The sequence below is a fragment of the Xenopus laevis genome, chromosome 9_10L (assembly GCF_017654675.1).
Source record: "Xenopus laevis strain J_2021 chromosome 9_10L, Xenopus_laevis_v10.1, whole genome shotgun sequence".
In the NCBI taxonomy this organism is placed as follows: Eukaryota; Metazoa; Chordata; class Amphibia; order Anura; family Pipidae; genus Xenopus; species Xenopus laevis.
Window position 1 is genome coordinate 132,079,596 of NC_054387.1, and position 122,500 is coordinate 132,202,095.

The 122,500-nt window shown below is 39.7% G+C and overlaps 5 protein-coding genes and 1 pseudogene across 11 annotated transcripts; 4 read left to right on the forward strand and 2 right to left on the reverse strand.

The window, feature by feature from the left end:
- The first annotated feature begins 5,601 nt into the window (after window positions 1-5,601).
- On the forward strand, window positions 5,602-11,602 carry LOC108703863 (perforin-1). The gene is given in 6 exon segments (XM_041576337.1): window positions 5,602-5,687; window positions 5,825-5,920; window positions 5,922-6,362; window positions 9,798-10,173; window positions 10,379-11,022; window positions 11,455-11,602. Coding segments are annotated over 6 exon segments (1,713 nt in total). The 3' UTR covers window positions 11,525-11,602.
- A 6,353-nt stretch (window positions 11,603-17,955) lies between these two features.
- On the forward strand, window positions 17,956-23,762 carry prf1.L (perforin 1 L homeolog). Of its 2 annotated transcripts, none has more exons than XM_041575709.1 (4): window positions 17,956-18,018; window positions 19,801-20,361; window positions 21,815-22,178; window positions 22,722-23,762. In XM_041575709.1, the coding sequence occupies exons 2-4, from the start codon at window positions 19,817-19,819 to the stop codon at window positions 23,418-23,420; spliced, it is 1,608 nt and encodes a 535-aa protein (XP_041431643.1). In that variant the 5' UTR covers window positions 17,956-18,018; window positions 19,801-19,816; the 3' UTR covers window positions 23,421-23,762.
- Window positions 23,763-35,625: 11,863 nt separating this feature from the next.
- Window positions 35,626-43,039, reverse strand: LOC108703862 (perforin-1). The gene is made up of 4 exons (XM_018240169.2): window positions 42,582-43,039; window positions 41,152-41,719; window positions 37,790-38,156; window positions 35,626-36,583 (listed from the first exon to the last, which is right to left on the reverse strand). Exons 2-4 carry the CDS (start codon window positions 41,688-41,690, stop codon window positions 35,864-35,866), a joined length of 1,626 nt encoding a protein of 541 aa, XP_018095658.1. The 5' UTR covers window positions 41,691-41,719; window positions 42,582-43,039; the 3' UTR covers window positions 35,626-35,863.
- An 11,834-nt stretch (window positions 43,040-54,873) lies between these two features.
- LOC108703892 (histone H1-like) lies at window positions 54,874-70,465 on the forward strand. Of its 6 annotated transcripts, none has more exons than XM_041576928.1 (12): window positions 54,874-54,957; window positions 55,132-55,240; window positions 58,066-58,397; window positions 59,866-59,901; window positions 60,468-60,506; window positions 61,243-61,278; window positions 63,293-63,331; window positions 64,481-64,516; window positions 65,234-65,269; window positions 66,147-66,182; window positions 68,286-68,321; window positions 70,010-70,465. In XM_041576928.1, coding segments are annotated over exons 3-12 (570 nt in total). In that variant the 5' UTR covers window positions 54,874-54,957; window positions 55,132-55,240; window positions 58,066-58,123; the 3' UTR covers window positions 70,012-70,465. The 6 variants fall into 6 exon arrangements, with proteins under 6 accessions (XP_041432862.1, XP_041432861.1, XP_041432865.1 ...); XM_041576927.1 differs by having other exon boundaries at window positions 58,086-58,397; XM_041576931.1 differs by lacking the exon at window positions 61,243-61,278 and having other exon boundaries at window positions 58,086-58,397.
- A 3,233-nt stretch (window positions 70,466-73,698) lies between these two features.
- Window positions 73,699-87,213, forward strand: LOC121398223. The gene is made up of 3 exons (XM_041577100.1): window positions 73,699-73,772; window positions 79,076-79,399; window positions 86,103-87,213. Exons 2-3 carry the CDS (start codon window positions 79,093-79,095, stop codon window positions 86,882-86,884), a joined length of 1,089 nt encoding a protein of 362 aa, XP_041433034.1. The 5' UTR covers window positions 73,699-73,772; window positions 79,076-79,092; the 3' UTR covers window positions 86,885-87,213.
- A 10,945-nt stretch (window positions 87,214-98,158) lies between these two features.
- Window positions 98,159-110,381, reverse strand: LOC108703861 (annotated as a pseudogene).
- Window positions 110,382-122,500: the final 12,119 nt, after the last annotated feature.

Sequence of the window (122,500 nt, forward strand, 5' to 3'; positions counted from 1 at the left end):
TCTTGTACCTTTTGTCTTGTACCATTCATATGTTTTTTTAGAAAGATACTCAGAGCCTGTTGATGAAAAGCAGCCAAACAGCATGGTGTACAAAGAGAAAAAAGGTTGTTATATAATGACACTCTAGCCACAACCTTTTTTTTTACCTGTGAGCCACATTCAAATGTAAACAGAGTTGGGGAGCAACACACGCATTAAAAAAGTCCTTGGGAGGTGCTAAGTAAGTGATGTGATTTGCTATTTAGCCCCTATGTTCAGTGGCGATCCATGCCTCTTCACCACCTAAGGCGGCCTTGCCACCCCCACCACTCACCTTTTCATCGCTGGAGGGGGTCGGGTTGGTGCACCTAATTGTGCTCTCTGCACCAGAAGAGCCGAATTTCAGGGTTGAAAACCCTCGGCCCTTTTACCTGTGAGCCACATTTATATGTAAAAAGAGTTGGGGAGCAACAGAAGCATGAAAGAAAGTCCTTGGAGGTGCATATAAGTGCCGCGATTGGCTATTTGGTAGCCTTATATGGATTGTCAGCCCACAGAAGGCTCTGCTTGGCCACCTGGTTTGTATGCAATCAAAACTTGCCTCCAAGCCTGGAATATAAAGATTAATTAGAGACCACTGAGACCAATGGCCACTGGTTGGGGATCACTGCCCTATTGGACAAAGATAGTATGTCAAATTGTACCATTTGTAGCTGTCTGCACCAATAAACCCTGCACCTTTCTACTATAGTGCTTTACACACAGCCAATATGGTGTCTTCACCTGATGGTCATGTACTCAAAAAAAGCAGCAAAACTTCAGGCCCCATCAAGAATGGTCAGTGGGTGAACTTTAGTCTATAGATAAGACCATAATAATGGAAATCTTAAGTATGAACCTTGATTCCTGCTTTCTCATATACAAACAAGGAGAGGGTTTCCTGTCTCCAATTTTCTAGATTGAAGGAAAAATGACCTCTTTTGGTGAAAAAAAGTCAATTGTTGTTTGTACAAAATAAGCTTTTGACAAAGAGAAGGAAAGGGTGCTACAGAGAATCATAGTAGATAACCCACCAAGAGGAATCAGTGGTCCAGGTGCACCAGCCCCAAGACCCTCAGCTCTGGGAGCTGTAAACTATTATTATGCAATAAAAACAATGGCCCATTTTTGTTTATGTGTCTAAGTCCTTGCTAGTCTCTATGTAGGACCCTTGAAGTACAGTAGAAAGAGATCTTCTATCACGGGACCGGACTCCACCACCCACTCACTATCAATTTGATAAGACCTGTAAAGCTGGTTTCATCTGTTTTTTACACAGTACATGTTTATTTCCCAGATGGCATTTTGTGACCATGAAAGAAGTTGTTGCCATAAACAGAAGTGTCACCAGATGTACCTGTTACTAAATTGACTCCTTATGAAGCATTGGTTATCAATGAAGCAATCTCCTTATAAACTGACTGTACATATTTCACAAGTATCCAAGTGCTTCTCTTTGTCCCAGCAGAACAAAAATAAAGCAATCTCCATATAGAATGACTTTTTTATGGCACAAACATCAATTTCTTCTTTTTGCAGACCAGGGCATGGGATCCTGAATACTTCTTTATTTGTCTTCTGGTTTGGGTCAATAATATAGGAAGGGTTTGCAAAACAATACAGACTTAACCCTGCTCCCTTAACTGGAGTAAAAGACGGACTGTTGAGGATTCAGTGTGCCTTTACTCATGCAGAGCTTCTCCAGCTACGATTATGCAAAACCAAAAAAAGAACAAATTGAGGGTACACCACCTTGTAAAGTAAAAACCACTGTTCATTATTACTTACAAAAATGGGTGGCTGCTGTGTAATGGATGCCTAAGGCGTTTTTTCGTTAACACCCCTTAATCATAGGTTGATGATGATTAAGGGGTATAGAAAATACCTGCAAATTTGTATTTTGTACAAAAAATGCAGAAAATTACCCTACGGTCCCTTGGGATCATTCAACTGGCCAGATAAAGTCTTTCATGCTGGCATTTTGTGAATGTAAAGTTATAATAAATAACAATTGATGGGATTACAATCTGGCTAGGTTACCCTCTGTACATGCCCAGCATGCCCTGTGTTAGTCATTTGTAAAATGGCATCTCCCAGTAAAGATTTACAGAAATCCTTCCTTCTATAACAAAAGTAAATAATGAACATAGATCAGTTCAGTGCCCACCTTGTCTACTACACCATTAAGGTTCTAAAAAGGTGTTCTAGCCCAAATTGTGTAGTTAAACCATTGTATTCTACAGAATCAAGTTCATACTTTTTGGATAAGCAAGTTCATACAAGTAGTGATGGACGAATAAATTCGCCCGGCACGAATTTACTTTCCATTGACTTTAACGCCAGTATCAGCTTGGACGCGGGCGTCGATTTCCGATTTTCACGATTTTTCGTGAAAATGTCCGAATTTCACACTTTTTTCGTGAAACTTTCTGATTTCCCGATTTTTCTGTGAATTTTTCGCCATTTTGCGAATTTCACAAACTTTGCAGGAAATTCATGAATTTTTCAGCGGAGCCAAATGTGAGAAATTCGCCCATCACTACATACAAGTTATTGGAACCAATTGAAATAGAACCTGGGTGATAGGCTTTGAACCGGGACTGAGATATATTCTGGGGATACTCAATGCTTATAGCTAATCTAATAATGTGCAATATATAGTGAAACAATTATTTTGGCAAGCTTGGAGGTTGCAGTTACTCCTTCGTCTGACGCTTTGACTTTGTCAGCTCCTCCTCTGCAGCTCCACTACATATAGGGCAACACATGCTTCAGCCACATTATCTTCACCTCATAGGAATGGAAGGGTAAGTAGACACAAAACAGAGCTTTATAGATAAGTAGTACAGTATTTGTCCATTTATTAAACTATCCCATAGCTTGGGGAATTCAAAATGAATCACTAATTTAACATTGTTTATGTTTTGCTCACCTTTTTTACATCATTCTCTGCATTAATAAAATATTCAAACACCTTTCTATGAGAATTTATGTGTAGTATCTATAGTAAAAATGGACTATTCTAAGATATTTTATATTTAAACACCTTACCCAGCACACAGCCCAGCATTACTTACATGTCCAATGCACTAATGTGGCAAATGTATCAGAGCAGGGGGAGTTTGTTAGTATAAATAACCCATAGAACGTCTTACAGGGAGGAGAAATGAGCAAGACACAACCCATGAAGGTGGTCTGAAAACCCATGGGGTTGAGAAGAAGAAGGAAGATTGATAACACATGGAGCAGAGAAAATGAAGAGGTGAGCACAACCATTGAGCAGAGAGGTTGTAGGAAGGCTGACAACCCATAGAGGAAAATTGACAAGCCATGAAGTAGGGATGGAGGAAAGGTAACAACCTATTGAGTATATTTGGCTAAATGATGTTGAGTTATAGGGACAGTGTAGGCATAGAAGTAGCAGAATAAGGATTTGGGACCAGGATGTCCAATAATAAATTCACAAGTAACCATAATTATCATGCAATCATACCGAGCAACTATATAAAGGTATAGGCACCACCATTTACATCTCTCTTATAAAATAATTTTATCATATGTGGATCGGTATATGAATTTGCAACCACCTTATTTATTTCAACTCTCTTTCTTTCTCTCTAGGTATTTGTTGAATCAATGTGGGTATTTTATAATTTTAATGTGCAATAATGTGATACCTCTTCTGTACCGTAAATGAACAGTAGATGGGGCCCATTAAGCATTTATCGTAAGTCTGTGTTATTGCAAAACACTTGGTATCAAAAAGTAGCAGCTTTCAAGGGCCATTGGTTCATTTTAATTAAGGACAGTATATCTCCGTATATAATGTATATAAATTGTTGTGTCTATATAGCTGTATATAAATTAAAATCTGCCCACCCTGTGTCAGCTGGTCTGATTGTAATACAGGTATGGGACCTGTTATCCAGAATGGGGGTTTTCCGGATAACAGATCTTTCCATAATTTGGATCTTCATACCTTAAGTCTACTAGAAAATCATGTAAACATTGGGTTTGCTTCCAATAAGGATTGATTATATCTTACTTTGGCTTAAGTACAAAGTACTGTTTTAGAAAAAAGGAAATCATCTTTAAAAATTTGAATTATTTTTAAAAAAAAAAAAGGAGGCTGCAGGAGACATGCTTTCCATAATTCAGAGCTTTTGGATAACAGGTTTCTGGATAACGGATCCCATACCTGTACTATGATGACTCCTAAGATCTTGTATGTTTTTGTGAACGAGCCTCTATTTCAGTGGTTCCCAAACTGTAAGGCTTGCTATAAAGGATTTAAAGCCTTGTTTAGGGGAGCCAACTAAAGGCATGCTAAAAGCGATTTGGAAAGAATGCCTATAATCTCAAAAAGAAACTCATGGAATTCTAGCCTAAGTGGGATGCGTAGTAAACACCAAACTTTTGTATCACTAGTCTCTGAATGGATGAAGCAGTCAATCCTAGGTCCTAGAGGTACTAGATATTCCTATAATCTCAAAAAGAAACTCATGGAATCCTAGCCTAAGTGGGATGAGTAGTAAACACCAAACTTTTATATCACTAGTCTCAGAATGGATGAAGCAGCCAATCCTAGGTCCTAGAGGTACTAGATATTCCTAGGTAGTCTTCAAGCTATGACTTTTAAATTTAGATGTGGAGCTTATTTAAACCTTTAACATATAATTCAGTTATAATGTGTTGGAATCAACAAAATATTACTATTTTTCAATCGTATATTGTTTTTACTGTGGACTCTACCCCCTGTTTTTCAACGTCCCCTAACATAACTGCCATTCCTCTCTCTTTTTTTTTTATAAGTATTTCCTAAAAGAGAATGGTGGGTGCACCTTTTTGGGGAGACCTTGATAGACCTTTTGCTCAGTTCTCCTTTGTCTCATCTGACATCGGCCATGTCTTTTAGGAATCTGCATGCTGTGTTTTCTCTTTTAATCCTTAATACATACTCTCTTTGACCATCAACCCTATGAACCATAAAGAGGGGTTATTCCTATGTGTATCACCTGCTACAGTTTGTACAATCTTATTCTTAATGTAATCCTGTAAACCCTTCACATATTTATAATTATTCCTTATCCATTTTTTCCTTATGTTTTTATTTATTAATAACCTTAAAATATTTAAAAAAAACATGGTGGAGAGAAGCAGATGAGATGCAGGGGAAATGTGGGAGTCTGGAAGACCTGTTAGTAGAAGATTGCAATAGTCTTTATGGGAAAGGATAAGGGCATGGATAAGTGTTTTAGCTGTTACTAGCGAAATTAAGGGAGTATTTAGACAAAGTCCAGTTTTGGCAGTGGTATTAATATGTTTACAGAAAGAGAGAGACTGGTCAAAGATGACCCCAGAGCCTGAGGCAGCAGCCTCCGATGCTGCCCCCCTCTCACTCTTTCAACTTTTAGCATCGGGGCAGGTCCAACGGGGGGCCCCATTGCTAGTTCGGTGAGCACTATTGCACTCGCTGCACTATCAGAGCCAAATTTCCCTGTTAAAAAACAAAAATTCAGCTCTTAAAGTTACCAGAATTGGCTTTTTGCTGACCCTGGAAACTGGTCACTTCTTACCTGCCTCATGGCTCTGGATGACCCCCAGCAGCTTGCTGACTTAACAGGGATAATGGTCATGTCATCAATATTACTTGTGAAAGGAGGAGCAGGGTAAGGTTTATGGGAAGTCCCAGCCAGGTTTAATGTTAGGTGGAGTTGGTTTATGAAGACATCACTTTTTGCTCCCAATGGCTTTCTGAAGAGTACCTTGTGTAACTGAAACTTGCTCATTTGTTGTATCTCCTCAGGTGGGTGTCAAGAATGTTCCATCAATTGATTTTCCTGCTATTTGTAATTTCACTGTCCTCTCCCTTGACAGCAAAACCCTTAAAATATGCATGCCAACCCAAAAGACTGTGAAAAGGCTTCATTTGTTCCTGGTCATACCTTACTGGGAGGAGGCTTAAATATTGTCACAATGAAGAGAACCCATGCTTTCCTCCTGGACCTGCAGACTTATAAAAAGAAGAACCAAACCTGCACATAATGTAAAAATATCCATCATCAAAATGTCCTGGAGAAAATTCCAATAGCCATGATCGACTGGCAACCCCAGAGTTCATGTTCCAAATCAATCACTAGCAGCAACTCCCACTCAAAAGTATCACTGGCCAACCAAGAAACCTCGTCCATTTCCAATAACTGGAAACAAGGACTTGATCTGTTTAGTCAACTAAATGTGGCAATTGGTGGTTCCCACTCTTAAATGGCAACATTTGCCGAGACAAAAGCTATCACTGACAAATATGAATTCCTCAGCAACGAACTTCAATGCTCGTTTTACAGGTACTTATATGATTTTCTACTTTAATTGAGTGACCAAAGGCTGTTTAGATAATCTCAGAGAGATCCATGAAACTATTCCTATTATTCTCAATATATTGTCAATAGATAAACATTTGAAATAAGCAAAATGATTTAACAGGTATATTTTAAAAAATGAAAATGGCTGCAATGCAAAAGGAAGCATGTGTATTGAGACGTTGTAAAGTTGCACCCCCTTTTATACAACATTTACATGTCTATTTATTGAAGAGTTTTTTCTTTCTGAAAAAATTCCGTTGATTTTAATTAGTGATGAGCTAATTAGTCCCGTTTTGCTTTGCCCAAAATTTCGGGAAACTGATAAAATATTTGTTAAACTGTGACAATTTTTCTCGCTCCAAATGCATTAAAGTCAATGGGAATTTTTTCTTATGGCGACTTTTTTGTCTTTGCGAATTTTCAGCAGCAAATTTTTGAAGCAGTTTCACATGGAATTTTAACGTGAATCCATGGCAAAAACATTCGCTCATCACTAATTTTATTGTTTAAGGTGCTATACATATTACACTACTTTCTAATTGATTCGTACCCTGCTTGATTTTAGAAATGGTTATGGGCACTGTAAATTCAATCCCATCAAAGACTTTTTTAAAAACACTTTTATTTGATGCCATTTTTTGCTTTGTGTATTTGGTGTAAAACATTTTAACAATTAGGGGCCAATTTAAGAATGCTCAAGTCTTTGGGCTCCAGCATAAGCTTAAAATTCCTATATCAAAAGATAACTGTCCCAAGGCTTTTTTTCTTCAGTTAAAAAAATATTTTATTTAAATTCACATTAAAAATCAGATACATACTGACCCCATCTGATTTTTAATGTGAATTTAAATAAAATATTTTTTTAACTGAAGAAAAAAAGCCTTGGGACAGTTATCTTTTGATATAGGATTTTTTTGCATATGATTGCCTGTGAACTGGGGCTAGTCCCTTAGGCTTAATCAAGGCAGAAATCAGATGTGGACTCCCAATTGATGAATACTACCCAGCATAAGCTTAGCAGGTTTTAGGTACTGAGCTTTAAATATTTTTGATAAACCCGCAGAGGTGGGGTAAAAAACCCTCCTTTGCAGGAATCCGAGGTGTTACGTTTGATCTCCCAAACCCAGAGTAAACCCAAAAGTCCCAATCACGGCTTACTGTTCTGCCCTCCACTATTAGGATGCTGGCAGGTCTTAATGTGAGAGGACCAAGGAGAGAACTCTGGGCAAGCACAGGAACTGCACGTACTATTGGAACAGAAAATAGGAGCAAAGTCAAAAGACAGGCCAGGTCAATACCAAGATGGGCAGTGCAGTACACAATCATGAGGCAGAAGCGTAGTAGGGGTCATAGGCCGAGTTGGAATACGAAAGCAGTGGCACAAATCAGGATCCAGGAGAATAGTCGATATACAGGCAGGAGTCAGGACAGGCAGCATTCAGGACAAGAATCAGGGCCAGGCAAGGTCAAACACAGACCAAACAACTAGAAATAGGACCCAGGACCTATTAAAATAGGCCTACGTTGGGCAATGACACAAAGTACACCCATGATTTAAATATTTGAATTTTCGTGCCATGCGATATGACGTCAGATGTATGCCGCGTCAAAACTCGGAAGCAGCACACGCGCCTAGAGAAGACGCAGATTGGCACATGAAGGCAGCAGCTCAGTATCCCCAACAGCCCCCACTCGACCACCAGGGGTGAGTTAACTCACAAAAGGAATCATGCAAGAGTTTTGGAACCCTTGCATGGCTTCAGTAGCCGAATGCTCAAACCCAAAGGCTTGAGCATCCTTAAAGGGATCCTGTCATCGGAAAACATGTTTTTTTTCAAAACACACCATTTAATAGTGCTACTCCAGCAGAATTCTGCACTGAAATCCATTTCTCAAAAGAGCAAACAGGTTTTTTTATATTCAATTTTGAAATCTGACATGGGGCTGGACATTTTGTCAATTTCCCAGTTGCCCCTGGTCATGTGACTTGTGCCTGCACTTTAGGAGAGAAATGCTTTCTGGCAGGCTGCTGTTTTTCCTTCTCAATGTAACTGAATGTGTCTCAGTGAGACATGGGTTTTTACTATTGAGTGTTGTTCTTAGATCTACCAGGCAGCTGTTATCTTGTGTTAGGGAGCTGTTATCTGGTTACCTTCCCATTGTTCTGTTGTTTGGCTGCTGGGGGGGAAAAGGGAGGGGGTGATATCACTCCAACTTGCAGTACAGCAGTAAAGAGTGATTGAAATTTATCAGAGCACAAGTCACATGACTTGGGGCAGCTGGGAAATCGACAATATGCCAAGCCCCATGTCAGATTTCAAAATTGAATATAAAAAAATCTATTTGCTCTTTTGAGAAATGGATTTCAGTGCAGAATTCTGCTGGAGCAGCACTATTAACTGATTCATTTTGAATTTTTTTTTTTTCCCATGACAGTATCCCTTTAAATTGGCCCCTTTTAATTTTATTCTATCTATAAATGATTTTTAGAAAAAAATAAGAACAACTATTATTACATACTTATTTTAATATTTTTATTCATACATGTCATATATAACATTTTAAAATATTTTAATGTATAATATTAAAAATTAAGGCGACTGAATTTGTGCCATAGTGGGGTTAATTTTCACAATGAGAATCCTACATTGGATTGTAATTATGTTTAATTTTCAGCCTTTATCTCGACTTACAGTACCTACATAAGGCTAATGCCTCTTTTAGCAATGTAGCAGGCACTAACACCCCATACTGCCCATATCCGTTGCCAGCAACTTCAGTGGAACATGGGTGGATTTCAGCCTCAAAATGCAGACCAAATCCTCTCCATGTTTACGGTGACAGGTGAATGCCATTGAAGTCACAGGCAACAGTCACAGGGAGTTTTGGTGTTTTCTCTGCAGGTGGAGAAAAGGCCAAGGTTGACATTAGCCTAGAGCACGACCATTTAATCTAGAAACACCAACTAGATAAAAAAAAAGTTTTAACACAGAACAAACCAACAAAACTTTTGGTTTTTAAATGCACCCCTGCTGAAAGGGCCTCTCTTTTAAACCTCATCTAATGCTTCCTAGTGGGTTGTCCCCATGCCAATTGAGCATGCTTCTAGAGGAAAACCCAATACATGATTATTTCAAGGCCACACATGGTGGCTAAAAAACCCTACCTTGTTACTCTGCTTTCATAGTCCGGGGACAGAGCAACTCAGGGGAAGAATAAGATTTGCTTGGTGGTGGGAGAATGTGGCCCTTTGCCAAGGAGGACTTTTCACCATAGTGCTATTGTTGTTTCATTCTCTTTTAAATATAGATATGTGACATATGTCAGCATTGTATAGACTAAGCATAATTATAATATGAACAATGTGCTTAATTTTTAAAAAATAATTAATTAAGAATTATCTTTCTTTTTTCTCAGCTATCGTCTTTCTCCAGATACACCACTGAGCCGTGACTTTGCTAAGGGCGTACACCAGCTCCCGGCTTCATACAACGCAACCACCAAGGAGAAGTACCATAATCTCATATCAACATTTGGAACCCATTACATTACCCAAGCCCAGGTAGGGGGACGACTTAAGGAAGTCACTGCCATAAGGACCTGCCAAGTGGCTATGAATTCCCTGAAAATCAGTGATGTCAAAGACTGTCTGGAATTAGAATCAGCGAACACAGCTAAAGGTAAAACAAAAAATGCCAGTGGCAGCATGAACCTCAAATTGTGCAAGGAAATGGCAAAAGACATGAGCCAATGAAGTAATTTTCATACAACATTCAATGAACGAATGTTTGAGGTAAGTCTATTTTATTTCCACAATATTATTATAGGCTGCCAAATACTAACTCAGCTGTACAACCCTATTTTAAAAATAGCCTGAAATAGGTCTCAGTTGGAGAAGAACATATTGTCATATAGATAATATTTTTGTTTATATATATATATTTATGTGGTAGGCACCTTTTATATCAAGTAAATATATCACCATTTTTATTCAATAGGTTAAAGGTGGTAGAGCTACATTGAATCTGTTTGATGAGAAATCCGGAGGAAAGCCTGGAGTATTTTCAGCTTGGATGGAGAGCCTCAAAACTATTCCTGATCTGGTTACTTTTTCTCTCAAACCAATCCACAATTTAGTGAGATTCAGTGGTCCTCAGAAGGATAATCTCAAAATAGCTGTCAGTAACTATATAAATGGGATGGCTTTACATATGAAATGTTCCTGCTCAGGAAATGCTCATCAAAGCCATAATGGGGACTGCTCCTGTTTCTGCCCAGCAACTAAATATGGAAACTCAGACTGCTGCCCAACCAACAAAGGCCTGGCCCATCTGGTACTAAATGTTGATAAGGCAAGTGGTTTGTATGGTGACTATTTCGGAAAATCAGATGCCTATGTGATATTCAAGTTTGATGACCATGAAGAGAAGACAAAAACTGTGTGGAACAATGATAATCCCGCCTGGAAGGACAGTTACCCAATTGGTATGGTGGAGCTCAGTGCTGTGAAAAAGTTCACCATAGAGGTGTGGGATGAAGACTATGGGTATGATGATGATTTACTTGGCAAGTGTTCTGAGCCCTTGATGTCAGAATTCTCCAAAAAAACCTGCCGTTTGGATTATGGAACTTTATCCTATAGTCTTAGGGGCACATTTACAAAGCTCGAGTGAAGGATTCGAATTAAAAAAACTTCGAATTTCGAAGTGTTTTTTGGGCTACTTCGACCATCGAATGGGCGACCTTCGACTACGACTATGACTACGAATCGAACGATTCAAACTAAAAATCGTTCGACTATTCGACCATTCGATAATCGAAGTACTGTCTCTTTAAGAAAAACTTCGACCCCCTACTTCGGCAGCTAAAAGCTACCGAAGTCAATGTTAGCCTATGGGGAAGGTCCCCATAGGCTTGCCTGAGTTTTTTTGATCGAAGGATATTCCTTCGATCGTTGGATTAAAATCCTTTGAATCGTTTGATTCTTTCGATATTCGAAGTCGAACGATTTTAGTTCCTAGTCGAATATCGAGGGTTAATTAACCCTCGTTATTCGACTCTTGATGAATCGGCCCCTAAATGTCACTTGTGTCACGCACCTTCAGGGTAACTTCTGTCAAGACTACAGACCAGTTCCACCCTAATGTATTTCTTGTTGGGTTACATCTGTCTGTCACCCACCTAATGAGTGACATTACATTGTAAGAACCTTTTCTATAAGACTTAATGCGCCCTTCTTTTATTTACACTGTTTTTATTTACTCATTTACATCTATCTTTCTTGCAATTATATGTATGTAAAAAGCTTTAACAGTTTCATAAAAAGTTTCATAAATATAATCTATCTATTGATTATACATTATTCTTGAGATGTAGACAGATCCTCTCGTACAACTCCCTTGACTTGGATGGATTCTGTTCTCAAGCTAGCCTTGGTCACTACTACCCTGGCCTTGAGGGCAGAGCCACCTGTCTGGCAGTTCTTTGTTTTTCTATATTGTGGAGAGATATCTCTATGTTCTCCTATCAGCAACTCTCTTTTTACAAGTCTATCAAAACTCTGTAATTTCTTTGTTCATGGCTCAGACCCTCGGAGAGTTCAGAATCCACGGACCTTGAGTCAAATAAACTTTGCATTTCAACTCAAGTGGTCTACAGTAACTGAATTAATCTATCTATCTAGTGCTGCTGTTTGATTTATAAGATATCTTGGCAAATTAAATTTTTCTGTAATGTCATTATTTAAAATCATTTTAATGGAGTCAGTGGTTGCATGGGGGACATGAGAAGTCCAGATGTTAGATACACGTGTGCAAGGCTTCAGGAAGGGGTTGAAAATTTTTTTGCTGTGGGGCCTTTATAGTGTTTCAAAGAAAGAAAACAGCCAACTTCAGTTTATTATAGACACAAGTTTGGCTACTTACAGACTAAGCACACCACTACCATAAAATAATGGTAATATTAGACTTACAGTATTAAGTACATTCAGTATGCAAAAATATGATTTTCACCCCTACAAATTTTGGCTTCTTATCATAAATATATCATTATACTTAAAACTTGTAAGCAAAGTTCGCTGGGCACCTGAAAAAAACCTGGTGGGCCCCTGCCCTAATGTGGGCATGCTGACCCAGATCCATCTCCTGACAGTGATGCTTAATACTGCTCTATGACCTCCTGTCCTGGCCCAAATCATATTGCAAGAGGAGGAGAAGGTACACACATGTATGGTGGTTGAGGGTCCCTGAATTTAAAGCCCTGATGGGCCCCAGGATCCCCCTTTAAAAGTAGTCCTATAGGCAAAAATGATTAAAACACTGCACATCTGCCTTTTATAGTAAATCAGAATAATTTCTGTGGTACACAGGGGTGCAAGAGAAGTAGAACATTATAAAAGGAAACAGCAGGATTACCAGGGAAGCAAATTCAAACTCACCCCAAATCTCCCCCTAACTGGCCTTCAGGCTGGGTCCCCTTAGCTCATAACAAGGTTACAGATATATAGAAACATTGGGGTAACAGTCACCCTGCTATTGTTCCAGGGGTACCCAGGGCACAAATAAACACTCACCCCAAATCTCCCCCTAACTGACCTTCAGTCTGGTCCCCCTTAGCTCATAACAAGGTTACAGATATATAGAAACATTTGGGTAACAGTCACCCTGCTATAGTTCCAGGGGTACCCAGGGCACAAATAAGCACTCACCCCAAATCTACCCCTAACTGGCCTTCAGACTGGGCCCCCTTAGCTCATAACAATGTTACAGATATATAGAAACATTGGGGTAACAGTCACCCTACTATAGTTCCAGGGGTACCCAGGGTACAAATAATCACTCACCCCAAATCTCCCCCTAACTGACCTTCAGACTGGGCCCCCTTAGCTCATAACAAGGTTACAGATATATAGAAACACTGGGGTAACAGTCACCCTGCTATAGTTCCAGGGGTACCCAGGGTACAAATAAGCATTCACCCCAAATCTCCCCCTAACTGGCCTTCAGGCTGGGTCCCCTTAGCTCATAACAAGGTTACAGATATATAGAAACATTGGGGTGTCACCCTGCTATAGTTCCAGGGGTACCCAGGGTACAAATAAGCACTCACCCCAAATCTCCCCCTAACTGGCCTTCAGACTGGGCCCCTTAGCTCATAACAAGGTTACAGATATATAGAAACATTGGGGTAACAGTCACCCTGCTATAGTTCCAGGGGTACCCAGGGTACAAATAAACACTCACCCCAAATCTCTCCCTAACTGGCCTTCAGGCTGGGTCCCCTTAGCTCATAACAAGGTTACAGATATATAGAAACATTGGGGTGTCACCCTGCTATAGTTCCAGGGGTACCCAGGGTACAAATAAGCACTCACCCCAAATCTCCCCCTAACTGGCCTTCAGACTGGGCCCCTTAGCTCATAACAAGGTTACAGATATATAGAAACATTGGGGTGTCACCCTGCTATAGTTCCAGGGGTACCCAGGGTACAAATAAACACTCACCCCAAATCTCTCCCTAACTGGCCTTCAGGCTGGGTCCCCTTAGCTCATAACAAGGTTACAGATATATAGAAACATTGGGGTGTCACCCTGCTATAGTTCCAGGGGTACCCAGGGTACAAATAAGCACTCACCCCAAATCTCCCCCTAACTGGCCTTCAGACTGGGCCCCTTAGCTCATAACAAGGTTACAGATATATAGAAACATTGGGGTGTCACCCTGCTATAGTTCCAGGGGTACCCAGGGTACAAATAAGCACTCACCCCAAATCTCCCCCTAACTGACCTTCAGACTGGGCCCCCTTAGCTCATAACAAGGTTACAGATATATAGAAACATTGGGGTAACAGTCACCCTGCTATAGTTCCAGGGGTACCCAGGGTGCAAATAAGTACTCACCCTAAATCTCCCCCTAACTGACCATCAGACTGGGCCCCTTTAGCTCATAACAAGGTTGGGTAATAGTGGTATAGCAATAATTACATTGAAAGTCCCCACAATGTCTAGGAAGATTCCTATTTCTACCTCCATCTGCATCTTCCAGTTCACTTGTCATTTAAAAGCAAGTCAGTTTGACAAAACCCATCTCTTATTAAGCCATGCTCAACACTAATGAGATCTTGTTCTACATGACACATTACACATATTTAATTTTCTGTGGTTGTGAAAGAAGTTGCTGATATAAACAGAAGCTAATGCTTGAGCAATATTATGTGTGAAACGCCCAGTGAACTGACACCTTTATATAAATAGCCTTCTGGCTTTTGCTGAAAAAAAAATTGAAGCAATCTCCATAAAGCCTCACTTTTAATTTCATAAAAAATATACAGTAACTCCTGGTACTTTTCAAATCATTTAATATATCTAATTTCTGCAGATAAGACATTGGTGGATTAGAATAATGGAAGCATGCCATTTGGATGACGGACACAGGCAGCAAGTTCTTACCAGAGGGAGAAGTTTGTACCTCTTACTTCTCTTGCACTTGTATCTCTAGTCAAAGTTAATGACCCTTAATGTATGTGTTTTTGTAATGAGTGGTTCCAAGGTAACAAAGCAAAACACAATCAATGGTTATTTCCAAAGGCATTTCTTTTGTAAATGGCTCAGTAAAACAATAGACCTATAGAATATAAAATACTTCGGAAAACCCCCAAAAAATTAAGCCTTCTTCTTTTCCTTCCATATTTCTCCTTTTTGCCACTTACAGTATTTCTAAAGCTTAAATGTGAATATAGATGTTCTTGTTAAATATATTAAAAAAACCTTTGGGTTGTAGTGCTTTGGTTGGAATTAGAAACAAAACTCCTTATAGATCATTTATAGTAAAATGAAAGTTGCGCTTCAATTTCCAAAACAATGACCAGAATGTTTTTGTCCAGGAAGGAAACAGAGGCAGAGTAAAGTCCAGTAATTTCACTAAAAAAAAGCTAACAATTTGATTACCGATATTTGTAATGTGTGTATAGACAATTTGCAAAGTTACAGAATTGCTATGAATGTGTTGTTTGATGAAACATCACATAAAACTACAGTACAACCATCAGAAGCATTATTTTTTTGCGGTTATACATAACAATGGCATTCCCTTCCCCGTGCTTTGCCTTCCATTACAGTTCTTGAAAAAACACCTAAATAGTTTATACGGACAAGGTAAAAATTAATGGGGGAATAATTGTGGGATCAAGATGCAGAGACTGTTCTCCTCAACCAATCTGTAAGAAACTTACCCTGGTGGTCTAGTGGGCAGCGGGGTCCACGCCGCGTCCTTGGCGTGGACGCCCGCTGCGCCGCTCCTATCCTGCCCTTGCCGGCGCCATCTTGGATTACTAGGGGGCGCGCCTGGGTGCCTCTTAAAAGCAATCACGCCAGCGCGCAACGGCACAAAATTGCGCACGTTTTGGCGCCAATTGGATCCCTATTTAAGGCCCATTCAGACCTGTAGCCAGTGCCCATTATAGGATCATATCCTGAGGTTTCCTGAGCTTTTTGCTACCTGTTCCTGAATTTGCTATCCTGACTGATTATCCGTGTTTGACCCAGCCTGTTCCTGACGCTTGCCTGCCTACGACAACTTTTCCTGCTTAACCCCTTGCTTGCCGGTTTGACCCTTTGCCTGTTTGACGATTCTGATATCCGCCTGCCTCGACCCAGCCTGTCTGACCATCCTTCTGTCTTCCAGTCTGTCTGTTATCTGCCTGTCCTGATCCGGTCTGTTCCGTTTCCACCAGACGCCTTGTCCTTGACCTTCTGCCCAAAGACTCTTGCTATCTGGTCGTGCCCCTTTGCCAGCCAGAACTCCTCGCCTTGTACCCCTCGTTAAGTCCAGGTGCCACCCAATTCAGCTGAGGGCCCAAAGGTGGTCACACTACTGGTGAAGCCGAGCCGAGACCAGGGTCCTTGGCATTTGTTCTGGTATTGGGTGCCGGCCGTGACACAATCCTTGACATTAAATTTTTTAACTTTTGACCAGAATTTTGTTGACATTTCCACAGCTCTTACATCTGGCCAGGTCCAGTTATTTCCTAAGGGAGAACAAAGAATGTCAGTTTGACAAGAAAGAAAAGGCTTCATTCCTACCAGTCTTTTACATCTGCACTCCTCCAGTTTGGAGATATGACTAGCAAGTATTCAGACCCCTTATAAGCAAGAAAAGTTTTTCTGTTGACTACACGATGCTGAAACCTTATCTAGCTCTTACCATCTGCCTCTCCAGGAGCCAATCAAAGGAGAAAAACCCAAGAAATAATTATACAAACACACTTGAGCATTTTCAAATAAGACCTTCTGCAGTAGAAGGCTTAAGGTGGCCATAGACATTGAGGTGGGTGATATTGGACTGATCCGGTCAGCTTTTATCGGCCTGTGTAGGGGGAGCCTAAATTCATTCTAATCCATCCAAAAGAACCAAATTAGCGCTAGTGTTCCATGCTTCTGTTTGGACAAGGATATCATTTCTAGTCAAAGGGGAGATTTATCAAACATATCTAGGCAGGTTACCTGAGTTTTTCAAGTCTGTATTTACTCCATATGCTCTATAAGATAAGAGATTCTTTGTTGCCCCTTCATTCCTTACAGGGCTTGCTGCAGGTTTATTTGGGTAAAGCCTCCAACTAATGAGCTTGCTCTTCTGTATGCATTATGGCAAGACATTTATGTATCAAGGTAATAGTAGGATTGCCACCTTTTCTAGAAAAAAATAGTGGCCTTCCTATGTTTTTTCTGGTTTTTCCCTATACTTAACATTGCAATCATACAACATATTTACCGGGCAGGCCGTTAAAATACCAGCCAGGTGGCAACCCTAGGTACTAACAGTGAGGATCTAAAAACAGATCATTCCTGTTGCACCTGTTGACTTGGAATGGACTGTGGAATGATAAGATTACCCCTCAAGCCACTACCACGACTACCGTAATGTAGCCATTGGTCATAGTTAAACAGAGGGCATTTTTGAAGACCTCAATCATTTTGAAGACCTCACAGAAATTTTCCTTGATAAAATGTCATATTGGTAGATGGTATGATGCCTGGAAATGAATTAGCTGTGTCTGAGGTAGACAACTTGCCCTGTTCCAGTTGTTGAACTTAAAATTCTCACTGATTAAGGGTCTTCAATATTGTTATTGGTGCCAGTTGTTCCATATTTCTCCAACATGATCCAGCTTTAATGACCAAACTTTAAAAAATGCCCCAGTGATAGATCCAGTTTTCAAATCATCAGTGTTTCAAGTTTTATTACTAAATACAGTGTACTAAGTTGGTAAAAACTATTTCCTATTCTAAACAATATTTTCCTAGTATAAAAACTATTTATATATGGGCCTTAGTGAGAAGAGCTGACAAAAATGTGTTGTTTTTTAGCCCATAAATGATGTGCTTTATTGGATCCCTCTGTTCATGATCATTATTTCTGGCAAGTATTATACAATAGCAAACATTATATTTCCTTTTTTATAAATGGGGGTTTCTCAAACTTTTTTGTCTCAGCAGATATTTGATTCGCTCCTCCCAGGCTGTCACTGGAGTGGTCAAAACCTCACCCATATAGAACATATAAGGCAGAATGATAACATTTTCTCTCCAAATTCTTCTATTCTGGAGACAGAGAAATTACTGTGATCCACAGACAAACATAGGTGAGTTGAATTGTCTTTATATTGCCCGTGTCTCTTTGTGTAGTATTGTGCGATAACACAAAGCAATAAGTTACATTTCCATTCTGTACATCCTACTATTTCAAGAAAGAGCCTGAAATTCTCTAATATTATTGAAAATTATTTTGTGACCCTTTAAACTTTAAAGTGCTCAGAATATTATTTTAGAATATCAGTAGTGATGCTATTCAAGGGCAAATTGACTTGCAAGGAACTGTCTTCCCAACTTGCAAAAGCACCCCCTGATTTAAATTAAATTAAATTAAATTAAAGTGCATGATATGCTGGAAAATGAGGGGAAAGTCTTGCATTGTGGGTATTTACCATTTTGACATTAACCAGAGTGCAAAAATATCCTGGAATTATTTCTTTTACACTTATAAAAGAGCTGTTTCCACAGTGCAATGACTCTGAGCACAATTGGAAAAGTAATGTCCTTGATAACGATTTGCAAATCACAATTTGTTGAAGTAAACGTAAAACATACTCAACTTCCAAGTTTCCATTTGATTTGTTACATGTTCAATAAAAGAATGGCTTGGTCAGCAGAGGGAGCCAAATGGTTAATTTGCATACGGAGCCAAATTCAAATTTCCATGGAGGAATACGCAGAATCACTACAAATTCCTGGGAAACCTTCAAAACATCAAATAAAATGTTTATTTTGCCCTACACATGTGCCCACTGTATAGTTAAGTTGCCATGAGTTAGGAAATGTACGGGGGATTTTTTTTCAGCCTATCATCCATAATATAGAAAATACGGCAGCGTTTTTTGGGACTTAGAAAAAATTTGAATTTTTTTTGAAGCAATCCCTATCTACTCTATTGCGCTTCGCCTGGTCTGAGATGGCGAAGGAAGTCTGGCGTAAAATGTAGCGTTGAGAACAATGCGCGCGTTAGTGAATTTGTGTTGTTACATCCGTTGCGCAAATTCGCCAGGCGTAAGGGTGCGAAGTAACACTAGTGAATTTACGCCAGCGTTCGTCAGTGAATTTGCGAAGTAGCGAAAATGCCCAATGCTAGCGAATTGACGCAAGCGTTAGGCACTTCGGCGCATAGTGAATTTGCCCCTAAGAGTGGAGGGCTGGGGGAGGCACATAGGTAAACCCCCAACCTGCCCCCCTATATACCCCTAACTTGCATTAAATGGAGCTTCTGGGATGCTGTCCTTACCATCTACCCTAAGGCTGTTATGAATATCTACTGATTTTCCTAACTGATTTGAGCTCTTGTGCCGCATAACCATCACACTTGACATGAACTGTATGGTTCAAACAGGCAATTTATTGTTGTTTCTACAACCATAGAATTATATTCTAAATGTGAGCCGAACTGGGTCACAAAACCACTAAGTATACTTTACTGTTTGTGGCATAAGATTTTAATACTCATCACCCCATTGAACAGTAAGGCAAGGCATACCCTGGTGCTACTACAGTTATCACACATCAATTCTATTGCCATTATAGGACAACAATGTGACTGGCCATACATACAGTAATGCCATTAGAATAATGTTATGACATGCATGGTCGAAGCCAAATTTATTCTCCCATCACTTGTCATAATAGGACAAAATGGTGAAAACAAAAAGTACAAATAATGGCCATAATGTGTAGAAGAAAGAGAAGACTTTGGAACAAGATTGCATGTGTCTGGGGACATAACTAGAGTAAAAGACTTGCAGGATTTAAACATAATGTTCTCTACAATATGATTACTAAATATTCTCTTTATGTCAACCTTGTTCTCTGTTTCAAAGCAGATTCAGTTTTCTGATGTTTACGATGCTCCATTTCTTCATGATCATCTGTTTCATCCCTTTGATATGTTCTTCCGCTCCCCTGCTTCACACCGTTACTTGTAAGCAAGGCACGAAGACACAATGTCTCAAGGCCTCCTTTGTACCAGGGCACAACCTCCCTGCAAGAGGAATAGATATAGTGACCATGAAGAGTGCTGGGAACATTCTGTTTAACACCCAGCAGTACATGAAAAATAACACTTGTAAATTGTGCCAAGATTCTCAAGATAAAGACAAATGGTGGAAATTACCTAGAGCCCTGGAGCAATGGAATATGCAAAGTTCCTGCAGAAGGACCATGGTGAGCAAAGTCTTACAATCTCCAGTCTTAGTGGCCAAGGAAGTGGCATCACGTGTGCAGAATGATTGGACAAATGATCTGAATTTGACATGCACAGAACTGCAAGGAAACGTAGCCATGGCTGGTGCCCAATCCAAAATGGTGCAGTTTGCTTTTGAGAAATTGCATTTGGACAAATATACTTTCCTCTCCCACAAGTTTGAATGTGAATATTACAGGTAAGAGCAAACAAGGACACTTTACATGTAGACCAATGGGAATAGCTAATCATTCTGAGGTTACTCAGTCTTATTATACAACATATACAGCTACGGCTGTGTTCATTTATGACTACTCTGCAGCACATCATGGACATTGTAACAGAATACAGGCCCCAACATGTATATCCCAATATGAGGAAATAAACTGGTCATCCCCAGGTATGCTTGTACACTCCTTAATTCATGAAACACCACAACAGTTAGGGGGTTATTTACTAATCTCTGAATACCCGAAATTCCCCGAAATCAGAAAAATTTGTGATTTTTTGTGTTATAATAGGCTTTTTAGAAAATCACAAATTTTTCGGAATTTATTAAACCCCGAGGGCTAAAAAGCCAGAATATAAAAACACGGCATCTCAAACCTGTTGAGGTTGCATGAAAGTCAATGGGAACTGTCCCATTGATTTTTAGTTGTGTCTGGGGTTTCGGGCAATTTCACAATGTTATTGGTGAAAATTCACGAAAAAATCGGGAAAATCAGAGCTTTTCCCGCAAAGGTGATTTTCTGGAAAATGTAATAATAAAAATCCGAGCGGCTTAGATCGGAGTTTGTAGCAGCCGATATTGAGATAAATTGCTTGATAAATAACCCCCTTAGAGTGAGTTTGACTTCTACACCAATCAACAACATTCTCCTATACCATTAGCCCCTGGGAAGAAACACTAACCTACTTTACAAAGTGTAACACCATCTTATATATCTCAACAGCTCTTTCCCACTTCTAATTTCCTACTCTTTTCTGCTCCTCTGTTTGCTTCTTCTTGATTATTTCCTATATTGCCATCTGCTACAAGGACACCATTGATGCAAGAATAAATTATGTCTCTTTGCTTCAACCTTCATCCAACTGTAATGCAAAGGAAACTAAATAAAGTGAGCATTTCAAACCTCATGTTCTCTAATCCTGTTTCTTCACAGGTCCACCAGAATCCCTTATTCTTCGACTAAAATTCTAGCCTTATTTTGCTTTGCTTGAGCCTTTAATCTTGGGGAGGGATGACATAATATTAATATTCGTACATAAAATGGAGATAATGAAATGTTTCCAACATGGGTTATGTCAACAGCAAAAGAGATCAATGAGATGCTTTCAGGACACCTGAGGCACTAGGAGGATCTGCAGACTAGGGATAAAGGACAGAAGAAGTTGCAAAGGACAGACTTAGGGCAACAGAACTCTTGTTGGAAACAGTACCTTGCAGATACAAATGCAATTCTCCCAAATAGTATATGTTTATGTAAAGTACATCATGTATCTGTAAGCATCTACATGCACCAAAAATAACATTTAGGTGCCCCCTATTTGTATAAATCAGTTCCAAGCTTCCATCTATATAGAACTATTGCAATTACATACTGTACCTTGCAGCAAAGATTTGATACCTGTTTTAATTCTGTCTATTTCAGTTTTCAGATGTCTAGGCATTGGAACCTAAGTCCACATTTTTTGAAAGCTCTTGTCCAGCTCCCTAACTACTATAACTCCCGAAGCAACGTACAGTATCAACAACTGATAGCCTCGTATGGCACACACTATATCACTGATGCAACAATGGGGGGGCAGTTGCAGGAAGTGACTGCATTAAGAACCTGCGAAGTGGCTTTGAGTGATAGCACAATGCAGCTGGTGAAAGACTGCCGGGAAGCAGAGATCATGGCTGCTGTGGTTGGTCCAAACAACACAATGCTAAGTCAGATATGTGTGCCTTCAACCAGAAAATATATTTACGTAGGAAACTTCCATCAGGGATTTAATGAAAGGTTTCGGGAGGTAAGGCATCACAAATTATATGGTATGCTTATCTTACAAAAAAAGCAATTTTTTGTCAAATGCTGGCATTTTTGTCATGATTTAAAGGGCACATACTGTGTACCTTCCTCTTTTACAAACCCTGTCTCTTCAGAGTGGATAAAATATCCCTAAAATAATTACAAATGCAAGAGGAAAGTGCCTCCCAAAGTGCCACCACACTCAGGTAACAGGATATTCAAGATCAGTGAGTTTTATTTATTTATGGCCAATTAGGAATCCTGTGCTTTGCTAAATGAGTATTTATGAGATAAATTACGTAGACTTTCCATAAAGCACTTTATCCATAAAACATGGTGGGTAGCATTTTTTACCCATATAGAATAACATGAATTGCTGTAATCCTACTTTACTCAACTGTACACTGAGCTTAGCCATCATATATTAACAAACAATCTTATTTGATTGGTATAAAATGTCTTAGAATTCCTCTGCCATACTTTTTAGAAGACACGTGTTATCAGAGAATAACACAATAAAATTCATTTGATTTCCAACTCTCAGGTGGCAGGAGGAAATGCCATGTTTGACCTTCATAATCATTTGTCTGGGGAAAATAAGTGGTTGAAGAGTACTGAGAAGGATCCTGCTCTACTGAATTACTCATTGATGCCCATCCACACCTTAATTAATTCCAGAAGTCCTAAGAGAGAAAGCCTAAGAATTGCTCTCAGTGAATACATCAAAAAGAGGTCCTTGAAGATAGAATGTCCATGCTCAGGAAATACCTATCCAAGCCAGAGGGAGGATTGCTCTTGTTCTTGTTCCCCATCCAAATATACCAACTCAGACTGCTGCCCAACAAGAAAAGGATTAGCCAAGTTAATCATTGAAATTAGATCTGCCACGGGTCTGAATGGAGACTATTTCTCATCAACAGACAGTTATGTAAACTTCTATTTCAATGGATATGAAAAAGAGACTGAAACTATATTTGACAATGATGATCCTATGTGGAATGAAACACTTGATTTTGGGATGGTAGAGCTTGGCCCTCTGAAAAAGTACACTATAGAGGTGTGGGATGAAGACATTACAACAGATAATGACCTACTCTTAACATGTAAGGGAATTCTAAAAGCAGGGAATAATAAAATGTCATGCCAATACAGTGATATGCAATTAGTGTACACCCTTTACACAACCTGTGCCCCTTATCTTGGAGGTGAATATTGTGATGAATACATTCCCAGTTCACCATGACTACTTTTTTCTCTATACCTTTCCTTAAAATGGATATTTGCTGAATCCAATTCATTTTCTTAGTAGACGTGCACATGTTTCTTTTAGAACCAACAAAATAGTAAAAAGAAGAGGGTCAGCTTGGTTAAGTCTAGGACTTTTCTTGTCCTACCGAGGCGTTTATCAGTCCCAACTATCTTGTATATGGAGAGGTATAAGTAGACTCAGCAATAAGTAACAATAAGGCACCCCATTAAGTCAAAGGCTGCCACTGGAGTTGGTATGGAGGGGTATGGAGAAGGAGGTTGGTCAATGCTGAAAACCAAAGAGTTCTGTTTCTACTACATTAAATTGCTTCATTTATCACGCTGTATACTTTATTTTATTCTGCAATGTACCCTACAACAAATATATATATATAAAGCTTGTAAAGAGAGATCAAAAGGAGGACTGAGATGCTGAATTAATCAATTTGCATTTTTTTTCATTGAAGGAATTGTTCAGTATAAAAATAAAAACTTGGTAAATAAATATGCTGTGCAAAATAAATAAATGTTTTCAATATAGTTAGTTAGGCAAACATGTAATGTATAAAGACTGGTGTGACTGGATGTCTAACACTACTTCCTGCTTTTCAGCTCTCTTGCTTTCCACTGATTGGTTACAGTCAGTAACCAATCAGTGACTTGAGGGGGGGCACATGGATCATAACTGTTGCTTTTGAATATGAGCTGAATGCTGAGGATCAATTACAAACTCACTGAACAGAAATGTCCCATGTGGCCCCCCTTATAGTCAGTGACTAACTCAGAGTTAGAGAGCTGAAAAGCAGGAAGTAGTGTTCTGGCTATTATGTTACACATCCAGTCACTCCAGACGTTATACATTACATTTTTGGCTAACTATTTATATTAGAAACAGTTTTATTTTATCTATTTATGACGTTTATATTTTTACACTGAGATATTGTATTTAAATATTATATTAAATTAGTTTATGGTAGCATCAGGGCAAGAGCTGTTGTAAGGTGTTTTTCTGCCTAATGTAGTATGAACACACACACAAATATATATATAAAATATATGTATGGGATCTGTTATCCAGAAACCCGTTAACCAGAACGCTCCGAATTACAGGAAGGACATCACCCATGGACTCCATTTTATCCAAATAATCCACATTTTTAAAAAATCATTTCCCTTTTCTCTGTAATAATAAAACAGTCCCTTGGACTTGATCCAAACTAAGATATAATTAATCCTTATTGGAAGCAAAACCAGCAAATTGGGTTTATTTAATGTTTAAGTGATTTTCTAGTAGACAAGGTATAAAGACCCAAATTACGGAAAGATCCGTTAACCGGAAAACCCGAGGTCCTGAGCATTCTGAATAATAGGTCTCATACCTGTATAAATAGCTGAATAAATTAAAATCAAGCCTGATGTTTACAGTATAATTAACAACCAATAAAGGAATACTGAAATGTGTCTGTGTCTGTATTGGTGTCTGTGTCACATGACATGGGGCAGCTGGGAAATATGTCCAGCCCTATGTCAGATTTCAAAATTGAATATAAAAAAATCTATTTGCTCTTTTGAGAAATGGATTTCAGTGCAGAATTCTGCTGGACTATTAACTGGTTCATTTTGAAAAAATGTTTTTCCCATAACAGTATCCCTTTAATGTTTAGATTCATATTTTAGTCAACTTATCCAGTATTGCTGCCAGTTTTACTTTGTATGACAAACCAATACACAGGCAAAAATATATATGACATACTGTAACAAGATGCCATTCAACCCCAGTTAATGGGCAGAACCAGTCAAACCAGTCCATTGAAAGCAATAAGTAACTAAGTGAAATGCTGTAGATATGTAGGATGAAAATGTAAATTAAATGAATTTTTATTAAGGACAAAAACATGGCCATGTTGGTCTCACATCTCACCTCCCAATCTCACACGTATGTAGTTTCACTTTAAGATTAATCATTGGATAGGCAATAAAATAAAACTTAGGGAATAAGTAGCGCCAGAGGTGTGTTTTGCTCAACAAAGAATAGTTTCTTTTTTTAGTAAAAACTAAATTGTTTTGATATTTTAACACATACGTGTTTCGCGATTTATTCGCTGGCGGCGAATCGTGCAAATTCGCGCCTGGTGAATAAATTCACCCATCACTAAAAGTAAACTCTGCTATATGTCCCTTGCTCCCATCCTTCTTACATCATTATTGGCGGAGATTGATGGAACACAGAAATTTGTGTTCAGGAACACAACAATGTTGGACAAAACACTGGCTGTTATGGCTTCCTGTAGAGATCTTTTGGAAACGTGGCCTGTGGCCCACATGGAACTAAGATGTGTACCTCTGAATAGTCAGAATAGCCCTGTGCTATTGGCTATAGGTTAGTTGTTCTATAGAGGCTTCTGAATAATCTGATTAATAAGAAAAGTTGCAACCTGTTCCTTAAAATGCAGATTGTTGTTATACATTATAGAACAGCTGCACAAACGTGGTCCTAAGACAACAAAAAGATCATCTCTGGAACACTCTTGTGATGTCCACCCAGGTATGTTCTAGTAAGACTTTATATGAAAATATTTTGTGCACATTCAGGGCAAACCTGTACCTGCGACACAAGGTGCAGCATATGGGCTGCATATTGGCTTGTATTTATCTTCAGGTAGGCCATGTGTTAGATATGCTATTGCCTTGTTCCTGACTGCTCTACATCTTGCACGTTATGCTAAGGAAAAGTAGTCGTCTTTTCAAAAAGGTTAATGTATTGTAGGTGAAATATGATGATATTATATAGGGTACAGCCTTCAGAAGACTTTTCCCTAAGGCATTCATACTAAAGTCTTCCCACACTGACCTTCACTATAAGAACTAGTTACCTTCTCACTGACCAAGTATAAAAATAGGTCAAATTGTTTTCAGTTCAATCATCATTCTTTGTAAGCTAGTCTTTTTGAGTTTTGGGTTTGACAGAGCTCATTCGGATATTTCAGAAGGCGATTATTATTGTGCTGAAAAAGTCCCTATAATTACAGTTTAAACCATTTTTGCCCTTCCGTTTGCTGAACCACTTCCTTAAGTTATTATTTTAAATGGAAGTGTATGTGTGCATATTTCTGTAATGATTGTTTTGCTTTATAGAATGTTTCCACCCAATGTCTATAGATCATCATCAGGGACCCCTTCTGATAAATGGTGTGTTTCTTATGAGCTTATATAAGAAAAGTCCTAGCTACCCATAGCAAGCAATAAGCAGGTAGTTTTCACTGGTCACCTTTATAAAAGCAAATATCTGATTGGCTGCTATTTGCTTATATAGTTCAAACTTTGCCCCTCTTTTTCTTTTCTACTTTCTACTTTTCTTTTGTTTCGACTTTGAAATTAAAACAGTACTCTGAGATCAGGTTCCCACCTTACATGGTTGTAGCAGACCCCAGAAGTAGAGGGGACTTAGTGGGGGTCACAATATAATGCCAAATATAATGCATGCAGAACAGATCTTCTTCTCTAATTTTTAAGAGGTGCCGTTCAGAAAATGTACAGTGGCAATAATATAGTTCACACTGAAATATAATTAGGTAATGCCTCTCTTTTCCAATTCTATTTTGAGTATATTTATAAAAAAAAAACATCCCTGTAAGTCCCTTCATAAAAGAATGGTCAATTCTCTACATTTCTGTGCACTACCAAGACTTCTGTGTTCACAAAGATAAATTATGACGACTCCTCCTAAATCTGTCATCAACGTATCTGGAACGTCTCCTTCAGGACATTTATAGGCAGAGCACAGTTTCTTTTTTTTTTAATCCTCTTCTATACAGGGAGGTTGCATCGTACAAGGAGACCAATCAAACGGTAAGTAATGGTCTTTATGTATAGTACAGTTATATTTTAGTGTATAGTAATTGTTGAGTATTTCAGGGACACTCTATGGCAACCAATATGCAACATTTTCTTGCCTGCTTTCTCTCCATAACCATAACAGCTAACTCACTACAGATATTTTACTATTATTTTGCTACATGTTATATACTACATTTATAGAATGTATTTTGTTAACTAAAATAATAGGGCATACGTCATATTTATTGTGTTTATATTAAGGTGCATGCAGGTATATTAGAGTTTTTTATCGGAGGATTTGAGGACTCAAAATTGAATGATTGCAATGATCAAATTTGAAAGTGACGAAATATTGAAACTAGCAAGTATTTTTTTTTTTTTTAAATTTTTCTTTTTATTGAAAACATTTTTTCAGATACATCTTTAAAAATAGTAATGACATCAGTAATGACATCAATTCAGCAGCATAGAAAAGGAGCCAATAACATTCTTCTTATTAATATAAGCCAAGTCTTCTGCCGATATCGGGCGGCTCATCTCCCACCATACGCTCACTGAATATTTTACAAAAATTTGTTTTGAATTATTGGTGCATCTATGGCCACCATTAGAGGCATTAAAATATAGAGAATTTAGCCAGGAGCTAGCACCATCTAGAGGAAGGACTTAGCACTAAGAAAATGGTGTCAGGACGTGGTGCGACAAAATGTGAATCCCGATGGCTTCATCTATATTTAGCAAATACAGCCACTACATCCATAATTATCCAGTGCAACATCGTAATAAAGTAATTGAGCAATTTTTGGGTTCTGGGGACCCCATGGCCTGAATAGGGGCAACAGTGTCTTGACGGGGCCTTAGGAGACAGCTATCCCCGCCCCTCCCCCTTTTTTCTGTTGCAGGTGCTGATTGGCTGGGAGTCCCGGGCGAATGAGAAGAGGAAAGGAACAGCGGTAATACTTACCATTCGGCGCCGGGACGTGGAGGAAGAAGGACACAGCATCCCACCCTCCCTCCCTATATTATGTGTGTTTGTCGCAGTTGCGGGGGGTATCTTTGCAAGGACCCCCAGGGGAAGTTAAAAGGGGGGTCTGTCATAGTCAGTGGAAATAGCCTGGTAGGCCTGGGTCCTCATAGTGTGGTATGCAGCCCGGTTTAGGGTAGGGAGAAAGGAACAGGAACCTATCTTGGCAGTTTGGGTACACATACCCCACCCCCATTCCCTCCTCCCCGGGTGGGGGAATAATATGTTAAAGGTTTAAAAGTTTGTTATACAAACAGTTGTTAAAAGGTTACAAAAATGTTATACATGATTATAATTGTATTATTGTGTTAAATAAACAACTGCGGCCATCTCTTTCCAAACCAGTGGTGTGTGTATGTATTATTTGGGGTAGGAGATTTGTGGTGTGTGGGGGGAGGTAGAGGGATAGGTGTGGAATAGACGCTGCACCCGTCAGGACAATGTTTCTATTTCTTATGTGTTGTTTAAATTTCATACAAGATAAAATCGGTTTGCCTTGTAGGTTTTTATTACAATGCTTGTTTGTAGTGATGGGCAAATTTATTCGCCAGGCGCGAATTCGCGGCGAATTTGCACGATTCGCGCCGAGCGAATAAATTCGCGAAACGCCCGCGAAAATTCGCGTCAAAAACGGGCACCGGCGTCGGAAAAACGGACGCCGGCGTCAAAAACGGGCGACGGCGTCAAAAACGAGACGCCGGCGCCATTTCGCGAATTTCGCGCGAAATTCGCGAATTTTTCGGCGAAGCAAAACGGCGCAAATTCGCCCATCACTACTTGTTTGCCCATGTTCTGCATGTGCTGTTCCATCTTGGCATATGAGATGATATAATCACTCTGTACATACAGTTGCTCCCTTTTAGTGGATTGTGTTTGTGGGACTTTTGGTAGCATCTATTTTTATCTTTTTGCTTTCGATCTAAACTTCTTGATTTAGGACTACCATGTTTTTCTACAATACTACTAAAATAATGAAATGCATAAACATTTTCATTTTTATTATTTGATTTCAGAGCTCTTCCATTCTAATAATGCCGCCTCTCATTGTCATGTTCTCCTTGGTCCATTTGATATCTGCTCAGATACCCCAAAAGCTTTACAATGGTTCATGCAGAGAAGGCTCCAAGAGAGAATGTGATTCAGCTTCATTTGTACCAGGACATGACCTCTTGTCAAGGAGAATTGATATAGTGACCATGAAGAGCACGGATGCCTCTCTGCTGAACATGAAAAAAATACATGAAAAGTAACACCTGTAGACTGTGCCAAGATCCTGAAAATAAAGACACATGGTGGAAATTGCCTACAGCTTTGGAAAAATGGAAAGTACTTAGTCCATGCCAACAGAAAGTTGTGAGCAAGAGTTTGCAGTCTCCGACATTAGTGGGTAATGAAGTTTCATCTGTTGTGCTGAATGACTGGGAATAGGACCTGGATTTGACTGATGAAGTAATGCAAGGCAGTCTAGTGATGGCCGGCTCTCATTCCAACATTACCCAGTTTGCTCTGGAGAAGTCTTATTCTAACAAATATAAGTTTGTCAGCCACAAGCTACAGTTTGAACATTACAGGTACTGTCAAAAACTAGGAGTAAGAGTGGAGACCTGTCCTTCTTTGGTCATGACTGAGAGTAGGGAGATAACATTTGAACAAATCAAACATCTCTTTAAGATAACTGTGTTGCTGGCTACCCAAAAACACCTGGGCATGCTCAGAAGACTCTTTATCACCTTCCAACTCCCTATAAGATAACGACCTACTTTTCAGATGTAGTAATGTTCTGAGAGAAGGAACTAGAGAGGAAACATGCCGCAATCAAATAGAATACAAACTGCAAGTTATTTGCTTGCCATACCTTCATGGAGAGTTTTGTGACAATTATTGGGGCTAATGTAATAAAGGCCACATAGCAAACCCATAGAAATCAATCCGAGGTTTGCTTTCAAGCAGTTGGCTAGTAAATGACACTTTCTGATTGGTTGCTATGGGTTACTAGACCTGGCAGACCTATGATTTCCTTGTTCTATGGAATGCTCCATTTTAAAGCTTCATGGCATATGATAATGCTAAATCTGTTTTTGCTTTTTACTTGTAGCACTTACATCTGTCTCACGCAACCCTGGTATACGTGTGTCTTGGCTTGTGTATTAAATAATAAAGTCATTTTAACTGCAACATCATCATATTAAATGGGATAAAACAAGCTATTCTGTGATACAAAAACTAAAGCTAATTGCCAACCAATAAGGTTACCTGTATTTTGGTGTCTCGATCAGCAATTATGGACCAAATACACGTACGTAAAAAAGGACCCTCAGAGGGCTTTCCTCCTAGGAAGGTTAGGAGATAGGCCCTGCCAAATTGCAAACCTGATTATTCCCCATTACACCAAAAACACATCCATCTGCTCATGCCTAACTCAGCCCCTGCAAGCCCTGCCCCTTTTGCAACCCACTACTCCTTGTCCCCACCTACTGGTAGCTCTAGGTAGTGTCCACAAAAAACTGTGTAATAAATAGAAACCTGATCTCTGGACACTTTTCTCCAAATATCACAGCATTCCTCCTCCCCACTGAATGTGGAAAACAAGATACAAGGTCAAAGCAAAAGGGAAAACGAACAGGATGGAACTGAAAGCAGAAAGTCTAACAAAGAAAAAACAAAAAAGAAACATAATCAACTGAAAGGAAGAATATGGGGGAGCAGGAGAACCCAAGAAGGTGAAAACAGCTTGTAATGTGAGGGCAAAAGGAGAAAGGACAGATTCTCAAATTTTATGTTGGGCAGATACATTTACTGGCTTTTTTTGGGTCATTTGTTATCATATTTACCTCCAATGACCTCCAAGAATATGTGTGTACTTTATCTATGCTCCCAATATCCTTGGTTATTTATCCTCTTTTATTACAGTGTTCTCTTGACTTGTCCCTAGTGGGAAGGAAACCAGGAATGTCCAGAGCCAAATGACACATTAATACAGAAATCAGATTAATCCTCCCCCATTGAATTCAACTGCTGTAAAACTCCAAAAAAAAAAACAAGAGAGCCCAGTGAATCAGCACCAGGAATGTAAATGGGGGACTTCTAGGGCTTCCTGACATTTTGGGAATCCCAGATATTCCCTGCTAAAGGCCTGAGGTTGCCCACAACATAGAGTCTAGTCCTTCTTATTTCAACACTTCCAGCTTACTACCTCTATTTATCTGTCCCTATATAAAAGAGCCAATATATTTATATCAATATCCATTCTATAGGGGAATTGAAAGCAGACCAATACGTTCTAACACCTTTTTGGTTGCCATAGTCACTGTCTCCAGCATTACAGCTTCACATTTGACATACTAAGAAGGGGAAATAATTCAAAAACCACAAAATGTACACACCACAAAAGGACTTCCCCTCCACAGCTGCAAGGGTTTATTGATAGAGGCACCACCAAATCGAAAGGAACAGGGAACTCTGAGTATTATAAGGGATAATGTACCCCCTACTGTAAATGATAAGGATATTAGAAGTCACTGAGGGGTTGATCTGTGACCATATAAAGACACAAGGCTGCAGGCTGAGTTATACAGGGAACTCTGAGTATCACTCGTGTATTATAAGGGATAATGTACCCCCTACTGTAAATGATAAGGATATTAGAAGTCACTGAAGGGTTCTGTGACCATATAAAGGCACAAGGCTGCAGGCTGAGTTATACAGGGAACTCTGAGTATCACTCATGTATTATAAGGGATAATGTAACCCCTACTGTAAATGATAAGGATATTAGAAGTCACTGAGGGGTTGTTCTGTGACCATATAAAGGCACAAGGCTGCAGGCTGAGTTATACAGGGAACTCTGAGTATCACTCATGTATTATAAGGGATAATGTACCCCCTACTGTAAATGATAAGGATATTAGAAGTCACTGAGGGGTTGTTCTGTGACCATATAAAGGCACAAGGCTGCAGGCTGAGTTGTACAGGGAACTCTGAGTATCACTCATGTATTATAAGGTATAATGTACCCCCTACTGTAAATGATAAGGATATTAGAAGTCACTGAGGGGTTGTTCTGTGACCATATAAAGACACAAGGCTGCAGGCTGAGTTATACAGGGAACTCTGAGTATCACTCATGTATTATAAGGTATAATGTACCCCCTACTGTAAATGATAAGGATATTAGAAGTCACTGAGGGGTTGTTCTGTGACCATATAAAGACACAAGGCTGCAGGCTGAGTTATACAGGGAACTCTGAGTATCACCCCTGTATTATAAGGGATAATGTACCCCCTACTGTAAATGATAAGGATATTAGAAGTCACTGAGGGGTTGTTCTGTGACCATATAAAGGCACAAGGCTGCAGGCTGAGTTATACAGGGAACTCTGAGTATCACTCATGTATTATAAGGGATAATGTACCCCCTACTGTAAATGATAAGGATATTAGAAGTCACTGAGGGGTTGTTCTGTGACCATATAAAGGCACAAGGCTGCAGGCTGAGCTATACAGGGAACTCTGAGTATCACTCATGTATTATAAGGGATAATGTACCCCCTACTGTAAATGATAAGGATATTAGAAGTCACTGAGGGGTTGTTCTGTGACCATATAAAGGCACAAGGCTGCAGGCTGAGTTATACAGGGAACTCTGAGTATCACTCATGTATTATAAGGGATAATGTACCCCCTACTGTAAATGATAAGGATATTAGAAGTCACTGAGGGGTTGTTCTGTGACCATATAAAGACACAAGGCTGCAGGCTGAGCTATACAGGGAACTCTGAGTATCACTCATGTATTATAAGGGATAATGTACCCCCTACTGTAAATGATAAGGATATTAGAAGTCACTGAGGGGTTGTTCTGTGACCATATAAAGGCACAAGGCTACAGGCTGAGTTATACAGGGAACTCTGAGTATCACTCATGTATTATAAGGGATAATGTACCCCCTACTGTAAATGATAAGGATATTAGAAGTCACTGAGGGGTTGTTCTGTGACCATATAAAGACACAAGGCTGCAGGCTGAGTTATACAGGGAACTCTGAGTATCACTCATGTATTATAAGGGATAATGTACCCCCTACTGTAAATGATAAGGATATTAGCAGTCACTGAGGGGTTGTTCTGTGACCATATAAAGGCACAAGGCTGCAGGCTGAGTTATACAGGGAACTCTGAGTATCACTCATGTATTATAAGGGATAATGTACCCCCTACTGTAAATGATAAGGATATTAGCAGTCACTGAGGGGTTGTTCTGTGACCATATAAAGGCACAAGGCTGCAGGCTGAGTTATATAGGGAACTCTGAGTATCACTCATGTATTATAAGGGATAATGTACCCCCTACTGTAAATGATAAGGATATTAGAAGTCACTGAGGGGTTGTTCTGTGACCATATAAAGGCACAAGGCTGCAGGCTGAGTTATACAGGGAACTCTGAGTATCACTCATGTATTATAAGGTATAATGTACCCCCTACTGTAAATGATAAGGATATTAGAAGTCACTGAGGGGTTGTTCTGTGACCATATAAAGACACAAGGCTGCAGGCTGAGTTATACAGGGAACTCTGAGTATCACTCATGTATTATAAGGTATAATGTACCCCCTACTGTAAATGATAAGGATATTAGAAGTCACTGAGGGGTTGTTCTGTGACCATATAAAGACACAAGGCTGCAGGCTGAGTTATACAGGGAACTCTGAGTATCACCCCTGTATTATAAGGGATAATGTACCCCCTACTGTAAATGATAAGGATATTAGAAGTCACTGAGGGGTTGTTCTGTGACCATATAAAGGCACAAGGCTGCAGGCTGAGTTATACAGGGAACTCTGAGTATCACTCATGTATTATAAGGGATAATGTACCCCCTACTGTAAATGATAAGGATATTAGAAGTCACTGAGGGGTTGTTCTGTGACCATATAAAGGCACAAGGCTGCAGGCCGAGTTATACAGGGAACTCTGAGTATCACCCCTGTATTATAAGGGATAATGTACCCCCTACTGTAAATGATAAGGATATTAGAAGTCACTGAGGGGTTGTTCTGTGACCATATAAAGGCACAAGGCTGCAGGCTGAGTTATACAGGGAACTCTGAGTATCACTCATGTATTATAAGGGATAATGTACCCCCTACTGTAAATGATAAGGATATTAGAAGTCACTGAGGGGTTGTTCTGTGACCATATAAAGGCACAAGGCTGCAGGCTGAGCTATACAGGGAACTCTGAGTATCACTCATGTATTATAAGGGATAATGTACCCCCTACTGTAAATGATAAGGATATTAGAAGTCACTGAGGGGTTGTTCTGTGACCATATAAAGGCACAAGGCTACAGGCTGAGTTATACAGGGAACTCTGAGTATCACTCATGTATTATAAGGGATAATGTACCCCCTACTGTAAATGATAAGGATATTAGAAGTCACTGAGGGGTTGTTCTGTGACCATATAAAGACACAAGGCTGCAGGCTGAGTTATACAGGGAACTCAGACCCTTATTGCAATCATAATAACTCAAAACACTCATGTACAGATTTAGTAAGGCAGAAATAACACAGTGCTTTTGTGCAACTGCAAGAAACAAAGCTGAGAGATCTCTTGTTTTTTTCTGTGAACTTTGATAATCAGGTGGAACAGCAACTGTGTGTGTATAAGGAGTGTGACTCAACCCGGCCGCCTCTGCTTAGGAAACCAGTCTTTTTGTGCATGTGACTAATTCTAATTCTGCACTAAATGACAGAGCGGATCTCTGCACAGACGCTGTGAAATTCATTCTGTGTTTTTGTTTCCTCTAGAAAGATCAGTCTATAAACACAGATGTAAACTGTGCCAGAGCTATTACCCCTATCAAACAATTCGATTTTTGCTTTCATTTTCCAACTAATAATAGACTGCTCAAACTTAAATTGTATATTGTTTGTGCTTTGCATGTGGTTTTGTGTTTATTAATTGAACAGGAAACACACAAGTCTTTTTATGACTCAGATCACTGTGTTAGACACATACAGTATATTATTAGTTCATACTCCCTCTGATCTACCTTTCTGATCCGCATTGTAAGCAGCAGTCCTGCCCTGCTTTATGGCAAAAATATTGAAGCCTTGATCACACTGTGTATTAAATAGGCTGTGAATGAATTACTACCCAGTTTGCTTACAACCAGCTACTATGAACTACCTGGCCTTTTCCATGATGTGAGTATGGGTTTAACGTTAGTAAGGGCTGAATGAGATGGGATTTGACTCAGGGTGCTGGCGGTAATTGAAAAATTTAAATTGTAAAAATAATTTTCATAATTAAGCTAATTACGTTCACAGAACAGATATTCTCATGTACAAGTAAAGTCTTGTTTGATAAGAAGATAAATAGCTTTATAGTGGAAGGAGTAACAAAAAGCAATTATTTAGCGACGGCCAGTAGTTCCTTTGTGCAGTAATTTGAAGAGAATTCTTTAAAACTCATTTAAAAAATTTTACAAAATAAAATTAATTTCCATATTTAAAAAAAAAAAAAAAAAAAAATATATATATATATATGTGGAGGTTAAATATAAATATGAGGTTATTCTTTAGATGGGGCATAATCGTGGCAGAAGGGCCCGGAGAGATGAGGAAGACAAGCCAACTTTAGAGTGTAATCTAGGCGCCCATGGTCACAGTAGCAGATTTGTTTGTTTAACTCACTGGTCAGGGAGATTTTACAGAACCCAATGCGGTCATCATCATATTTATTATCTTCATCCCAAACTTCGATCTTCAGCTCTGCCCCTGGGCTTAGTTCCACAACTCCCAGATCAAAACGTTGGTTCCAGACCGGGTTATCATTGTTCCACATGGTGGTTGTCACTGTCTCTGTGGAACGAAACATGACTTTCACATAAGCATCAGTTTTAGACCCATAATCACCCCAGAGACCTGAGGCTTGATTAATAGTCACCACTAGCTTAGCAAACCCTCTTTTAGTGGGGCAGCAATTTGTGTTTGTGTCAGGGCTTTGGCTACAGACACATGAACACTCTGCCCCGTGGCTTGGATGAGAATTTCCTGGGCATGAACAGTTCTTCCTCAGAGCCTTCTCCATAATGAAATCACTAATAGCTTTCCTGAGATGTTCTTTTTGTGGCCCTTTAAATCTCACTAGATTGTGAATGGACTCAAGGGAGTAGGTGACAATATCTGGATGTGTCTTGAGGCTCTCCATCCATTCTCCAAAGGCAGCCGTGTTTCCATCTTTACTTACGTCGAATGAAAGGAGATCAAATGTCACTTTGCCACCAGATATCTGAGATGCAGAAAAGTAAGAGACAATATATATTTTTTTGTTGTTGCTCTGGTTTATATACAATTTATGTTGAGAAGCATTATTTTTTTGCAGATAGAGTACATTTCTAAACATATTTAATTTGCATTAAAAGGAGGAAGGAACACTCCATTAACCTTTTTTAAACATGCTCTCCTCACAAGAGGGCCCCTTCCATCTCCCCAGTCCCATCTAATGCTTGCCGTGCTTTTTAAGTGTCCATCAATGCAGAATAATGCTGTAGGTTGGTGGCCACCATGCATGGGCTCCTTGGCACTGAATAATAAGACGGACCATGCAGATTGGAAGCTAAGTAGGGTCTGGTTTTTATTGTACAAGCTCCTGGTCTGAAGGAAGTGTCATCAAATCTGTACATGGATGTGGTTTGTCCAAATATGTTGGGCATTAACCCCATTCTGCTTATTGAGCCAAGATTGTATATTTAATTCTACTCAGTATAAATGCATGATACTCATCGAAGTACATGAGTGTGTCCTCTTAGTTCTGGGACATTTTAAAGTAATAATAATATATGGAGCAACTTTTACTGCAGTTTGTTTATATCAGACTGTTGAGATCTTACTTATCTGTGTTCATTGAAAACCCATAAAAAACAGTCATTTATGTGCACACCACAAAGCCACAAGAAAGGATAGGGACCCAGATAAAGAAAATTCAACATTTAATCTCGACAGTATCACTTGTCTTATGCTCAACCTTTAGGTTAAAGATTTGCTACGACAGCTGACAAAACTTCCAGAAAATGCCTGTTCTTCCCTAATATTGTAACTGCCACAAGTAAATTACATCTTTCGTAATGATTTGGCTTAATTGTGGGGAAATGCCTGATTTTGCAGAGTAATGTAATTTACTTGGGGAAATACCTACATAATTCTACATAATCCTCTGCTCCAATTGTTTTCACATATATGTAAAACTCCATCCCACTAATAAACTATTATAGGACATAACATCCTTAATGGGCCTTGTCCGGATTCAATCTTTGCTTACAATAACGTTACCAACACATCCACTTGTCTTTATTAGACATTGTATGAATCCTCATCTCACCAGGCTTTCAGGGTGTTCAGTGCTTTTAGGCCTCCTGGAGAGGACATCTACAATCATTTGGAAACCATTGCCCTAAAATAATGAACATTTGGTACTGTATCTTCTATTATTACTAACCTGCCAGTCTCGTTCATTGAAGGTCTTGTGAAAACTCTCACCATGGGTCGCTTTCTGGCTCATTTCCTTGCAGGTTTTGGCTTCAGCGTTGGCCTCCATTTTGCCTGTGACAGAAGCAGAGGCCTCCATGCTGAGGCAGTCCTTCAGTTCATCCAACGACAGGCCATCCATGGTCGATTGGCAAGTCTTGATTGCTGTGACCTCTGACACTTGGCCTCCCACTTCAGCTTGGCTGATATAATGAGTGCCATAAACTCGAATAAATCTATAAAACTTTTCCTGTGTACTGGTGTCATAAATCTTTGGCAAGTCTTTAAGTTCTCTTTGGAAATCTTTACTTAATGGAGGATTGTATATGAGGCGGAAACTAGTCAGAGGAAGAAAAATATCAAATGTTACAATATTTCTATTCTCTACCATTAAAATAGAAAATACTGGCAAAACCTGCACAGCATAACCTATTTGGGACTGATTTATTATCTTGTAAATAATCATGTTTACCATTTCAGGGTACTTTGTCAGTATCAATTAATAAGAAAGTTTTATTACGCTCTAGAAAGATTCCTAAAAAGTTGGAGTGATGTAGTAAAATGTCATTATTTAAGTGACAGTCCACCAATTTCAATTAGATTATGGGCAGGTAATGAAATTAAAGGGATACTGTCATGGAAAAAAATTTTTTTTTTCAAAATGAATCAGTTAATAGTGCTGCTCCAGCAGAATTCTGCACTGAAATCCATTTCTCAAAAGAGCAAACAGATTTTTTTATATTCAATTTTGAAATCTGACATGGTGCTAGACATTTTGTCAATTACCCAGCTGCCCCTGGTCATGTGACTTGTGCCTGCACTTTAGGAGAGAAATGCTTTCTGGCAGGCTGCTGTTTTTCCTTCTCAATGTAACTGAATGTGTCTCAGTGGGACATGGGTTTTTACTATTGAGTGTTGTTCTTAGATCTACCAGGCAGCTGTTATCTTGTGTTAGGGAGCTGCTATCTCGTTACCTTCCCATTGTTCTGTTGTTAGGCTGCTGGGGGGGAAAAGGGAGGGGGTGATATTACTCCAACTTGCAGTACAGCAGTAAAGAGTGATTGAAGTTTATCAGAGCACAAGTCACATGACTTGGGGCAGCTGGGAAATTGACAATATGTCTAGCCCCATGTCAGATTCCAAAATTGAATATAAAAAAATCTGTTTGCTCTTTTGAGAAATGGATTTCAGTGCAGAATTCTGCTGGAGCAGCACTATTAACTGATTAATTTTGAAAAAAAATGTTTTTCCCATGACAGTATCCCTTTAATGAAGATTTATTTTGCCAAATAAATGTTCTTCATCTTGGAATTTGACATGGTGACCTTATTTCAGCATTAGTCCGGCAAAAAAAGTTCTATATATATATATATATATATATATATATATATATATATATATATATATATATATATATATATATATATATATATATATATATATATATATATATATATATATATATATATATATGAGAAGGCTTGAGCACACACTTAGAAAAAACTTCACCTGGGTGCAAAGACAAGATATTTGCGGTACATCGATGATGTGCTAATTATTTGGCAAGGAGAAAAGACAGACTTAATAAATATGGTGCAAAGTCTAAATAATTTAGATTCTACAGTCAAATTCACACTAACTTATGATGAACAAAAAATCCAGATTTTGGATGTTGAAATTTTTAAACAGAATAACAGGTTGGGTTATAAGCTGTATAGAAAAACTACAGATCGAAATACTTTACTTTATTCTACAAGCTTTCATCCACCAAGCTCAAAAAAAGCAGTGCCCTTTTCACAGTTTTTGCGCACCATACGCAATAACTCGGAAGAGGACACTTGCGAGACACAAATACGGGAAACATTTAACCGTTTTGTACAGAGAGGATATAAGCCACATGTACTGAACATGTCATTGGAAAAGGCACGTACACATATGACACAACAGGAGGTAATAGAAACTACCCCTAACAAACAAAATCGCTTTATTGTAACATCTCAATATACCACAGGATCACCAAAGGTGAAGGACATTGTTGATAGCCAATGGCCAATACTACAAAGTGATAAAAAGCTATCTAAAACACTGACACAAAGGCCTATGTGGGGTTACAAACGGGGGCCAAATCTGAGAGATTTACTAATGCAAACCGAACCCAGTTAACTGCTACGAACAAAAAAGAGACATTTTAAGTAAACTTAAGAAAGGATGTTATAAGTGTGCAGGTTGCATGACGTGTAGATCTATGATACCCGGGGACACATTTAAACACCCCCATTCTGGGAGGACAATTAATATCAGACATCGAATAACTTGTACATCCACCCATGTAATTTATATTATATTATGCCGGTGCGGATTATTGTACGTGGGTAAAACTCAAAATACACTGCGGATAAGAATGGGAAATCATAGATCATCCATCAAAAAAGCATTTGAAACAGGAGTAGCAGATCAACCCCTTCCACAGCATTTTTTAAGGGAAGGTCATAGACTCCCAACCCTAAGGTTTATGGGGATAGATTTAGTCCCAGAGCCAAATAGAGGGGGTGATTGGGATCGTTTATTGTTACAGAAGGAAGTTTTTTGGATCAGAACACTTGACACTTTAGCTCCCCGAGGTCTAAATGAATATTGTTCTTTTGTACCTTTTTTAGAAACATAAACTATGTGGGTTCCCTGTTAATATCATATAATTAGGAATAGCCGCTTCTCAGAAAAATCCTCGACATTTATATTGGTTTTAAGTTTTAAACTTTTTACACAATTATATATTTATATTCATGTTTATATTTATATTTATACATTTATATATTTGGATATATTAACACCCCAAGGGTGGCACCAAGTTGGTTATTGTGTATCACTGTATAAAATTTTAACATGTTTTTAAGTTTTAAATTGAAACAATATATGTTTGATTCACAGGTCACGCCCTTAAATGGAACATAATATGTTAACTGCATAACGAGTACACACATGGGTTAATACGTGTAATTGGAAATGGGTGTGGTCTGGTGATGGGTCACAGATGGGTGAGTCTCTATATAATGTGTTCACTTGTACTGAAATGTGTCTTGATAAAGGTCCCAGACGTGGACCGAAACGTCGATTAAATAAAGTAACTTTGAAAAGAAAATCCTGGTGTGCATCAGCATTTTATCACTATATATATATATATATATATATATATATATATATATATATATATATATATATATAAAATTACATTTGAGTTAAGTGTGTGGAAGTTGTAATGGGGTGAAGTTTTGCCAACAGCATTAGTTGGTGATATTGGCGATATTTTAACATTTGCACCAAAGAGGAACTTACCTGTAGTAGAAACATTTGAGCTGATGTCGAAGAAAACTGTAACGGTCACGATTAGTTTTACTTTCTGTAAACTTAGCCAGTTGGGACTGGGATCCAGCAAGTACCAGTTTTGCATTTCCCACAGGAGCCTGAAGCTCCAAACCTGCCTTCCAGTCATTCTGAACTCCTGAAGCGGCATCCTCAGCCAAAGAGACAGAAGAACGGGAGACTTCACTGGTAATCTTCCTAGAGCAGGAACTGTAAGGCCTCCAGTCTGCAATTGCAAAAGGCAGTTTCTGCCGGGCATTGTTTTTGTGTGGGTTATTGCACACCATACACTTCTTGTTCTTACCAGAAAACCTATGCATATCTACTACATAGGCCTCTGTCCTTTTCAAGGTTACAATGTCAAATCCCATTCCCAAAAGGCTGTGGCCTGGAATGAAGGTTAATTTTATGCATTCATCACCTTTGGCAAGGCGGCAGTCATATGTAAGTGGTGGTGAAGTAGAAGAGCCACATGTAAATAGGTTCAGAAGGATGAGAAGAAGAGGAAACATTCTTTGATGGTTGTTTGGAAGGTTTAATGCTAGAATAAGAGAACAGAGATATGGGGTTAAGGGTGTCCTCCAAAAATCTGAGCATGAACAACCAGCAATGTTTAACTTGTGTGTACTTTCTGACACTTGGTTCACATTTGCCACCTTTATAACCACATGTATGATAAGTTAGCATGCCTTTGTTTATTGCTTCATAAATGATGCATTCTCAGGGAATTCGTTTGAATGTGTGAACATTGAGTAGATGCTGCCCAAATACAGATGTCACAAACTACTGATGCATCCAATACCAACTTAGGTATATAAGTTAGACTTCTTAATAATGCCTAATTTATCAGTTGGTTTGAAAATAAATAATTAAATACAGTTAATAGATCTAACAAATATACTGCAAAGGAAGCTTGGACAATGTGGAGAAGCGAGTGGGTGGGTAGTGTAATGGACAGAGGAGAAGTAGATAGGAAGAAGAAATGGAAGGGATTCAGGGGAGATAATTGAAGAACTGAAGAGGGGAAAGGGTGGGAAGGTTAGGATAAAAGAGGGCATGGAAGGCAATAAAAAAGAGAGTAAGAGAGAAAGACGAAACAGAAAAATCAGAAGAAAGGAGGGGTAGTAAATGACTAATGAGGAAGACTTGTAATGAGCAGAAGTGTGTGGGAGAAAAGCTAAGAATGGGTTTTGGAATTCATTTTGTTGACCATAGATGACTCTTCTATTCTATTGGTTCTCAAAAGCAGAGCCATATAAAAATATAGCAAAGAAGTGATTACACATAATGGAAAATATATGACTAAATATTTTAGCACATTTGGTCCAAGGTGTGATCAGTCCACAGAAGCATAACACGACATCCGTCAGGCGGATAAATTACAGACACATCTGAGGTATTACCTGGTAGCTTGAGCTGTGGGAAATGGTGAGGTTGGGCACATTACACGCGTCCTGGCCAAAGGTGATGAGTAAAACAACCATGAGCACAGGATGTGGCCTTGATCTCAAGCTCAGTCTGTGATAAACATGGATTGGATGTAGAGATACAGTGGCTTTCTATACATAAAAAATAGCTATATGCTTAGTTTTACAGAACATAAATACCAACATGTACTGCAAAATTCAAAATACAATTTCCCTTTAAATATAAAAAGAAATGAAAGGGTTGTAGGGATGAAAGTGAGTGTAGGACTGGCCAGTGTAGGGTATGTACAACCAATCACTGTGGGGAGCGCATAGCCTTAATAGCTTTATGCATAAAAGGGTTTATGTGATAAATGTGTCTACTCATATCAAGCACCACTCATATAAGTACACTCATACCAAGCATTGGTTGCTATGGGTTACTGCAGAATGGGAAAACTGTGTGCCTTTTATTATGTACTGTATGGGAAAAATACAGCATTTGGATATTGGTGATTTCAGAGAATTTAATGGTTGTTTAGATAGACATAAATATATTTTTCCAAAGAAAAACCAAAGAGACCAGATGAAGGACCACATGAGACATTGCACTAAAGCCCTCCAAGCCCTCCAAGCCATATCAAGGTCATTTGGTGGGATAAAAACTGTTGATGTGGGGGGGGGTGGCCAACCATGGTGGAAGGCACATGTGTTCTTTAAAGGCTCCACTCTAGTGACCCATCCAGAGCCCGAAAATGAGCCTACCGGAATGCTAATCAGCCATAGGTCGGGCTCCACTATACAATGAGGAAAAAAGAAACCCCGATCAACCGACAACTATGCTGCCCTACTTACAGGCCTCAGGCCTGAATAAGTGCACAGCCTCCAAAGATGGTGCCGAGAAGGATATAGCACAACATGGCCCGAAATAGAGTGACAAGTCTCTGCCAACATCTTTGAGTAGCTCGCAGTCCCTAACATTAGAGTCACGCGCTCCATCACCGGGCCAACTCAGGAAGCACTACACAATAGATGACATGCCAGTCACCGCACAAATCTTAAGTGCGAATATGAACCAATTACAATATGTTCTGCAAAACACCATCACACAGGCTGTCTCTGCTGCAGTAACAGCGGCTATTTAAGAACTGCAAAGGGATCTAAATGAAATGGGTGAGCGCACTGACAAACTACAATCATTCACACATGATATAGCACAGAGAGTGATAAACATGGAGGAGGAACATGCTTTCCTTAAAGAGGAAGTGACACAATTATGAAATGTATGTGAGGATCAATAAAATAGATCGAGGAGGCAAAACTTAAGAGTAAGAGGGGTTCCAGAGGAGGTTAACCCAGCAGATATCCCCATATATTTAAAAAGTTTATTCTCCACAATATGCCCAAACGCCCCACCAGACCTTTGGCATTTCGGTAGGGCACATCGCTCATTAGCAGCAAAACCTCCAGCATAAAACCCCCCACGGGACATTATAATGTGCTTTCACTATTTTGAGAGCAAAGAGGCTGTATTGGCAAAGGTGCCTACTTTAACCTTCTTAGATTTTTGCAAATATACTGTATGCTGACTTATCACCTATAACTCTGACTAAATGATGAGAATTAAAGCCAGTCAAAAAAAAGCTCCATGAATCTAACATCCCATGCCATTGGGGTTACCCCTTCAAACTGGTGGTGACACGCTTTGAGCAAACATACTGTACATACTGCAGCACCCTCGAAATGGAGGCAAATTCCTCAAAGTTTTGGGAATAAATCCACTGGCTCAACCTCCCCCCCTCCAGTCACTAAGCAATCTCCATCACTAAGCCCCCAATGGAACAAAGTACGAGACCTACCTCACACCACTATTCTAACTTTGAGCCCCTCTCTCCTAAGAGAAACCTGATCCCACTTGGTGGCACTGTTTTCCTCCGCATTGGTTCAGGACTTACTTCACCACTTCTGAACCTCTACCAAATATTTGTTGGTAATAGTATTGCTTACCATTATTTAGACAGCACTCTGTGGCAGATATTATTTTGCTACCACGTGATAAATCATTTTTCAGTTTGTCTTTAACTGTGTTTCTATTTTTACAACTTTATTTTCAATATCTATATTGTTCAGACTTGATTTGCTTGAGTTTATGTTTAATGTTGGTTTTTCACTTATCAGGAATGTATACTCAGGATATTTTTACTGCAAACAATGTTGTTGTTGTTGGTGTTTGAAGCAAGACACCGTAGGAGGGGAAGGGACGAAGCTTTATTTAGGCCAGGGACATGCAGAACTTTCAAGGAAACTATGCTATCCCCCCCAAGGTACAAATTAGCTTTTTTTTAACAACACTCATCATGGTTAAAATAGTCTCAATAAACACCAAAGGCTTAAATAGCATAACAAAAAGATATATAACTTTGAAAGAGCTTAATCATCTCAAGGCTGATATAGCATTTGTACAGGAGACACATTTCCACCTTGAAGGCTCCTATAAACTATACTCCAAAGATTTCCCTACAGCTTTCTACGCCTCTGGACCTACCAAAAAGTAGGGATGTAGCGAACGTCGGAAAAAAAGTTCGCGAACATATTCGCGAACTTGCGCAAAAATGCGAGCGGTTCGCGAACGGTTCGCGAACCCCATAGACTTCAATGGGAAGGCGAACTTTAACATCTAGAAAAGACATTTCTGGCCAGAAAAATGATTTTAAAGTTGTTTAAAGGGTGCAACGACCTGGACAGTGGCATGCCAGAGGGGGATCAAGGGCAAAAATGTATCTGAAAAATCTGCCTGTGTGTGCTTGGAAGAGATAGTGTAGGGGGAGAGCTGTTAGTGATTTCAGGGACACCAGTCCCACTCCCCAACACTGCTAGACTAATAGCACTGGGCTCTTATAGTAGTAGTAGTAGTAGTAGTAAAACAACAAAAAAATAAATAAAAGCAGTCCTTACAAGGACTACTGTTATTGCAGCAGTCAGCAGATGAGATCTGAAGCAGGACAGCTGCCCACTGCAGCTACATACAGAGCACTGCAGTAGAAGGTAGATTACTAGCCAGCAAAGCTACCTAAGCTTAAATGTCCCTCAAACCCCTGCAGACTTCTGTCCCTCCAATAACAGAGCAGTATCAAAACGATTACTAGCCAGCAAACTTTCAACTGTCCCTGAAATCACTAACAGGCAGCAGCTCTCTCCCTACACTATCTCTTCAGCACACACAGGCAGAGTGAAAAAACGCTGCAGGGCTTCGGTTTTTATAGGGAAGGGGAGTGGTCCAGGGGAGAGCTTCCTGATTGGCTGCCATGTACCTGCTGGTCTGGGGTGAGAGGGCAAAAAAAAGCGCCAACAATGGCGAACCCAAAATGGCGAACGTCGCGCGACGTTCGCGAACTTCCGGCGAGCGCGAACACCCGATGTTCGCGCGAACAAGTTCGCCGGCGAACAGTTCGCGACATCTCTACCAAAAAGGCAGGAGTGGCCATCTTGATACAGAAAGAGGGACCCTGGACATGGAGCACACGGTTGTTGACCCAAAGGGTCACTACCTGATGCTTATGGACTATTTTGACTCCCAGTCCAGGCCTGACACAAAGGGTCACTACCTGATGCTTATGGGCAGGTTAGCATCCATCCCAGTGCTGCTTATCAATATTTACTCCCCTAATAGACATCAGATTAAATTCTTGAGAAAAGCTCTCTCTAAAGCGCAACAACCCTCTTATCGCTACACAATTATAGGAGGAGACTTTAACTTAGTATATTCCCGCCCCTCTCTGAATCAGTCAGCACACACTATCTTTAGGCATTTTAGACAACTGATTTGGCAGAGAGCATTATTTGACTGATGGCGGATTAACCACCCTACAGAATACCAATACACCTTCTATTCTCCAGTGTACAAAACTCACTCCCGGTTAGATCTTTTCATAATATCTCATCATTCTTGCTTACGGCTCCCATTTTCAACAGAGATACATCCCATATCCTGGTCTGACCATGCCCCAATAACTTTTTCATTAGATTTCACCAACCTCCCTCTAAAACATTCTCACTGGAGATTAAATGAGACTATACTTCATGACCCAGAGGTATTTAAACAAATTGAGTCATAAAGCCTCAATTAGAGGTCACTTTATTTCTTTGACAACACTGTGGAAGGCTCATAAAGCCTCAATTAGAGGTCACTTTATTTCTTTGACTTCCTAAAAAAAGAAGAGGCATATTGAGAAAAGCCTAACAATACAAAAACAATTATGGGATCTTGAACATTACAACTTCTCCAAATCAGACTCCCTGCTTTCGCTCTATGTAAAGAATTGGCAGATTGAAAAACATAAAGACACTGAAAAAGCCATTCTCTGGACCAAACAAATATACAATGAAAAGGGCGATAAACAGTACCCATTATTGGCCAAGCAATTAAGGGAAGAGCAGACACATTCCAGAATCAATTCCCTAACGACTACATAAGGGAGGGTCACACACGACCCTGAACAGATAGATGCCCAATTTCATAGCTATTATCAGAAATTGTACAACCTATGCCCACAGATATCAATAGACAAACACAACCCTGAATCCACCTTGGACTTTCTAAATAATCTTACACTCATAAAATTCTCAAATGAAGATTTAGAAACCCTCATTTGTGCCATCACCAATGAAGAGGTAGCTTACACTTTAAAGAATACGCCTAATGGCAAAGCACCAGGCCCAGACGGCCTATACTATAGGTACTATAAAATGTTTGCATATATCCTTTCGCCGCCTTACCTAGTGAAGCTATTTAATAAATTCCTCTCAGGGACCCCAATACCATCAACTAATCTAACTTCTTTTTTAACCCTGATTCTAAAAGCAAGAAAGGACCCAACCCAGTGTAGTAATTACAGAATGATTGCCCTCTTTAATTCGGACTTAAAGCTTTTTTCTAAGATCCTAGCAAATAAACTAGCTCCTATCCTACCGAAGCTGAGCCATACAGACCAGGTTGGTTCTTATTAGGCCGACAAGTGGGAGACAACACGAGACAAAAGATGGATCTCGTAGAGGTTATTAATAGGAGGAAACTAACCTCCCTACTCTTAAGCCTTGATGCAGAAAAGGCATTCAATAGATTGCAATGGCCTTACCTATTTACATAACTAAAACACTTGAATCTTTCTGGCCCCTTCCTGATGGCTATACGTAGCCTTTACAAAAACCTGCATACTTATTTAAAACTCCCAAGTAACTCCCAAGATCTAATTCCAATCTCAAATGATACAAGACAAGGGTGCCCCCTCTCCCCTCTACTCTATGCTCTCAGCATAGATCCCCTAGCAGCTGCTATCAGAGGGAACCTTGATATTACAGGTATTCCACTACATACTATGCATTTTAAAATTGCACTGTTTGCTGATGATGTTGACACTGACTAACCCTGCCATTTCACTCCCTAACTTGCACAAGTTATTGGATAAGTATAGCACTCTACCTGGATATAAACTAAATGTAAGCAAAACAGAGGCCCTTCCACTCCATATCCCAGCCCAAATGCTGGCTAACCTAAGGACGAACTTCAATTATATCTGGAAAACGGAATCACTTTCATACTTGGGAACCCAGATAACAACTGACTACTCCCAATTATACAATTTCAACTTTAAACCCTTAATACAAAATACAAAACCTACCCTTCTTAAGTGTCCTCTCAGTCCATCTCATGGTTTGGAAGGATAGCAGCAATGAAGATGGGCATACTTCCAAAATTTCTCTATACGTTTGAAACTTTACCGGTTTCAATACCGACACAGGCATTTAAAGAGCTACAAACCTCGTACCATAAATACATATGGAACTGGAGACCACACACTACTTGGGGCTATATAGAGAACGCTATGTCTGACAACATACATGTGAATGCATACGTTTGGTCCAAAAGTACCAGGGTACCATCGACATTACTCTGCATATGGAACACGCTACAGCACAAACACAATCTTATGTCTGAAAGACCCTTGAATATAACCTACCTTAAAATTTCGAACTTTGAATCCGGAATGGCACCTTCTTTCTATAACAGATGGCAAAACACAGACCTTTTTACAGCCGGGGACCTTAGAGACCCACAGACTCAAGCATTTTTTTTTACTTTTGCACAACTAAAAGCGAAAGCCCCAACAACAAAGTTGCTATTTTTTGAATATTTACAACTTCACCACTGATTATCCTCATATCTTAAACAGGCAGTAAATTACCCTTCATCATCTTTTAAACTCATAGCAAGAAAATGGCTACCACAAAAAAGCTTGATATCTGCAATTAACAAAATACCAGTCCGACCTTGCACTGAGCAAACCCATCAGCACTCTTATATGGTAAAATGGAATTCCAATTTACAACAGCTTCTCATAGACTCGGACTGGGAACTAATATGGGATAATGTGAAAAAAATGGTAACATGTGTAAGGCAAAAAGAAAATATATACAAACTGCTTATGTTCTGGTATCAGACACCCAATAAGCTCCATAAGCTATTGCTCAACCTGCTGGAGGAACTGTGGTCCAGAAGGCAGCCTACCTCACATATTCTGGGAATGTCCACTTATCCAACCTTTATGGACTGAAATAGCCACATGTTAAGCCACTTCTTAGGAAACATAACCCCCAAGGAGATACCGACATTCTTATTGGGCAAAAAGCACAAGCATGCCCAGGCCCTGATCAATCAAATACTTACGTCAACACGCCTAGCAATTGCCTCCAGATGCAAAACAACAGCTATCCTGACAGTCTCTGAAATTGTGAAGAGGGTCAATGACAACAGACTTTTTGAGTCCAGAATATCCTATTTACACAATGCAACACCTCAGCATCTGGTCAATATGGGAGCTAAGAGGCTATTCTTCACCCCTTTGATTAGAACTCCGTTTGATTAGAACTCCGGTTTTCCCCATAAAAACATACATAATACTAAATTGCATACGGCAGGAAGTTAAAGTTTAATGGATGTATATGTTGCAGCAAATTACATTACACAACACAAGGCCGAGAAACCTTAAAGGGATACTGTCATGGGAAAAAACTTTTTTTCAAAATAAATCAGTTAATAGTGCTGCTCCAGCAGAATTCTGCACTGAAATCCATTTCTCAAAAGAGCAAACAGATTTTTTTATATTCAATTTTGAAATCTGACATGGGGCTAGACATTTTGTCAATTTCCCAGCTGCCCCAAATCATGTGACTTGTGCTCTGATAAACTTCAATCACTCTTTACTGCTGTACTGCAAGTTGGAGTGATATCACCCCCCTCCCTGTCCCCCCCCATCAGCCAAACAACAGAACAATGGGAAGGTAACCAGATAGCAGCTCCCTAACACAAGATAACAGCTGCCTGGTAGATCTAAGAACAACACTCAATAGTAAAAACCCATGTCCCACTGAGACACATTCAGTTACATTGAGAAGGAAAAACAGCAGCCTGCCAGAAAGCATTTCTCTCCTAAAGTGCAGGCACAAGTCACATGACCAGGGGCAGCTGGGAAATTGACAATATGTCTAGTCCCATGTCAGATTTCAAAATTGCATATAAAAAAATCTGTTTATTCTTTTGAGAAATGGATTTCAGTGCAGAATTCTGCTGGAGTAGAACCGATGTGTTTTGAAAAAAACATGTTTTCCGATGGCAGGATCCCTTTAATAAAATAAAATATATTGCCCTACACATGAGCCCAGTGTATAGTTTATGTGCCATATGTTAGGAAATGTAGGGGGAAGCCGGTTACCCCAAAAAATGTTTACGCTCTTTTGCAGCTTATCACCCTGAAAAAAGGAAAAGTTGCCAGTATTTTTTGGGACATAGTAAGTGTTTCAACTATTTTTTAAGGAAGTCCCATCTACTCTTTTGCACTTTGCCTGGTCTGAGGTAGTGAAGGCAAGTCTGGTGCAAGATGTAACGTTCAGGAAAATCCGCATCTTAGTGAATTTGCGTAGTTAAGTCCATTCATCAGAGCGCAAATTCGCATTGCATTAGGGAGAAAAGTACCGCTAGAGTCTTATCTCCTTCGCTAGCGAACTTACACCAGCAACCGTTAGTATATCAGTGAAGCATCGAAATGACATCACGCTGGCGAATTTTCACCAGCGTTAGTCACTTCACCTTTTAGTAAATTTGCCCCCATGGGTGCATAAATTATAACAAAGGTAACATGATGTGAGTTTCTCAAAAAAATCAAGAAAATAGTTAAAAATACATAATCATTTTATTAGGACATGAGAGGGAAAAAAAGCGTAATTCTTTTGCCACAAGCTAGCCTTCCTTTCTGCAAACCTGTTGCTTCTCTTTCAGGGCCAGACTTCTTCATACTTTTGGTTTCCATTTCTGCAGATTTTGGAACATTTTGTTCTCTTTCACTTCAGGGCATTTGCTGTGGGGAAAGTCTTATTTATCTCGAAATATTTATAATGCATTTTCTCAGGACAAACTATGATTTCTAAAGCTGAAACTAAATCGGTGTAATTCCACTCATGCAGCTTTAAAACAATAAAATAATATAAAGGAACAATATATTTTATTATACAAAGTCTGCGTGTCCCAAGTAGGTAAATAATTTCGTTATATGTAGATTTCTGAATTGTATAGAGCAAAATCCACAGCAGTACACCACTGAATTTGAATTAGTCCATTGAGAAATCAGTTTAGATTGCTGCCCCTAACAGCAACTTGACCTCAGAAAACCCTATATTTCATTTATTTTCATACATGATCTGCTCGGTCCTTGCTAGGGCTGAAACGTCAGACATTTTGTACAATGTATTTAAAATATACTTTGTGATATATATGCATCACGCATTGAGTTTGGTGGTTGAAATCCCAGTTCCATTAACCTTGGTGTGCAATGAACATTAGATGGACATACACAAATGCAACCAAATCACTAAAACAAAATCTTGCTGTTTGATTAGAAGGCAGAAAATACAAGGGTCAGCGGATCATGGGTAGAGGGCTACAATATGGCCCAAGATGGATGGATGAGGCACGGGGCACTCCATATACACTTCTAAAAAAACAGATATGTGGTTTCCACATGTTTGATGTTGGCATGGACGTCAAGGGAGATTGTGTGCCAGGGGTCAGTGGAAATAACCTGATACTTCTATAAGTTCTATTTGTCTTCCCTGCATATAAAATAGAGAAACAGCCTTACCTGAGACACTTGCTGAGCTTCTGCTAAATGGAAGATAATGTTCTTTATAGATTATCCTGAGACAGGATGTGGACGTGGTGTCAACTAGTGACGTGCTTTTCAGAAACTGTCATCTACGGGGGCTGCTCTGAGGGGCCCGCGTATGGGTTCCTAGTGAATAATACTGATACAAGCAGTAGCTGAAAGCAGAGAGGATTTCTTATTTGTGCTCCATTCCCCCGGCCACAGACTGCCTACCTTACCTTCTTTGTTTCCCTTTAGCTGTCACAGATACTGTTAGCCACAAATGACTGTATATAAGACACCAGCAGATACAGAGAACAAAGAACCAGGCAAGACCAACTGCTATATAGATCATTTTGCTGTTGTTCTTATCTTTGGAAATGAATGTGCAGTTTCCAGTTCACATGGGTATGGGTGCAGGTTAGTAGGTCAGTGTGTGGGTTATATTTAGATCCATTGTAACCATGGGTATTGGGTTGCAGATAAAACAGTTGCGTGTTAGGCTGTTTATCGGATTGAAGAAGGTAAAAATGAGAGTTGTGGGTCCTGTTCCAATCCAAGTTTTAAATAAAAGGTTCTGTGGGTATAAAGCTAGTAGAGTAGAACTCTACTTTGCTCTTTACATTAGTAGGGTACATCAGATAAAGGAAAAGTGATATACTGTACATTTTTCTCAACCTGACCAAGCTCATTTGCATGGACTTTTTGGGGAGTTGATATTTTGGAGCTGAATTTACCTCCCAATCAGAAGACCAGCTTGCAGATATATTTCTACTGCTCCAAGTGTTAGTGGGCGGGAGAGCAACCATGAAGGGCTATAAACATGACATTGGGTTCTTCACTGATTTAAATTGCTATTGTTTTTTAGGGATTCTGGATTTGGCAAAATCCTAGCACTTTAAAGCTCTGGACAACTGATTTCAATATTATTTTGGCCAGAAATGTGTTCAGACAGAAGAAGCACATGTCTAGGGCACATTATGGGGAGGGTCTAAAACCCTTCTAATGTTCCCCTCAAATAACATAGTAAGATAGTAAGTTAAGTTGAAAAAAGACACACGTCCATCAAGTTCAACCTTTTGACTCTATTTTAACCTGCCTAACTGCCAGTTGATCCAGAGGAATGCAAAAAAAACAAAAACATTTGAAGCCTCTCCAATTTGCCTCAGAGGGGAATATTCCTTGCTGACTCCAAGATGCAATGGGACCAGTCCCTGGATCAACTTGTACTATGAGCTATCTCCCATATCCCTGTATTCCCTCACTTGCTAAACACCATCCAACCCCTTCTTATACCTATCTAATGTATCAGCCTGTACCACTGATTCAGGGAGACAATTCCACATCTTCACAGCTCTCACTGTAACAAACCCCTTCCCAATATTTAGCTGGAACCTCTTTTCTTCTAATCGGAATGGGTGACCTTGTGTCAGCTGGAAAGACCTACTGGTAAATAAATCATTAGAGAGATTATTATATGAACCCCTTATATATTTATACATAGTTATCATATCACCCCTTAAGCGCCTCTTCTCCAGCGTGAACATCCCCAATTTGGCCAGTCTTTCCTCATAGCTAAGATTTTCCCTTTACCAGCTTAGTTGCCCTTCTCTGTACCCTCTCTAATACAATAATGTCCCGACCTGTGAGTGGGAAGAGAGCAGCAGTGGGTGGAGGAGGTGAGAAACAGAGGCATGGTAACAATAGGAGAGTTGCACAGCTGGAAGAGATGAGTTGTTGACCAGGTATGGAGCCAGGGGCTTGCCTTGGGTTTCCATCTGAGTTGGCCTAGCTCTATACCCAACTGATTACATGTTCCCACTAGTTATATATGCAAATTAAGGTTCAATATTTAGCTAAATTGCTTGTGGAAAATTATGTTTTTGGTGCATCCCTGTTATTTTTAGGATTGTATGCTAAATCCCTAATGACATGTTTTATTAATGGTTCCACTCAGTAGAGCAGGTCTATGCATGAGCATATGGCAGTTTAAGTTATTTTGAGCCACTGGCCTGGTATAAGGACTTGTTTTTCCTAATTACTCTTTGATCTGCTGCATTGTTTTTCTCATATCCATTGTTAAATCGTATTTCATATGTTCATGTGAGTGTGAACATTGGATAGCAAACAGAAATGCCTATTAACATTACAGGGCTGAAGCCCAAAAGTCTCCATTGAGGAATGCACTTCCAGGTTTTCACGTGGTCCAGAGGTTTGTTTCTGGCTGGTCCTGATCCCAGGAAAAGATGGGTACGAGAGAGTTCTGGATGTCAGTTGTTACTGAAAGAGTGGTTAGAAGCATCTGCATAAAAGTAATATTTTGGGTCATATGAATGGATGAGGTCCCCCAAATAATGAATATATAAGAGAACAAATGGACAAGAACCTTTAGATGCCCCCACACTAAAGCTAAAACAAAGTAGAGGATTTGTAGACATAGAGCTTAGTAGTTAGAAAAGAAGGACACAGAGCACAGCCCCCAGATTTTCAACTGTAATTGCTCTTATGCATTGCTTTTGTTTTGGGGTGTTTGGTGGCTGCGTCTCTATGTGTACCCATAAATATGATGTATTGTTTTATTCAGGGGAACTTGCAGATTGATATTTAGCAGATTTTTCATAGTTGTAACGTTGTATCCGTTTTTTCCTTTGTTTCAGACCGAAGAGTTGACTTCTGCGAAGGATAGGCGTGGTTATAAAAATGTTAGCGCGCCAAATCTTTTTGTCCCTCTTTCTGTTTCCTAAATGTTGGGAGGTATGCTAATACTGTTCTAGAAATACGTATAACAAATAGTAATCCTATAAATATAATAGTGTAGCTTATATAAAACAGTAGACTTTATATCAGGCAACATGAAGGATCTGTAATCAGCATTAATTACTGTACAACGTGTGCACTTATTCTGCAGGTGTAACTGTCTGCTGTAGCTCACTGCAGGCTGTATGTGCTAGAGACAGAATTAAACTAGTTTGCAGTGACATATAAACAGTTTTTAATTAGTTTGTAAAACATTAGGCTACGGATTACTACCTGAAAGACAACAGGAACATTGTCTTAATCCTGCACATGGGAACTGGTGCATCATGTGAAAGTTCCTACCTTGGCTGTGCACATTAGTTCCCTCTGCAGGAGCAGAGCAGGAAATGTTCCTGGAAAATACAGTCTTACCGGACATAAATGTAAGTAAGCGCTGAACTTGTTTTATTACACAAATTGTATTAGGTGGGTGCTTAACTTTGTACCTCTTACACTCATACATTTTTAATCAAAAAGAATGTATGAATCATCTGGTTTGTACTTTTGCTGTTTTTTTTTTTTTTTTGCTGTAATTGTCCGGGGGTTGTTTGATTTAGAAAAAGGCGCGAAGATACGAAGAAGAATCAGGAAATCATTGCGTAACGGCTGCCAGGGAGAAGACAGAGAAGCAGCTGCCACTGAGTCTTCCTGAAGAACAACCACCAGGTGAAAACTTGTCTTGTTCTCTATGTTACTGTCAGCGTTGTGGTTTTAAGGGAATGTGCAATTAAATGACCACGTTCTTTCTAAAGAGAGAACACCTCAGGGCTGTTCCAGTGCTGCTCTTCCTTCTTATTCCCTTGTAGTTAGCGTTTTAGTTCCTGCAGTCGCTGACTAGTACATGAAGAAAAAAATAGGTACAAACAAAAAGACATAATTGTGTCTCATAATGTCTTATGATTTTGTTTCTCCCCATGCCCTTCAGCTCGTACTCACAGAATAAAGGTTTGTTACAGCACAAACATTGTATATTGAACATCCTTTCACTGATTTTTTTAGGTATATACATGCTTATGATGCCCCTTTTAACAACATTAAACAGCTTGTAAGCTCTACTGGAGTAAAGACTGATAAGAATGTGATAGAGACCTTAGATTGTAAGCTCTACTGGGGCACAGACTTATGGGAATGTGATAGGAACTATAGATTGTAAGCTCTACTGGGGCAGGGACTTATGGGAATGTGATAGGGACCTTAGATTGTAAACTCTACTGAGCAAAGACCAATGGGAATGTGATAGGGACCTTAGATTGTAAGCTCTACTGAGCAAAGACTGATGGGAATGTGATAGGGACCTTAGATTGTAAGCTCTACTGGGGCACAGACTTATGGGAATGTCATAGGAACTGTAGATTGTAAACTCTACTGGGGCAGGGATTTATGGGAATATGATAGGGACCTTAGATTGTAAACTCCACTGGGGTACAGACTGATGGGAATGTAACATGGTAAGTTAGGTTGAAAGAAAGACACACATCCATCAAGTTCAACCTTTTATGTCCATATACTGTATAACCAGTTGATCCAGAGGAAGGCGAAAAACCCAGTTTGAAGCCTCTCCAATTTGCCTTAGAGGGGGAAAAAATTCCTTCCTGACTCCAAAATGGCAATGGGACCAGTCCCTGGATCAACTTGTACTATGAACTATCTTCCATATCCCTGTATTCCCTCACTTGCTAAACACCATCCGACCCCTTCTTAAAGCTATCTAATGTATCGGCCAATAGGTCTGATTCAGGGAGAGAATGCCACATCATATTCCCCCTCAAGCACCTGTTCTGCAGCATGAACAACCCCAATGTGGCCAGTCTTTCCTCATAGCTAAGATTTTCCATACCTTTTACCAGCTTAGTTGCCCTTCTCTGTACCCTCTCTAATACAATAATGTCCTGTTTGAGTGATGGAGACCAAAACTGTACGGCATATTCTAGATGGGGCCTTACCAGTGCTCTATACAGTGGGACCCCCTCCTCCCGTGACTCTCTGCCCCTTTTAATACAGCTCAAGACCTTATTTGCCCTTGATGCTGCTGACTGGCATTGCTTGCTACAGACAAGTTTATCATCTACAAGGACTCCAAGCTCCGTCTCCATTATGGATTAGCCTAGTGCAGTCCCATTAAGGGTGTAAGTGGATATTTTTACATCCCAGGTGCAGGACTTTACATTTATCAACATTGAATCTCATTTGCCACTTAGCTGGCCAAATTGCCAGTTTGTCAAGATCCTGCTTTAAGGATGCAACGTGATAGGGACCTTAGATTGTAAACTCTACTGGGGCAATGACTAATGGGAATGATGTATAATCTCTGTAAAGCTCTACACAAAGATGCCATCTTCATATAAACAACTGACCATAAATAATTACACTTGATAAAGAGCTTGTCTCAAAGCATTTCTTTTGGATACAGTAGTTTTTCACATTACTGTATTGAGCTGTCTGCTATACTTTGTGCTATTTATGACTGTGATCGCAAGTTTTATTTGCATTACAAATTCATTCATGTATTGATCAACCCAGTAATCTGTACAAAGCCACAGAACAGGAGAATACATGTAGACATTCTAGTGTAGAGCGCTTTAGTAACAGCTGAAAGCAAAAAAAAAAGCAACAAACATCCTTTTCTGAATTTCCTGTGAGAGACCGTTATGAAGAAAGGGTGGCACCAAGCAGTTCTATAGAAGCACACATTACTGACTGGGGACCGTGATCATGATGCTTTAGAGCCTAATATGTCTAAACCACCTTAAAGAGGATATAAAACGGTGTAAACCTTGGTCTATCAGTCATCCGTTGGAGTACATTGCTGCTCTTTGTAGCTAAGTCTGCCTTGTATTCACATGACAGTTGCCCATTCATATGGGTCCCTGTTCCCTGACTTCACTAAAGGGTTGGAACTCTTTTTTAATGGATCCTTGTGCCCAAGCAAGACCCATAGACATCCACACTGATCAGTCGGTGGAAGGCCAAAAAGGAAGAGCCAATTAGAACTCAATAAAAAATGGACCTGCCACCCTGGGACAACAAGATATGCCAAGGTATGTAGGTTACAGGTGCAGGGACTTCTTAGAAAATGGATGGAAATCAGATAACAGGGGAAATCCCAGACTAGTAGGGGATATTACTGTATAGGTCCTTAAACCTTCAATAGAATAAAGAACATGGAGCCAGATTTGTGGAATTCTTATCAGAGGATTATTGAGCACATTAATGCAGCAGCTGGATCTAGTGAGCTTTTATATCAAGATGTATTCTGCAATATTTCTCTAAGAATACAACCCTGATGTTGTTGGACTACATTTCCCAGCAGGCCTCAACCTCCATTATATATTACATTATTCTGGGATTTGTAGTCCAGCAATAACTGCAATTGAACAATGAGCAATGAACAGCATTTCGATCACGTAAAAAAGTATTATCTTTTTAGTTATAGCATTTGTTTTTTGTCGTCTATTCATGAAACAGATAATATCTTGCTTGTTTGTATTCAGCCCTTTTTTTGTCAAAACAGACCCCCCTACCCTGAGCGATACAAATCTTGAATAAAAGATGGAGGAGACTAGAAAACTGGAGGACACATTGGAGACAGCTCTGATGAATCTGCCGAGTACCAGCTTTAAATCGTTCAAGAACAAGCTCATTGGATACAAAGAGATCACAGTGCAGGATTTAGAACCTGCAGGTCCAGAAGAAGTGGTTAAGAAAATAATCAGATACTACACAGTAAAGCGTGCACCAAAGTTATTTATAACATTGCTGGAGTCTATAAATGAGAGGCAGGCCGCTCTAGAACTGAAAACAGCCCTGAAGACAATAAAGACAAGTAAGTATAAAACTATCTGTAGACAATGAGGCCTCCTGCTCTCTGCATTCATTTTTTACTGAAAAAAAGATGTTTTGTAACATTTTTTGGGCTATTATAGTATATATAAGGCATCTTCATTGGGTTATTTAGGAATTGATATTTTATTTAAAGGAAAAGGAAAGTCTAAAATAGAATAAGGCTAGAAATGCTGTATTTTGTATACTAAATATAAACATGAACTTACTGCACCACAAGCCTAATCAAACAAATGATTTATGCTTTCAAAGTTGGCTACAGGGGGTCACCATCTTGTAACTTTGTTATACATCTTTGCCTGACCCTGACCCTGCACATGCTCAGTGTGGTCTGGGCTGCTTAGGGATCGTCATAAACAAAGCTGCTTGATTTCTGCATGGCTGGGAAGTAAGGCGGGGGCTCCCCCTGCTGTTCATAAGTATGATTGTTTCCCTGCAGAGCAGTTAGGGACCATCTGACAATTCCTATCCACAGCAGTAAATGAAGGGAGAATTTCACTGCATACAGTCAGGTTTCTTATAAAAACGGTACACATTTTTTAATTAAAGTATATTGGAGATAGGTTTCTTTTTCATTAAAGAAAGTAAAAATGGGATTTTATTTTTTTTGACTTTAAAAGACCCACTTTGTTTTAGAGATATAGCAACAGCACTAATGCCAAAGGCAAAACCAGAGTAAATGATCAGTAGATGATTCTAGTAGAGATGGTATTTTGGTACATGTTTAACACTCGGATTGATGGGATAAGAACATGGTCTGTTAAATCTGGACATGTCTATTGTGATATAGCCATTCATGCCATTTTAGACAATTGATTCACTTTTTGAATTAGTTCTTGTTCAACAATTGGCGGTGTTAACATGGAATGTTTCACTCAACAAAAGCCCCAATGTACAGGTCAAAAGTATATTCAAAGAGCATCTAGAAAGACAGCCTTATGCGTTTTGAGCAGATTTGGTACTTAATCATAGACTCTAAAAATCCCAGATGGGCATTTACTGATAAAGGATGTCTTTCTACATGTTCATTTTTCTACTTTTGAGTTTGACTTGTATGTTGGAGCTTTTGTTTATAGTACATGCCACAATGGTGTTCCACTTCCCCTGGCTGATGGTTTTGGGCATGGCACCTAAATCTAAAGTTTGTACTGGTGAGATTTTACTTACATAAACACTTTGGGGTTTTCCCTCCTGTTCAGTGTTAAAATGGAAGCCATAAGAAGCTGCCTTTTCCTTAGTGAATCATTTATGTTAAGTTCAGGATAGTTCAAATACTGATCGACATCAAATCGTGTATTTCTTCAACATTTCATGGCCTAAAGAAAGAAGCCTAATTCCTTTTAGGTTTTATTCCTCCTTTAAATGGCAGGTTTTGTCAGCATGAAGTCCTGACGTTCTCTAAACTAACCAACACTTTGCTCTATTTTCTTTCTCTTGGTTTGTGTTTTTAGCTACTGCTCCGAAAAAGAAAACCCCTGTGAAAGCACGTGAGTTGGGGTTTATGGGAAGTGATGTACATGGAAATATGTCAGCTAGATCTATAGTGAGATGAGAATTTGGGTGCTTGTTTAAATTTCTTATCCCAATGGGAGCACATTCACCACAGAAGTATCATATAAAACTTGTCAGACCCGAATGTGGCTTTCAATAAATCTGTGTCAGTGACCTATAAACTGCAACATAGATCTATCACTATAAATTGCACCAACCGATTTATTATCCACAATCCTTGGGATCTGAGGTTTTTTTTCTTTCTGTAATTTAGATCGACATACCGTAAGTCTGCTAAAAATCCTGTAAACAATAAATAAACCCAACAGCATTGTATTGCCTCCAATATGGAGTCATGTAGCTTAATTACCATCAAGGGCAAGTTGCTGGTTGCTGTTTGTTTGAAATTAGAATTATTTACTGAAAATGGGTTGTCCATAATTCTGAACTTTCAGGGGAATAGCTTTCTAGTTGTGTCTGTGCATGAAGCCCTTGTACTCCTAAACTAACCAGCACTTTGCCCTATTTTATTTCCCCTTTTCCCTGGACCCCTTCATGTCAGCTACAAAAAAGAAAACTCCTGGAGGCCAGAAGAAATCATGTGAGTTGGAGCATTATGGGAAATAATGTACATGTACAGCTAAATCTTGGTTGGGATGGGAAAATAAGAGAACAATGTGAAGAGCAAGTACTTAGCATAAATAAGGTACAGGTATGGGATCTGTTATCCAGAAACCCATTATCCCGAAAGCTCTGAATTACAGAAAGGCCGTCTCCCATTGACTCCATTTTATTCAAATAATCCAAATTTTTAAAAATGATTTCCTTTTTCTCTGTAATAATAATAAAAAAAATCTGGTCACCCTAATCAAGGGGTGGTTCTAGGGTGGAAGAAGGTGTTGGAGAAGGGACAGGGTACCACATTGACCACATCTGCCATTAATTGGCCCCTGCAAGACAGGCATTCCTGGTTAAACACTGTATATATCATGATTCTTCAAGAGATACTGTATCTTACATTCTACTGAAGGAAAATATCTAAATGTAGCCTGTTTAATATACACAGTTACAAGCAGTTCAGTTACCTTACTTACTGCTTTTACTCTAAAATACCAACACTTGATTCTTCTGCTAGTAATTCACACTGCAGACTTTCAATGGTTCTGTTAAACCTCTTGGCTGGTGCATAATGTTCAGTATATGAAATAGATCATTTGTAGCTTTATACTTTTTAGGTATTATTTCGGATTTAAATCCCAGGTTGTGCATGAAGCCCCGATGCTCTCTAAACTAACCAGCACTTTGCACTATTTTGTTTCTCATGTTCTTTGTTTCAGCCACTGCAGAGAAAAAGAAAACTCCTGTGAAAGCACGTGAGTCGGGGACTATGGGAAATTATGTACATGGAAATATGTCAACAAGATCTTGGGTGGGATGGGAATGTTAACTAATGTCCTGTGCTTTTGTCAGTTAGTAATTTCTGAACCATACAATTTCTTACAGTACATACATTTCCATAGTCATTAATAGCATCTCTTGGGCAAAGAGCAATGAGATCTGTAGAACTCCTCGTGGACTTAGGGGTGCTTTTTATTTCTTTTAAAAAAAAACTGCAGAAAAAATGCCCCTGACTGTAAATTTCAATAAATCTTGCTCTAAGTGTGAGGGACCGATTTATTGCACCATCATTTCCTTTCCTTTCATAATGGGAGGTTCCAGGGAAATAGTCTTTAAATAGAAACCTGGGATACCATACCATAAAACTAGTATCAGACATCCATGGGTGAACAGGGCTGAATTTCAAGATGATTCATCTCTAGGCCCCCAACTGCTTGCAACCGACTCCCTTCCCATTAACACAACCCCTCGCACCTGACCCCCTGTTCTCCACCAACCTGGGACTACCATCCCCACCTGTTCCTACCTGACAGTTTTCATTGTGCCCCTTTTCTCTCCAGAACATGACTTTTCTTCTGGTGGATATTGGCCTGAAGTCCTCAGGACCTCCTAACTGATCCTTTTATATAATGTTTTCCCTAACTGAATGGACACTAATTCCACTTTCTCCTAGTTGGAGCATAGGACTGCCCGTACAAAGGTCCTTCTTCTGGTGCACCTAGTGCTCGCTCTTAGAGCTCGATTTATCAAAATTTGAGTTTGCATTTTTTTTTCTCGAGACAAACCACAGTGGAAAAAAGAAAATGTGAATGTAGCCAGAAACATTCTGTTGCATTTTTGTCTTGCATAAGTTGTCATTTTGTCACTTTTTCTTTGCACACACAAATTTAGTTTTTTTAACTTCATAAATTAGTAAATAGGCTAATAGAGATATGACTATTGGCTCTGTTTGTCAGGTCTGGGTCTGACTCACCTCCTTCAGGTTCATGTATCCCTGCCAAGCCCTCCAGTCTGGACCCTGAGACCAATCAGTGCCAGTCTTTTTATACTTTCCAACCCAGTTGATCTTATAAACTACACCTTCCAATATTATATACATGACCTAAGTTACCCTATTGCCATCCAGTGGCCACTTTTCAATATTTAAGTCAAGACACACATGCAGTCACATTTTTACATCAACATGTACATTTTTCACCTCCTTATAATAAGATTTATTATCCATTATGCTCGGGACCTGGGGTTTCCTGGATATGGAATCTTTCTGTAATTTGGATCAGTTATCTCGTTCCTCCCAACTGTCCCTTTTTTCACAGACAGTCCCTATTTTGACAGCTCAACCCGCAGTCCTGGTTTCTTACTGAAATTTCCCAAGTTTCTCTTTGATCTCCTGCACTGATGCCACAAAAATATAAAATGTTTCTACAACTTAATTAAATAAGAAACTTTTTGGCAGAGAGCCCAGAAGACTCAGCGCCTGCACTTAGATACATTTGCAAATAATAAGATAAGCAGGTCTCTTGGGAGAACTGAGACTTACAGCTTAAAGGGCAATTCAATTTCATTAGCAAAACTGTTATAACACATAAAACCTGACCTTAAAATCCCCAGAAATGTGTTCAGACGTTCTATAAACTGCCAAATTTTGTAAAATGGATGTGGTATTTAGAGGAAGTGGCCACAAAATGTTCCTCTTTCTGGAAGTTGTTATGTGAAAAGCATTTAAACATGAAATAAACCCAGAAGGATTGTTTTGCCACCAATATGGATTCATACAGTTTAGTTGCCATAAAGTACAAGGTACTGTTTTATTGTTATAGAGTAAAAAAAAATAATTTTCATACCATAGAATGATTTGCTTAAAATGGATTTGTGGGAGATGTCCTTCCTCTAATGCAGACCTTTCTGTATATTGGGTCTCTGGTTGTGTCTGTGCATGAAGCTCCCACTTATCTCTAAACTAACCTGCACTTTGTTCTATTTTTTCAGCTACGAAAAAGAAAACCTCTGGAAGCCAAAAGAAAGCAGGTGAGTTGAGCGCGATGCAAACTAATATACATGGAAATATGCGGCTAGATCTTGGGTAGGATGAGAAAATAAGAGACGTGAATAAAACAAAGGGCAAGGGACAAGTATTTAGCACAAGTGAGGCATATACTCTAAATCCAAAGCAAATATCAGGGGTGTAGCTACAGAGGAAGCAGACCCTGTGGCTGCAGAAGTTCTAGGGATCCCATGAGGTCCTAATTCATCTACAATTTCAATAAATATTGGTAATACAGGTCAACCTCTAGACATTATGGGGGCCTGAAAAATATATGCTGTGGGTCCCCATAACATCTAGTTACACCACTGGTCCCAGTTAAGTAAGTCTAGTAAAAGTGATGAAAGAAATACTGTATGACACACTAGCCCAGAAGGCAACAAACATGTGCAAGATTAGCAACACTCAAAAGACCCTCTTACTAGCTCTCAAGATGGCAAGCCCCTGAAAACAATATAGGATAAATAAAAAAAAATTATTGTGTAGGCAATAATGTATACTATATGGTGCTGTATTGTCTTAAAAATAGCCCCTTTATTGGAGCTCCCTATAGATGTTCTCTGGTCCATGTCTGTGTTTCAAATGAGGGGTGGGCGTGTCCTAACGGTCCCTGCCAGAAGCACAGTAGGAGGGGGACAGCCAATCACAGCCCTGCAGTCACACAAGCACAGACAGGCTTCAGTTCCCTATCAGGTCCTGCTAGCTGCTGATTGGTTCCTGTCCTACAGTGCAGTGTAGTGCACAGCCTGGGAAAGGAGGCAGCAGCAAGTGGAACAAATGGGGGGACTAGTACGGTTTTTGCAGAAATATTCAATAAATCAGTCTGAAACACTACTTTTTCAAGTGCATTCCTTCTATATCAAAAAAAGTTTAATGCACTGTGCATTCCTTTTTTTTTTTTTTAACATAATATGCCTTGTTTAAAGGGATAGATTATTACTTTCATAGGGCTGATAAACCTTTTGGCTGGTGTATAATGTTCAGTATATCAAATATCAAATACAGCATTTGTAGCTTTATACAAGTTTTAGTTCTCCTTCAAATGCCAGGTTGTGTCTGTGCATGAAGCCCTGATGTTCTCTAAACTAACCAGCACTTTGCACTATTTTTGTTTCTCATGTTCTGTGTTTCAGCCACTGCTACAAAAAAGAAAACTCCTGTGAAAGCAAGTGAGTTGGGGACGATGGGAAATGATGTACAGGTATGGGATTCCTTACCCAGAAAGCTCTGAATTACAGAATGACTGTCTCCCATAGACTCCATTTTATCCAAAAAATCAGAATTTTTTAAAAAATGATTTCCTTTTTCTGTTTAATAATAAAACAGTAGCTTGGTTGATCCCAACTGAGATAAAATTAATCCTTATTGGAGGCAAACCCAGCTTATTGGGTTCATTTAATGTTTACGTGATTTTCTAGTAGACTTAAGGTATGAAGATCTGAATTACGGAAAGATCCATTATTTGGAAACTGCCAGGTCCTGAGCATTCTGGATAACAGGTCCCATACCTCTACATGGAAATATGTCAACCAGATCTTGGGTGGTATGAGAATATTAGCTAATTTCCTATGCTCTTGTCACTTAGTCATTTCTGAACCAATTTCTTGGCAAAAGGAGGGCATTTCATTATTCATTATTAGCATCTCCTAGGCCAAGAGCAATGAGATCTGTAGAACTCCTTATGGAGCAAGGGACATTTTTTCGAGATACTTTTTCCACCCTGAGTTATGTTCAGTATATATAAATAAATAAATACACCCTTAGCCATATTCTCTTTAGGTGTTAGTTCTTCTTTAAATACCAGGTTGTGTCTGTGAGTGAAGCTCTGGTGATCTCAACTAACCAGCGCTTTGCACTATTTTCTTTCTCTTGTTCTGTGCTTTTAGCTACTGCTGCCAAAAAGAAAACTCCAGCGAAATCACGTGAGTTGGGGACTATGGGAAATAATGCTCAGTGGAGGAGGAAATGGTTACACAGTAGTGATGGGCGCATCTGACCTGTTTCGCTTCGCCCAAAATAAGCGAAATGGGTGAAAATTTGCCAAAATGCATTGAAGTCTATAGGCGACAACATTTTTTTTTTGCAACAAATTTTTTTCACCCTTTAAAGTCAATAGGCGTCGATTTTGCATTGAAAATTGGCAAAACATTTTGCTCATCACTATTACACAGTCATTGATGGTATTGCTTAGGCCAATAGATTAAAGGTTAGACCCTGATGCCTATCATTAACATATTTGCTACACCAAAAAGATTAAAAACACTTTTGTGGGGCCTGAAACCTTCCCTGGTTGAGAAGCGGATCCCTAAGGTGAGAGGGGAAAACATCAAATTCACCTGAATAAACAGCATTGGTAACCGTATTCTTTTTTAGGTTGTAGTTCCCCTTTAATAGCCACGTTATATCTGTGCATGAAGCCATTTGACTCTCTAAACCAGTGATCCCCAACCAGTAACTCATGAGCAACATGTTGCTCCCCAACCCCTTGGATGTTGCTCTCAGTGGCCTCAAAGCAGGTGCTTATTTTTGAATTCCTGACTTGAAGGCAAATTTTTGTTGTATAAAAAACAGATGTCCTGCCAAACAGAGTCTCCTATAGTCTGCCAGTCCATATAGGGGCTGCCAAATAGCCAATCACAGCCCTTATTTGGCACCCCATGGACTTTTTCATGTTTGTGTTGCTCTACAACTATTTTTTACATTGCAATCTGGCTCACGAGTAAAAAAAAGGTTGGGGACCCCTGCTCTAAACTAACCAGCACTTTGCACTATTTTATTTGTCTTGTTTCTGTATTTCAGCTGCTGCTGCGAATAAGAAAACTCCAGTGAAAGCAAGTGAGTTGGGGAATATGGGAAATAATGTCATCAATCAGCACTTTTTGATATATAAAATGTCTCAGTGGAGGTGAAACCTTTCCATCGCCATTAGGAGTATTCCTCTTAGGCCAATAGACATGTGTCAAACTGCAAAAAAAGAATTTGAGTGTTAGTTACATATAACGGTTACTGGTCTCACGACCCCGGGTTACTTACTATTAAACACAGCACAAACCTCAGGAGAAACCATTTGTCAATGTAATTACTCACAGTTAGAAAGGGTTCATAGCTGAATCTGATACAGACACTTATTGCAGTCAGTAGTGATGAGCAAATTTCTCCTGTTTCGCCGAAAATATTGTGAATTTCCCGAAAAATTAGCAAAATTCGCAAAACGGCAAAAAATTAGTTGGAAAATTGGAAAGTTTCACGGCAAAATTCAGACATTTTCACCGAAAAATCTTGAAATTTGGACATTTTCAGGAAAAATCAGGAAAATCGGAAATTGACGACTGCGTTCAAGCTGACGCTGGCGTTAAAGTCAATGGGCGTCCAAAAAAATTTTCACGTCAGTGAATTTTCATTGGAGATTCTCAAATTTATTTTGAAACGTGGAAATTTGCTGCAAATTCGTGCCAGGCGAATATATTCACCCATCACTAGCAGTCAATTATTATTATTTATAAGAAACCACATGCACATTTGCAGGAGTTTGGTTTCATAGGAATCCCTGCACCAAATCAAATGGTAAACGTATTGTATTAACAGACACGTTGTCAAAATAACACAATTTAGTTTAAGTGTCTCGGTGTCACATATAAGTACCTACCTTATGTCCCAATCGATGTGTTATTAGCCGCTGACTCCATTCATAATACTTAACTCCCCCGTATGGGCAAATTCCGCCGCCTCATCCAGACCCCATTTCCACGTTGGGTGTGTATTGAGCCAATCACTTGCCAGGCTCCTGCCCATTCAGATTGCTGAATCTGACCTCTTGCCGCAATATGAAGTGCAACTCTGAACTGCACAACTGGGGCCCTTTACCTGTCTTTTCACTTTTCTTGACAAATGTTCAGTCACCTTGACGTGACATAATGTTATTTATAAAGCACCACCATATTCTGTTACACTGTTCATGGGTGTATACATCAAACATACAGATTACATCTAAATATTGACTGATGGCAAAAAGGACCCTGCTCAACAGAGCTTGCTATCTATAAGGCACTAAAAACAACACTCAGTTATAGACTCATTTGTACTTACTGAGCTGCTAGAGACTTCAAATGGGGAACAAAACAGAGAAAAACAAAAGTGTGAGAACTACAAGTCTGGCGCAAGAGGTAACGTTCAGTAAAATCCGCAAGTTAGTGAATTAGCGTAGTTACGTCCCTTCGCCAGAGCGCTACTTCGCCTGGCATTAGGGTACGAAGTAGCGCTAGAGTTTGTCTACTTTGCTAGCGATTTTACGCCAGCACCTGTTAGTAAATCGGTGAAGTGGCAAAATTACGTTACGCTGTCGAATTTTCGATAGCATAAGCTACTTCGCCCTTTAGTGAATTTGCCCCTTACTTGCACCTGGACGTGCATATTACATGTGTGCCCAGACTTAAAGCAGATCTTAGTAGGAGTGAGAAAACATATAAACAGCGCTGGCGTCTCGTTTTTGACGCCGGCGCCCGTTTTTGACGCCGGCGCCCGTTTTTGACGCTGGCACCCGTTTTTTTTCGCGCCCGTTTCGCGAATTTATTCGCTGGCGGCGAATCGAGCAATTTGCACCGGGCGAATAAATTCGCCCATCACTACTGCTAAACTTCTGGGCTGCTGTATTACCTTCAGTATATAAAGAATATATAGAATATATGGAATTCATAGCTTTTTTGGGGAATGTACTATTGGTTGTTCACACAAAAATCGCTCTCAATTTCGAATAATTGTTTGCAAAGTGAACGATTTTGCCTTTTCCCCTCACGTGACAGTTGTTTAGTGATTGGGAGTTCTATAGTTTAGGTTTTAGTTCTCCTCTAAATGCCAGGTTGGGTCTGTGCATGAAGCCCTGATACTCTCTAAACTAACCAGCACTTTACACTATTTGCTTTTTCTTGTTCTGTGTTTCAGTTACTGCCGCAAAAAAGAAAACCCCTGTGAAAACATGTGAGTTGGGGACTATGGGAAATAACGTACATGGAAATATGTGGGTGGGGTGAGAAAATAAGAGAGATGCCAAAAACAATGTGAAGATCAAAGGCCAAGTACTAAGTACAAATAAGACACATAATTTAAATCCCCAACAAAGTTAGACCATGTTGTGTAGCATTTTCAAATCTGCTGCACAAAAAAAATCCAAAGGCATAGGGAAGCCTGAATCTTCCTTGGGTAAGTGGAACCCCAAGATAAGACGGGAAGAGTACTAAATCCAACTAAATGAACATAGAACATCCATACCTGGACCCATTATAATAATAAGGGACCCAGTAAAGAATGGGGGTGGGGCTTGGGCAGATTGAAAGGAGGAACTGGGGTGGGTCAGGGGTGGAGCTGGTTTGCAATTTGTGCCAAATTTAACAATGGAATCAGGATTAAGTTGCATCTCTTGCAATGTTTGTAGGATGATTGTACTGAAATGCTTTATAAGAAATTGAATTGTGGGCAAAAACCTCTATGAACTGTTCTGATATTTAGAATTTTGCCCACAGTGCCAGTGTATTAAATGAACTCTGCATCATTTTGAGATTAACATTAATTTCTTCAATATAAAATTTCGTATCACAAAACGCATTCTGTGAATATATAAATGAATTCTTCAAAATTAGCTTTGGCACAAAAAAAATGACTACTACAATGACTACTACAATAAATGACTACTACAATTTTGCATTGACAAAGTTCATTTAAAAAATTTATTTTTTGTGGACAAGTTTTATATTGAGTTCATGAAATGACCAGCTATATGAAGGCACTGGGTTCCCTCAGCAGGCTGGTCAATAGTCTACCAGACTTGAGGCCAAAAATCACAGCGGAGATGACCCAATCCATAAAAATGCTCATGTTATTGCCATTATTTGATGTATTGTCCACAACTGCAGGAAAAAACTTGCTGCTCTTGGTTACAATGACGATGGAATTATGGGGAAAATTCTGTGGTAAAAAAAACAAGGCAATATGGTCCAAAATTGCATTTTTAGTCTTGAAACAGATATAAGTGGAGATAAAAATTTAAAATGAGAGAAATAAAAAGAAGGAGGGGAACTGAATTGAGAAGATAGGGAAGGATCAGAAAAAAAGAAGTATAAAAGACAGATGGGTAGAGAATATGTTCTGCATGTGAATACATTCCTTTTGCATATGGGTTTCCTTACAGAATAATAAAAAGTACAAGAAACAAACTCTCTGGGTGTGATGAACCAGAGGCAATCAATCAGAGCCCCCATCAACAATCATGGTGTCCATAAAAACTATTCAACAGGGCCCTCCCCAATGGACTCAAAGTTATAAGTCCACCACCTGTCTGACTAGTGGGTAATGGTGGGTAAAGCCAAGTAGAATGGGGCAATAATGAAGAAAAATTAACACCTGCCCGTGACCCAATCCACCTCACGGCCTTCTCTATTATTCCTAGAACACTTCAACATTCGGCCCAGACACTCCCCTTTATGCCACATTCCCACCCCTCTTTGGAGCCCATGAAACCCTAAATAGGTTGCCGCTATCACCCCCAATGGTAGCCTTGCAACAAACAGACACCCAGTGCAGTGCATAGAAGAAATCTGAAACTGTTTGAAATAGGAAAATGCCGTTGAATCCTTGTAGTTACTTTGCATTTTTTCTTTTCTTTTCTTTAGAAAACCGTACCCATGTACTATAAGCCCATCCAGGACATTTAATATACACTGCTGAAGAAATATGAATCTAAACTTATATAAGTGAATAGCATTTGCAAATATTTAAAAAATTGTTAAGTATTTTTTATCTTATTTTCCGCAATTCTGTTACAGCGTTTGGTGGTAATTTGGGTTCTAACCATTAAATCTAAGACTCTCTTTATCCACATACCCATCAACTATGGTCGGCATCGTCCGTGGTTTACAGATAATGTGCAAATCTTTGGCTTTGTGTTTAATGACGTTTAACTCAATATGTCAAATAAAGTGGCCGACCTTTACCCACAAAAAGAAAATGTTTGTGCAATCACATCCCCCTCCCTCCCAGTCCACTGATGAGATGTCCTGACGAAGGGCGGTAACCCTTGTTTTAATCCCATGTCAGTCTAATGTAGAGACTAAAGGTGCCCATACATGGAGAGATCCGCTAGTTTGGCGATGTCGCCAAACGAGCGGATCTCCCTCCGATATGCCCACCTTGAGGTGGGCAATATCGGCTGATCCGATCGTGGGCCTTAGGGCCCAACGATCGGATCCTAACGATGCCCAAACGGGCGGTCGGATCGCGGGACCGCATCAACGAATAGATGCGGCCGCGATCCGACGGGATTTTCTGTCCCATCCGATCGAGATCTGCCCGACTTTCGGCCAGATCTCGATCGGTGAAGCCTGTCGTGGGGCCCCATACACGGGCCAATAAGCTGCCGACACGGTCTGTCGGCAGCTTTTATCAGCCCGTGTATGGCCACCTTAAGGGGGTTATTTATCAAATCCAAATTTTTCTGAGTATTTTAGACCAAACTAGAATCCACGATGTGACCTTATTAATTATTTAATTGGATCGAGGAAAAACTTGATATAATTGAGCGAAAATCTGAATTGTATGTTTTTTCAGATTTTTTTCATGAATAGGTCGATTTTTTGGGGCTTTTTCCCAAAAAGTCGGAAAAAAGTCTGAAAAGCCCAAAACAGTCAGATTTTCGGACTAATTCCAGTACATATCACAGAAACTTCAAAATAGGATAGGGACCTCTCCCATTGACTTATATATAACCATGGCAAGTCTGAGATGACGGATTTTTGGATTCAGACTTTTCGCAGCCTCAGGATATAATAAATCTGAAAAATTCGATTTTTTTTTTCCCCCTGCTAAAAATTCAGATTTTGTTGTAAAAAAAATGGGAATTCGAGTTTTTGAGATTCAGACTTTGATAAATAACCCCTATGTGTTTGCTGCAGACGTCCTGAAGATGCTGAATAGAAAGCAGAACTATATACAGTACAATTGAAGAAATCTGTTGCTCCTGGTGGTAGGGAGCCATTCAAAGGTATTTTCAGGCATTTCTGGCTAAATTACAAAGAATGTTTTTGTTATCCTAAATAAAAAGTAAATAATTTTTTAAGTTTAACACAGTGGGGGTCATTTATAAACCACTGGGCAAATGTGCTCCTGGGCAGTAACCCATGGCGGCCAATCAGATGATTGCTTTCAGTGTTCAACCTGCTAATCACTGGTTGGTTGCTATGGGTTACTGCCCAAGAGCAAATCTGCCCATTGTTTATAAATAAGCCACAGCATCTTTGTGGGAATATGACATTTGATGCCCTAAAATTGTTGTTGCACTACAATTTAGGAGAAAAAACATCCTTAGGGATCATGTGCTAATTATTTGCAAATAATTACCAAAATGGCTAAAAAATTCATTAAAGTTTTTTCAAATGAAAATTTTTGCAATACATTGGGCATATAAGGGCTTTTTTTTTTGGTGGCTAAACACGGCAACATATTTTGCTCACCCCTCAGTGCTTATTTCTAGTGATGGGACGAATTTGACCTGTTTTGCTCTGTCAAAAATTGGCGAAACAGCAAAAAATTTGGCAATTTGGTCATTGGGCGTTTTTTTTTTGCACAACATTTTTCAAACCATGCAACATTTTTTTTTGCAGTAAAAAGCAGCAAAATATTTCATACCTACTATCAGATCCCCACAGCAGTAATTTCAATTGAATTTGATAAAATTGGATGTTATCTTTTGTTTATGCATCTACATACGATAGTCAATGTATTTCCAACACCATTCGTTTTTTTCCCCTTTTGGTTTCACTTTGCCAAGTTATCCAGCTCCAACTAGGCTTCTCCTGGTTATTCCCAGGCTGCTTTGCAACTTCCTGCTGACCTGAGATTGGTGTTCAATAGGTTGCTAATAAACTACAGATAATAAACAGCGATGGGCAAATAAATTCTGCAGGCGCTAATTCACAACCAATTTCCATGTTTTGCTGCCGGCAAATAAATTAGCGGTACTGCCACGAAACTTCGCAAAAATATGATGGCGTCAAATCATTTTGGACAAGCACTGGAAAAAGTCGCTTGCATCAAAACCGTCGCTCGTCAACACTATTCGGATGCCCATTTACTTTAACGACAGCATCAAAATTGATGCGAATTGACACGGGCATCAAATTGATGCGGGCAAAAAAATTCAGGAAATTGTTGAATTTTTCAGCAAATCAAAACAGGAGAAATTCGCCCAATACTAATAATAAACATTTCATCTCCCATAGGAAGACACAGGCTCAGTTCCTACTCCTCTACAAGGCACAATTGCGCTGCAGGTAGGGGAGGTATGTGTGGGGTTCTGGTACAGCGTTGGACTGGAGGCCCAGAGGCCCACCAGGGCTTCCGCCACTGGCCCCTCACCTCCAAATGTGGGACACCCTACCTCTGTGCCCCCCCCTAGAAGGCCTGCGCCCCAGCCATGACCCCCCTCGAGGCCCTCAAGCTTACATGTGCTGTTGTTGTGGCAGCAATCGGGGATCAGTGTGGGCTGTAGGAGGATGCTGGTCTGCAGGGCCGCCGACAGGGGGGACAAGTGTCCTGAGCCTGGGGCTGAAGGGGGGCCCAGCAGTGCTGCACTTTTCGAAGAGCCAGGCCCCCCTTGACCGCTCCACAGCCGTGCCTCTGCTTGTGAAGTCCCGAAGAGGCAGAATGCGGAAGTGCCGAACATACGAAGTCCTAAGCGGCGAAAAGACCCGAAGTCACGAAAACATCTATAATTGAAGTCCTGAAGCCACGAGTTCAATTCTACTGGCACCAATGTGGGTTTTTTGTTTTTTTTTTAACTTGTAAGTGGGGCCCTGGAGCCAATGTTTTTTTAAAAAATGATTTTTGGTGCCACAATTTTTTTAACTTGTAATGGGGGCCCTAGCGCCAAGGTTTTTTTAAAAAACTATTTTTGGGGCCTGCTGGTCTGGGTCGGCGGGACCCACATCGTTTTTACCTGGTGTCCTGTCGGCCCAGTCTGACCCTGTTCTGGTACAACCTCCCATGGAAAGATCGACTGCTTATACCCCAGTGTGACAAAAAAAAACGGACAGATTCGCTCATCACTTCCCAGATCCTGCATGGTTAATTAGCAATTAGTGTATATATATATATATATATATGTGTAAGTCATACAGTATGTGCACGATTGTGTATGTGTGTACACGTATATAAATAAACTGGATCTCATGTTACTTTCATTTTTGCTGATAGAGATCTGCCTCGCTGCTTGACAGAGACTATTGTACTGACTTCCTTGTTCTACACGTGAAATGGGGAGAGAAGGAGGGAGGAGGAGAGGGAAGGAGGGAGGGAGGGGGAGAATGAGAAAAAGGCGCGAAAGAAATAGAAAAAAATTGCGGAAAGGCTGGCTGCCTATAGTGGAGGAGGAACGTGCAGGTAAATACTGGTTCATTTATTCTTTGGGATATCTCAGCTCTCTCACAGGGACAAGCATAGCTGGTGACCAGTAATTATGTTGTTATAGTTTAACAAAACCTTAAAGAAAACTATCATGGAATTAATGTGTGTGTGTAATGTTCCCTCTAAGCTGCGGACTTGTTTGTGTGCACAGGTACATCATTTAGTATCAATTCAAACCCACCCACCTCTCTGCTCACCCAGGTTTAAGTAGTTTTTAATAAATATAATGTTCTCACCACCGAATAGACACAAGGAGGATAACAGAATCAACATGGAGCAGAGATATGTTTGTCTTCTAAATCACAACCCTTCCAATGAGAAGTGAGATGGGGGAACTAGAAAGAAATAAAACACAGGTTTTTTTGTACCTTTTACTGTTAAGGGTAACTACAGTCATGAAAGAATATTTTAACCCTTTCATGGCCCAGACCAAAGACTTGGCTATTCCCAGAGCAGAACACATTTGCACTATGTCTGTCTCTCTCAGCTGGGTCCTTGCAATGTTGTGTGGATAAAGGAAGGTGCATTGCTGTACTTTACCACTTGAATCGAACAGTCAGGATTTTAAGTGTCAGAGGTGACTAAACAAGTCATGCTTGACAAAGGGGTATTGTTCCCCGAAATGTTGCATTGCACTCCACTTGCACAATAAAATAATTGGAAGATTTCACCAGTCCTGTGTGCTATTGGTTCCTTTTCTACTAGTGACTAAACAAGTAACATGTTTCATTGATAACAAGTCAGTAGTGCATTGTATGCTCTAAGATACATTCAGTTAATTACTTTTATAGGCAGATATATGCTGAGACCACTGTAGAAATTGATTTTGGCGGGTTTAAGTTCCCAATTTGTATCTGATCCAATGGAAACCCCGAGAAATTTTCTTTTCTTACTGTGATTAGTGTCATAAGGCCCCGGACACACAAGCATTTTTCGGTTTCGCCATGGTTTGTAAAAAAGCTGACAGTGGCTGAACTACCGGGGGTGCAGGGGGTGCATGCGGGTCGGGGCCCTCACCCCCTCAGGGCCCCCCGGCAGCTCGTGCTCCACTGAAATGCAGGCTGAAGATCGCATATGGAGGGGGCCCGGCTGCGCATCACGCACCAGGGCCCACCTCCCTCTAGTTACGTTACTGGACGCTGACCACTGTGTAAATACACTAGTGTAAGTGTGATTGCCTAAACTTGAAACCACTAAGCATATTTACGCAGCGACCAGCTTTTGTTAAAAACCGTGGCGTGGACTGTGCCGAAAATGCGGCCTAAAAACGTATGTGTGTCCATACCCATCTTACAGATGGGACAAAGTTTGCCACCCGCTGCAAGTAATTGAGTGGGGGGGGCAGCCAGTGGAGATGGGGAGGGTTTGGGGTGCCATATCTCCAAAGCCAGCCACTGCTGTAAAATGCAAAAAATCATCCAGCTGATCTGTATCAATCTTTTTTTTTTAAATAATTTATTCTTCTTTTGAAACTCGAGCATGCTTCAATTCCCAAAGTGCAAAAGTGCAAACTCATGCAATAAGGGTTCATTGACTTAGTCTTAAAAAAGTTCAAACTCCAGGGTAACCTGACCAAAAGGAACAAAAAGTAATCTGGAGTTTTCAGACTCCCCTTCACTGAGGCTAGGGGGAGCCCCTTTATCCCCAACCCTCCTGCACAAAAGGCACAGGCAGGGGGCAAGGGTCTTTGAACCCCATTTCACCTCAAGGTGAAGGGGGTCCCTTTGTCCATTCTCCTCCTGCCAAAAGGTTTGGGAGGGGGCAGGATAAACAAGTGGCCTCTGAAGGGGTCCCATCTCCAAGGTGCACCCTAGTAGGGCCAGTTTCATGGGAGGAAGAAGCCTAATGGCCACACAACGCCTAGATCTGTGTATTTGACCCAGGGGTTTTAGCACCAGATCCAAAAACGTGCATAAGTGCCAGGAGACTCCTTGTTCTTTGTTCCTGCAACTGGAGTTGGAAGCTTTAAGCCCAGTTTCCCAGCAGTGAACAAGTCTGTCCTTTATCCCCATGTCTGATTCCACTGTCATATAATGAAGAATAAAATAATATAATTATCTCTATATGTAACATAACAGAAAGATGGATAACATAGTGCTGGGAAACAACATTCTCATTGGTCAGTTCTTTTGCATTTATAATAAAGTTTTTGATCGGTAGAATTCATACGTGAGTAAACCTGTGGTCAATTGCAAATTGCTCTTTGTACAATTAACCATCTTTCTGTTTTCATCATAAGAACCTCCTGGCGTCCAAATAATCCTATTTTTGTTGTACAGTAGCCTGGGTGTTATAGTTATACTACACCTATTTGGGAGACTTCCACTTAGCGAAGGCCCTGACCCTGATGTGTGAGTCCAATGTAACCCATGCTCATTACCATTAGCTGGACATTAATTATCTGTGGTTTGGATAGCCCAGATTTGTGTGACAGTTGTTTTTTGTTATAAGAACAGTTCCCCTATTAATACCATTCCAAAGTTGACCTTGAGTCCTCCAAACTAAATCTTCGGGTGAGTCCAGGGCTTACAGACACTACCAGCCCCTTTACCCCCTTTACATACACTCCCCAGGTAGGGGAGGTATGTGTGGGGTTCTGGTACAGCTTTGGACTGGAGGCCAAGAGGCCCACCGGGGCTTCCGCCACTGGCCCCTCACTTCCCAGTGTGGGGCACCCTACCTCTGTGGCCCCCCCCTAGAGGGCCTCCGTCCCAGCCACGACCCCCCTCAAGGCCCTCAAGCTTACATGTGCTGTGGTTGTGGCAGTGATCGGGAAGCAGTGTGGGCTGTAGGAGGATGCTGGTCTGGGTCAGTGGGACCCACCTCGTTTTTACCTGGTGTCCTGTCGGCCCAGTCCGACCCTGTTCTGGTACAACCCCCCATGGAAAGATCGACTGCTTATACCCCAGTGTGACAAAAGACAGTGGCTGCTGCTGCTGTTACTCCTGGGCATGTAACACTGGGCTGGGGGTAATGTAGTAGCAATTCTTTTTAGCAAACTAAATTTGTGCTTGTGCTTGCATTCACAGATACGTGCACCAATTTAAACCCATATCTAGTGATGGGCGAATTTATTTGCCAGGCGAATTTCCGCACTTCACCACTTGCACATTTTTTTCATAAAATTCCTAGCTGAAAAATCAGCGCCAAAAAAAAAAATAAGCATTTTTTAATGAGTTGCACATGTAAAAATTGTTGCACACAAAACAATTATGTTTCGCAATTGTTTTGGTGAAACGGGACAGATTCGCTCATCACTACCCAGATCCTGCATGGTTAATTAGCAATTAGTGTGTATATATATATATATATATGTGTAAGTCATACAGTATGTGTACGATTGTGTATGTGTGTACACGTGTATAAATAAACTGGATCTCATGTTACTTTCATTTTTGCTGATAGAGATCTGCCTCGCTGCTTGACAGAGACTATTGTACTGACTTCCTTGTTCTACACGTGAAATGGGGAGGGAAGGAGGGAGGAGGGGAGGGAAGGAGGGAGGGAGGGGGAGAATGAGAAAAAGGCGCGAAAGAAAAATAAAAAAACGGGGAAAGGCTGGCTGCCTATAGTGGAGGAGGGACGTGCAGGTAAATACTGGTTCATTTATTCTTTGGGATATCTCAGCTCTCTCACAGGGACAAGCACAACTGGTGACCAGTAATTATGTTGTTATAGTTTAACAAAACCTTAAAGAAAACTATCATGGAATTAATGTGTGTGTGTAATGTTCCCTCTAAGCTGCGGACTTGTTTGTGTGCACAGGTACATCATTTAGTATCAATTCAAACCCACCCACCTCTCTGCTCACCCAGGTTTAAGTAGTTTTTAATAAATATAATGTTCTCACCAGCGAATAGATACAAGGAGGATAACAGAATCAACATGGAGCAGCAGAGATATGTTTGTCTTCTAAATCACAACCCTTCCAATGAGAAGTGAGATGGGGGAACTAGAAAGAAATAAAAGGGCCTTAAAACGTATGTGTTCCATAACATCTTACAGATGGGACAAAGTTTGCCACCCACTCACTGCAAGTAACTGAGTAGGGGGAGGCAGCCAGTGGAGATGGGGAGGGTTTGGGGTGCCATATCTCCAAAGCCAGCCACTGCTGTAAAATGCAAAAAATCATCCAATGACAATCCCAGCTGAACTGTATCAATCTTTTTTTTTTCTTCTTTTGAAACTCGAGCATACTTCAAATCCCAAAGGGCAAAAGTGCAAACTCATGCAATAAGGGTTCATTGACTTAGCCTTAAAAAAGTCCAAACTCCAGGGTAACCTGACCAAAAGGAACAAAAAGTCATCTGGAGTTTTCAGACTCCCCTTCACTGAGGCTAGGGGGAGCCCCTTTATCCCCAACTTTCCTGCACAAAAGACACAGGCAGGGGGCAAGGTTCTTTGAACCCCATTTCACCTCAAGGTGAAGGGGGTCCCTTTGTCCACTCTCCTCCTGACAAAAGGTTTGGGAGGGGGCAGGATAAACAAGTGGACCTCTGAAGGGGTCCCATCTCCAAGGTGCACCCTAATAGGGCCAGAGCTCATGGGAGGAAGAAACCTAATGGCCACACATCATCCCCCTAGATCAATGCATTTGACCCAGGGGTCTTAGCACCAGATCCAAAAACTTGCAAAAGGCATAAGTGCCAGGAGACTCCATGTTCTTTGTTCCTGCAACTGGAGTTGGAATCTTTAAGCCCAGTTTCCCAGCACTGAACAAGGCTGTCCTTTATCCCCATGTCTGATTCCAGTGTCATATAAAGAATAAAAAACGGCCATAATTATCTCTATATGTAAGATAACAGCAAGATACATGACATAGTGCTGGGAATCAGCATTCTCATTGGTCACTTCTTTTGCATTTATAATTGTGTTTTTGATCGGTAGAATTCTCATTGGTGAATTTACTTTCATCAATAATTATGTTTTTGGAACTAGGGGGCACTGTGGTTCAGTGTTATAGTTAGTTTTATGACCCCTTTAATTGACTAGTGTGACTGGAGCAAGTAGTCAGAGGAAAGAGTTGGTTACTAAGCTCAGGGCACTGTCATCAGTCCAGAGCAGTCTGAGCATGTGCAGTGTTAGGCATCTTCATAAGCATGCATCTTCATTTCTGTAGGGTTTTGGTGGCTTTGGCAGGTACAAAATCCCAAACATAAGGTCCAACATTTCTATCCTTTTTCTTTTTTTACACTTTAGTTGCCATTTAAAACTCTGCTGTAACTACTAAACTATGAATTTTAAGTTTTTGTAAAAATGTTCTTTTATTTGAAACCCAGGATTTAAAGATTAAAAGATGACCCTGCTGGAAAGAGAGAACGTTATAAAGGGAAAAACATGGCAAGCTTTAGTAAATCATTTTGAAAATTTGCACTCCGACAGCCTTAGATCTTTAAAGTATAAACTAAAATATTGTGAAGCACCCGAAGACTGTAAAAACATTCCTTGGAGCAAGTTGCAGAAAGTCCGATGTGGAAAGAAGCTGGCAGATTTCTTCATCAGACACTACACCATAGAGAAGGCTGGAGGGTTCGCCGTTAAACTGCTGGCAGATATCAATGAGAAGCAGATGAGTAAAGAACTTGAAGCAGCTCTAAAGAAAGGTAAGGAGAACAGTTCTAAGTAATAATCAGGTCTCTCCAGCACAGAACCCATCATACCTAATTTGCAATTCACGTAGGAATTGGGAATGTTGGATTACATTACATGAGGTTCACCACCCCATCACATCACTGAATGGTTAGACTAACTCTGTATTTGAAACTTTATCATATGCATGTGGCTCCTGTTGTTGACCATGAATATTTCACTCTTTCAGGGGTTGGTGAGACAAGGACAAGTCCTTTAATATATGTCTGTCCCCTGTAGTGATCACCAGCAATATCTTTATAGTCACCAGCACTTTTGCAACACAACTGTGTGGGGTCTATAGGCATTACAATAATTTTATCTGCTATAAAAGTACTTTCTTTTCACAAAGCACACATTTAATTAGCCCATTGCTTATAGGCTACTCCAAGGAAAAACTCCAAGGAAAAAACACAGCCATCTTCCTTTATCAATGCCCTGTTGGAAATCCTGTGTTGTTTCCCTGCCCATATAAAGGAATTATTGTGGCCCTTAGTAATTGCTGAAGAAACACTTGGGTTGAGATGGGTGAGTCAGGAAAGGGGATCTGATCCCATAACACATCCCTTGTGTATTAACCATTGCCAAATGTAGGCTGCTCTGTAATAGTTCAAAAAGCTCAGGTCCTTGAGCTCCATTGTGAAGCACAATGACAAGTTTCTGTGGGTGCTCAACCATAAGGCAAAGCTTCTCAAACATAGTGAATTGTGCCCTATTTTTGCATTTTGAACCCTGCCCTTTGAGTGATATATGACTAAAAAACTTTTAGATAATGTGCAGTTGATTTCTTTGGCATTATCTGAATGGGCCAATGTTTAAACAATCACTGTTATACAAATAGCCATGATTTTTGGTAAAATCTTAGCATTAATATATATTAAAGAAATAGTTCTGTAAGGATTTTTTTCCGTATAAATAGTAGCTAGCAGGCGTACAAAAAAAAATGGAGAGAGAGCCATAGGGACAGTATTCAGTTGCTCTAATTATTTTCCTTAGAATAATGTTTATTCCAAAGACTCCACAAGCTCAGCATTAAGGTTTTTGAGCCCAATGTTCCTTGGATAAATATCTAATATCTATCAGCCCTACATTGAACTAATTATTCTATTCAATTGAGTGGCCGTATATAATAACATCTTTTCCCCTTCAATCTCAATATTTAAAAACATTTTGGGCTTTGATAAGATCCTTACTAAAAAAAACAGTTTGTTTCAATCTAAAATTACTTTGGGTTTCCAACATTCTTTTATGGCCATTTGCCATAATCTTATGCAGCTTTCCATATTTCAGTTTCTTTTTATTGAGTTTATTTCTAGCTGCATTTATTTTTCTTGTTCAAACCCCCACCTAATAACTGTGGATCAGTGGAAACCAAGGGAGCTCCAAAGCAGGAAGTAGGGTTCTGACTAGTGATGAGCGAATCTGTCCCTTTTCGCTTTGGCGAAAAAACTTTCAAAACTACGATAAAAATCAAAATGGTGGAAAATTCACGGAATGCATTGAAGTCAATGGACGTCAACATTTTTTATGTGCGACAATTTTTCTCGCTCCAAAAGATTAAAGTCAATGGGCATTTTTTCTTATGGCAACTTTTTTGTCTCTGCAACTTTTTTGTCTCTGGTAGCCGGCTAATTTTTGCCGCAGTTTCACTAAAAAATCACAGATGGCCAAAAAAAATTACTCATCATTAGTTCTGGCTACCATATTAGATATCCAGCCACTCCAGTCTTTATAGATTACATTTTTTGCTAACTAACTATATTGAAAACTTTTCAAAACTATAGGCCAGTTAGTTTATTGTCAGTGGTAGGAAAGCTTTATGAAGGGGTTTCAAGGGATAAGATACTTGACTTCATTGCAAACCATAATACTATGGGGCTGATTCACTAAGCTCGAGTAAAGGATTCGAATGAAAAATACTTCGAATTTCGAAGTATTTTTTGGGTACTTCGACCATCGAATTGGTTAAATTCGTTCGAAGTCGAACGAAATCGAACGATTCGAAGTAAAAATCGTTCGACTATTCGACCATTCGATAGTCGAAGTACTTCCCCTTTAAAAAAAACTTCGACCCCCTACTTCGGCAGCTAAAAGCTACCGAAGTCAATGTTAGCCTATGGGGAAGGTCCCCATAGGCTTGCCTGTGATTTTTTGATCGAAGGATTTTCCTTCGATCGTTGGATTAAAATCCTTCGAATCGTTCGATTCGAAGGATTTAATCGTTCGATCGAACGAAAAATCCTTCGATCGATCGATCGCAGGATTAGCGCTAAATCCTTCGACTTCGATATTCGAAGTCGAAGGATTTCAATCCGAGGGTCGAATTTCGAAGTATTTTTAACTTCGAAATTCGACCCTTAGTGAATCGGCCCCTATGAGTTTGTCCCAACATGGGTTTAGGAGCAACAGATCTTGCCAGAGGAATTTAATTGCCTTTTATGAAGAGGTGAGCAGGGACCTCATTTCTGGGATGGCAGTGGATGTGATTTACTTAGAATTTGCTAAATAACTGGGCAATTAAGTTCAATGTTGATAAAAAATAAGATTATGCACTTTGGCAGAAATAAGTGTGAGTGTCAGTGCATCATTATGTGTGTATGCATGGGCACTGGGTTTCATTTGGAGGGGTTCAACTTGATGGACTTTGGTCTTTTTTCAAACAAATTAATAAGAAACTAACTAAGAAAATAACAAAGAATTTTAAATTCTGTACCATTTCTGAAAGAATCAAGTTTATCTTCACTGTTTTGCTCACATCATTAGTGATGGGCGAATTTGCGCCGTTTCGCTGAAAAATTCGCGAATTTCGCGCGAAATTCGCGAAACGGCGAATAATTCGCGAAACGGTGCCGGCGTCTAGTTTTTGACGCTGGCACCCATTTTTGACGCCGGCACCCGTTTTTTCTACGCCGGCGCCCGTTTTTGAACCCGGCGCCCGTTTTTGGGGGCGTTTCGCGAATTTATTCGCCGGCGGCGAAACGCGCAAATTCACCGCGAATTCGCGCTTGCCGAATAAATTCGCCCATCACTACACATCATCTGTTTCCCTTCATTGTTTATTCACTCAGGACTTGCGTGTCAGAATTTCATTGACAGTTAGATCCAATATAACTTTTAGTGGGGATCCATTTCCTAGCAGATGTATTAGAGTTCACTCTAATGTTCACTCATTTCAGCATACACAAAATCTAACAAAATAACTGCCTTTTGGCACAAATCTTGCATGTAGAGAGACAGGATCTTTGGTTATTTTAAAAGAGTGAGCTCTAATACATCATCTAGGCAAATGTGCCTCTTCCTAAAAGATATATTGGATCTTACTGTTATTCAAATCCAGACTCCCAACTCCTGCATGAAGAATGAATGAAGACAGACAGATGCTGAGAGGGGGAGAATGAAGAGAAACTTGATTATTTCAGTGACGGTACTAAATCTTTAATCAACCAAATTAACACATTTAAAACATTTATTTCAATAGGATGATGAAGCTTATATTACATTTTTGTGATAGTTCCCCTTTAAACAACATAAAGGGGCACATTTACTAAGGGTCGAATTTCGAAGTTAAAAAACTTCGAAATTCAACCATCGAATTTGATACTTCGATAGTCAAAGTATTTTTTTCGTTTGAACGATTTAATCCTGTACAATCGTAGAAAAAAAACTTTGACTTCTAAAAACTTAGCCAAAGACTCAGAGAGGTTCTAGGAGGTATAATGATAGGGTTTGTGCCAATGCCAAAAAAATATATATAAATAGGTACTACTCCAAAATAATTAATAATTCAAAAACAAATATTAAGTAAATCTTGGAGGATATACTCACAATTCACCCCAGTCCCAGGGTGTAAGTCCAAGACAACATTTCAAAAGAGAGATGTGAGTTCCTCCAACAATAATGAATCAATCAGATAAAAAATTTAAAAATGTATTAGGCTTTATGAGTAAGTGCCCAAGCAGGCACCAAATGCGTTAGGTCTTGTTCTTATGTCCTAATACATTTTTCAATTTTTTAACTGATTGATACATTATTGTTAGAGGTACCCACATCTCTCTTTTGAAGGGTTCTAGGAGGTCCCCCATAGGCTTAACAGCAATTTGGCAGGTTTATGGTGGCGAAGTGTCGAAGTCGAAGTTTTTTAAAAAGACAGTACTTTGATTTTCGAATGGCCGAATTTGTGAAGTTTTTTCATTTCAAATCGAATTTTGGCCTATTCGATGGTCAAGTACTCAAAAATTACTTCGAAGTTTTTTAATTAGAAAATTCACCTTGACCCTTGGTAAATGGGCCCCGAAATCTAAACAAAGGACAAATGCATGTGCAACAATAACACCAATTAGTGAGAGAAAGACTCCATGTCAGCATATATAATAATATGCCACATACAAAAAATATCCCCAGTAATGCAATCAGAGTCCAGAACGCTATAGCCCTAATATATCCAAATCATCAGCCAATTCTAATAGCAAGGGCTAGAATTTCTGGACCTAGGAGTAGTGGTGTTATTATTATCTTTATTTATATAGTTTGATACATTCCACAACAGTGTTCTGAAATTATATATCATACACATCAGTTCATGCCCCAGTGGAGCTTACAGTCTAAGGTCCATCAATTTCACACACTTTTATCAGAAGCCAATTAACCTGCCTGTAAGTATTTGCAGTGTGGTAGGAACCGGAGTGCCCAGAGGAAACCCGCGCAGACACACAGAAAACATACACACTCTATGCCAGGGGTGTCCAAACTTTTGGCTCGCTGGGCCACATTGGAAAAAGAAAAATTGTCTGGGGCCACACATGAAATACACAAACACTTTTGATTTGTAAAAGTAGAGGAAATACACAGAAAAGAACTACAATGCCAGTTGGATAACCAGATGGAGCTATACACTGGAATATGGGACACCTGGATATTAAATAGATGTATTATTATATCATTATTACTAACTGAGCAATGGGCAGAGTCCCCCCTCCTCCTATTTCCTCGGGAACCAAGGGTTTCAAGATGGGCCACATTCATATGCATCCTGGGCCGCATGTGGCCCTCGGGCCGCAGTTTGGACACCCCTGCTCTATGCAATGAGGTGCGGTGAAGTAACATGTCAACTTCTCGGACATGTTGTCTCGCCTTCTGCCAATCTTTCTATTGTTTACTATGATCCCGAAGCTTATCTTGCACACACACTTAGGGGCCGATTCACAAAGGGTCGAATATTGAGGGTTAATTAACCCTCGATATTCGACTGGGAATGAAAATCCTTTGATTTCGAATATCGAAGTCGAAGGATTTTGCGCAAAAACTACGATCATATATTCGATCATATATTCCTTCGATCGAACGATTAAATCCTTCGAATCGAACGATTTGAAGGATTTTAATCCAACGATCGAAGGATTATCCTTCGACCAAAAAATTTAGGAAAGCCTATGGGGACCTTCCCCATAGGCTAACATTGACTTCGGTAACTTTTAGATGGCGAACTAGGGGGTCAAAGTTTTTTTAAAGAGACAGTACTTCGACTATCGAATGGTTGAATAGTCGAATGATTTTTAGTTCGAATCCTTCGATTCGAAGTCGAAGTCGTAGTCGAAAGTCGAAGTAGCCCATTCGATGGTCGAAGTAGCCCAAAAAACACTTCGAAATTCAAAGTTTTTTTACTTCGAATCCTTCAAGTTAGTGAATCGGCCCCTAACTCTACAGCACACTGAGCATGTGCAAGATCGCCAACACAAGCTGAGACTTTAGCCTCGTGCAATAAGTTGACTACTTAAATAAGTTCACTATATAAAATTTTCTATTTTAGCCACATTCATTTTTGGGGTTTAGTTTCCCTTTCAATATAGCATAAACCCCAAGAAGATCAATTGCTTACAGTATTTGCTTCCTGGCAGAAGGGGTTTGTGTTTGAATTTGACACATACAGTTACTGCAGTCATTAATAATATAATAATATTATTATTGTATTTATCCAATACTAACATATCTGTATTCTCTTCTGGCACCTCTTGCTTTGGGGTTCTTAAATAGGCTCTAATTGCACCCCTCCCCCCATGGAAGCCCTGCAACCAGTAGACCAGTGGTCCCCAAGCAGTAGCTCGCGAGCAACATGTTGCTCCCCAACCCCTTGGATGTTGCTCCCAGTGGCCTCAAAGCAGGTGCTTATTTTTGAATTCCAGGCTTGGAGGCAAGTTTTGGTTGCATAAAAACCAGATGTACTGCCAAACAGAACCTCTTGTAGGCTACCATTCCATATAGGGGTTACCAAACAGTCAATCACAATCTCCAACTCTTTTTTCATTTAAATGTGGCTCACGAGTAAAAAAGGTTGGGGACCCCTGCAGTAGACAGACAGAGTAGTAGAAGAAAAATTAAATTTTTTGGAAAGGAGTGACAAGAAGACAGCGCTGGAGAGATTTGGCACTAATTGGGGTGAACCTGGTCCACCCCTTCTTTACTAAAACCTCCCTCCCTTCACCACTCTCCTCCATAATGGGACTTGGAATAAACGTAGAGAGAAGCAGCAAAGTGGACTAACCAAAGGCCTAGATATAAAGATGAAATGCTTTTTTTCCATATGTTTTGATTTTCGTAAATTGAGCAGGATCATGTGCCGTCATAAAACATCATCCTGCTTGGAATTCACTTGTCTAACTGTCTTTTTTTTTGTTTCTCTAGAAAACTGTAATTCATCAACAATCGACCTATACTGTTATGAGAGTCTCTTTAATTACAAAAGAGTCGGAAATCGAAACATAAAGTGTTGTGGTAGTCCTAGACGCAGGCTTGTAGGAGGTACCTTGGCTACTCAGCAGATCACAGGCCATATAAGCAATGCAGTTATAGAAACTAAGACAACAAATGTGAACTGCACTCAAGAGATCAACGCTGGACCTGTCTTGCAAGAAACATTTGACAGTACTGGACCTTCAACAGACTCTCCCATCATATCAAAAGAGGAAACTGACGATATTCCAGTAGATCACAAGTCACGATCACCGAAATTCATAGAACATAAGAACCAGCAACACAGAAACAATGGGAAATCAATACCTGTTACTCACAAAGGCAAAAATGGACCTGTAACAAATCATATTAAAAAATCGAATGCCAAGCGTATTCTCCGAAGGGGAAAGCCACTGCAAGACCTTGTACTGCCAGCACTGGATAAGTGTAAACATGCCCTTATAAAAAAACACAGCAATGGCAAGATTCGTATTTATGTCAAACTTTTATTCCAGCACTTTGTGCAGTTTGAGACATATGAAATATGGACCAAAAAAACGAATTTCAATGGATATGGAGGTAAAAATGCCATTCCAAAAAACCTGAGTCATGCTATACAAAAGGAGGTGCAAAAAGGTTTTCAGTGGGGGAAAAAAAACGATGGAGAAATAAGAAAAGAAATTAATCGTCTTTTGTCAAATCCAATAACCTCAGGCTGGGCTGATCTGATGTAGCTACCTGGCACTTGAAGGAGATATACTGTAAACTTTAGTGGGGAACAATTTAGAAAATTCTAATTCAATATAAGCATCTTCATATCAATATAAGAAACGTTCTAAATATAATCAATTAAAAACGATGACCCATTTCTAAAATAAGTTTTTCTTCACTAGTTCCTTCTCAGTGTCTGTCTCTCTTCATTGTCTCTTCATGTTTTGCCGCAACCGCCCACAAAAGGGAAGTTGCGGCAGGAAGTCCTGCTAATCTGGGAGCGAAATGGGCTGGCGGGGCCCACAAGAGGCCCTGGGTAGTGATGGGCGAATTTATTCGCCAGCGATTCGCCGCCAGCGAATAAATTTGCAAAACGCCTGTGAAAATTCACCGGAAAAATTCGCCAGCATCAAAAAAAAATTTCACCGCCGTCGGAAAACGGCGGTGTCAAAACGGGCGCCGGCGTCAAAAAAATGGGCGTCGGCATCAAAAATGGGCACCGCTGTCAAAAACGAGACGCCGGCACCGTTTCGCGAATTTTTCGCTGTTTTGCGAATTTCGCTAATTTTTCGGCGAAGCAAAACGGCACAAATTCGCCCATCACTAGCCCTGGGGTTTTTCCCGGTGTGCCTCTGGGCCCAGTCCGACTCTGCTGTAGGCAGTGTTGGTAAGAAAATGTAGGATCTGTACATCCTATAATCTTTGCACAGTGCATATTTATTTATATATGGTGTTTTGTGCATGTTTTCCTCTAAACGCTTAAATATTGCACTGCTGTGACTGTATTTTATTTTTTTGCGGACTAGGGTGAGATGTGCATTGTGCAAAAATGTGCTCACAATCAGGCCCGGATTTGCGGCAAGGCCGCATAGGCCCGGGCCTAGGGCGGCAAAAAATAGGGGCGGCATGCCACCCAGCCGCTTTATGGGGACGTTCGCGTCCCCATTCAACTACACCAGCTGCGCCGGCGTTTTTTCGCCGGCACGCTGGGATGGCGGGCGCTAGGACAGCGCGGCCGCCTGGTCGGACCGCGCGGCCTAGGGGCGCCCAGAAATGAAATCCGGCGCTGCTCACAATAGGTAGGGGTAAATCTAACCTTTGCATCTGCAAAAAACTGTGAAATGGCAAAAGTTCAGCAAATGCATTAAAGTCAATGGGCATTTTTTCATACAACTTTTTGCAAACTGTGCAACATTTTTTTTTTACTATACATTGTCTATGAGTCTATGAGAAAAGTGGTGAAATATTTGCCTTTCACTAGCTCACAAATGAAACCTGTGTTTGTGTGAGCATGGCCACAGTGTGTGGTCCAATATTGCATTGACAGTAATTTTGCAAATACATCTTTGCAATTTGCGGAAAAAAAACTGTTTAGCGAATATTTTTTTCCACCACTTAAGTTTTTGTGTAACTTGAAAGCAGAGTGTGTGCATAAATATCAATTTTGCAATCATGCCATATTTAAAGGAGACATATAGGATAAATTAATAAACTCTAATTTTGTAGGCAATAATGTATAAAATATGGTGCTGGTTTTACTTTTGACTGTAAATTAATATTGTCTTCAAATATAACCCCTATAGTGAATCTCCATATAGATGTTTTCTGGTCCTGTCTGTGTTTCAAATGAGGGGTGGGCGTGTCCTAACATTCCAGCCAGACGCACAGTAGAAGGGGGACAGCCAATCACAGCCCTGCAGTCACACAAGCACAGACATGCTTCAGTTCCCTATCAGGTCCTGCTAGCTGCTGATTGGTTCCTGTCCTACAGTGCAGTGAGCTCAGTGCACAGCCTGGGAATTCAGGGAGCAGGAAGTGATTAGTGGGGATTTTACAGAAATTTACAATAAAGTAACCAGAAACAAAACTTTTTGAAGCAAAATTATTCTAAATGTGTAAAATGCACTGGTACATTCTTGTCATCAAGTCATAATTTCAACTTTTTAACCCTTTAAGTGCCAGCAGAATTTCACATTTTGGTTACGAGAAATGCCAGCCGTTTTTAAGCATTTTGTACTCATTATTATTGTAGGAAAACCTCCATGAAACTAGGAAAATGATATATTGTTTTTTTTCGTTGCAAATTGGGCTTCGACATGCAAGTGGAATTTTGTGTCTTTTCTGGAGATTTAATGTGTATTTTGGGAGAAATATGTAAAAAAAATAAAATTGTTAAAAAATCGTGTAAATCTTGAGGTTTTTTTTTCCACAGAAAAGTTAATTTTACATGCCTTTTTTTGTCTTTGTAAAAGGCCAGATCCTGCCAAGTCCAACGATACCAAATATGTATCAGTAACCCTTTCTTTGTCCACGAGTAACCCCCAAACTAAAACAGCATTTTGTTTTGTATAATTTTACACAAGAACAAATAGATAAGCACACGTGACAGTTGATGCTGCATAACTTATATGTAAATCTAAATTATCCCTTCATGTTTGGTATTTTTAGAAACTACAGACCATCAGGTTTCTAGGGGTGCTGTAGTTTTCACTCAAAATTCAAATACATTTTACCAGCGCATCATGATATTTAGAGCTTTTTTGTTGCATTTGTAGTTTTTTTCTAAAATGCAAACTTAGACGCAGGATCAAATGTAAATCTGACAAAATAACACTGTTATAAATACTACAATTACAGACAATTTGAAAGACAAACTTCTCTTGAATAGAATGATACCCCATATGTATGGATACACATAGAGACGCAGCCCCCAAACACCCCAAAACTGGAGCAATACATAAGGGCAATTGCAGTTGAAAATATGGGGGCTGCGCTCTATGTGTACTACTTGCAGTTTTTTAGTCTAAACACCCCCAAACTGTCAAATAACCCCTACAAACCATATATGTCAGAAAAGTACACTTCTTTTCTCCTTTTCTACATGGAGAATTGGAGCCACAGTCGTTCTTAGAAGTCAGCGATTTGGTCTGAAATAAAGGAAAAAAGAGTTCCAAAGTTAGATTTCTCCCTAAGTTTCCATGGCAACTAAAAAAAAACTGCTCAATGACAATCTGCAAGTTCTCCTGAATAGAACGATACCCCATATGTATGGATACACATAGAGATGCAGCCCCCAAACAACCCAAAACAGGAGCAACGCATAGGGGCAATTGCAGTTGAAAATCTGGGGGCTGCGCTCTATGTGTACTACTTGCAGTTTTTCAGTGTAAACACCCCCCAAACTGTGAAATAACCCCACAAACCACATGTGTCCAAAAAGTACACTTCTTCAGCTATTCAAAGATGCCATTCTCACTTTTCTACATGGAGAATTGTGGCCGCAGTCGTTCTTAGAAGTCAGCAATTTGGTCTGAAATAAAGGAAAAAAGAGTTCCAAAGTTAGATTTCTCCCTAAGTTTCCATGGCAACTAACAAAAACCTACTTGATAACAATCTGCAGGTTCCCCTGAATAGAATGATACCCCATATGTATGGATACACATAGAGACGCAGCCCCCAAACACCCCAAAACAGGAGCAACGCATAGGGGCAATTGCAGTTGAAAATCTGGGGGGCTGCACTCTATGTGTACTACTTGCAGTTTTTCAGTGTAAACACCCCCCAAACTGTGAAATAACCCCCACAAACCATATGTGTCCAAAAAGTACACTTCTTCAGCTATTCAAAGATGCCATTCTCGCTTTTCTACACAGAGAATTGTGGCCGCAGTTCTTTGTAGAAGACATCGATTTTATCTGAAATAATGGAAAAAAGAGTTCCAAAATTAGAATTCTCCTATGTTTCCATGACAACTAACAAAAACCTGCTCAATAACAATCTGCAAGTTCCCCTGAATAAAAAGATACCCCATATGTATGGATACACATAGAGACACAGCCAACAAACACCCCAACACAGGCACAATGCATAATATTGGCGCTGTGAATTTATGTGTATCCATATTTTATCCTAAACTGTCCCTTACCAATAAAATAACCCCCACAAACTATAGATTTCTTGAAAATAAACACCTTCGACTATTCAGAGATGCCATTCATGCCTTACTACGCGGAGAATTGTGCCCGAAATCCTTTGTAGAACTCAGTGCTTTGGTCTGAAATAAAGGAAAAGACAGATTTATACAAAGTTAGATTTTTTTTATACAGAGTTAGATTTATACCCAAGAATTTTTCCAGAGAATTTTGGGACTACTCTATGAATCTGCATCTACCCTAAATTAACTCCAAAAATATATTTTACTCACCATTTTCGATTTAGTGGAGCGTCTGAGTTTCATCTGTCCTGTTGTGTAACAATACCAATTTAATTGCTTCTTCCTACACTTTCACCAATGACAAAATCTGTACCACATTTGCAAATATATTTACCAACAGAATCCATAGTACATTTGACCCATAAATTATGCAAGTGTCCTAAGAAGCGCACACCAGAAGTTTGTAAAAAAAAAGCTGGTGCCCCACTGGTGACAGACATGGCACGTGATCAAAGTACTATTCCTATTCAGAGAGCCACTGAAACTTGTCTAACCTAAATACTGCATAAATATTCAATGTGCGCTACAAGTACAAAAAAAATGGATTGTTCCAACCACAACTTTTCAGGAAAAAAATTCTGAATGCCTACACTATAAACAATTCTAAATGGAAGACCATAGTGTTCGGCCACCCTGTGCTCAAAAACCTTTGCTGTACAAGAAAACTGAAGACATACTACCCATAAATCCAGAGATGCCTAAATCTACAAAAACAAATGCAAATGTTGCCAGAAATATACAAAACTATAGATAAATGCGCTGATAGAGCAGCTTTTGAGGTGCCAGTAAAAAAAAAGACTTGTGGCATCAGCATTAGAGATGAACATCATCCCATGTATTCATCACGCACCACAAGTTCTATCGTGCGCCCTCTTGACCAACCAGCACCTCAGTTTGCTATAGCACCAGCACAATACAAATGCTATCCATAAAACTACAACTGGCCTAAAACATCATAGCTCAACACAAAAGCTGAATGCATAGACTAAGAACAAACCTACATACAATTGTTTTTACTGCTACACTGCACACAAAAAATTGCTCACCGTGTGCCAAATTCTACACCATAAATCAAAGATCACTACTATACAGAAAAAAAACTGCCAACTTTTGCCTCGTCAAACTTTTTTTATTACCAATATCTATACCAATATCTATAACCTAGTTATAAGCAAAGTAGGTACCTGCCAAAATGTTAAATCTTGAATCTGAAAAACCACTGCACAAAACAAAAAAAAGGCACATCATTTTGCCAGCACATATAACCAGTTATTGCTAGCTCGTGCATAAAAACCTAGAGCGTGAAATGTTTTATCTCAATATGGGGCTTGAACCGGAAAACCCACTGCACAAAATACAAAAGAAAAAGCACATCATTTTGCCAGCACACCTAACCAGTTATTGCTAGCATGTGCGTAGACACCTAGGGGCAAATTCATCAAGGGTCGAATATCGAGGGTTAATTAACCCTCAATATTCGACTGGGAATTAAAATCCTTCGACTTGGAATATCGAAGTCGAAGGATTTTAGCGCAAATTGTGCGATCGAACGATCGAAGGAATAATCCTTTGATCGAACGATTAAATCCTTGGAATCGAACGATTCGAAGGATTTTAATCCAACGATCGAAGGATTAGCCTTCGACCAAAAAAATTTAGGAAAGCCTATGGGGACCTTCCCCATAGGCTAACATTGAGTTCGGTAGCTTTTAGATGGCGAACTAGGGGGTCGAAGTTTTTTCATAAAGAGACAGTACTTCGACTATCGAATGGTCGAATAGTCGAACGATTTTTAGTTCGAATCGTTCGATTCGGAGTCGTAGTCGAAGGTCGAAGTAGCCCATTCGATGGTCGAAGTAGCCCAAAAAACACTTCGAAATTCAAAGTTTTTTTACTTTGAATCCTTCACTCGAGCTTAGTGAATGGGCCCCCTAGCGTGTGAAATGTTATATCTCAAAAGGGGCTTGAACCTGAAAAACCACTGCACAATCACTTCAAAAAAACACAAAATAAAAAGCATCACTTTGCCATCACACCTACTGCTAGCATGTGCATAAAAACAGAGCATGCCAAGTTTACTATACAGATTTACTAAATCCTTTTACCACCAACAACCCCAGAGAGCCCTAACCTACCAACACAACACAACTCAAGTCCTCTCGTAGTGTACCACAGTGTGGTGCAGCTCAAAACAGGGTTGGAAACACAAAGCAGACTTGCTAGGACACTTGGGACAAAAATACCGCACATCTTTTCAAACACCCCTGGAACGGCAAACCTTACAAGTTCTCTGGGCATATCTTTTATTAGGAGTTGGTGGAATTTGTGCAATGAAATGCTTACACACCATTCGGGCAACATTGTCATTGCCAGGCATATCTGGAATCTCCTGTGCATCTCCAAACAAAAGTGCAGGGAGTGGTTGCAGCAGATAATTGTATAAATTTGGGGCCTGGTACTGCCGCCTTGTAAACGACATAGGAATTATAAAGGGCCATTTGAATCATGTAAATTGCTGCTTTTTTGTAGCAGGCTCTGGTTTTTCTGGTGGCGTCATAGTAAGTTTGAATTTGGTCTGTTTTATCGACTCCACCCATATACTATATTCTTTACAACAGAGTGGCTTTGATTTTCGGGCCTGCCACATCTGTGTTGGACAACTACACTCTCATTGTGGATTGTAGTAAGCATATATACATTTTTGGTGTCTGCAAATTTTAGTTCCAGGAGCTCATCGCTTCTAAGAGCATGTACTTCTCATCGTTTTCATTTCTTTTGCCTTGGGCAGTCCTTTGCGGTTTTGCCTAATGGTGCCACAGGCTGGGGTGTCCAACCAGTAAAGGGTTCTAAATAAGGGGATATATCTATATGTACATATATGTATAAAAGTTATCCACCTATAATTGGTAACCTCGGCCCAACAGTGGAGATATGAGCTCCCAGACAATTTTAACACTGGCAGTCAAATCAAGGGGACAACCGGGGGGGTCCAAATTAGAGTCCTTTCCCTCATAGAACATGAAAGAATTAGTATAGCCCGTGCTGCTTTCGCAGAGTTTGTAAAATTTCATCCCATAGCGAGAACGATTGCTAGGGATGTATTGGCGAAATCTTAGGCGCCCTTTAAAGAGCAAAAGGGACTCCTCCACACATATATTTTGGGAGGGGGTGTAGACTTCTGTGAAGCGCTGAGACAGGCTATCTATAAGGGGCCTCAATTTGTAAAGCCTGTCGTGACCGGGCTCATTAGGGGGAACAGCCGCTGCAATGTCGCTAAAATGAAGAAACCGCAGTAAGATTTGGTAACGGTTTCTTGGCATAACAACTGAAAAAAGAGGGATGGAAAGGATTGTAGTGGTATCCCAGTATGAAGCTAAGGTGTTGCGTTCTACGAGTCCCATTGCCAATGTGAGCGCCAGGAATCTTTTGATTTCATTTACAGTAGTGGGATACCTGGGCTCTTGAATACCCTGGTGGAGGGTGGCTGGCAAGATACTGCTCAGCGTATAAATTTGAATAGTGGACCATGTCCTGTAGGACGGCCTCTGTAATAAAAAGATTGAAGAAATCTATGATTTGAAAGTTAGTGGTGTCCACCTTGACGCCCGCGACTGCAGTGAATGGGGGGATTTCACGAGCATAATTACATGGAGGCCCCCACACAGGCGCTCCAACTGCTGCATCATCACTACCCTCACCCTCTTCTACCTCCATGGGTGCATCTGGCACACTGCCACCAGCCTCTGACTCTTCCTCTGCTTCTTCAGCAGTAAGTGTGCCGCCACTACTAGCCTCTGCGCTAATAGTGCTACTATCACCAACCTCTGATTCCTCACTAGAGCCATCACATGGGACATACTCAGAATCGGAATTGCTAAATTCCTCTGAGCTGGAGTCCTCACAATACCTAGCCGCTTCCTCAGCCGTATAAAACCGTTTGGCCATTGTGCCAGAAAATTACAGACATCTGCAAAGCTATGAATCGATAGGCAAGTCAAACAAATTAAAAAAAAAAACAATACAAACAACCAGAAGAAAAAAAAAAACAAGGCAGCAAATATGACCAACAGTTAACCCCTGCTAATAGAAACAACCAGAAGGACCTTGAGCTTGAACAAATGAACCCTTATGGAACCCTATGGAATAAACATATGGCACAGCTTACAATCAAAGTAATCCCTGACTTTCTGGAACAATCAGATAACAAAATAAAACCACTAAATGGTGTCACAGCAAAGGGAACTTTCTTTTAGGGACACTAAACAAGCAATAAAGAACAGTACAAAGAAAACTCTTGAAAAAGTCACTAAAGTGCAACACTACTCAAAGCGAATAAACTAAAATCAAGGGTCCTACATTCACTAGTGTCCTACAAAGGGAAACTTTTTGGGGAACTGAGCAAGCAGTAAAAACAATGTAAGGGAAAAACTGAATAAAATCAATAATATGCAGTAAAAACAGCTAAAGCGATAAAAAAACTGTTATTGGAGTGAAATTGGTGGTGAGAACTACAGATCCACCAATATAACTGCAAAGGGAAACTTTTCTAGTAAACTAAACCAGCAGTAAAGAACAATATAAAGAATAAACGTAATAAAATCACTAAAAGCAATAAAATGAAGTCATTGGAGTGAAATCGGTGGTCAGAAATCTAGATCCACCAGCGTCACACTGCAAACAGAACTTTTTTACGGATGAGAAGAACAAAACAAGTAATAGTGCAATAAAAGTGCAATAAAATCACAAACCAATGATGAAAATGGCCAAAAAACAGTAAAAAGCAATCAAATCAGAGCAGAAATAAAGTTTGAGCAACAAATAAAGAAAAACTACTAAAGAAAGCAAAGTAAAAAATAAGTAGAGATAAAAATTAAGAAAGTGAGTAAATGTGAGTGTGTGAATGTGTGAGTGTGGGAGTGTGAGTGTGAGCTTGGCAAAGTTGCCTGTAAGTGTGCTAAGGCCAAAGACAGAAGAAAAAAAAAATATAAAAGATTTTTTTAGAGAGAAATATGTAAAATAAAGGGTGTAGAGAGGTGCAGTTCAGCTCACAATGTCGAATCCAGACAATCCAGGCGACCAATCCAGAGATCAAAGCTCAGACAGGCAGCAGGGGGAACTCCAGCAACCACAAGTGCTCAGCAGGAGGGAAGGTGTGTCGTTTGGGGGGGAGTAATTTATAGGTGGAGCAGTGGAGACGTCATCAGTGTGCTCCTTGTTGTCTCCACTGCTCCCATTGGCTGCCAGAAAAGATCGAGGACGGGATCGGGTAATGTGACTGCCTCTGCTCGATGCCTAAGGGGATCTGTGCCGGTTAGAAGTGATGTGCCGTTATCACTTGCTGCCATGGGGGAAATGCTGCAGAACGTAGAATCTATGACCTGTGGCATTTCAAGTTACTTTGCCACAGAACGTAAATTCTACGTTCTGTGGCACTTAGAGGGTTAAAGTCATAATTATGAGTTTAACAGTTATAATTATGAGATTAAAAGTCACCACACATCATTCATAAATGCCTTCAAAATCAGGGTTTTTTCTTTTTTATATTTTCTAAATTGCAAAATTGGATTTTTGAATGCAGAACTAAGTTCTTTTTTTAAAGGACAAGGAAAGTGTAAAATAGAATAAGGGTAGAAATACTGTATTTTGTATACTAAACATAAACATGAACTTACTGCACCACAAGCCTAATCAAACAAATGATTTATGCTTTCAAAGTTGGCCACTGGGGGCTGTCATCTTGTAACTTTGTTATACATCTTGGCCTGACCCTGACCCTGCACATGCTCAGTGTGGTCTGGGTTGCTTAGGGATCGTCATAAACAAAGCTGCTTGAGTTCTGCATGGCTGGTAAGTAAGGCGGGGGCTCCCCCTGCTGTTCATAAGTATGATTGTTTCCCTGGGACCATCTGACAATTCCTATCCACAGCAGTAAATGAAGGGAGAATTTCACTGCATACAGTCAGGTTTCTTATAAAAAAAAACGGTACACATTTTTTTATCAAAGTATATTGGAGATAGGTTTCTTTTTCATTAAAGAAAGTAAAAATGGGATTTTATTTTTTTGACTTTCCTTGTCCTTTAAGGAAATGAGGTTTTACTTTTTTTTTGATAATGGGTTTCCAGATAACAAATCCCACACCTTTACTATGTTTCCTCTATATCTTTGACTGTTCTTTAACTTTTCTTTCTGTATTGACTTACCTACAGTAGGTTAACCTAGTTTAGCCTGTAATGCTACTCCTGTTGTCACCATAGTGAATTCATTGTGGTTTAATGTTTAACTATACTACCATCTCTTTATGAATAACAACTTTTTTTCGTTCGATCGAACGATTACGATTAAATCCTTCGAATCGTTCGTTTCGAAGGATTTTAATCCATCAATCGAACGATGTTTGTTCGACTAAAAAAAGCTAGCAAAGCCTATGGGGACCTTCCCCATAGGCTAACATTGACTTCGGTAACTCGAAGTCGTAGGTCGAAGTCGATGGTCGAAGTCGCCAAAAATTACATTCGAAATTCGAAGTTTTTTTCCTCTATTCCTTCACTCGAGCTAAGTAAATGGGCCCCTATCTCTTTAAATGTAGCATTATACTCTAAATATATCTGAAGCACATAAAACCTGTTTTCTAAGGTAGTCTCGATTTAGCAGTCAGAGTTGAGATATTTCAGTGAGAACACAAGACGCGGGATATAGTAAAAGTGTATCACTATGATTACTAGAGATTGGATTACTGAAAAGAAAAACATGAATAGAAGGCCCAGAGAGATATATTTACTATTAAAAAAACAATAAAGAAAGGGCAATAATACAATTGTCTTCCAGTTACTAGAGCTCTTATAATTAAAAACAGATTGTTTTTAAAATTTGAGGTTTAATGGGAGGCAGAATTTAATGAAGAAGAATAAAAAAAACCACAAGACAATGAAGGCAAATAATTATTTTTTCAAATATCTATGAAAATAAATCAAAGGTAATTTGAAGGTTGGCTTTCTGTTCATCTTTTGGATTGTGAATTACCTAATTTAAGGTGGCCATACACGGGCCGATAAAAGATTGCCGACAGACCGTGTCGGCAGCTTATTGGCCCGTGTATGGGGCCCCCCGACGGGCTTCACCGATCGAGATCTGGCCGAAAGTCGGCCAGATCTCGATCGGATGGGAAAGAAAATCCCGTCGGATCGCGGCCGCATCTATTCGTTGATGCGATCCGACCGCCCCTAGGGCCCACGATCGGATCAGCCCGATATTGCCCACCTCAAGGTGGGCATATCGGAGGGAGATCCGCTCATTTGGCGGCATCGCCAAACGAGCGGATCTCTCCATGTATGGCCACCTTTAGTGAAAACTGAAATTAGTTGGAGACTTATTGCTACTTCATATTAAATGATTCCTGGAGACTTTGAAAGGCTTGTTCTTTGGTAATCTGGAACCATGTTTCTGACTTTGCTGAATATTTGTTAGCAAATTTTCTGTTAAACTTTACAAAAATATACTTCCAGTAGTCTGAGGCTGTGATGCTGGGGTCAGCCTGAATGGTCCAATCTGGATAAATTGTGCGGTATTCTTTGTATGGATGAAATTGCCAATCTGTGTGTGAGTTTTGGAATGAACGAGGACCAACAACTTCAGTTGAACATATTTCTGTAAGCAGCTTGTTGCTAAATAAACATCTGCATCTTCCCAAACCTTAAGGCCGATGGAAAGATGCAAAGTGCTCCTTATGGTCAGTACCTCCAGCCTCACAGGGAACCTTGCAGAAGGGACACTGCTTCCCACAGCCAAACACTCTCTTAAACAGAACATCCTCTGGTTTCAGTGGGAGTTTGGCAAGTACTGATTCTATACTGGAAGATTCCATTTCTGATCTGATCTGTTTCTCTGTTTCTATGAGAAATACCTCAACATCCTGTGAAAACTGCTGAATATCTGCATTGTTAGGAAAAACGATCACTTTAACCTCTTTCTGAGAAATCACTAATTTGGTCTTTAATTCTGCACAAAAACTTTCCAGAAAGTCTGGAATACTGGACATTTTTGATGACTTCAAGGGGCTGATTCACTAACTTCGAGTGAAGGATTCGAAGTAAAAAAACTTCGAATTTCGAAGGTTTTTTTGGGCTACTTCATCCATCGAATGGGCTACTTCGACCTTCGACTTCGAATCGAATGATTCGAACTAAAAATCGTTCGACTATTCGACCATTTGATAGTCGAAGTACTGTCTCTTTAAAAAAAACTTTGACCCCCTAGTTCGCCATCTAAAAGCTACCGAACTCAATGTTAGCCTATGGGGAAGGTCCCCATAGGCTTGCCAAGTTTTTTTTGATCGAAGGATATTCCTTCGATCGTTGGATTAAAATCCTTTGAATCGTTCGATTCGAAGGATTTAATCGTTCGATCGAAGGAATAATCCTTCGATCGTTCGATCGAATTTTCTGCGCTAAATCCTTCGACTTCGATATTCGAAGTCGAATGATTTTAATTCCTAGTCGAATATCCAGGGTTAATTAACCCTCGATATTCGACCCATAGTGAATCAGCCCCCAAATATTGAAGAACTTTTCTAATATCATTACAAACATGACTAAGTATACTCACTTGCAAATCTTTAAGAAATTGGGAATTCGTATTCATGTCTTTTATGCAGTTTACTATCCATGTTTTCCCAAAGCTCTTATATGAATGAATATATTTTACATACTGGGAAAAGTTATTCTCTTCAAGCAGTTTCTTTAGTACAGTGAACTGGAAGAAGGTTCTGCTGCAATATTCTTTGGCATCTCCAGTGTGTAAAATATAATCTACATTATCCTTCCCCAGATGTTGGTTGATGTGATTGAGTATTGCCGGCTTTAAGCAGAGCTCACAGAAACGTTCTGCTCTGTTTTGTGTTTCATCCTTTTCCTGAAATATATTTACAAATGTTGTCAAATAATCTGATTTTAGGTTTTCCAAACAAAGTACAGGATCATTCTCTTGGATAAATGCATTGTGCATCTCCTGAAATAATGGAGCTGCAATTCCTAAGATGTGGAGTTTTAAATCGAATTCAAACTGATGAGTAAAATGAAGACTTCCATATTCTTTCTCCCCAAGTCTTTCATTAATTATGTTGAGTAATTCCTGGCAATGCATGTCATTATAATCTACTTGTTTATTAACTTCTTTCGTGATGTAATGATTGCATTTCTCTATTATTGAGAAAGCAAAGTCACTTATATTATTATCTCTTTGTTTGATCCAAAACTCAGTTATCCAATTAAATAGATTTCCTTTAATATCAGAATGATTTTCTTTAATCTTGAACTCGTTTTTACCAAATTCTTCTAAATGTCTTACATTGAGAAGTCTCTCATTGATGTTACCTGCTCTGTTTGCCTGGTCTTTTTTAAGTTTCTGGATCATTTCTTCACTAACATTCCGTTTCTCTAAAAGTTTCCTTGGTACATCTGTTAATGTTCTTTTCCACATATTTTCAAATGCATCTTTAACCTCCTTATCACTAAGCAGCCGTTTGTCTCTCTTGACCTGCTCCAAGAGATTGGTAACTTCATTTTCTATCTTCATTTGGTAGTTACTTTGAATAGCCTGTATTTGAAATTTTCCATTTTGGATTCTTACAACCTCAGTCAACTTTGCTGTTACATAGGGGCCGATTCATCAAGGGTCGAATATCGAGGGTTAATTAACCCTCGATATTCGACTAGGAATTGAAATCCTTCGACTTCGAATATCGAAGCAGATAGTTCGATCGAAGGAATATCCTTCCTTTCCCATAGGCTAATATTGACTTCGGTAGCTTTTAGCTGCCGAACTAGGGGGTCGAAGATTTTTTTAAAGAGACAGTACTTCGACTATCGAATGGTCGAATAGTCGAACGATTTTTAGTTTGAATCCTTCGATTCGAAGTCGTAGTCGAAGGTCGAAGTAGCCCATTCGATGGTCGAAGTAGCCCAAAAAAAACTTCGAAATTCGAAGTTTTTTTACTTCGAATCCTTCACTCGAGCTTGATGAATCGGCCCCCTAATGTTGCAAGTATTTACTGAGACAGCTCACAGTTCCAAAGAAATCTTCTCTGTACTTTGCTATCAGTTCAACATGATTAGATTTGTCTTCAAAATATTCCTTTAACAAATTCAACATCGTTTTCTCTTCGTTGGCCACAATACTAAGTAGATCATCTTCAAATTTTGCACATGTTTCTGATAGCAGATTAGCTGCAGACTCATTTTTGATTGTTGTCTCGGCCTTAATTAACCATTTGTAAACATTCTTCCTGAAATTACATTCCCATTTGGAGTATATAACGGACAAATTATTGTAAGCTTCAGTTACCAGGCTGTTTCTGAAATTAAAAAGGAATTTCTCATATTTGACAGCATTCCACAAACTTTCAATCCATTTAATAAATGTTCTAATTTTCTGGAGATTTTGGCTACTTCTGCAGTCTTTCATATACTGGAACAGATATTTTTTCAGTTCATACACATTTTCGCTATAGCCAGAGTTTACGGAAGCCATGGGCGGGACACCGTACCAAAGCCCAGCAATGTACCAGTTGTCTTTCTCAAGGTCATAGTCCATGATATCACAAAAATTTATAATCCCACTCCTTTTTTCCATGCTGGCTGCTGCTTGTGTCATATTATCCAACTGTTCCAGGAGTTTCTTTCTGTCCCTCATGTTCATTTCATAAGCAGAAACATCACTCACATTTTGATGCACAAACTGGCGTTTGGGTTTCTTCCCTATGTTACTCATCCTGAGAAATGCATGGACCACAATTTGCAATGTATCTCTCATTTCAGCTGTATTTTCCATAGCCATATTCACTATAGTGAAATCACTGAGCCCAACCACTAGAGTTGCCAGCTCATCGTCATGTTCATTGCTGTCCTCCAAGGAAGCTAATTCTGATGCTTTTAAGCCTTCTGTGTCAATCACTAGAACAAACTCACAACCCAGATCCTTCTGCAGATTTTCTTTCACTTTAATCAGTGTCATGAAGGCTCCTTGAGTGCATCGTCCACTGGCCACAGGGAACTGCAAGCCAAACATAGTGTTCAGGAGGGTGGATTTCCCTGTACTCTGCACTCCCAGCACTGTGATTACTCTCATTTTGCATTTCCCTCCTGTCTTTTTGTCCAATTCAGTAAGAATACCTTCCACCCACCCCATTGGGATGTTGGCAGCATCTCCATCTATCAGCTCCAGTGGAAATCCATCTACTAGGAGGTCAGCTGCTATACCAGGGAGTTTGGTGAATTGTATCTTACATGGATCAATTAACTTTTCTTTTATCATAGAACATTCTGCCTCATAAAACTGCCCCATCTCAGGCAGAAAATGTTCTACTCCCAAAGAACTGTCAGATATCTGTTGGTCTAGATGTCTAAGTTCAGTCTGATGTTTTTTTGAGTCTTTACATTTCTCTTTATATTCAGCTTGTAGTAGAGAAAGATTATCTCTAGCAACTGAGTCAAGTGTAAATTTAATCCATTTCAAAAAATATTGTCTCTCTGTCTGGGACAAATGAGTTATTGCAGAAATAAATTTTGTCATGCCATCAGGTAACTCTTGTTCTGCTCCCGGTGTAACTCAATACGTCTCTGTATAAGCTGAGATTTGTACAGTTCTGTACTTGTTTCCTTGTTTTTTCATTCTACACAGTTCCTTCTCTACTCGGGCAAGTTCCTTCCACAGTTCTCCTTGTAGCTTAACAGTTTTTTTCTTGTACTCAGCAACATTAGTAATTTCTTTTGTAATTTCATAGGCATGTTCCTTTGCTCTCTGACATTCCTCCCTCATCTCATCCACCTTGATCCCAAGCTCTTGGGCTGTATGTAACATGTCTTCCATTTTTATTGTTTTCTTGGAAGCTGACATAAAATCTGTTATTAGTTGGCGTAACTTTTTTACCATTTCTTTATCATTAGCCACTTTGTCTGTCCTAAGTATATTTCTTTTATCAATGTTTAACAGCAAACATAATTTCTGCAACATTCGCAAAGTCTCTTTCTCTGTGGATTTGCTTTTTGGTGTAATTATAAAATTGAAAGTTGTGATAGAGTTGCTGCACTTTGATAAGAGCTCACAGTCTCTCTCGTTAATGCTCTCAGCAAATACAAACACTGCTGCTGAGATTTGGGTTAGGACGCTGAATTGGGTCCAGTTAGACTCTATGTCTCCGCGCAAATTAGTAACAGCAACAGGTTCTGGAAAAATATCTGAATTCACTTTACCAACAGGAAAATACCATGAAACTCCAACTGAGCCATTGGATATTTGCCTTTCAATGTTCCCACCTTCCATGTTTTCATGTAGAAAGAAGTCATGGTTCTGCTGAGCTTGACTAAGAACTTGGTTAAGGATTTTAGATTTGGATAATTTTCCTTTCCCAAGTTTGACAAAGAAAAAAAAATGCATGGGAACCTGAACCAGGTTTTTTTTCAATAAAGCCCTTGCACTCTGCTAGTGATTGTGGTCTGAACAATGCAAGAGAACACACAGGATTGATGGATTGTGATTTATCTTCTTCATCATCAGAATCAAAGAACTGCAGTAGCTCCGGAGAACTTAGCTTGTGTCCCCCTGAAGGTTTTTCATTTGCTTTAATTTCAACATTCCTTGCAGTACTGTCCAGGGCGATGAGTTTCCGAAGAAAAATCAGAGGAAGGTCTTCTGTAACTTGAGGAGCAACTTCATTTATATTCTCTTGACCAATATCTAAAATGTTCCTTAGAGTGAGTTTTGAGGTTTCATGTTTCTTTATCACCTGAATGAGCTCATGTTTGTTTTCTAAAAAAAAAATAACAAGTGTATAAATATATATTTGATTGTGATGTATGTAACTCCATATGTTCTATATATATAATTCATGTGATTTAGTTGAATAATCACATTTTTACGCAATATGTTGGTGCTATATAAATACATGTTAATAATAATAATAATAATATGTATAAACAAGTTAAGCAATTGAAGATCTCTGACAATGTACAATAATATTAATCTTGAAAGGAAGCTATGTGTGGCCAAATTTGGTTGGGACGTCTTAATACAGTATCAAATTATAGCTGAGACCCTTTCAAACTAAATATTTTTCCAAACTATGACCATTTTCAGCTTGTGGAATCATTCGATTCGATGTCGTGGTCGAAGTAGCCAATTCGATGGTGGAAGTAGCCAAAAAAAAGTTCGAAATTCGAACTATTTTTAATTCTATTCATTCACTTGAGCTAAGTAAATGTGCCCCTAAATGTATCCCTTAATACCTTGGAATAAAAACAAAATAAATAATGAATGTAAATGAAAAAATGCTTATAATAGCCCCCCTCATCAATTTTACATTCAATTTGCATTCACTTATTTTTAAGGTTTACTTACCCAGATGTTTTTTTTTTTTGCCTTCCTCTGGATCAACTAGCAGTTAGACAGTTGAAAATAAAATATGAAAATAAATATTATTTTACAGTACAATGTGATGTGTCAAAGTTCTCTCATCAATTTTGCATTCACTTATTTTAAAGGTTTACTTATCCTTTAAGGAGGCAATAAAAAGAAGATTTTTTCTTATTCTAAATGCTTTCAAAGTAGGGGGTGTGGGGATAGGTTTTACCAGGCGAGTGAAATCTTTCTTTCCTCTCTGGCTCTCCACCTGGGAAATTCTGGGGGGACAAATTAGAACTTTTCTCATTTATATTCATTATTTATTTTGTTTTTATTCCAAGATATTAAGGGATACATGTATTGTTAATATGAATGAATTTTATTACAACAGCGCCACCTGCTGGTCAGTTTCCCACCAGTCTGACCACCAAGTAGTCAAGGAAGTTGTCAGGAGAAAGAAAGAGGTTGCTCTGATGTTCTTCTGCTTTGGAAAAAAAATATAAAACTTTCTCAGATCTTTCCTAAGCAGAAGAACATCAGAGCAGCCTCTTTCTTTCTCCTGACAACTTCCTTGACTACTTGCTGGTCAGACTGGTGGGAAACTGACCAGCAGGTGGCGCTGTTGTAACAAAATTCATTCATATTAACAATACATGTATCCTTTAACCCTTTAAGTGCCAGCAGAATTTCACATTTTGGTTACGCGAAATGCCAGCCGTTTTTGAAACATTTGTGCTCTCTCACTTTAGTGGCATTTTCTGAGGGGAAACCTATAGTTTACCTAGGAAAACTATACATTGTTTTTTTCGGTAGAAACTGAGCTTTCTAAATCTGCCTGAGTTGTCATGTATTTCCACCTCTGCAAAAAGATTTATAGCTCTAAATACAAAAAAAAAATGAAAAAATCCTATTTTTCACAATATATGCATTTATACCAGAAAAATATTTCATTTTACGCATGAAAATCCAACTAATTTGGAAAGCCTCGTGTTTCACGAACGTGCCAATACCAGATATGTATAGTTTTAGCCAGATTTAGGACATCTGTACAGCAAAAACTCCCGGCAGTATATTACCGAATTTTGAAAGCAGAAGGCAGAAAACGGCATACTTTAGATTCCAAGGCCACAAAATCCTGAAACTGTAGGTTTACCCCAGAAAACCATATATTTTTAGAAAGTACACATTCTGCGGATTCCAAAATGGGTAACTATGTCTTTCTACTCCTAACTACCAAACATCAAAGCTTGTCTGAACGTAGCGGTTTTTATAAAAATGTATCAAAATTTTGAAAAATCACTTCAAAGGTTTTATTTTGCTGCTCCGCATATCACACACTATATTAGATACCAAGAAAAAGCACCCTGAATATGATTGCCAGGGGTCCACTGAACAGTTTGATCCCCATTGTGCATAGGTTTACCAAAGTACCTGGCATTTAGAGACCCCAATATGAAGTTAGCACATCCAAATTGTCCAGGACTTTACTTCAGCTACTGAAAAATGAACACATTGACTGCATTTTTTGTGGGGTAAAAACACAGAAAAATAGGTTTACCCCCCAAAACCATATATTTTTGGAAAGGACACATTCTACCGAATCTAAAATGGGTACCCATGCCTTTCTGCTCCAAACTACTGAGTCGCAAGGCTTTCCCAAAATTGACGGTTTTGGTGAAATATCTGAAAATTGCCTCAAACCTTCAACTTCCCAGCACCATATCACCCATGTATCATTAGGTACCAAGAAAAAGCACCCCAAATATGATTGCCAGGGGTCCTCCAAACTGTTTGGTGCCCATTATTCATAGGTTTACAAAAGTATCTGGCATTTAGAGGCCCCAAAATGAAGTTAGCACATACAAATAGTCCTGTGGGTAACTTCAGCTAATGAAAAATCAACACATTGACTGCATTTTTTATGGGGTAAAAACACAGAAAAATAGGTTTACCCCCCAAAACCATATATTTTTGGAAAGGACACATTCTACCGAATCTAAAATGGGTACCCATGCCTTTCTGCTCCAAACTACTGAGTCGCAAGGCTTTCCCAAAATTGTCGGTTTTGGTGAAATATCTGAAAATTGCCTCAAAGCTTCAACTTCCCAGCACCATATCACCCATGTATCATTAGGTACCAAGAAAAAGCACCCTAAATATGATTGCCAGGGGTCCTCCAAACAGTTTGGTGCCCATTGTTCATAGGTTTACCAAAGTATATGGCATTTAGAGGCCCCAAAATGAAGTTAGCACATACAAATAGTCCTGTGGGTAACTTCAGCTAATGAAAAATCAACACATTGACTGCATTTTTTGTGGGGTAAAAACACAGAAAAATAGGTTTACCCCCCAAAACCATATATTTTTGGAAAGGACACATTCTACTGAATCTAAAATGGGTACCCATGCCTTTCTGCTCCAAACTACTGAGTCGCAAGGCTTTCCCAAAATTGTCGGTTTTGGTGAAATATCTGAAAATTGCCTCAAACCTTCAACTTCCCAGCACCATATCACCCATGTATCATTAGGTACCAAGAAAAAGCACCCCAAATATGATTGCCAGGGGTCCTCCAAACAGTTTGGTGCCCATTGTTCATAGGTTTACCAAAGTATCTGGCATTTAGAGACCCCAAAATGAAGCGAGCGCATACAAATAGTCCTGTGGGTAACTTCAGCTAATGAAAAATCAACACATTGACTGCATTTTTTGTGGGGTAAAAACACAGAAATATAGGTTTACCCCCCAAAGCCATATATTTTTGGAAAGGACACATTCTACCGAATCTAAAATGGGTACCCATGCCTTTCTGCTCCATACTACTGAGTCGCAAGGCTTTCCCAAAATTGTCTGTTTTGGTGAAATATCTGAAAATTGCCTCAAAGCTTCAACTTCCCAGCACCATATCACCCATGTATCATTAGGTACCAAGAAAAAGCACCCTAAATATGATTGCCAGGGGTCCTCCAAACAGTTTGGTGCCCATTGTTCATAGGTTTACCAAAGTATCTGGCATTTAGAGACCCCAAAATGAAGCTAGCGCATACAAATAGTCCTGTGGGTAACTTCAGCTAATGAAAAATCCACACATTGACTGCATTTTTTGTGGGGTAAAAACACAGAAATATAGCTTTACCCCCAAAACCATATATTTTTGGAAAGGACACATTCTACCGAATCTAAAATGGGTACCCATGCCTTTCTGCTCCATACTACTGAGTCGCAAGGCTTTCCCAAAATTGTCTGTTTTGGTGAAATATCTGAAAATTGCCTCAAAGCTTCAACTTCCCAGCACCATATCACCCATGTATCATTAGGTGCCAAGAAAAAGCCCCGTAAATATGATTGCCAGGGTTCCTCCAAACAGTTGGGTGCCCATTGTTCATAGTTTTACCAAAGTATCTGGCATTTAGAGGCCCCAAAATGAAGTTAGCTCATACAAATAGTCCTGTGGGTAACTTCAGCTAATGAAAAATCAACACATTGACTGCATTTTTTGTGGGGTAAAAACACAGAAATATTGGTTTACCCCCCAAAACCATATATTTTTGGAAAGGACACATTCTACCGAATCTAAAATGGGTACCCATGCCTTTCTGCTCCAAACTACTGAGTTGCAAGGCTTTCCCAAAAATGGCAGTTTTGGTGAAATACCTGAAAATTGCCTCAAAGCTTTAACTTTCCAGCATTGTATCGTCCATGTATCATTACCAGCATAAAGCATCCTAAATATGAATGCCGGGGGTCTACTTAACAGTTTGATACCCAATAAACATAGATTTACCAAACTATGTGGCATACAGAGACCCCCAAATCCACATAGGGGATATGAATTTTCACGTATGACACTCTGGCTACTACAACATAAGCACCCAATGAGAGCCCCTAACAATATGGAGACCCTAGAAAACCATATATTTTCTGAAAGTACACAGTCTGACAAATCTAAAGCATGTAAAGACATATTTCTACTGCAAACTATCAAACCGCAAAGCAATGCTAAACATAACGCTTTTTATGAAATTTCTGAAAATAGTCACAAAGCAAGCATTTTTACCCCATTATATACCCCACATTTTGTAACGTACCAGCAAAAGTCATCGTAAATATGAACGCATGGGCTGTACTGAACAGTTTGATGCCTGATATGAAAAGATTTACCAAACTAGGTGGCATACAGAGACGCCCAAATGAAAATAGTACAAATGAATTTTCACATATGACACTCTGATTGCTACAATACAAGCACCTGGTATGTGCATTATGCACCATAAGACCCCCTAACAGTATGGAGACCCTAGAAAACTATATAGTTTCTGAAAGTACACATTCAGGCGAATCTAAAGCAAGTAATTACATCTTTCTACTGCAAACTACCAAACCACAAAGCTATGCTAAACATAAGGCTTTTTTTTTAACTTTCTGAAAATAGTCACAAAGCAAGCATTTTACCCCATTATATACCCCACATTTTGTAACGTACCAACAAAAGTCATCCTAAATATGAACGCCAGGGGTGTACTGAACAGTTTGATGCCTGATATGAAAAGATTTACCAAACTAGGTGGCATACAGAGATGCCCAAATGAAAATAGTACATATGAATTTTCACATATGACACTCTGACTGCTACAATACAAGCACCTGGTATGTGCATTATGCACCATAAGACCCCCTAACAGTATGAAGACCCTAGAAACCCATATATTTTCCGAAAGTACACATTCAGACGGATCTAAAGCAAGTAATTACATCTTTCTACTGCAAACTACCAAACCGCAAAGCAATCCTAAACATAACGCTTTTTATGAAATTTCTGAAAATAGTCACAAAGCAAGCATTTTACCCCATTATATACCCCACATTTTGCAACGTACCAGCAAAAGTCATCCTAAATATGAACGCCAGGGGTGTACTGAACAGTTTGATGCCTGATATGAAAAGATTTACCAAACTAGGTGGCATACAGAGACGCCCAAATGAAAATAGTACATATGAATTTTCACGTATGACACACTGACTGCTACAATACAAGCACCTGGTATGTGCATTATGCACCATAAGACCCCCTAACAGTATGGAGACCCTAGAAAACCATATATTTTCCGAAAGTAAACATTCAGACGGATCTAAAGCAAGTAATTACATCTTTCTACTGCAAACTACCAAACCGCAAAGCAATCCTAAACATAACGCTTTTTAAGAAATTTCTGCAAATAGTCACAAAGCAAGCATTTTACCCCATTATATACCCCACATTTTGCAACGTACCAGCAAAAGTCATCCTAAATATGAACGCCAGGGGTGTACTGAACAGTTTGATGCCTGGTATGAAAAGATTTACCAAACTATTTTGCACACAGAGACCTCCAAATGGTTATATAGCAGACAAAATTTTCATGGTCAAAATGAAGTAACAAAGAACAAAGCGAAATGGTATAAAATCACTAAAATCCAACAAAACCGCAAAAATCAATGCTTTTTTTTTTCCGCCTACTGTAATCAGCAGTCAGAATCAATGGTTGAATATTTTAGCATGGCCAAATAAGTTTTACAGACAGAAACAGGGGAACAACACCATCGCACAGCTGAAAATGTAATAAAATGGCTAAACATGCAATAAAATGGCTAAAAATGCACAAAAATCACCAGAATTGCAGTATAATCACCAAAATAACATACAAAAGGTATTGCGCAGTGCAATTAGCGAATACGCTATTCGCAATGGCAATAAAACAGTTTTTTCAGGCAAAAAAAAACAGACGATGCGATAAAAAAAAAAAACAAAGACACAACATAGTGTAAGTGTGTATGTGTGTGTACAACTGACCAATTGCATGTTGTGTGCGTGTGCAAGCGTGTGGGGGTGCTGTGAATGTGTGTGACCCCCCTGATCCCCCAAAAATGTATGTGATTGTGTGTAAGTGTGAATGTAAGTGTGTAATGGGAAAATAAGTGTGTGTTTGTGTGTGTTTGTGTGTTTGTGTGTGTGGATGGGCACTAACCTGGGTGTAGTAGGATCCAGATCGTCCAGGAGAGCTGCAGGCAGAGCTGGCACCGTCCTCTTCTGATGATCCGGTAAAAGGGGCGGAGCTTAGCGGCCAGGAAGTACAGGCAGCAGCATAGCACGTCCATTGCACGTGCTGCTGCTGCCTTTGGGGCCCCTGGGCTATAGAGCCTCAGGGGCCACTCATTCCCTGCCTAGGCTTGTTGCCTGGGGGCTGGGGAATGAGACTGAACAGAGCGAGCAGCTTTACAAGCCGCTCCTCTGTTCACAGAGTGCAGGCAGCAGCAGAGCACGTAGATTTCACGTGCCTGCTGCTGCCTAGGGGCCCCTGGGCGATCGCGACCCAGGGGCCCCTTGTTCTTCACCTAGGCTCGTTGCCTAGGGGCTGGGGAACTGGAGGATAGCACTTAGAACGGAGCGAGTGACTTTACAAGTCGCTCCTCCGTTCTGAAAGTGCAGGCAGCAGCAGGGCACATATATTGCACGTGTCTGCTGCTGCCTTGGGGCCCCTGGGCGATCGCGCCTCAGGGGCCACTCGTTCCCAGCCCCTGCTCGTTGCCTGGGGGCTGGGGAACGAAAAGGAACGGAGCAAGCGGCTTGAAAAGCCGCTCCTCCGTTCCCTAACCCTGAAATGCTGCAGAACGTAGAATCTACGTTCTGTGGCATTTCAAGTGTCATTCCCACAGAACGTAGATTCTACGTGGGGTGGCACTTAAAGGGTTAATATCTTGGAATAAAAACAAAATAAATAATGAATGTAATTGACAAAATTTTAAATTCCCCCCCCCAGAATTTCCCAGGTGGAGAGCCAGAAAGGAAAGAAAGATTTCACTCGCCTGGTAAAACCGTCCCCACACCCCCTATTTTGAAAGCATTTAGAATAAGAAAAAATCTTTTTTATTGCCTCCTTAAAGGATAAGTAAACCTTTAAAATAAGTGAATGTAAAATTGATGAATTAATTAATCAATGATGTAGATTATAAATGTGCTTAGAATAGCCCCCTCATCAATCAAAATTATTTTTTTTTAAAGGTTTACTTATCCTTTAACAGAAAAATGATTACTTCATAGGCATTAGAAATGATGTTCTTTTTTTATATCTACGCCACACAATAGAGAAGCTCAGCATGGCATTCCCGATGGAGACATATAAGGGAATTAAATAGAGAAATACATTTTACCTTTGTTTTTTGACTCCATGAGGTCACAGACTCAGCTTCCTGTGTGAAATAAACATTAACAAAAGATGTCAAATAATACACAAAACTAATAGGAATACATATACAGCAATAAGCAAGGCAACACTCCATTCACAGTGCCTATCAGAAAGTGAAATAGATTACAAGTCATGTATGTAAAGTATCTAATGTATCTGCCAGTACAGCAGCCTCCGAGAGAGACTTCCATAACTTCTCACTGTTAGTGATGGGCGAATTTATTCGGCAGGCGCGAATTCGCGACGAATTCGCGGCGAATTTGCGCGATTTGCCGCCAGCGAATAAATTCGCAAAACGCCCGTGAAAATTCATGAAAAAAATCGCCGTCAAAAGCGGGCGCCGGCGTCAGAAAAAACGGAAATTCGCGAATTTCTCGCGAAATTCGCTAATTTTTCGGTGAAGCAAAACGGCGCAAATTCGCCCATCACTACTCACTGTGAAGAAAACTCCCTTGTGTGTGCTGGAAGTACCGTCTTGTGAATAAAGAGTAAGGCTATAATGAATTGGAGCACCACCATTCTCCAGAGCTATGAGCTTTACCATATACCTGTCCAGATAAGACTCTTTACACTCATGATTGAGCCCTTGCAATGACATGGAGAGAGGGTGTTGGTGAAATACAATTTTCATGTAATACACAATAAAAGGGCAACAGCCTTTCTTATTTCTATTACTGATTTATTCAGCAAGAGAGTAGAAACCCCACACTGTCTGACCAATTATTTTATAAAAAATAATTAAAAACGTCAACTACCATTAAAGTGCAAAAAAACTAGTGAATGTGCTTAATGTAACGTCCAAATTCATATATTCAGTTAATTGCTAATTCTAAGTATCAATTAATTACCAATTAAATTAAACCTTTAGAGTACTTATTTAAATCACCGCATAGGTGTATATATTCAATAATTAAAGTGCTAGTGCTTATATAATGAATAGCCAATCGCTAAGAACCGTTTAGATACTTATAAAGGACGTCACTTAAGTGCATAGATTTATCAATTATGGTGCTGGTGTTTATAAATACATTCAATTCATTTATGAATTCATCTTTAATTCCAGTTCTAGTATAAATAGGTAGTAAAGTATTTTTATAAGACAAAATCAATAATTAAGAAAATTACAAAATAACCAGCAATTCATGAAATAAAGATCGAAAAAGAAAAAAGAGAAGAGGTGGAGATGTTCCAAAATCTCCTGAATGAGGCTTTTTTTCTAGGCCCTGGGACACCACACGGGGAGAAAGGCAGGACGCTGGCGACTGTGGTCTCAAATATTAACTATTCTTATGGTAAGAAGATATTGAAAAAACGCAAATCCCCAGTGCCTTAGAGAGAAAAGAGATCCGGAGAAAAAGTGCTGCTTTGAGAGCATTACCCAATGCACAATTGCTGCTATCAAGTTTAAATAATGAAGGCTTTTTAAATTAAATTCTAAAATCAATCAAGGCTTTGCTTCAAAGTCTGCTTTGGAACTAGAACATCTGCAACAGCCTTGAGGAAGAAGAGGAATAAAAACCCCTCTCCCCTCATGGTATATAATGTGAAACATAAAGCTGCAGGTCAATACCAGTCAACTCCACTACCCCTCCCCCACTTACCTCTTCCCATCCTCTCCCCCTTCCCTCTGTAGCTTTATTGTTGTACACAAATTTGTATTGTGGAATACTTTTATGTATGTTTTTGTTTTTTTACATGTTTTTATTAATGATATATAATATATGAAATATTCTAAAAAAAATAGCAGCTCAGCATAGAATGCAGTAATCACTGCATATAACTGGGTAGCACTGGTTTATATGTACATTAAATATCATTTTATTCTTCATTATATGACACTGGAATCGGACATGGGGATAAAGGACAGACTTGTTCAGTGCTGGGAAACTGGGCTTAAAGCTTCCAACTCCAGTTGCAGGAACAAAGAACATGGAGCCACATTGATACAGATCAGCTGGGATTCTCATTGGAGAATATTTTTTTTGCATTTTAATACTGCTGCTGGCTCTGCTGAGTTTTGCAAAAGTTTCCAAACTTTGTTTTAAGCAGTAGTGATGGGCGAATTTATTCAGCAGGCTCAAATTCGCAGCAAATTCCTGCGATTTGCCGCCTAATTTGCGAAAACGAAGCGAAAATTTGTGATAAAACGGATGCCGCCGTTGAAAACGAGACGCCGGTGCCTTTTCGGTCGTTTTGCAAATTTTGCTGCAAATTCGTAAATAATTCGGCGAAACACCACAGATTCACCCATCACTATTAAGCAGTATAATAAACTATAAAATCCATATTAAATTAAATGGCAACACGGGAACCAGGCTGCATGTTCTGATCCAGATCATTAATCAGTCTTGCTGTATTAGTTTCTATGCCAGATGTTGCCTGACTTGTGCTGTTTGGATAATTTATGATGATCCTTAAGCTTTGCCTCCCATATTTACATAGTTACATAGTTACATAGTTAAGTTGGGTTGAAACAAGACAAAGTCCATCAAGTTCAACCCCTCCAAATGAAAACCCAGCCCCATACACACACCCCTCCCTACTTTCACATAAATGATATTTCCCTTACGTCCCCTACGGCAGCACCATGAGATTTATTTTGCTTTCCCTTACATGTAGGACAAGTGAGAAAAAAAGAGTTAATTCTCCCCACCCATAAATACCAGCTACTCAAAACCCCCTCTAGTGTTTTTTTGTCCTACCTTCGTAGGCAGGTGAGTGTATTATCCGCGTAAAGGTGGATGCCATATTAACGTTCTTTCTGGTTTTTTCCTAGATTAAAGATGCCAGGTCCCTAGGGGACTTGAAGACCACAGACTGCATTACCCAAGAGGTCTTTCAGTCGGAGGTGCGAGTGGCCTCTTAGGTTTTGCCGTCGCCGCAATAGACTGTGCAGCCGAGGGTTGCCCATAAACAAGATGGCGACGATAACCTATGACACGCAACTTAGAGTTGACGTGATTGGTTAAGAGATGTTTACACTGATGATGCGGATCAGGTGTGCTGAAGTTCGCACCAGAGGATCTTTAAAGCTAATCACGCTGTGTTCAGACGCTCCCCTTGTATAGGAGTGTGATCAGCCTGCTGCTTAGACGTTGCTGCCTGGGTTGCAGCCTCCTTATTCAGCACTAAGGTACAAGGTACTCTGTGGGCATGCTTTTTACCTAAGATTCCTTTATAATCTATGTGTAAATTTTCATGTTTTTTCAGATGTCTACCCTAGAGCCACCACCTGTCAAAAGACACAGGAAGTCAAAGCATCTGCAGTGTAGAGCATGTGACACACTTCTCCCAGATGACTATGGGAAAAGGTTTTGTAAGGACTGTCTGTCCTATCTGGCTCACAAGGATGTTGAAGCACTTCCTGAAGCTTCTTCTTCGTGGATTAAGGAGTTTATAAAATCAACTATGAAGGATATGTTTAACCAGTTGCAACCTGGCCCAGTCCCTATTGCGGATGATATTGTGAATTCTCCTACAATAGTTAATCCTATATCTTTAGACGGATCAACTCAGGATTCATCCTCGGATGAGGAAGAAATCTTAGCCTTGTTTCCGGTGGAAAGTACTGCGAAATTGATCAGGAGAGTAAGGTTAACGATGGAATCTCTGGAAAGCGAGGATTCGCAGGCAACCACTTCTCAGGTAGCTAAGAAATCTAAAAATTTTTCCGGTTCACCCAGTCATGAAAGATTTAATGACTAGAGAGTGGAAAAATCCTGAAAAGCCTCCGTCTATAACAAAAAGACGAAAGCTTTTGTTTCCCATTCAGGAAGAGGAGATACAGTCCTGGGGGACTCCTCCGAAAGTAGATGTAGCCATTGCCAGACTGTCTAATAAAACACTCATTCCTGTGGAAGATGGTTCAGGATTAAAGGATCCTATGGATCGCAAGATGGAGTCCTTACTTAAAAGAGTTTATAATACGGGTACAGCTATTTGTAAGCCAGCCTTGGCTGCCTCGGCAGTGGCTAGATCAACCAGGCATTGGCTCAAACAATTCACGGAGGATATCAACAACAACATATCCCGTGTGGAGCTTCTGGAATCCCTGGAAAAGGTCAATATGGCAGTTTAGTTCTTGTGTGACTCATCCATTGAAAGTATTAAGCTAGCTGCGAAAACTATGGCTTTATCTACAGCATCCAGAAGAGCTTTATGGCTAAGAACCTGGTCAGCTGATTCAGTATCCAAAAACAGCTTATGTGCCATGGCATTTGAACCAGGTCGTCTCTTTGGATCAGAGCTGGATAAACTTTTGGAATCTTTGTCAGGCTCTAAGAATAAGCGTCTTCCTCAGGAAAACCAATCAAATAGGAGCAAAAATGCCTTTTTCCGGAATAGAAGAACATCACCTAAAAGAGATAACTACTTTCAAAGAGACAGAAGAAGGAACGATACAAATTCCTTTCGGCCCAATAGAGCATTCAATTCTTCCAGAGGTGAGAGAGGATTTGGGAAAACCTTCCCACCAAAGAAAAGGCCATCCTTCTGACGCCAGAAGTTTACTGCCGGTAGGGGGCAGATTAATTTTTTTCTTTCCAGAATGGAAAGAAACCATTGCAGACGCATGGATACTCCAATTAATTGCAGAAGGCTACAGAATAGAATTTCTGAGTCTACCTCCTCAGAGGTTTATTCTTACTCCCTTAAATTCTCCAAACAAACAGCTGGCTCTCGAGCAGGCCATCACAGAATTTGTTTCAGCCAGAGTTCTCGAACCAGTGCCTCCACTGGAGATTCATCGAGGAACCTATTCAAAGGTCTTTTTAGTCCCCAAGCCAAATGGGACTTTCAGAACGATTGTAGACTTAAGACAAGTAAATCAGTTCATCCACAAGAAGACTTTTCGTATGGAAACCATCAGGTCGGTGATAAACATACTAGACAGAGGCGACTATATGGCTTCTTTGGATCTCAAAGATGCTTATCTGCATATTCCAATTTTTCATGCTCACAAGAAATTTCTTCGGATTGCTGTGTTCATCAAAGGAGTTCTGCACCATTATCAGTTCAGAGTTCTTCCTTTTGGGATAACAACGGCACCTCGGGTGTTCACCAAGGTTGTGACCTCGATAGCAGCGGTTCTAAGAGAAGAAGGGATAACTCTTATACCTTATCTAGACGACTGGCTGATTACAGCAGTGTCAGCAGCGCTGTTAAAGAAACATTTAAACAGAACCATCGAGCTGCTTCAGTATCTAGGATGGATAATAAATTGGGACAAATCAACCCTAGAACCATCCAGAGCAATAAAATTTTTGGGACTCATCATCAAATCTGCGGAAATGAAGTTATATCTTCCCCAGGACAAGATTTACAGTTTGAGGGAAGCTGTTCAAGAGATAATCAGAAACCCTCTTTCGACAATCAGAGGCTTAATGAGAGTCCTAGGTCTCATGACGGCATCAATAGAGGCTGTCGCTTGGGCGAAGTTACACATGAGACCTTTACAAACAGAGATACTTATGAGTTGAAATCGGAAAGTTTCCTCCATAGATATGAAGATATGTCTCAGCGCAGAGACACGATCCAGGTTGGAATGGTGGCTTCAGGAGAATCACCTAGTACAGGGTCTATCTTTTCAACAGCCGGAATGGATAGTGCAAACTACGGATGCCTCTCAATGGGGATGGGGAGCCCATCTGAGCCATCTAACGGCACAGGGCATTTGGGATCCAATGGAAAGCTCCATGTCCTCAAATTTCAGGGAATTGAGAGCGGTCTACAAAGCCATTATGAGTTTCCAAAGACAACTAAAAGGCAAAAGCATAAAGATTCTTTCAGACAATTCCACCACAGTGGCTTACTTGAACAAGCAGGGGGGGACCAGAGTTCCCTTGTTGAATCAGGAGCTATTCAAGATCTTGAATTGGACAGAGAGACACAGTCCTCGTCTGATGGCGGTGCATATAAAAGGAAAGGAGAATTTCATAGCGGATCATCTCAGCCGGAAAAAGATTGCTCCAGGGGAATGGTCCCTAGATCAACACATATTCTGGAGAATTACAGATCGATGGGGAATGCCAGAGATAGATCTCATGGCCAACAGGAAGAATCGCAAAACACAGAGGTTTTGCTCCTTAAACAGACTAGATCGTCCGGATTATATAGACGCCATGTCAATCAGGTGGAAATTCCAACTAGTTTACATCTTTCCCCCAATACCTATGATTCCCAAGGTTTTACAGAAGATCAGATTGGAGAGAGTGCAGACAATTCTCTTAACCCCATTTTGGCCTCGGAGGAGTTGGTTCTCTCTGTTAATGAGAATGTCCAGAGGACAGTATTGGATTCTCCCGCACTTTCCGAAGCTATTGACCCAGGGGCCTCTGGCATATCAGCATCTTGCGAGATTGAAGATGACAGCTTGGAGACTGACAGGTCCATTTTAGAGTCGGAGGGACTCTCTAAAGAAGTAGTAGACATACTGATTCAATCCAGAAAAGCTTCTACTATCAAGTCCTATTCTAGAGTCTGGAAAAGATTCAGAGACTGGTGCAAGAGGAAACAGATTTCGGAGACTCAACCTTCTGTGCCGGTGTTGTTAAAATTTCTTCAAGAAGGTTTTGATAAAGGGTTATCGGTAAATACTATCAAAGCGCAGATCTCGGCTTTATCTGCTCTCCAAAATAGATCTTTGTCCACTCTACCGCTTCTTAAAAGATTTGTCAAGGCTATTTCAAAGATCAGGCCTAGACTCATTCAATCCTCTCCTACTTGGGACCTACCTCGGGTGTTGAAGAAATTATGTGAAGCACCTTATGAACCTCTGGAAAATATCTCCATTAAGTGTCTATCTTTCAAGACTTTATTTTAGTAGCCATTACTTCAGCTAGAAGAGTTGAGGAAATCCAGGCTTTATCAATAAAGGAGCCTTACTTGACATTCCTTCCAGACCGTGTTGTCTTGAGAACCCTTCCTAATTTCAGACCTAAGGTTGTCAATACATATAATATCAATCAGGAGATTGTTCTACCAAACGTTCAGGAAGCCCAAGGCCACAGCTCTCAACTGGTCCTTTTGGATGTAGGCAGAATTCTGAAAGCCTACCTAAGGAGTACAGAAGAATTTAGATTATCTGAAAGTCTATTCATCAGTTTTTGCGGAAGAAATAAGGGGCTAAAGAGCTCGAAACCGTCATTAGCACGTTGGATTAGAGAGACTATCCAGACGGCCTACATTAAGGATAATCTCAATCCTCCATTTCCTGTCAAGGCACACTCTACTAGGAAAATTTCTGCTTCATGGGCAGAGGCAGCCAATGTATCCTTGGATCAGATATGTAGAGCGGCAACCTGGAGTAATCCAAATACTTTCATCCAGCACTACAGGGTAGACATCTCGGCTTCACAGGAAGCTTCCTATGGCAGTAGCATACTACAGAAGGCGATATGAAGATACCCTCCCTTGTTACTCGTTAACTCTCATGGTGCTGCCGTAGGGGACGTAAGGGAATAAGTAAATTTATACTTACCGTAATTTACTTTTCCCTTAGTCCCTTAGGCAGCAATAAATTACCCGCCCTAATAAAATACTTAAGCATCGGTCTGTGTGTCTTATTAAAAAAAAAAAAAAAAACACTAGAGGGGGTTTTGAGTAGCTGGTATTTATGGGTGGGGAGAATTAACTCTTTTTTTCTCACTTGTCCTACATGTAAGGGAAAGCAAAATAAATCTCATGGTGCTGCCTAAGGGACTAAGGGAAAAGTAAATTACGGTAAGTATAAATTTACTTAATACCCATACCTATACTAACTATACAGTTTAGTATCACAATAGCCTTTGTATTATGTCTGTCCAAGAAATCATCCAAGTCCCTCTTATAGTCATTAACTGAATCATCACCCGGCAGTGCATTCCCCAACCTCACTGTCCTCACTGTGATGAACCCCCTACTCTGTTCCTTTAAATGAAACTTCTTTTCCTCTAGTCTGAAGGGGAGGCCTCTGGTACGTGATTCTCTTTATGGGTAAAAAGGTCCCCTGCTATTTGTCTATAATCTCCTCTAATGTACTTGTAAAGTCTAATCATGTCCCCTCACAAGCGCCTTTTTTCCAGAGAAAACAACCCCAACCTTGTCAGTCTCCCCTCATAATTTAACTCTTCCCTCCCTCTAACCAGTTTAGTTGCACTTAGGGGCAAATTCACTAAGCGCCGAAGTGCCGAACGCTAGCGTTACTTCACTAGCGTTTGTCATTTTCGTTACTGCGCAAATTCACTAACGAACGCTGGCGTAGTTTCGCTAGTGTTACTTCGCACCCTTACGCCTGGCAAAGTTTCGCTAGCGACGTAACTACGCAAATTCACTAACGCGCGCAGTGTACTGAACGCTACCTTTTACGCTAGACTTCCTTCACCACCTCAGACCTGGCGAAGCGCAATAGAGTAGATAGGGATTGTTTCAAAAAAAGTCAAAATTTTTTCTAAGTCCCAAAAAACGCTGGCGTGTTTTCAACATTATGGGTGATAGGCTGAAAAAGATCGAAAAATTTTTTGGGGCTCCCCTCCTTCCCCCCTACATTTCCTGACTCATGGCACCTTACCTATACAGTGGGCACATGTGTAGGGCAAAATAACATTTTTATTTGATGATTTGAAGGTTTTCTAGCCATTTGTAGTGCTGATACGTATTCCTCCATTGAAATTTGAATTTCGCGCCGTATGCAAATTAGCCTTCGCTAGCGTAACTTCGCTTTACTTAGCGAATCAACGCTAGCGCAACTTCGCAACCTTACGCTACCCCTGAGCGCAACTTCGGATTTTAGTGAATTTGCGAAGTGCGGCGAAGTTACACCTGGCGCAACTACGAATCTTGGTGAATTTGCCCCTTAGTCTCTGCACTCTCTCCAGCTCATTTATATCCCTCTTAAGGACTGGAGTCCAAAACTGCCCCCATACTCCAGATGAGGCCTCACCAGGGACCTATAAAGAGACACAATTATGTTTTCATCCCTTGAGTTAATGCCCTTTTTTATACAAGACAGAACTTTATTTGCTTTAGTAGCCACAGAATGACACTGCCCACAATTAGACAACGTGTTAGTCAGTATTATAATAGAAAGCAGGACAAAGCCAAGGCAGTAGCTATGACTGAAAAGTGCTCCGCAACATGTTTCGGGCGTTGGCCCTTTATCAAGTGTGCAAAACCAAACACAAGGGAAGTATTTAAACTTTCCTTAACCTTTCGCCTCTGGAGTGCATTCTGGGTACATACATCGACAAATGCATTTAAATTGTTGTTTCCATCAATAGCATAAATACAAATTACTTTATATAAGAATAAATATTAAATTACTTAAAACAAGATGTGTTATACGTTCCATATGTGATCAATAAATACATACATTCTTCAACTCCCTATAAAAAGTGTCCATGCCTTTAAATATTTCTTATGTGAATAAAATGCATTACAAGAACAGTCCTCAATCTTGTCTGTGAATCATTGTGCTCCGTGTTAAGTCCAAACAAAATGACAGGCCACTGCATACATTAACCTAGCCTGAACAGAAAGGAAACTGCTCGTTAAACCTATCCAACTACAACTTGATACATGTTCCTAACATAGTTATCGTAAAGATTTTAACATCATTTATACAATGTTACCATTTTAACAACTTTATATAACCCCTTTAACTTCTCACTTCTAGGGGAGTTAACAATAATTTCTTACTTAAATATTTGAACTTAGACCGGAACTATAAGTTCTATATTTATTAGACTCGCCACCGGCGATAGTCTTACGGACATTGTAAACTGAGACTATTTGGCTATTAATACCTCCTGAAAAAGAAACACATTAAATTATAATTGCGCAGTATAAATTAGAGGAAGCATGTTAAATTTAACCGTTCGTTCATCCCTTTAGGGTAGGTGCTCTCTAAACGTCTAATCCAACGAGCTTCTCTCTGTAGGAGTAAGGTGTTTCTATCATCCCCCCCCCCCCTATCTTGCTTAGGTATAACCTCAAGTATCTTCCACTTCATTTGGCAAACGTTATGTTTTGCAGCATCAAAATGTCTGGACACAGGATTGTCACTATAGGTGTCAACCTTAAAGTTCCTAATGGCGTTTTTATGCTCCTTAATTCTAACATTAACAGGTCTTATCGTTTTGCCCACGTAGAGCATCCCACATGGGCATTTCAAACCGTATACCACGTAGGTAGTAGTACATGTGGCAAAACAATTAAGTTTAATTTCTTTCTTTACCTGTTACGGGGTGATTTATGTTATCCACTTTTATGATCGAATTGCAGCATTTACAGCTCAGGCATGGGAAGGTGCCTAATTTTGGTGTACCATGGAACGGTCCCCTCGTATCGCCCTGGTTGTTAATAGGGCAGAGTATATCACATATAGTCTTGCCTCTTTTATAAGCGAAGCGTGGTGCTTTTACAAAAATTGAGCCATACGTGTTATCAAGCTGTAAAATTGGCCAATATTTTTTTAACTATTTTCTCTATGTTTTTGCTCCGTTGGTCATATTTACTAATGAAGGTAAGTCTCTCGTTCTCTCTTGTTTTCTGTTTGGGATTCAAAAGATCTTGACGAGTTAATTTCTGAACTTCGTTCTGCACTGCAATTAATTTCCCTCTGGGATACCCTCTATCCATAAATCTTTCTGTTAAATCTTTGGCAGCCTCCAGGCCCTGACTGGCAATCTGTGGGTTCTGGCAAATGCCAGAGGGGCTGCTATAAGGTCCCATAGAAAGTCAGTATTTAGTGGGCTGGTGGGGGCTGTTTGGGCCTCTATGTGGGCTGATTGGGCCTCTGTGTACCTGAAATGCCAGGGCCTATTTTAATTCTCAGTCCGGACCTGGCAGCCTCCTCATACGCCAAATCTGTTGAGGCTATCTTTCTAGCTCTCATGTACTGGCCTTTAGGGATTGCTTCTATCGTTAGTGGATTATGGAAGCTTTTTTTGTGTAAAAGATTATTCCTGTCCACCAACTTACGATATAAGTTGGTACATATTTTGTTATTCTCCAATCGTATGTTGATGTCCAGAAAATTAATTTGGGTATCAGAAG

Coding starts and splice junctions, on each gene's coding strand:
- LOC108703892 (XM_041576928.1), top strand. CDS start 58,124: ATGGAGGAGACTAGAAAACTGGAGGACACATTGGAGACAGCTCTGATG. Junction 59,902..60,467: donor GAAAACCCCTGTGAAAGCAC/GTGAGTTGGGGT, acceptor CCTTCATGTCAG/CTACAAAAAAGAAAACTCCT. Junction 61,279..63,292: donor GAAAACTCCTGTGAAAGCAC/GTGAGTCGGGGA, acceptor CTATTTTTTCAG/CTACGAAAAAGAAAACCTCT.
- LOC108703862 (XM_018240169.2), bottom strand. CDS start 41,690: ATGTTTCCTCTTCTTCTCATCCTTCTGAACCTATTTACATGTGGCTCT. Junction 38,157..41,151: donor CTCAAATGTTTCTACTACAG/GTAAGTTCCTCT, acceptor TCCTCTGACTAG/TTTCCGCCTCATATACAATC. Junction 36,584..37,789: donor TCAATGAACGAGACTGGCAG/GTTAGTAATAAT, acceptor TCTGCATCTCAG/ATATCTGGTGGCAAAGTGAC.
- prf1.L (XM_041575709.1), top strand. CDS start 19,817: ATGTTTACGATGCTCCATTTCTTCATGATCATCTGTTTCATCCCTTTG. Junction 20,362..21,814: donor TTTGAATGTGAATATTACAG/GTAAGAGCAAAC, acceptor TGTCTATTTCAG/TTTTCAGATGTCTAGGCATT. Junction 22,179..22,721: donor TTAATGAAAGGTTTCGGGAG/GTAAGGCATCAC, acceptor TCCAACTCTCAG/GTGGCAGGAGGAAATGCCAT.
- LOC121398223 (XM_041577100.1), top strand. CDS start 79,093: ATGACCCTGCTGGAAAGAGAGAACGTTATAAAGGGAAAAACATGGCAA. Junction 79,400..86,102: donor TGAAGCAGCTCTAAAGAAAG/GTAAGGAGAACA, acceptor TTGTTTCTCTAG/AAAACTGTAATTCATCAACA.